Source organism: Equus przewalskii, chromosome 1, assembly GCF_037783145.1.
Source record: "Equus przewalskii isolate Varuska chromosome 1, EquPr2, whole genome shotgun sequence".
Classification (NCBI taxonomy): domain Eukaryota; kingdom Metazoa; phylum Chordata; class Mammalia; order Perissodactyla; family Equidae; genus Equus; species Equus przewalskii.
In genome coordinates, this window is record NC_091831.1 from 148,398,427 (window position 1) to 148,537,116 (window position 138,690).

The 138,690-nt window shown below is 52.5% G+C and overlaps 6 protein-coding genes and 1 long non-coding RNA gene across 20 annotated transcripts in view; 2 read left to right on the plus strand and 5 right to left on the minus strand.

Moving 5' to 3' along the window:
* Positions 1-7,288: 7,288 nt before the first annotated feature.
* On the minus strand, positions 7,289-9,447 carry CHST14 (carbohydrate sulfotransferase 14). The gene has a single exon (XM_008539863.2). The coding sequence runs from the start codon at positions 9,220-9,222 to the stop codon at positions 8,092-8,094; it is 1,131 nt and encodes a 376-aa protein (XP_008538085.1). The 5' UTR covers positions 9,223-9,447; the 3' UTR covers positions 7,289-8,091.
* Positions 9,448-11,906: 2,459 nt separating this feature from the next.
* On the minus strand, positions 11,907-37,306 carry BAHD1 (bromo adjacent homology domain containing 1). Of its 10 annotated transcripts, none has more exons than XM_070625216.1 (7): positions 36,936-37,306; positions 19,326-20,763; positions 17,175-17,557; positions 16,005-16,164; positions 15,523-15,599; positions 14,649-14,740; positions 11,907-14,203 (listed from the first exon to the last, which is right to left on the minus strand). In XM_070625216.1, exons 2-7 carry the CDS (start codon positions 20,746-20,748, stop codon positions 14,014-14,016), a joined length of 2,325 nt encoding a protein of 774 aa, XP_070481317.1. In that variant the 5' UTR covers positions 20,749-20,763; positions 36,936-37,306; the 3' UTR covers positions 11,907-14,013. The 10 variants fall into 10 exon arrangements, with proteins under 10 accessions (XP_070481317.1, XP_070481280.1, XP_070481296.1 ...); XM_070625179.1 differs by having other exon boundaries at positions 14,649-14,749; positions 36,936-37,279; XM_070625195.1 differs by lacking the exon at positions 36,936-37,306 and adding an exon at positions 36,694-36,781 and having other exon boundaries at positions 14,649-14,749.
* Positions 37,307-53,406: 16,100 nt separating this feature from the next.
* Positions 53,407-66,098, minus strand: IVD (isovaleryl-CoA dehydrogenase). Its single transcript, XM_008539866.2, has 12 exons — positions 65,614-66,098; positions 64,414-64,503; positions 64,147-64,198; positions 61,600-61,769; positions 60,798-60,891; positions 60,460-60,596; positions 59,137-59,233; positions 57,752-57,845; positions 57,203-57,284; positions 56,517-56,621; positions 56,334-56,406; positions 53,407-55,619 (listed from the first exon to the last, which is right to left on the minus strand). The coding sequence occupies exons 1-12, from the start codon at positions 65,884-65,886 to the stop codon at positions 55,486-55,488; spliced, it is 1,401 nt and encodes a 466-aa protein (XP_008538088.2). The 5' UTR covers positions 65,887-66,098; the 3' UTR covers positions 53,407-55,485.
* Positions 66,099-79,896: 13,798 nt separating this feature from the next.
* Positions 79,897-90,922, minus strand: KNSTRN (kinetochore localized astrin (SPAG5) binding protein). Of its 2 annotated transcripts, none has more exons than XM_070625302.1 (9): positions 90,573-90,922; positions 90,298-90,392; positions 86,313-86,445; positions 85,762-85,809; positions 84,806-84,911; positions 84,492-84,585; positions 82,948-83,009; positions 82,122-82,196; positions 79,897-81,389 (listed from the first exon to the last, which is right to left on the minus strand). In XM_070625302.1, exons 1-9 carry the CDS (start codon positions 90,779-90,781, stop codon positions 81,258-81,260), a joined length of 954 nt encoding a protein of 317 aa, XP_070481403.1. In that variant the 5' UTR covers positions 90,782-90,922; the 3' UTR covers positions 79,897-81,257. The 2 variants fall into 2 exon arrangements, with proteins under 2 accessions (XP_070481403.1, XP_070481399.1); XM_070625298.1 differs by having other exon boundaries at positions 90,540-90,891.
* Positions 90,725-94,823, plus strand: LOC139084119 (uncharacterized). Its single transcript, XR_011541439.1, has 2 exons — positions 90,725-90,805; positions 92,506-94,823. It is a non-coding gene; the product is annotated as an uncharacterized lncRNA (long non-coding RNA).
* Positions 94,824-99,432: 4,609 nt separating this feature from the next.
* On the minus strand, positions 99,433-115,440 carry DISP2 (dispatched RND transporter family member 2). The gene is made up of 8 exons (XM_008509482.2): positions 115,221-115,440; positions 109,786-110,115; positions 109,474-109,503; positions 109,205-109,328; positions 108,807-108,922; positions 108,484-108,611; positions 108,015-108,112; positions 99,433-106,736 (listed from the first exon to the last, which is right to left on the minus strand). The coding sequence occupies exons 1-8, from the start codon at positions 115,331-115,333 to the stop codon at positions 103,476-103,478; spliced, it is 4,200 nt and encodes a 1,399-aa protein (XP_008507704.2). The 5' UTR covers positions 115,334-115,440; the 3' UTR covers positions 99,433-103,475.
* Positions 115,441-131,720: 16,280 nt separating this feature from the next.
* CCDC9B (coiled-coil domain containing 9B) overlaps positions 131,721-138,690 on the plus strand; it is a 9,461-nt gene continuing 2,491 nt past the window's right edge. The window contains exons 1-11 of one of the 4 annotated variants that reach the window (XM_070625347.1): positions 131,721-132,307; positions 133,154-133,267; positions 133,552-133,659; positions 134,256-134,411; positions 134,503-134,628; positions 135,272-135,471; positions 135,784-135,842; positions 136,421-136,474; positions 136,575-136,674; positions 137,274-137,316; positions 137,381-138,690. The exon at positions 137,381-138,690 is cut by the window's right edge and continues 2,491 nt beyond it. In XM_070625347.1, coding sequence (XP_070481448.1) covers positions 132,098-132,307; positions 133,154-133,267; positions 133,552-133,659; positions 134,256-134,411; positions 134,503-134,628; positions 135,272-135,471; positions 135,784-135,842; positions 136,421-136,474; positions 136,575-136,674; positions 137,274-137,316; positions 137,381-137,431 — 1,221 coding nt within the window. In that variant the 5' untranslated portion in view covers positions 131,721-132,097 and the 3' untranslated portion in view covers positions 137,432-138,690. Of the gene's footprint in view, positions 132,308-132,971; positions 133,268-133,551; positions 133,660-134,255; positions 134,412-134,502; positions 134,629-135,271; positions 135,472-135,783; positions 135,843-136,420; positions 136,475-136,574; positions 136,675-137,273; positions 137,317-137,380 lie in introns of those variants that run through there. The other 3 variants (XM_008509483.2, XM_070625330.1, XM_070625341.1) reach the window with 3 other exon arrangements.

Sequence of the window (138,690 nt, forward strand, 5' to 3'; positions counted from 1 at the left end):
AGAGCAGACGGTACCTTGTGAGAATGAGAAAGAGGTGCTCCTTCCTCTGGGAGACCCAGCCTGAGTCTGAGCACCCGCAGCCCAGCGGCACACAACAGCCCTGATTAATCCCTTCTGTGTAATATTAGCTCCCATTTATTGAGTGCCAGGCATGCTCTGTGATTTACTTTGAAACCTCACAACAACTCTTCAGGATAGATGTTATTTAGCTTGTTTCGGTTGTGGGGAAACAGGCTTGGAAAGGTTGAGAGGCTTGTTGGATTGGCCCATCTAGTAAGTCTGAGCAAGAGAGCAAGGATCTGAATCCAGCACTTCCTGACTCCTAGGCTCTCAGTCTACTGACGCCCTCCAGCCTTCTGTTTGTGCAGTTTTATACTGTGCAAAAACTCCTTTCCTCACGTGGTCTGCAAGTCCCTATAAGGTAGTGAAGGTGACCGGTGAGGAAACTGAGACTTAGAGAAGGGACTTGCTCAAGATCATCAGAGGCTTGTGGCAGACTCTGGACTGAAACACAAAAATTGGGTCACTCTGAGTCCTTAACACCCCAAGGGACTCCCTCCCTAGTAACCACTGGAGGCTGAGACCCATCTCCTCTAGGAAGCCTGGATGGGTCAGGAACAAATGAACTCCGCCCCCTTTTACCTCTGCTTTAGGGAAGCCATTTGATTGCTGAAAGTTCTTCCGTTCAGGGAATTCCCATGGTCACTCCTCAACTCCTGGGCTCCTTTCTTGGTTCTACTTTTCATGACATCTGTCTCTCACCTGGCTATGCTCCTGCCAGTCCAGGTGGCACCCCTTCCCTCCTGTTTGTCAGCATGCCCAGGACCCAGCCCTACCTGGGCCTTTTCCTCCATCTAGGACCCCAAATCTCTACCATTGCTTCTGTAGTGGAACATCTCTCCTTCCAGTCTTCTCCTTTTAAGAAGCACTATGCTAACCAGCAGATGTCCATTGTGACTCCTGATTTCTCTTCCTGCAGAAGTTCCTCTTCCTCTATTCCCCTTGCTGCCATCTGCCCATCCATCCATACATGTTCTCCAAAATCCACCAATCCCTCCATCCATCCATGTGTTCATCCATTCAGTCACACACACACACCATTTACATATATACACACTCACACACACACCTATCTATCCATTCATCCATCCATCCATGTGTTCATCCATTCAGTCATCTGACCTTCTACTTATTCAATCTTTATTGAGCACCTATTATGTACTAAATACAAAGAGAAACAAAGCCTGGCCCTTGTCTTTGGGAAACTCTCAGTCTACAGGGCAGGGACAGACGAGTAACATCATGGGATGAAAGCTCCCCTAGAAGTGTGTAGTAGGGACCACAGAACTTTAGAGGAGGAAGGGGCTAATTGGTCAGTAGCTGAGAAAAGCCTCAGGGAGGGCCAGACATCTGAGCTGTGACTATGAGTCCCCTATCTTGTTCTATTCCTCCTCTGTGCCCATCGCTCCCTCATCCCTCCATCTATTAACTTTATCTGTGGGTTCTTGGGCTAAGGGTAGTCTCAGTGAACAAAAATCAAGGATTCCTCCCCAAAAGTTGCATGGGCTGGCTTTCCTGCTTTAGTTAGGCCAGCTCTCTCTTTCATCTATCAGAACAGCTCTCTTTTTATTACTGGACACTTGCACCCAGGCAGCAGGAGACGCCCCTTCCATGGACTAGCCTGCCACTGTGTCCAGCAGCTTCTGTAGAAGAGGCTCATTAAGGCTTCTCATTAGGGGCAGAAGGTGAGAGGGTCAGGCATGCCTGGGTCGCCAGTGGTCAGCTGACCCCCAGTTCGGCTTAGCTCTTCAACCAGAAAGCCTTGCCCCATTCTCCTGACCCCTGCGCAACCAACCTCACCATTCTTGGGCCTGCCTCAAGTGCCTTCCTTCAGGCAGCCTGTGGCCCTTCACAGCGGCACACTTAGGGGCCAGCCCGATCTCCAGCTCCATGGACACCTCTGCTCTGATGTTTCCTCTGACCAAAGTGCCTGGCCTCTTGGGACTCTGCTGCCCCTGGGGCTCTGGTGGTGTTCCCAGAGGCAACTCAATATCTCCAGGGCTGAGGACAGAGAAATGATCCAGTGGATGCCTGATGACCTCCTGCCCCCTTGGCTTCTGTGAGGTTGAATATCTGGTTCCCTCCAACTGCAAACAGTCACTGAGTCAGCAGGTCTGGGGGCTCTGCTGGGCCAGTGGCAGGAATGGCACCACAAGCTCTTCCTTCCCCAGCTCCTGAAGCCCTGTTATGTCCTTCTGCCGTCCAAAGTCCCACTGCAAGGCTGAGCTGGCACAGTTTTCTTGTGGGAGGGTTGAGGAGCAGGGGCGACCTGGTCTGACCTTGGTCCTCCTAGTCCCCTCACAATGGCACAATCAGGACTGATGCTGTGATCCTCTTTCCCTCTATGGAGACTCCTCCGCAGATGGGTCCAGGACCAGGCGGAAACAAGCTAAAGAGCTCAGGAGGAGGATGCTACAGAAGACTTGGTACTGCTCTGCATATGGGTCGCTGGAACTTCACTTCCCTCTCAGGCTGCCCCTGGCATTTAAGTCCAGGGGGATGATCACACTGGGAGGAAGCCTGGACTATATCCCCTGGGAGGTCTGGGGCTTCAGCATCCAGACTCAACCTCTGGGTGAGTCTGCTCTTACCTGAAAGGATGTGAGCCTATGAGAGGTGGAAGCTAGGCAGAGGTGATCATCAATATCTACCTAATTAATGACAATGACACAAACCAAAGATAATCAAAACCTGCAATGAATTGGGGCTGGCCCCGTGGCCGAGCAGTTAAGTTTGCGCGCTCTGCTGCAGGCAGCCCAGTGTTTCGTTGGTTCGAATCCTGGGCGCAGACATGGCACTGCTCATCAGACCACGCTGAGGCAGCGTCCCACATGCCACAACTAGAGGGACCCGCAACGAAGAGTATACAACTATGTACTGGGGGGCTTTGGGGAGAAAAAGGAAAAAATAAAATCTTAAAAAAAAAAACAAACCTGCAATGAATTGAGTAAACTGCCAAGAAAAAACCCTGACAATTACAGGATGGGCTTTTGGGCACAGTGATGGCACCTGTCCTCCAATGCCCAAATGAGGGCAGGGGCTTTATTCCTGATAAAGACAGGAGTGACCATGGGGGAAGAGTCTAGTTCAGGATCTCTCAGACATCTAGAGGCTCTTGCATGGCCAACAGCTGTTTTCTGGCTGTTGAAAAGGTCATTATGTCAACTGAACCTATGGGACCAATGTCCATATGTCAGAGTGGCCAAGTTAGGTCTGTGTGGCAGCTGTTGAGGTGCCCTACTCACCTCTCCCTTCAAGAGAACCTGCTGTGAGATGTGTAATTGGCTGACAGTCCCTAGCTGCTCTACATCTTTCCATCTGCCTCAATGTTCGTGTCCCCCGACTTCAGCCCAATGGAGGACTCCTCCAATAGGCCATCTTTGCTCCGAATTCCCCACTGGCCTTGCTGACACTTTCTTAGAGCTGCACTGTAACCTGAGACTCTTCCCACCCAATTCTTCCTTCCCTCTCTCCTTTCACATGTGTCAGGCTCTCCCTGCCTACTCCTGCTCCCCTCCCCCTTTATCCTTCACAGCTGTTTGCTCCTATAAATCTCTTGCGCATCTAATTCTGTCTTGGCATCTGCTTCTCAAAAGACCCAAACAAAAGTCTAGTATATTCATGGTCCGGATCCAGCACTACTGGAAGGTTGATTCTCAGGGTGGGCAAATCTGGGGAATTTTGTAATAGCTGGAGAGAGGGATGTGGACAGAATCACTTGAGCATTGAGATGGAGGGCTGGAGAAGGGTGCAAAAATCAGAGAAGATGAACACAATGTTCATCAGTAAATGCAATGAGCTGGATAACTTACAATGCACGTTCACTGACGGAGGAGAAAACATTAGATGGTTTTAATCCCAACACCATCATCTCTTTGGCCAAGTCACTTAGGCTTAATTTCCTCATCTATAAAATGGGAATAATTTAGGGGCCGGCCCTGTGGCAGAGTGGTTAAGTTCACACGCTCTACTTCAGCGGCCCTGGGTTTTGCAGGTTCGGATCCTGGACACGGACATGGCACCGCTCATCAGGCCATGCTGAGACAGGCATCCCACAGGCCACAACTAGAAGGACCCACAACTAAAAATACATAACTATGTACCAGGGGGCTTTGGGGAGAAAAAGGAAAAAATCTAAAAATCTTAAAGAAAAAAAGAAAGGGGAATAATTTAACTTACTTTGCTGGGTGGTTGTAAGAACGAAGAGGATGATGCATGTAAAGTACTTAGGAGGGTGCCTGGCACAGGAGCTCTCAATCCAGAGTAGCTATTGTTAATTATTAGTATTTTGCTTTAGGAAAAGAAAGAATGCCTTTCCTCTTGCTTGAAGCCAGGTATGGGCTGGTTCAATAAGAAAAGCACCAGATCCACTCTGGGAGGGGCCCTGGGGGCTTGGCCCCCTCTGGTGATGGGCCCCTGGGAAAGGTAAGTGTTCTGCATGCACCCAGGGGGGAGGGTCAGCTGCTCCACTCAGACCTTGTTGCTTCTGGCTGAGGGCCTGTGTGGGACCCTCCTGGAGGGAGGGGACAGAGGTGGGAGAGAGAAGGGGAGGGGAAAGGACCTCAGAATTTAAGGTGAGGTGGTTTTTGGTCGGTAGCTTCAGATAGGATGAAAAATGGATCAGAATTGGAGCCTGGAAGTGGAGTCAGGGTCCAGGCCTGGAAGGCCAGGCTTTGGGCTCCTCCTCTTTCCTTTGTTCATCGCCCTCAGCTGGTGAGAGAAGTTAAACCACTGCCAGCCCCATCCCGCTGTGCCCAGGAGGACTGGGTTGTCCATGATGGAGCGAGTTCTAAAGTGGACCCTTGTCCTCACAGGCGCCAGGCAGTGGCGAGGGCTTGGCCGTGTGGGGATGAGAGCAGACCCAGTAAAAAGGGGGCAGTCCAAGAAGACAGACAGGTGTTCAGGCCTGAGAATGCTCCTGTCCTTCCCCTGGCGACCCAGAGCCTGCCACACACCCCCAGCTCTGGCCTGATTGTCCAGCATAAGACAGGCCCCAGTTTGGCTAGCTGGACCCCCACAACTCTCTGCCGTCTCCTTCTCAGCTGCTTTTAAGAAGCCCATTTTCCTGAAAGGAAGGGTAGATGACAAAGTAAGTTCCTCAGGAGCTGACTCTAGGGAAGAAAATGACACTAGGTGGCAGTTTATCTCAGCAGTCCGTCTCCCTCTTACCTCCAGCCCTCCTCCCCGCACCACACGTGTTGCGTTCTGGCTGTCAGGATGCTCTGCGGCCTGGCACTCTTTTCTGCCTGGGAGGAGAGTAGCCAATAAGCTAACCACATTAAGGACTTCATTTGTCTCCCACTCCTCCAGGGCAGGGACTGGTAAATGTCAGCTGGGCTGAATTGGATTCTCTGCAAATGAAGGAATGAAAGAACTGAGGGAGAACGGGTGCAAACCCCCTACATACAACCTCATCCACCCCTCCTCCTCTTCCTACTCCTATTCCCTCCTCTCTCCACCCCCACCTTCCACAGTCCCCCTGTTGGGGGCGGGATACTTACTCTCTCTGTGCCAGATTCCGTGTCTGTAAAACAGAATAACACCCGTGGTATCGGGCTGTTGTGAGGTTTAAGTGAGATGAGGTCAACATAACAGCTGGCCCAGCATTTTCTGGGTCCCGCGCTGAAGGCCCTTGTGAGGGGGATGGAGTAGCTGCTGTGGGTCTGGGGAGGCAGTTCCTGGCCAAGGAGGAAGAAGCTAGGGGCAGGGTGGGGATGGGGGGCTTCCAAGGGGACGGAAGCTCAGAGGAGGACTGACTGGTTGGCAGAGGAAGTGAACCCACGCGTCAAAGGGGCTCTGCCCAGAGGCAGCTCTGGTCTCTATCGCTGAGTGGACACAGTGTCCTGGCTTCTCTCCTGTCCCCACAGGCTCCTGGTGGATCAGGTGTTCAACTAGCATTTCAAAGAACATCCATTGAGCCAGGTACTGGGATGGGCCTTTTTACTCGTTTTGTCTATATAAGACAGGTGTTATTGTTCCCATGATACAGTGGGGCACTTGGGGGCTCAGAGAAGTGGTCAGCCAGCTGGTGAGAAGTAGAGGTGGGGCTTGTTTGGTCTGGTGATTCCAAGCACAGTGCTCTCTGTCCTGCAGTAAGATGTACACCTTGGTTCTGCTGGGCCATCTGCATGCCTACTGTGTGCCAGCCCCTTGGACTAGGTTCTGGGAATGTCAGGTGAACAAGACAGACACAGTCTCAACTTCACACAATTCACAGTCTCATTTGGGGAGGCTGACAAGTAATGGGGCAGTTACAACACAGCACGCTAACTGCTATCTGAAGTGAAGTCCCCAGACCAGGCGACCTTGAAGAGGGGCATCTGACCCAGACAGGTGATCAGGTAAGGTCTCCTAGTAAGTCATGGCAGAGAACCATGAGTGCCCCTAGAAGCCCCACCCCCCAAATTCCTCCTCCCAAATCAGGGCAATAGCAAAGTTAGGCATAAGTGGCATCTGCAAGGGGGCCCTTCCCACCTCCCTCCCTCACTCCCTCTGGCACCGCCTCTCACCAGTGTCTCAGGTCCCTGAAGTATAGGTGTTTCCACTGTGGGTGTATGAAATAGACCAAGAGGGCAGAGCCAGCTCTGGCCTTGCATCTCTCCTATGGGCACAGCAGGTGCAGCCACTCCGTTCCCCATCCCCTGGTGGGCCTGGGATCTCAGAAGAGCAGTGGGGGAACAGGTCACATTGAGGCCTATCCTCTACTGCCCTGACCCTATTCCTCCCACATAGCCCACAACTTCTTCTGGAACTAAGTTGGCAAGAACCTGTCCCTCGCTCAGCTTCCCTGCCTTCCTTGTAATTCTCAATGCCAGGAATAACCTCCCTTGCTCACATGATGACCTCCTTTTTCATCTGGGGGCCTCCTCAATCAAGAAGTATTCCTGCCTAGGAGGAGAAGGAGTTGACGTCTCATCCCGGCCCCCTGCTTCGGGAATAATCCCTGTAGGTGTGCTATGGACCTGGGGCCATTCCTAAAGGGGCTGGTCCATTGGTGGCATCCTAGAAGCTGAGTCTGTGATCTGGCACGGCCTATGGGAAGCCCCCAAAGGCTCCATGGCCTGGCAATGGCCCACTGGACTGGCCTAAGCAAGTTACCCTTTGTCTTTCTTTCTCTTTGTCTCACTTTCTCTCCCTGAAGCTCCCGCTCCTTACCTGGGAAAACAGACACGGAGACTTGCTGGACCCACAGGAGCTCAGAGGGAGAATCAGAGACAGAGACGCTGACTTTGTACACAAAACAGCTTTATTAAAAATTCAGCTATTAATAAAACAAAGGCTTCACAAGGGTTCTATCAAAAAGTACAAATTTTAAATAAATGCGTCAGAAAACTGGTAACCAGATACACCAACCAGTCACAACCTTGAGGGAAGGGAGGAGGTGCGCAGAACCCCAAGAAGAGGCTAGGCGCAGGGGTCTTTGGATGCCTGTGGGCCGGGTCCTGGAGCTACCAGGCAAGGGCCCTGACAGTTTTCCTGTCCTTGGAAAAATGGGTCTTTACTTGTCAAGTGTAGGAAACTCTCAGTCTGAAGCAGAAAGGCACAGAAGTCATTGATAAGGCACGTGTGACTCCAGCCCTTAGGCACACAGAGTGGATGAATGGGCAGTCAGAACCATAGGGCTCCCGGCTCTGGCTGTGCTCCTGATTGGTGCCACCTCTGGGTTTGGCCCCAGCTTAAATTAAGGTGGACCACGTGGACGGCATAATCCCTGCAGCCAGGGGCCTGGAGTCGGTCTTTAGAACAGATGTGTTTGTTGCTTCACTGGCAAACTGGTGTCTGGCCCCGCCAGGGCAAGAAGGATCACACTGGCCCCCAAGGAATCCCCTCAGTGGGGACACCAGGCCTCCTGTCCAATCCTGTTCACTGAGCCACTGTGGGCACCCACCTTAGACAAGGAAATCCTTGGCATCTAGGCATCTGGAGAAGCCCCAGACCCCAGAGCCAAGGTTTCTCTGGATGGCAGGCAGCGACCCGAAAAGCTGGCATTGTCGAAATCAGTCTCCAACAGCTGCTGGCCCATACCCATGGTCATTGGTGGCAGGCCTCCCTGGTGACATTAGGCAGTGGGTAAGCGAAGAGGGAGAAGTCCAGGATGTACTTAGGTAGCACGTCCTGCAGCAGGGCCCGGGGAGCACTGCACAGGTGGTAGTGCAGGCTTTCAGGGCTGGCCGGCCGGTACCAGGACTGGCGAGCTGGGAATCGCACATGGGGTGGTGCCTGCACCCACTCCAGCACCTGGTTGGCATCAGCCTCCAGCCTCTCATAGGAGCCTACAAAGTCATAGCGCACCGCACAAGGCTGGCACAGGTGGTACACGGGCATCCAATGCTCATTCATGCGCTCAGGGTCCTCGTCCACCAGGTATCTCAGAAACTCCGGGAAGGTGACATCATCCCCTGCGGGGCTGGGGCCCGCTCCAGCCCTGTACCGCCGCACGATCTCAGCGCCATAGCGCTGTTGGTACTCTCGGATCTCGCCAAACTTGTTGCGGTAAGCAGAGAGGAGGCGCTCCAAGGGGTCCCGCACAAACAGGAACTTGAAGTAGTGCTGCAGGCGGTAGCGAATCTCCTCAGGCCGCAGGTCTGCTAGGAACACCAGATCATTGCGGTGGTCCATCTTGAGGCGGACGTCCACGCTGTCCAGGACGCCGGCCAGCACCTTCAGCACCCGCTTCCAGTTAGAGCAAGCCACCTTGGGGACGTAGCAGTACAGGAAGCGGTAGCGGTCACTCACGAGGATGTGGCGTAGCAGGGTGCGCCGCTGCCCCACTGGCAAGTCCCAGGGGTCCCGCGGCATGCCTGGTTGTCCGCACACTGCCCGCAAGGTCCGATTCCGGACGTCCTGCCTCACCTGCAAGTCCGAGTCCCCAGCATCCAGGGACAGCCTCCCAGGCCTGAGGACTGTCCCGCGCCAGGCCACACCCTCGCGATTTGGAGGGTGCAGGGGAAGGGGCTTCATCTCGGCCAGGATGCCCCGCTCGATCATGAGCAGCAGCCCGCTGGAGGCCACGATCACCGCGAACATCAGCATGGACGGCAGCAGCAGGGGCGGCCCCCCCAACCCCGCCCGGGCCCTGCCCAGTGGGGGCCGCCTCAGCGCCCGGCCCAGGGGCTCGGCGCCATTTGGGGCTGCCAGCGGGGTCAGCGGGCGGGGGAACATGGTGCTCCCGGGGTGGGGGCCTGCGCGGGCAGCCCGATCCGAGGGCCGCCCGGGAGGCGGGCTCGGGCTGGGGGCGGGAGCCGAGGGTTGGGCCCGCAGCGCCGGGCGGGGGTCGAAGAGGGGAGCGCTGGCGGGAGGGTTGGCGCGCGCGGGGGTGGCCGGCTCCCGGGCTGCGGCGCCGGAGCGGGCGGCGGGCGGGCGGGCGGGCGCGGCGAGGGACCAGGGCCGGATGTCCCGCCCGGCAGCTCTCCGCCCCCAGCCCCGCCGTGACACAGGCGCGGGGGCGGGCCCAGGCCGGGGGCGGGGAGAGGGGCGGGCGTCCCTGCAGGGAGCGGGCTACCAGGGAGCGTGCAGACCCCTACCCGGGAGAGGGCGCCTGAACCAGGGCCGCCCTAGTCCTCCGGGCTTCGGGGACAAAAGCTCGCAAGGCTCTGAAGGCAGAAAAGACCAGGGCCGCGGCGCCCTCTCTTGCGCAGCGCGTGCCCTCAGGGAGCTGGACGGAGAGGGCCTGCGCCCAACACCCTGCCGCTCGCTCCGGCCTGGCCGAGCCCTTCCTCCCGCGGCGGGTCCCGAGGCTGGGGCCCCCCGCAGAGCTCTCCGCGAGTCCAAACTTTGGAGAGGCCCGTCTCTCTCGCTGGAAGCAGAGTCCCCAGTGTGCTCCCCCTGCCCACCCTGTCCTGCCCGCTCCAGTAAAGAGGAACAAGACTGTCGAGCACTGACCAATGGCTCATCTCCATGGTGACCCTTAGATTTAACAGTACGTGGTGGATTACAGTGTTTATCCACTGGGTAATGCTGAAATGTCTGGAAATGGAATCTTCTCCCCTCATCTGCCTTCCCTTCCCCAGGTCTGGAGAGGTGGGATACCTGGGACACTCTCTGGTGAGAGGCCAATGACAGGTCGGTGCCTTCTGACCACTGGTGTGGCCGGCACACGTTTTGAAGGGTGAGGGGCTGGGGGCACAGAGCAGGAGCCTTCTTTGCCTGGAGCCATGTGCTCAACAGCCAGTGACGTAGGCTAGAGGCAGCTATGGGAATGCCTGTGCCCACCTGAACTGGGCACCTAGCTAAGCATCCAGACCTCACCCTGTTATGTGTGGGAGCCAGTGAGGCTCTGAAGCAGAGTAGTTATGCGATCAGAGTCCACAGTTACCAAGGCAGGTGTCTGTTCAGTGTCTTGTATTCTCTCCTTCAGTTGTTACAGTCGCCCTGTGACTAACATCCTGGGAGGTAGGTACTATGGGCAATCGCACGGTACAGCTGAAGAAACAGAGGCTCAGGGAAGCTGAGACTCTCTCTGGATCGGTCTGATTCTAAAACCTAAGTTCCTAATTATGATCCTTCAGAGATTAATGGAGTACAAACATGGAAGGGTGGGAAGAGAGGAAGCAGCTGACCCCAGGGAGTGATGAAATAGGAGAAGATGCCAGAGGCTTTGAGTCTAGTGGGAGAGTGGAGCTACCACTGATCAGATGAATTCAGAAAGGATGAGGGGCTCTGAGGGATGAGCCGAAGCTAGAGGGCTCATGGGTTTCCCCCAAGCCCCATCCTTGTAATGTGAGAGCACAAAGGATGAGCAAGAGGAAGGAATGGAAACCCTGGAGGCCTTCCAGCTCCTTAGAGTAGGCTCCCTGCATTCCACTGTCTGAATGCTGGGGTGCACCTCAGGATGCACCGTTCACTGCTAGAGAAATTAGCGTTCAGGTTCAGCCTTCACCCAACTGCTTCCTGCCTCCAATAGCACTGAAGGTAGATTGCTGGTGGTGGAATTATTTTCTACTGAAATCTTTCGTTTGTTTGTTTTAAACAGTGAGTACATCTTTTGTACTAGGAAAGGAAAAAAACCTTTGAAAAGTTTTTGATAACTTGGCCACATGCACTCATTTCTCTGAACAGTTTTCTGCGTTAGCAGTCACAGAGAAGGAGTCTGAGTGCAGGAACAGCCACTTAGTGGGGGGGAATCCTTGGGCAAGGTACTTGTCTCCACACCAGTTTCCTGTCTGTAAAATAATAGGATATAACCCATATCATGGGACTCCTGTGGGCAGCACACTGATGGCAGTGCTATAGTCCATGGTGGTGTTCATGCCACTGAAAGCCTCAGTGGAAACGCACCTGCCCAGATGTCCTTACCAAGATGCAGAAGAGGGTGGAGCAGCCATGCTTTGCCTCCTAGGAGTCCCCATGGCCTTAGAATTGCCCCACCTTGAGCACAGTCAACAGAGGCTTTGTGGCTGGGGCTGGTTTGAGCCGGGGTCCAGGCAGTCATAAACCCTTGGCCCCATGAAATGGTCTTCACTCCCTCAGCAAGGAGTGCCAGTTGCTAGATATGAGGCCCTGGGACAGTTTTTGCTAGCCAGTTCCAAGAGCATGACCCAAGGTGACGAGATGATAGCCTCACCATGCACCTACTCAGCGACCAGCTCCTAGGTCACTGACCAGGGGAGGGCTGGCAAGCCAAGGATTTCACAGTCCAGGCAGGTGGCTCTGGCCACCACAATGCCAGGAAGTCAACTATAAGCTCCCACTCCCGCCGCCTCTCCTCCTCCCTCTGATTTTTCCTGCCCTCTCTGCTTACTGGCCTCAGTGAGCCCCTGCACTGTAAGGGTTAAGAGGGATCCCCAAAATAGAGTGGTGAACCCCTTGCACCCACACACAAAGACGACAGGACACACAGGAAATGATCCTTTTCTAAATCAATACAATTTCTCAAATTTATTTATTTTTCTTAAAGAAGTACTTCTAATCTCTGTCAAAAGGGAGGTGAGGAAAGGTCCTCCCTCCCTTGTAAACACTGAAATACAGATCTGAGAAACCAGGGTCGACACACACAAAAAGTGCATTTTACAAAATATCAACTAAAATATATTTTACATGAATTATGCTTCCATTGAAATTCTACCAGCTGCATTTTCAGGTTCGAAAAAATATTTCCACATCTAAGAGATTTCAAAAGCATTTAAGTTCTGGGCAGCAGACCCTGCCTCCTGGGAGGAGGGGCCTTGATCTCCTCTCCTGCTGGGTGAGGCTGGGCCCCTTGGCAGCAAGGGCTCAGCACCTGGGAATGAGCTGGCTCCAAGGCTGGCTCTTCAGAACCCCCATGGCCACTCTCACCAGCCTCTCTTACTGCCTGGCCCTCCCGGACTGATGATGCCTTCCTCTAAACAGCTTATTCAATACAAGGGGACCCAAGTCCCTTCCCTCCGGGTTTGGGATTGGGCTTCCCATGTGTAAATTCACCTCAGAAGCCCCGAGGCCTCCCCCCTCCCAGCCCAGTGGCCAATCAGGAGCAGCAGGTCTTCTCTGGGCAGCACGGGGGAGGGGGTTGCTCGGAGGGAGTGCCCTCACGATTGATTTGCTTCTACCTCCCTCTCCAGCTCCTGTCCTCACCAGCGCCACCTCCTCAGCCTGCGGGGTCTATGTCTGCCTCTCCGTAGGGGAGGAGGACTCAATGCTGTCCTCCTTGTCTTCTGTCCCCAAGGGTGTACCCCATGGGAGTGCTCACGAGCAGGTTCCCAGCACCAGGCCCAAGCCACGCTGTGTCCCTCTCCCTCCGTCTCCAACCATGCTCCTCTTTGGTACAAATAGGAAAGAACCAGGCTGCTCCAGCTCCCTCACAGAGAGCCCCAGGGCCAGGGTCTAGCCCTGGCAAGGACAGCAGGGAGCTGGCTGAGCCTCCTAATCTACTCTGGGGAGCAGCAGGAGGTGAGAAGAGGGCCCCTGGGCAACAGGAACAAACTGAAAATGCAGGTCCTTAGCTCCTAGAGTGAGTGGCTGCAGCTCAGCAGGTCTGCGGACTGATACAGTGTTGATTCTCGCTGGGATGTAAATTAGTGCAATCTACAAAAGACTAGGGGAGGGGGTGGCAGGGCAAGGGGAGCCACAGCACTCCTTTGGTTTGATTTCAGGTGGGTGTGGCTTGAAGAGTCATGTGTGAAGTTCTGCAAGAGGTTTCCTAGAACCTCCAAGAGTAAGGCAAGAGGAAAAGTCTTCAATAAATCAGGTAGCAATTTTCCTTGCCCCCTGCCCCCCACCCCCTCCCAGCTCCCTTCTGCCCTGAAACGAACCCCATGTTGATCAGTTAACTTCTGGGAAGCCAGACCTGCTGGGCCACCCTCACCAGGAGGCGGACAGGAAGCTGACTCCCACAAGTGGGCCACACCCAGGACTGTGAGGGCCGGGTACCTTGTCCCAGCACCAGGGGCTACTGCAGGGGCAGAGGAGGAAAGCTAGGGAAAGGCCCCAAGTCCAGGAAAAGGAAGTCAATGCTCTGGAAGCCAGACTCTGGCTCTCTCTGCCTCAAAGGAACGAGCTCGGAGCTGTGCCGGAATCTGGGAGAGCCTGGTCCCAGGCTGATGGGGAAGCAGCGGGTCACAGTGGGTGAGGTAAAGCTGGCTCCCACTCCCCCTTGAAGGGCCCAGGGGAGGCTAAAGAAAGGCCTGTTTGGCCTGGTTCCTGAAGGAACCCCCACCCGCCCCTCCAGGGCCCCATGCCCCTCAGGCTTGGCCCAGCCTCAGGGAAGACTGCTTCTTCAGGAGTCTCTGCTCAGGGGACCACAAACAGGTACCCTGGGCCAAGCTGAGAAGCTCTGGTGCTTTTCTTATACCCTGGCCTCCCCTTCCCTCCCATGGGGCCCAGAACCCAAAGGGGCCCCTGCCCTCCCCCCCCAAGAGAACCACAGGCCAGCAACCTCAGGCCCCTGTGGCCCCTTAACCAAGTGCTGTGCTTCAAGCAGTGCCCCCTGCCCCGAGCCCCACTTGCCGTGGGCAGCCCAGTGTGGGCGAGAGGAGGCTACTGGGGGTTCTTGAGGATGCGGCCATGGCGGAAGTCATAGACATGGCGGCAAAGAAACACCAGCTCAGGGTCCGTGTCCTCGGGTACTGTGCGGTGTGGCGGGGTGGAGTAGTCTGCAGAGGGGGGCACCAGTGCTGTCTTTCGGCTGGGGAGGCCCTCACCTCGGCGCTTGGCCATGGCACAGAATCTGCAGTGACACACCGTTTGCTGTCTTTACCACAGCCACCTTTGCAGGAAGACCAATTCCTTCCCCACCCTGCCCAGGGAGCTGGGACATCCCCTCCTGCCCCTGCAAGGGCTGATGCTGCCTCCATCTCTGTCCTGCCAACTGCCAGCCCATCTTCTCTGTCACTAGGGGATCACACCTGCTGGGGCCTCCCTCCCAACCACCTGCCAGCTTTCAGTGACTTTCTCTGAGAGCAGTACTGTAACCTCCTCAACCCTGTCTCAGAGAGGAAACAATTTTTCTTCTTTCTTCTACAAAAATTAGATGGTGGAAGCAGGCTATGAGGGAGAAAGTTCTGGGAGGTCAGGCCCAGTGAGTAAGATCCTCTTGGGGATCACAGGCAGCCCCCAAACAGCCCTGGAGAGTCTGAGGGGAGAAGCCAGCAGATGTGCAGGGCACCACCCACCTGCAGTACTCGGCAAAAGTCAGCACGTAGCACTTCTCCTCGATGCAGGCCACACTGTTCTGGTCCTGATGTCTCGATGCAAAGACTTCATTCTGCAAAGGCTCAAAGGGAGAGAGGAGGGGCTGGTTACCAGGGCTGGAAGCACCCAGCTCCAGGAGCAAGGCAGACACTAAGCCCTCTGCTGGACTCTTGACCTGAGGTAACTCCAGCTAGTGCCCAGAAAGTGAGAGCTTCCCAGAATTTCAGCCTAACTGCTCCTCACTTAGCACCCCAAGGCATTCCTCCTAGGTTCCTCCTAGATCCCGCCAGGTGTCTGCTCCAGCCCCTGACTGTCATCAGGCTCCCGGCCTCCACCCCATGCCCAGGGATGGAGAGGAGAACTGGCGTGCATCTTCTGATTAGATGAGAAGTCTCAATGAGGGAAACAAAGTGACAGGGAGCTCAGACGGGGCAGAGACATTACCGTTCCTCGCACACTGCTCGGTAGAGCGCCTAGGGGTGTCAAGAGGAGTCTTTCCCCCTCCCTCTCACGCCGCAGACAGTCTCAGAGCAGACAGGCGTGCTGCTCCACCTCTCCTTTCCTGTCGCCAGGAGGACAAATCTGCTTGCTCCCACTCTGGCACCCTCTGCCATAGAGGGTTCCCTTTCTGCCTCCCTTTTAAGACAAAGGTTACTACTCCCTTTGAAATGTGAATTGGGGCAGTATTCGGAAAGAGGCTAAAACCCAGGCCCTTCCCCAGGTTCTCTGGCATCCAAGGTGATGAGTCCAGAGACTTGACTGCCCATGGCTGCCTCCCCAACACCATGCTCATAGTGCCACAACTTCTCCCTCTGCCACCCTTGCCCTCTCTGACCCATGTGCCCAGCGGCTCACCTCATGCATGCTGGGACTGCGGCCTCCCTGTAAGTGCTCTGGTCTGTAATACCACAAGAGGCTCATCATCAGCTCTCCTGGGGGGAGAAGAGAAGCAGTCACGGCTTGAGCTGGCAACCCCAGAGTTACTTAGACAGGCAGGCAGGCCGGGCCACCTGCCCTGGAGGCTCATCCAACTTTAGTGATTGGGCCAATCCCGCAGGTTCCAGCCACCCATGTCCCCTGCCCCAGGCCAAGCCTGGCCTTCAGTGGCCTGGAATGCTATTAGCATGGAGGAAGAAAGAGGAAAAGGCACTGACAGGTGAGCTAGGGGGACAGGTGCCCAGGCCCTGGTGGCTGGAAAGGTTAATAAGCTGATCCAACTCAAGCCACAAGGCCATCTGCAGCCCTCAGCAGCAGAGAGATGCTGGCCGAGTGGAAGGCAGACTCTGTGCCAAGAACACGGGGAGACTAGGGCCAGGTCAAAACAGGCAGGGGGCTACCTGATTCAGGGTTCTCCCAGAGGGCAGAGATTTTGGCCACATAAGGTGTGGATGTCTTTCGTGGGCCTGACTTGAGGAGGACAGTGTCCCGGACTCGGATCGTCTCTCCGTGCCGCTCCACCGCCTGGTAGCTCTTTCGGATGGCTGGTTCGGGTTCATCCTGAGCAACAAACCAATGACACAAATAGGCTTGTGTGGGGCCACCCTCAGAGTGAGGAGGGAGGGAGGGAGCGGATTACGTCCTCTCTACGCTTTCCTCAGGGCAGTCAAACCACCGAGGACTGAGAAACTGCAACAACAGTTTGCAGATGGCCCCTTCTCCCTAAGGCTGGCTTTTGGGGGCAGGATGGGGAATCCCCATGGTTGGAGAAAGGATGAAAAACGGGAGCAGGGGTGGAAAAGTGGCCTGAAGCTTCTGGGGTGCAGTGTGTCCACCACACCCCCAACAGTTGGCTCTCTCATTCCAAGCCCTAGCATTGGGTAGGTCCTGAAGCTTCCTAATGGGACAGTCTGGGTTTGACCCTTAAACCATCATTGTAAGTGGTGTCACCTTGGGCAAATTACTGAATCGATTACTAAGCCTCAGTTTCCTCATCTGTGAAATGAGGATAATCTTAGGAACACAGGGTCTGTCCCTCACAAGGGAGTGGTGAGAATGAAAGCAGATAATGCAAGCAAAGTGCTTAGCTTAGTTCTGGCCCTTAAGAAGTGCTCAATCAATTTTAGCCTACATTGTTTTCATGATCCCAGATGTTCCCATATCACTATGGTTCTCTGCCTACCCCAGTATCCCCTATACGTACTTATCTAAAGAGCCTCCACACAAGTCCTGCATCTTATAATCCAGGATACAAGGGACAGCATGAGCAGGGATGAAAGGTGAAGATACTTCAGATGGCTTCACTGAGAGTCAGTGACAGAGATGGCAGCCACCAGCTGTGACTGACTGTGCATCCTCTGGCCTCCCCAAGGCGCATGATACAAGACCACTAGAGGCTGGGGGAGCAGGCTGGGCCAGCAGGACTGGTTCCTGGAGTCCAAGTGAGCTGGAGCCCCTCGTCACCTCACAGAGTAGCTAGAGCCTGGGGTTCCTGAGACCCACCTCACTGCAGGTCCTGGGTCCCCCACTGCCACCCTCCCTTGTCCCCATCAGCAAAGAGCTGCACTCACCAAGACGTAGACAGCCTTCTCACAGGCAGCCCCAACGGGCACCCAGCCGTTGGTGCGGCGGCGGCGGCGACGACGCGGGCGTGGGCGCTGGACGCGGGACTGCTTGGGGTGGCTGGGCCTGCGGGCAGCCTTGCTCCTCGCAGTGTGCCTACAGCTGGAGCCCGTGCGCAGACCTGACTTGGAACCGCTAGGAGGCTTGGCGCTCTGAGGGCACGCGCGGGCTACTGTCTGGGGCTCCGAGGTGGGTGTCTGAAGATGGGGGACGGGCTCTGCTGCAGGTGGCACGCTGGGCACAGGGCATCCCAGGAGAGGGTGGGCAGGTGAGGCAGGGTGGCCGACTTCTGGGAGAGGAAATTCTAGCTGGCCCAGGGACCTACAGCCTTCTGGAAAAAGGAGAGAGGGGGTCAGGCCAGGTGAGGACAAGCAGTAACTCCCCTGGCCCCTCTGCTCTCAGGGCCTGCCCCTGTCTTAATTCTGAGTGTGGACCCAAATGCCACTGAGGTGGCTGGTGGGGGTCAGGAGCCTTTAAGGTAGATTGTCAGAGTGACTGGCTAAGAGTGTTTTTTGACCTTGGAGACTGGTCCACAGACATCTCCATCTCCCCTTCTAGCCTGAAAGAAGGGGAGATAAAGAGAACAGTGTCTCTAGCTGTGATTTCATCTTCTCTAAGGCTTCCACAGCGCTTAGGAGCAGGGGATCTGGAGTTAGACAGCCTGGGATATGAATCCCAGGCCTGCCACTTACTAGCTGTGTGACCTCCAGCAAGTCACTTTACCTCTCAGAGCCTTGCAATAGAAATAGTAGTAGTGAATATCATATAGTGTGTCCTAGGTGTTTTTCTTATCAATGTATTAACTCGTCTCATCCTTACAACCCTATGTGGTAGGAACCATTACCCCCATTTTACAACTAAGGAAAGTGAGAGACAGAGCAGTTACTGACTTGTCTGAGAGTCACGTGGCTAAGGAAATGGGGGAAAACCTTTCACTCCAGGCAATCTGGCTCCAGAGTCTATGCTCAATGACATGCTACATGCCCTCCTATATAAAGTGCTTAGAACAGTGCCGGGGACGTAATGCCCCAGGAAGAGAGGAGGGATAAGGGTTTCAGGTCCCCCAAGTTAGGTGTCTAGACTCGGAAAGTGGCATGAAAGAGAAGGAAAAGCCCAGAAAGAAGTCTGTTGTCACTTCTTAGAGCTCCAACTCACAGCAGAATCTGCAACAACCAGTCTGGCCAGAGCCAACCGGTCTATAAAGCTGTTTTATAGACCCCTTCAAGAACGGGTTGCGGGGGAAAGCCCTGGGAAGGCCTGGCCACTCACTCCCCCAGCAGCAGGGCAGGCTTGCCAGCCAGGATGGCTGTGGTCACTTTGTTTCCACAAGGGAGCCAAGAAGGGGGCCTGGAGAGGCATGTGAGGACACTCCTGCCAGTTTGGGGGAAGAGAGCTCACCATAGGGGTATCTCATAAGCTGCAGCATGAGCCTCTCAGGTGTCTGGGTCTTGCTGGGAAGGCAGACACCAAAGCCACGGGGTCTGGCAGCACCCTGCCTGTGCCAGGGTCTCTGCTTGTCTGTTCTCCGAGTGTGCCCACCCCATCCGCCCCTAGCAAGGTGATGCTAAGTCTGGGCACCACTCTCTTTCAAAGTCTGTATACTATTGTAGCTGGCACCACCTGCTGGGCCTGGTCCCCACCACCCTTCCCATGAATGCTGAACTTGGCCAGCATGCAGAAGAGGGTCTGGGCTTCTGGAAAGTAAGGAATTCTAGCTTTTCTTGAGGAGGGCTAAAGGGACATGGGAACAACTTAGCAAAAGCTTAATTTCAATATTAATCTTGCACTCAGAGTCTAAGAATGAGTCTCCCTATAGGGAAGGAGGAGAGGCCCTCTCTGCTCCCTCCCTCCACCACAAGGCTACCTAACTGCCAGGCCAACAAATCTCCATAGACAGCGGGGACAGAGCAGGGCTGCTAAGAGCTAAACATGCCCCTTTCCTGGGAATGCTCCTAGGCTTGGGCCACAAAACTAGGAGAATGCTCCCTTCTCAAAGACCTCTCCCTCCCATGCAAGAGCCAGACCCCAAGCAGCCCCACCCTCCTAGGACACCAGGTTGCAGAGACTCCCTGGTACATCCCACCCCGAGGAAGACTTACCTGCTGCAAAAGGCATTTTGTAGGGGCAGCCGCCACAGGTAGTGCCAATGTGGGTAAGAGACGAGGGCAACATTTCACAGATGCTGTAGCCATTCACTCCAGAGTCCTCGCTGGAGCAGTAGCGAGAGCCCCAGGCAGGGTGCTGGAAAGGGCTGCCTGCGGGCACTGAGCTTGGGGCCAAGAGGAGCCCCTCGTTAGGTGCAGCCACTGGGGACAGCTTGCCCTCGGGGAGCATGGGGCAGAGGGAGTAGCCCCCACACTGCAGCCCCTCTTGGCTGTAGTACAGGTAGAATTTGCCTAGCTCAGTGAGCTCAGGCCGACCACACAGGCCACTGTAATCGGCGGGGTTGCCAGGCATCGGCAGCGGGGACAGCTGGGGTGTGGGGAAAGAGGGCTGGTGCAGTTCCTGTTTGGGGGCAGGTGACTCCTCGCCTGGGCGCCCAGGTTCCGGCTTCAGGGCTGCCTGCCCACCCATGAGCAGGGGCAGGTGGGAGCGCAGACCCAAGGGGCCCTCCAGACCCTTAGTCAAGGGCTGGTAAGGTGGCTGGATGGATGGCCTACGAAGGGTGGCAGGTGGCCATGGCTCCTCAGGGTGTCCTTGCCAGCTGAGTGGCCCTGCAGCCTCCCCAGAGCCAGCCCCCTGCCGGGCCTTGGGACAGTTCTTGCCATTGACCTTGGCCCACTTTGGCCTCGGGGCCTTCAGTGCCGCTGGCTCAGTGGAACGCCCGTCAGCTTCAGGATGGGCACGAGGCAGCCGCAGGGGCAGCTCCCGCTCCTGGCTCAGCTTTAGGAAAGCAGCTGCATTCAGGCTGGCCAGTCTCTTGGGAGCTGGGTCACCATCTCGGCGGGCAGCTTCATCCAGTGCTGGCTCTGGGGACAGGTCCCGACTTCCTCCTCCAAGGTCCCCAGGTCGGGGCCGCTTCTTGGAGGACCAGCCCCCAGTGGCCCTGTCGCGGTCCCGGCTGCGGTGAGGGTCTCCCCCTCGACTGCGGCGGGTGCCCGCCAGGCTACTGGTGTCCTCCCGCTCCAGCAGCAGGTTATTGAGGGCCTCAGCATTGAGAGAGGCCAGGCGCCGCTTGCGGGGCTGGGCAAGGCCAGTGTCCTCGCTGGATGGGGCCGGGCTAGGGGGCTTGGGCAGGTCAGGGGGCAGCTCATCAGCCTCATCTGCACTCCGTGGACCAGCCACATTCTCCAGGCGGGTCAGCAGCACTTTGCAGGCCTTGGGCTTCTCAGGAACTAATGGGCGCTTACGCAGTGGGTAGTTCTTGCGGCGCCCTGTGAGGTGCCCTGGGCTCTCAGGCATGCCTGGCTCCACATCTTCTGCCCCCTGCTCCATATTACTGCCTTCCATCTGCAGGGGCTCTTGGCGGCCGGTGGGGCCCGAACTCAGCATGGGAAGGGACTTCCTCCGAGTGTGTGTCATGGAGTATCCTCCGATCTGCAGGACAGGAGGCAGGCAATGAGAGAGGCCCACCCTGGCCAGCCCTGCCTGCTTTCTCCCCGATGGCAGCCCATCCAGCATCCCCCTCACACAGTAATTCTGGCCTATCCCCACCCCATCTCCAGGCTGGATTTACCCAGGACACCTCTTCCAGAGGGCAAAGGTCTAGCAGGGTCGGGCTGCCTCACTCTCGTTTTAGCCTAGGGTCCCTCTCTGAACTAAGCCCTTGGAGAGCCCACAGAACAATGCAGACCCCAGGGTCAGAAGACATAAGGAGCTGGGGGCAAAGCTCTCTGTTCTCTCTACCTGTTCTGCCACCAGATACTCACTGCCAGACAGGAAGCTCTGAAGACACCAGGCCAGGGTGGGGACTTGGGTGGTGGGAGCCCCTCTATTCCTTCAAAAGCATTACTAACCCCTCCCCCATCTCGGGGTCTCTGAGATTGGCCACAGGAGGATAAGGAGTGGACAGTGAGGAGCTGAGATAAGGAAACTGCTCACTGGGCAGTGGGGGAGGCAAAGTCCAGTCTGTGAGGACACCCTGTCTGGCACGTATGGCAGAACAGCCATAACCTGGGTCTTGTCGGGAAAGCCCCCAAAGGGTAGAGCCCTGGCTTTGAGGAGCCTGTGGTCAAGGGAGGCCTCAGCCAACCCTAGGAGCTAGGCTACCTTGGTTCAACTCCAGGGAAGGGCAGCCCAAACTGTGCCAGTGCCTGGGGAAGGGCTGTCGGTAAGGCTGAGATGAGCATTACCAGGTAGGAAAGCCAGGGACCACACACTAGATCTGTGGTATAGCTTTAAACTCCCACCAGCCACTAAGAGTTGGGAAAAGAAAGTATCAAAGAGAAGAACTAACTCAGGGGACAAACTGGGGCTGCCTTGTTAGTCCTGTCCTATTCCTCGGCTCTCTCTCCTGGTAGGCAAGATGCCAGACGGGGGGCAGGGTGGAGGAGTCACAGGAAGCCTAGAGTCCTGACAGAAAATGCCCACAACCAGGCATCATCTCCTACTTTTGCTTGGCAAACACTCCCCCGACCCCCATCATACCTGGGGCAGCCTGGTCCCCGTCCTGAATGAAAAAGGCCAGAGCCGGCTGTGTGCGAGAAGCTGGCACAGCCAAAGCAATGAAGACTGGGGGTGCGGGTGTCAGTGTCTGGTCAGAGATGACTGAGCTGCTCACTCCCTACCTTCTCCCCAACCCAAAGCAAGGGGCCGCCAAGTAAGGTGCCAGACAAGGCTCTGGCCTCCCGGGCACCCGGGCACCCTGCGACCCCTCCCCACCCAGCAGGCCCAGGTTTTCAGCTTACTTTCCCCACTGCTGTTGTTATTCGCACTCACTCTACCCAAGGAGCTGAGAGCAGTCCCTGCTGGGCCAGGATTTAACCCCGACGGCCCCAAGCCTGAGGGCTCCCAGGGACTCCTGAGCCCTGCCCAGCTCGCTCCTGTGGCTTTGGGCCAGCGGCCGGGGTCACTGGGTCCCTTCTCTCCGGAGACGTGCTGCACTAGTTGAGAAAGGGGGCTCAGAAAACCAGGCTGAGGGCAGCATGGGCACTCCTCGGCCCCAAGAAAGGACTTGGAAAACTGGAAAAGGGGGGCAGCGTGCCAGGCATCGCTCTGGCCACGTGCAGGGACCTGCCACTGCTCACAGACCAGGCTCCAGGCAAGACGCAGAGTCACAGAAGGCAAACCCATTCATTCCTGAAGCACAGACAGGAGAGCTCCTACAAAATCCCAGGCATCTGCTAGGCTCCCTAAGACTTGTCCCTGCTTCTAATCAGGGTGCCTGCCCATCCTTGTTTGCTCAGCACGCTTATTGGCAATGCCTCCTTTCACTCTCAAAAGCATCTGTTGGGGCCGGCCCCGTGGCTGAGTGGTTAAGTTTTCACGCTCTGCTTCAGCAGCCCAGGGTTTCGCCAGTTCGAATCCTGGGTGCGGACGTGGCACTGCTCATCAGGCCATGCTGAGGCGGCATCCCACATGCCACAACTAGGAGAACCTACAACTAAAAATACACAACTATGTACCAGGGGGCTTCGGGGAGAAAAAGGAAAAGCAAAATCTTTAAAAAAAAAAAAAAAAAGCATCTGTTGCTTACAACCCACACGCCCTTTTCTCAAATGCAGGGCACGCTGTGCCGGAGGTGGAGGAGTAGCAGCAAGGAGAAGCACATCTGTATTTCCTAGGAAAGCTGAGGCCCACCCTCAAAGGGCCTGGAGACAGAGGACAGTAAACAGACCACACAGCTGAGGGGCCAAAGCCCCTCAATGGGCCCCAAGTTACCAGAGAAGTCAGGCCTGGGAATGGTGGGGGCCAAGGCTGAGGTCACCTGGGCTTGCGGCCTTTAAGGACACAGACATCATGTACACAGTAAGGAGGGGGAGATGGGAGAACAAGCACAGGGAGGTGCTTCCAAGCCTGGCGAGCGGAGGAGCTCCAGCGGAGGGGTGGCTGGCCTGCTCCCGCTCCCCCGCCAGTTTGCCGGTGGACTGGCTGCATGGGTGGACACGCCCAGGATTCTGGGACACTTGCCCACTTCTCAGTCTTGTCCTCTCAACACGCAAAAGGTCCCAAGCAAGGAGCGGCTAGGAGGAGGGCCTTCCATGTTCAGGAGCCTGTCTCCAGAACCTTGGAATTTGTTCCCTGTAGAGAGTCTTGCTCTTTCACCTCCCATTCAGCCCTCTAGTCCCTGAGGGACACCTACTGTCCCTGGGCTGACGATCCCAGGAAAGCTCTGAATCACAGGGTGCAAGTCACATTTCCAAATCAAGCGTAAGCACCTCCAGGTAGCCTCCCTTAACATTGCCAAATCTCCCCTCGCCCACTAAAAACGCCCAAGGCCATTGAACACACAAGGGAAACAACGCCTAGCTTTCATGTGGTGCCTAAGACAGCAACGCCACTCACTGTCCCGAGGAGAGGCTAGGGTCTCCGCCGCCTGCCTTACTGTACCCCAGTCCGCGGAGAGCAGGTGAGTTATGCTTTGAAGCTGGACGTGTGAGAACCTTGGCTGCAGCTTTTCCCTTGGGTGGGGCTGGGTGGAGGGGGCTCCCAGCCTGCCGGGGCCCCTCTAACCTGCAAGGGGTCCCTCTAACCTGCAAGGGGTGGCCCAGCTCCTTTGGGGAAGAAGCTCCCGGGAAAGCAATAGGCTTGGTTCCCATTCCAGCTCTGCCAATCCTCCTGCTGTCCTGTCCCTCCCATGTATCCACTGCCTCAACTAGGAACTTTCTCTCTGCACTACCCTTCTCCTCTCCGGGAAGCCCTGTCCTCCCAGGCACAGGGAGTCCAGGCCCTCCTGGGACAAGGTTCCTAGGAGGGCCTCCCCAGGGCATATTATCCCTCACCTAGACCCTGTCAAGCAAGCTCTCACTGAAGAAAGTCAGTCTGACTGTCCCCAGCTCTGAAGAGCAATCGGCCAGCTGCTGTGAAGGACAGTGGCCCACCGCTGGTGGGTCTGAGTCAGAGGCCCAGACAACAGGTTGAAACCAAAATCCCAAGTGTACTCTAAAGACAGCAAAGGGGCCATCTCAGCCCTGGGCACATCAGGGTCTTAAAATGGAGGAGGGAGATGAGGCCCAGCTGAAGTGTCATGGGGAGGTCTGGGCCTGTGTTGCCCCAGGCCTGCCCAGGGCTGGGAGAAGCCATCTCCACAGAAGCAGAAAGGGAGGGAGAACGCGTCTTTTGCCCTCAAGCTGCAGCTGCACAGGACATCACCCCCCACCAGCGAGGGCAGAGCACACCCAAGATGTGGTGTGCAAGGGAGGGTCAGATGTCTGGAGGAGTGTGGGCTGTGGGCATCACTGAGGGGAAAGTGAGGGGGGGGCCTAGACCAGCAAGTCAAGCCCAGATGTCTCCCACAAGCAGAGGCTGCCCTGGGGCAGGAAGTGGTCCTCAGCCTTGACCGTGGCTCCCCCCTTACTTACCCAGCTCAAGGCAGCAGCCCCATGCCCATTCTTAGGGCTTCAGGAGCCAGGGCTCTGCCACTGCCCTTCCTGAAACCTCTCTGACTCACTGCACTTTAAATTTTGCTTTTCAGTCTTTTTGGTTTATTGTTAATGGGAGGTGCGCATTGAGGGGGGCTCTTAGGCAAAGGCAGACCAGGTGGTCACCTGGGTGAGGGCCAGGAAGGGCCTTGACCCAAGCCGCCTCCCAATTACACCTAAAGCCACAGTGGCCCTGAGTTAAGAACTGCCCTCCTCTGCAATGTGTCCTGCAATAACCTCCCCCTCCCCCAAAGGAATAACACTTTTTCTTCAGCATTGAGTTTCTTGAATCTTCTATGAGAAAAGAAAAGCAGCAAGGGCACAAAGGCTGGCTCCTCTTCTTTTCAACTCAGCTGATGGCACTCATGGCAAAACAGAGAGGGGAAGCTGCTCAAATTCTTACACTAAAGCCAGGTAAAGACGCAGCTGGGAGCTCCTGAACCCCCAAGCGCTGGTCAAGGGGAAAGAACCAAGCTTTGAGTCAGGCAGACCGGGGTTTAAATGCCAGCTCTGCCCCTCATGAGGAACTTACTTAATTTCTCTGAACTTCAGATGCCTCATCTAAAACGGACACATCGAAATGAACCTTACTGAAGAGCAGGGGTGAAGACAACAGAGTCACCGTGCAGGAGCCTAGCAGGGTAGGAAGCAGGCAGGCCAACATCCCTCCCCTCTTCCAGACCCACTAACAGAGGAGAGGAGCCTGCTGCCCTTAGCCTGGGCCGTTCCCCACAGCAGGAGCCAGAGTGGTGGGGAAGCCAGCTTCCGCTGTGAGAAATCTGAAAACCCAGCCTGCACCTGCACCCTGCTCGGCCCCCAGTCCATGGAAACACGCAAGTGCCAACCCCAGGGAAGGATGGCGACGCAGCTCCTTTCCCACGCAGGACCCAGTGTGGGATGAATTGTGGAGAGTTCACTTTACGACAGAGCAAGACAGGGGCAGAAACTGTATCCCAACAGATCCTGAACAACGCTCTGCGCCTCCGAGAAACATTCACCTGGATGGTGAAAGGCGAGATCTGCAGATGCTAAAGGCCCAGGGGACGGGGTCGGAGGGTGTACATTCTGCCTGTTGCCGCCATCTGGCTGCAGCCGGTGCAGGCACCCAGAGAGCAGAGTTCTCTGGCAGCACAGAGCTCATGCCCCAGGGTGCCGTCCCTGAGGAGAGAGCAGTGGCCATGGCCACCAGCCCCACCTCCCTGGTGCCCATTCAGCCTCATTTGCTGCGGGCATTCAACGCACTTTACAACCAGGCCAGGACCCTATGAACACCTACCTGGGCAGGAAGCATGTCGCCCAACCAAAGGGAACTGGCCTAACCCGTCTGGATACAGCCTGTTTTAGAGACTGCCCTCAGGTCTGGTGGCCATCTGAGGAACTGGGCCCGCCCCCCTTGGAAGCACCAAGCCTATCCATAGCCTGTCAGACCACCTGCTCCTCACGTTTCACACTGGCGGCTCCCAGGAGCTCAGAGCCGTGGAGCGGCCATGCAGGGAAAGTCCGCACCCACCCCACATACAGTCTGATGCATCAGCCAGGCCCCACTTCTGGCCACTCTTGTCCACTCTGACCATCTTAGCCCAGACACACAGGCCCAGAGCTGCACCCAAGTGTCCAGAACCCTCCACTTACTTCTGGCTCCAGATACAAAGCCAGACATCCCATCTCTTGTAACTACAAAGGAACACAAAGCTCAGTGGGAAAAGAGGAGTTTTAACTCAGACTATAAAGTAGATTCTCCATTTTATATTAGAATCGCAACTAAGTACAGAAATACATGAACAGTAGAGTTGTTGGAACCACCTTCTCACTGGAAACTGCCAGTGCCTTAGTCTTAGGACATGGCCCTTCCGATAGGTAGGGGGCCGAGTGAGAGAGATGAGAGTACCTCTTGGATCTAGAAGTCGATATATACACATGGACCCTTGAGCTAGGACAGTGGACAGAGACCACTGCTATTTTAAGCATACCACAGTGCTCGACTTTAAGAAACTTGAACGTGACAAATCATAAGGTGATCAAGCGCAATACAAAATTAGTCTTTAGAAGCTTTCTTTAAAGGCACACCTCCCTACTTCAGGCGGTCTGCCTTCCCCTAGCTTCTTCCCAGTGCACAGCTCCTGTGTGCACGAGGCAGATTTGTATTTGCAGGTGCTGCTCCAGCTAAGCCACAGCCCCCGCTGCTCATTCCCAGGCACCCGGCACCTCTTGTGACCTTTGCTCACGCAGCCAACACTTGCTGGCCCCTCGCCACAGCTCGACACAGCAGAGGTAAGACCCATACAGGGTTAGAAGCCACTTCGTGCTGCTGCTAATCCTAAGTGGGCTTGGTCAACAGCCTGTGCTTCTCTGAGCTTTGGTTTCCTTATCTATACACAGCAAGGTTGTTATGAGGATCAAGTTAAATAAGGCTGTCTGTCAAATGCCTAGCAGAGTACCCAGTATACAATGGTGCTCAATACAAGCTCATTCTTTCCCCCATATGTCAAGTATTAAGTGCTGAAGAAAAATGCCAAAAAAAAAAAGAAATTGGAGCCCGGCTGGCAGAAAGAGGACAAGACAGTGCGACAGGGGCTGTGATGGAGAGCTTGGGGCTCGGTGGAGAGCTCCAGCTCCATGGCAGCTTCACAGAGGGTACATCCGAGCTGGGACTCAGACACTTACTGAGGGCCGACCTCATGCCAGCTGTACTGAGGGGAGAAGAGCCCAGTAGGGAGGGGTAGACAGCAGTCTAAGAAACTCACTTCACAAACACTCGGATGCAGGAAGAGGTAGCAGACAAAAGCTGAAGTCTTGAGGGCAGGAAACAAATGCAAGTTTTCCCACACTCACCCCTACTGGCTCCACATAGGACTACTCCAGGCTGGGGGACAAGGGAGCATCGGGGCAAGACTCCCTCAGACCCTCCTACCCAGGCTGAACCAGAAGTAAATCTATTCCTGGAGCAGGACTCATTTGCTCCAGGCAGTTAACAGCAAGGGAGACATAAAACAGGAATAGGGACAGGGCACCCCAACGCTCAGCACCAGGCCCTCAATGGACCCAGGGGGAAAGCTCAGGCTACAGATGCATCATTCTTCAAAATACACAACAGCTCACCTGCCTGCTCCAGGCACCTGCCTGGGGTGGCAAAGGGTACACATGTACTGTTCAACCACCAGGACACCCCAGGAACCAATAACTTAGATTTCTAAGATGGCTTGCCAAGACTGGAGGTGCTATCTCTTGTCCTGAACAGAAGAAACCGGCCAACCAGGTCAAGAGGGGAGCTCTGTCCTTGGCGTCCCCAGCAGAGTGCTAACCTCCTGAATGAGCCAGCCATGAGGAACAAGACGCGAGACCAGGCCTTCCCAACACTTTGCCAGCACAAGCAGAACCACAAGGCAGACCCTATTAGAGTTGTAGGCACCCAACTCGAATATCTCACACCTAACTGACTGACCGATTAGTGCCACCCCGCCGTGAGGATGCAAGAACTATGAGGACAGGCGGGCTCTGCCTTTCTTGCCACTAGAGCCATCCGCAGGGCTTAATAAGAGCTTGCTGAATGAATAAAGATCTGGTTGCCCACTCGCCCCACCCCATCTACCCTAGACTGATGGCACCACGTGGAGCCCTGGACAAGAAACTCTGACCTCACATTCTCCCCCATCTTGCGAGTCCACCAGGCCTTTTCAATGTAATCCAAGTTCAAGAGGGCTACTTCAAGAAATCTCTCATATTTACACAGCACATCCTCCTTCTCTCTGCCAGCTTGCCCAGCTATCTCAGGAAAATATTCCTCTCATTTCACTCCTTACTGCAAACCACTGAGCAAGGGTAGCACTTCTATCAAGACAAAGAATGTCACCTATATTAAGGTGAACTGAGCAGCGAAGAACCAGAGTTAGCATTATCAGTCCCCAAATCCCCTAAGTGTGCAGGGCTGGGAATTCTTGATTCACCACAGAGGCTTCTAGTCTAACAGGATGGCTAATGTTTGTCAAGCACTCACTATGCGCCCGACACACCACTCAAAGCACACGATATTCACCCTCATTTATCCTCACAGCCACCTCACGCCCTAGCTGTTATCTCATCTGAACGAGGAGAAAACAGAGGAACAGAGGGAAAAGAACTTGCCCACACTCCCGCGCCATCCAGGGTCAAAGCCTGCGTGTGTGGTGTGGGTTCCCAAGCCCATACCCCCACTGCAATACAGGACAGTGGCTGGGTCACAGACTGTCATTAGACAGACACTTGCACATTCCATTTTGTTTTTCAGTGCTGTTTTAATTATTGGCATTAATACGTTATTAGTTTTTCCTGATTTTTCACCACAAAGGAACTGAAGAGGTACTCCAACTAAAGGCAACTGTGGGCTGGCCACGGAAGGTACGCATAATTTTACAAAGTGCTTCTACAGAAAAGTCTGCTCAAAGTTCCCAACTAACTCTTACTTGCAGTTTGGAAACAAACCCACTTTATAGCCTAGAAAGGGGGTATGGCTTTCAAAGATATGTTGTCTTGATTTTACAGTAAATCCAGAAAAGAAGTCGACAGACCGCACCCACGCATCTAACCACATCTCTTGAGTCAGATCAAATCTCTTTCCTCCAGCCCGACCTGCAATGACGACTGAAATTTGGTCATCACACACCAAACAGCCATCTTAATATTCGAAGACATATTAACTGCCCTTTGGCTACCTCTCTTTGGGCCAAACAGATCCAAGTCCTTTCAATTTTCTCTGAAGATTATCTCTTACAGTCACTTCATCAATTTTACAATTCTTTTTTACATACTGTTCCAACTGTGTGAACCCCTCCAGGCATACAGCAGGGGACCCCCCTCACTTCCGAGGAGGGCCTGCCCACCCTGGCTATAGTGGAAATGTGGCTCCATCTTTCCTTCCAGCATACTCGTCAGGATATCCTGGCATCAAGTAGCACCTTAATACCTTTCCTGTGATTTCTACAAAGACTCTCTAAAAACTAATAATTCATCTCTAAACCACCTGGCCAGATGAAAATGTGATTAAAAAACTGACTTTTCTCCAAACATTTTAGACAGGTAGCTGGGCTTGGAGAAGCACCTCAATGTGAGCCACCCCTCTCCTCCACAGGCTGGAAGCTGAAAGAGCTGCAGCTAAGGAGGGTGGGGGACCAAACAAACACTGGGGATGGAACAGACGCAGGAGCAGTCAGCACCACTCCAGGTGAGATCTGGGGGTCACAAAAGGTGGAAACACCCCAGGTCCCATCCTCTTAACCAAGGACAGGGAGTCAAAGCACCTCGCCCCTCCAATCCACTGGAAAACACACCGATGGGAGAAAAAAAGATGTAGACCCAGTTCTTGCCTGGCACTGACCTTGTTAACTAAGAAGAGTCACCTGTCATTTTTTCATTCAGGTAATTTGGTCATGGTGCCTCGGAAAAAAGTCCCCATTTCAAATCTTAGAGAGGTTGAGAGACAAACCCATTCTTTTATTCCCGGGGGATCGGCCCTGCAGAGGATCTCAAGGACAATGTTATTTTTTTATTTTTTGTGTGTGAGATGCTGAGTCAGGTGAATAACCAACCATCCTTGCAGGTGTTTCCCACTGGGAAAAATGGAATCTGGATGAAAATCCTTCCCAGGACACAGCCCAAAATCCTGGCTGTGACTTCACCCTGAGGCCTGCTCACCAAACCCACAGTCCTTTGGTCCCCAGCTTCTAGACCAAGTGGTCTAGTGCAGGGCATCAAGCCCCTATTGGAACCCCAGGGCCCGGCTGGTGCTCAGCAGCTCTGCAAAGCCAGCTCAGTGGAGCCAACGGCGCTTGTCGGGCTGTCTAGCCCCGAGCAGTCCGTCTGCAGCCTCGCAGCCGCCACTGCTCTTCCTCCTCCTCCCCGTTAGCTGGTTTACTGCTCATTAGTGGCGGTACCAGGAGGTGGGCAGGAAAAACATAAAGGAGCTGAAATTCAAACCAGTCCATTTTACTCCAGTTAGGTGCCTCCCATAAAACCAGGCAGGATTTCATCATCCAGGACCTCCGTGTCCCCTGTCCCAGGGAGGTCGAAACAACCCATAGGGTGAGGGGCTGCAGAATCTCAGGACCCCAGGCACCAGGACTCTATGCTTCTAGTTATCATGAGCTCTTATCTACGTTCTGTATTTCCATCTTTTCAGGGTTAACATGCACTTCTAGGCATGAGCTGGCCCACCAAGTCAAGGCAAGGGACCTGCTGAGCAGGAGAGCTGAGGCTGCCCTCAGTATCGAAGCATACTCTCCTTGTCCCTCCGAAGTCCCCAGCACAATGGCAAGTTCACAAAGAAAGTGATTCTTGCCAGACTGTGCTAGCCAATTCCCATAAATACTTGGGCTGGGGTAGTACTGCTTATGTAAAATGCTTCCCCATTGAGAGATGCTGCTTTATTTACATTCTTCACAACCCATTCATAAAAAGGAGGCCCTTTAATGTTGGGGCTGTTCGTATAATGCTCCATAAACCCAGCAGCTTCGGCTGGCAGCCTTAGTTCAACACAGGCTACTTCTCAACTCCAGAGACTTTTTTTCCTTAAGATTTTTTTTCCCCTCTCTTTAATGACTCACCTTGCGACAGGGCGCTGAGGCCAGATGTTGCAGGAGCAAGGCCAAGAGGACTAACAACAGATAAAATGAAAACACACAACTCCTCCTGAATGCTAGGACAGAGAGGTGACGAGGAATGAAAATAAATAAACTGAATATCCCTATAGAACTCTAATGCGAAGTACGTACGTTGGAAGGTTGAATTCCTTCCAGGATTACTGAAACTTTCTTTATGGATGTCAAAATCCTTCCCAACTTACATCTCTACATAACAGAGAAGATGTGGAGGAGATTTTTTTTTTTTAACCCAAAATGAAAAGATACAAGAGGGCTCCTTCTGGTTTTTGATTTGCACTGCAGATTAATAAAAAAACAGTAATTTTCTCTGCATCTTCACAGAAGTATTCCAGGGCCTGCTGGATCCAAGAAGGGCACAATTTGCTCAGGGTGAAGAAACTCAGGCAAATGTCCTAAAGAGAGGAAGGACTGTGTTCTAGGGCACGCAGTAAAATCAGCCTGAGCAGTTCAGGAGAGAGCCCAGGAGATGCATTCTGAGGCAGCTTGTCTCCTGTCTCCTGCTACAGTAGAAACAAGGAGAACAGAAGTAGTAGGGATTTTTTTTTAATTGACGGGGAGCGGTCTGCATCGCCATGGCAACTGTGAGGGGTGGCCTTCCCGCTTGGAAGGGAAATGCTGGTCCATTAATCATCAAACTGGGGCACAAAAGGGAGGTTTGGGGGGAAAGGGGATGGATGCAGAATTTATTTTTTCACTGTCTAGACTCAAACCAGTCACCAGTTCTCTCTCCCATTTCCCCCATGGCCAGGGTTGACGGTAAACAAAAACAGAAGTTCTAAGAGCTGGGATGATAGCTCTCCTTTTTGATGGGTCCAATGTGGGGCGGATCATGCCTTCCATGCCAGCGATGCCCCTATAAACACCTCTTCCAACAACAGTCCCAAAAGTCCCATCCACAGGCCAGACTCAGCAGTCTTTTTCTTTTCTGTTCTCAGAACCATGTTTTCTCCCTCATTTACACCCAGGATTGAGAAGAGATAAAACATATGGATTCATTTAGCATGGACAACAAGGAAAATTGCATAAGAGCAGCAAAGCCGGGTGGAGAGAATGGCCTGGTAGGGTAGGAGGAAAACAGGGTTACAGCCCTTTTCCAATTCATGTCTATATGGTGTCATGTGAGCAATCCCCAGGACAGACTCTTCCCAGCCAGAATATCAGAAACAACATCTAAATTTCATTTGCTCCCCATGCAAAAGTACCCCAAACGTGCTCTATCTACATGCCATTGACAGAAAAGGTTGGAAACCACTAAGGACTCCATACTGAGCATTTCTGGAGAAGCAGAAGGGAAGGCTTCCCCTCTGTTCCCACCCAACTAAGCAGCCAACTGCATTTATTCATTCAACAAAAACAAGGTGCACAGCACTATAGCAGAAATTCCACAACGTTCAAACACACGCACACATACACACCAAGGTTTAACACTCATACTGTCCCGGTCCTTAAGAAACTTCCAACCTACAAAACCACTCAAAAACACACCATGTTATAAATCCAGAGTCACAATCACAGAGGCAGGCAATGTTGGCCTGGTGGCCTGAGTGACAGCGAGACGAAGGATGGGAAGGGTTCAGGTGGGAGGAGAGGAAGGCGAGGGGCTCCTCAATGGGGACAACTGGGGAAGGGAGCAGGAGCAAAGATGCAGGGAGATAAATGTGCATGACACAGCCAGGGGAGAGCCTTAGGGGACACTGTCTAGGGTCAGACTGCAGGAAAAAGGGGAGCCATTGCAAGTCTGCGGATAGGAGAGCAACATGGGGGAAGGAGTGATTTAGGAAGAATGATCTAGCAGCCGTCTACAGACTGGATCAGAAGGACTAGAGGAAGCAGGAGGGAAAGAAAGGTTGTAATAACAACACAGGCCTGACATGGGGACAGGAGGGCAACAGAAAGGAAGAAAAGGAGGAAGGTGCAAAAATGATAGAAACTAAATTCTCCAGAGCAAATCTTCCCAAATACTTGATTCCACTGACGTGAGTCTCCTATCAGGTAAAGAGCTTGTCAAAGAGAAAAATGTTGTTTTGGCAATTCCCCTTTATATTCCAGTGGCCAGACCAGGTCACCCCCTTCTGACTGCCACCAAAAGAAATCACATACTGTGTAGTCCAGAGAAGGCACAAAGGCCTTGAGATTCTTCATCATTCTCTGGATCTTAGACATACAATTAAATTCTCTCAGAACAAACTTTAGTCTCCTGCATGAGGTAATACCTCCCTTTCCCACAAGTCTCAGCTCCACCCAGCCTGGGGTCTAGACCCTCCTGGGAAGGGGGATGGAGGGCGGCCATGAATTAACTCTATGCCTATCCTAGGCAAGGCTGACAGGCAGCTTTCCCAGGGCAGGCTACAGCCAACCACAGCTGGGGGCAGCTAGTAACCAATAGCTCCGTAAGGTAGGGCTCAAACCCAGATTCTCAGCAAAAGACCACAATCTAAACAGCCGGAGTTTCTCTGTCTTTGTGGTCCCAACTTTTCCATTAGGTATGGGGTCACACCAGGGGGCGTGGGAGCTCTGAATGGGTTTTTACAACTGGGAAAACAGCACCCAGTTTAGAACTGGTGACTGGTGGGGTTAGAGGGACTTATAGCTTAAGCCACTGGTTTCCAAGTGTCCTCCAGTGGGCCAAGGACAGTGGTGTCCCTCCAGGACATGTGGTGCCCTTTTCTCCTTTATTCAGATGACATAGGGGTGGAGAGAGTAGGAAGGAAAATCTCAGGTGGCACAAAGTAAAAAGGTCTGGAAACCTTTTTTATTTAGTCATTAAATGCCTGCCTGGATGTATAAACCCAGCTTCTCATTTCCCTGCATGGGTACCTTCTCTGGCTAAAGAAAAGTGCTGAAGGCAGTTCAGGACGGACTGCTGGAGCACATTTGGGGGTATCTCCTAGGCCCCAATACAACTGGTCGTCTGCCCTCTTAGGACTGTTGACATGTCGACTAGGAGATGTCCCAGGTGGGATTAAACCTCTGCCCAGGGGCAGACTCTGCTTTCTGAAACCCCTCATTCCTGGCTGACTCTAGAGCGGCTCACTGCACTGTCGCCTCGGTGAGTCCAGCAACCCGATCGCCACCGGCCAGGCCCACCGTGTGCACACCCCCACCTCTGCCCCTCTGCCCTGGCCGGGTCGACCCCTCTCTTCCCAGAACGGCGAAGCGATCCGCGGCTGGTGCGGTGAGCCAGTGCCGCAGCTCCTCCCGGCGGGCGCCCCGGCCCCCGCAATCCCCGGGGCAGAGTCCGGCCCTGTCGCCCGCCCCTCGGGGTGGGTGGCTCGGACCCGCTCCCCTCCCCGACGCCACCACCTGCGCCCGCTCCGGCGCCGCCTTTGTCCGGCGCTTCACCGCCAAGCGGGCCCCTCGGGCTCGACCTGACCCGGCCCCCCGCCCCGGAGGAGAGGCGGCGAGGCGGGCAGGGCATGACCAGGCCGGGCCGCGAGCACGGGGTCCCGCTGTCACTTGGAGGCGGTCTGACAACTTCGATCCCCCCGCCCCACCTCGGACTCGGCCGCCGCTCCGCACGGTCCCCGCCGGGCCTCCCGCGGCCCACACTCGCTTCTCGAACCGGTTCCCTTCCGTCTTCGGCGCCTCCCTTCCTCCCAGCCCGATCAGGTCGGGTCTACACTAGCCCCCGCCCCGGCGCGGCCCCCATCCTCTGTCCCCCATCCAGTAATAACCGGCCAGCTCCCAGCGCGGGAGGGCGCCCCCCACCCTGAGCGGGCGATCCCGCGGCGCCGCCCCCAGCCGCGGCCCCTTGCCTCGGGGACCGCGAAGGGGGAGGGGGCGCAGCGGGGGGGCAGGGGCCTCGCCGCCCGCGCACTCCGAGGCGAGCCGGCTCCGCCGCGGCGAGGAAACGACCGGCGTCCTCCCGCCCTCCGCGGCCCGGGACGCCCGCGCCGCCGCCTCCCGGCCGAGCTGCCACCCTGCGGCCGCCACCCACCCCGCCCCCGGCCTGCGAAGCGGGCGGCCCCCCGGGGGCTGTCACCTCGAGGCGCGCCGCGCTCCCCGATGGCGGGACCGTGGCGCCGGACCCGGGGGAGGGAGGCGGCGCGAGCGGGCGGCCGCACCTGCTTCGCGTCGTCCGTCCGTCCGTCCCTTCCCGGGCTGGCGGGGGCGGCGGCGCGGCGCGCTCGGTGGGGCGCGCTGACGGGCGGCCAGTCCTCTCCCCTTCACTCGTCTGCCTCCCTCGCTCGCTCCCTCCTGCTGGCTCGCCCCTTCCCCCCTCCTCGACCCCGGCCTCTAGCTCACCGGGACGGCGGCGCGGACGGCGCAGCTCTGGGCGCCCGCAGGCCCCGGCCGGGCTGGAATCCGGCGGCTGGAACCCCCCGGGGGCGCTCAATTCCCGGGCTCCACGCTGCTGCGTCAGCGCCTCCTCCTGGGGGCCGGGGCCGGGCGGGCGGAGCGGGGGCCGCGGCCGGGCGGGGCCGTCGGGGGGGGCGGGTGCGCCTGGCCCGGGCGGGCGGACGGCGGGGGCCGGACGGGCGGGGCAGGCAGCCGGACGGGCGGGCGGCGGGGGCCGGGCTCCGGGATCCGCTACGCCGCTCGCGGTTCCCCCACAAACTCCCCGAGAGCGGAGCCTCCGCCGCCCTCCTTCCTGCTTCCTCGTCCCCAGCCAATCAGCTGCGCGCCCCTCGGCCAGCTCCGCCAATCAGCCACCCCGCCCTGCGCTGGCCCGGCCAGCCAATCCGGCCCTTGGCTCCCCCTCCCGATCTCCGACCAATCAGAACCGTCGGTCGGTCGTCCCAACGCAGGGGGCAGCACGAGGCGGCCGGGGGAGGCGGTGCGGGGAGTGGTGGGGCCTGGGGGGAGGGGTACGGTGCCAAGGGTGGTGGTGGGGGTTGGTTTTCTTTGCCGGCTTCTTGGATTTTTCTCTTCGTCTACCGAGCCTGAGCCCGTATCCCATGGTGACCTGACCCTGGAGCCCCAATCCCCCAGCTGCTACCCCACCCCCCCGGGAAATCTTACCTCGCCCCCACCCAGGCCGTCACCCCTCTACATCCCTCTTCCCTCTTCTCCCCTATCCCCCACTGGAGAAAACTGCAGGCCGAGGAACACCCCACCCTCGCCAGCGGCTGCTGCCCCCAGGGCAAAGCTTCGGGAAGACCAGCCGAAAATCAAGAGAGGACAACCCCCCTTTCCTGCAGAAAGGGCCCCAGACTCCAGCGAAAGGGCCCCGACTGCTGAGAAGCCCCTCCCGCCCTTGCCTCATCTTTCCGACTTCCCTGCCTGCCACGTCTCCTTTCCTTTCAAGCAAGGTCGGTCCTGGCTCGGTAACCCCTCACCCGCATCTCTTTTTCCTCTTTCTCCCCTTCACCTACCGCCCCCAACTCCAGCTCTTAATTCACCCTTCTCAGAAGCAGAGTGTGGAACCCTCATCCATTTCCAGCTGACAGCAGAGCCTGGTCTGTGAGTCCTTGACACCCACACACCCTCTTCCACCACCGCGGGGAACATCAGAGCTCTCTGGGGGAGGGGAGAGGGGACGGGCAGCCTGACAGCCCCGGCTGGACTCCCTCCCTCGCGTCCCCAAGCCAGGATGGGACCAAGCGCAGACACTTACCTGGCTTCCCTCTAGTCACCGAATGCTCTGGCTCCGTCTCACACCCACAGACGTGCCTTCCCAAGCCCGAGCACGCTCGCGGGGTCAGCAGGGTGGGTGGGCACAGCAGGCGGAGGTCACACGGAGGTGTGGGAGGTCCCTCTGAGGTGCGGGAAGGGGCTGTGTCTTGAGCACCTTGTGTTGCCAGAGCCGGGATAGGGCTTCACTTCAGTAAGCACTGGCTGTGCACATAGTAGGTTCTTGAGAAATGCTGAGTCCACCCCAGAACAAAGCCTCATTCCCAATTCAGGCGGGGGAGGGGAGCTTTGGGAGGTAAAAGGAACAGCAGCAAAAACGGTAGTGTCAAGTCACCAGAGCGCTGGGAGCAGCCCAGGGAGGGGCTGGGCCGAGCACGCCTCGGTGGAGAGAAGCACCCCTGAGTGCTGGGGCTGCCTAGTTGCCAGAGGAGAAACCCCGCCTTGGTGTGTGGCTGAGGGGCTCCTCCTGTGCCCCACACGCTGCCTAGCCTTTCCTAGACCTTGAGGCTCCAGCACTCAGGAAGGCAGCCTTTAAGACAATCAGGGCTGCTAGCCTCCATGGCTGGGAAATAAAACCCTAAAAGTTCCCCACCTGCCACTAGAGCTGTCAAGGGGACCCACAGAGTCTTAACTGTGTTTGGGGACGTGTTTAAAGGAGGGGGCCCCCCCAGCAGGGGAAGTAAGTGAATAGAAGCTAAAAGTTAAGACTGTGGCATAGAAACTTGTCAAAGGATGAGTTTCTCCTAGGACAAGGGCCCCTCCTTCTCCTATCTCCCATCCTTAGGGAAAGCAAAATCCCGAAATCTATAAAAGTAGGACACTAAAAGATCTCTCTCCTCCCTGAGCCTCCCAGGACAAAGATTCCTAGCCGTCCCTCCCACCCCCAATAGGCCAGCCCTACCTTCTACCTCACAAAATGCCCCCTTCTCCCTGTCCCCAGTCTGTCCCATGGGCTGATGTCCCCCACCACTCATCAGAGACTGGTGATAGAGGGTAACAGCAGCAGTGGCTGCTGGAGCTGAGCCATGCCATCCTGGCAGCCTGGAGCCAAGGCAGAAGAGGGGACAGGGCTCCTGTCAGCAGCCCAGCCTGTGCTGACCTTGGCTTCATGCCCACTAATGGGCAGGGATTGAGGCCAAAAAGGTCAGAAGAGAAATGTACCTAGTCACAGGGAAGGAGACCCAAGTGGCAGGAAGCCTGTGCTCGGCCTAGGAAGTGGTTGCAGGGTGAGGCGGGAGGACTGGACTTTCCCCCAGCGTCCAGGAGTGAAGATCCAGTGGCCCTGGGATGGGGTAGGGGGAAGAGTTGTCTCTATTTGGGGCCTTGGTGGGAGGTAAAAAGGGAATACTGACTGGAGAGGCGGCAGTGATCATGAGAGCCATTCCAGCCTACCCAGCCTGCCCGCTGGAGGAATTCTACCCTCAGAGCCTCCTCTAGGTGGGTGGCTGTCTCCTTTGCCCCAGGAGGCTCTGAGTGGGTGACCATTCGGAGACACAGGCTGGTTAAAGGCACTTGGTGTTCCTCCTAGGCCAGCCCACTGATCTTCCTCAGTTCCCCACCCCCTTTTCTTAAAGCTGGTCAACAAACCAGCAAAGAAGAGGGCAGGGGCTGCACACCCTGCCTGTCTCCCAAGGGACCCTTTGGCCTCTTCTCTGTCATCCCACTTCCAGGGACCTCTTCACCTGGGCCTCCTTCCTTCCCAGTCCAGAGTCCTTCCACACCTGGAAAGGTCTCCATCTCTTCCTCCTTCCTTTAGCTCCTCTAAACTTTCCTGAGTGCTTCCCCCACCCCCACCCCACCCCACTCAGGCAGCTGTGCCAACGCCTGGGGCCCATCACCTTTCTTCACCCGGGCACACCCAGCAGCCCAGAGGTGCACCACTGAAAAGGGTTTTCCCCCTTAGTCTGGAGACAGGAATGGATCCATCAGGTCTCCTCACCACCCCCTCCCTGCCTCCAGTCAAGGGGCTCTATCTACCCAGGCGCCTCCAGACCCATCAGGAAGGGTTAACTGCCTCAGAGCAAGAGAGCAGAGAGAAGGAGATGCAGAGAGGAAAACACCCGGGGCTGAGAGAAAACACGCCGCACACCCCTCCCCCACCGCGTACGACCAGACTGACAGCCGGGACAGACTGGCTGCTCCGTCATCTCCAGTCCAGCCGCTAGGCACCTCCCCCACTGCCCGCCGCAGTCCCTGCAGACCGCCGGCCCTCGGTTCCAGCCACCTGGCACCGGGTAGGGCACCCCAACAGGGCAGCGCAGTCCCTGCAGTGGTGGCAGTAACCACTTTCCCCTTCCTCCATCCCCGCCCTGGTCCCATCTTTCCTGGGAGTGGTGCAGCTGCTCCCCAGCCCTGCCAGAGTGCCTAAACTCTGGGTCCCAGGAACCCTTACTGAGCCACCTGGCCCCTCAGCCCCACTGGACAAACTGGAGGGCACAGCTCCACGAGGGAGGGACATCAGGGCACCAATTAAATGCGGCTGCAGCACTTGCCCCTTCCCCCACTGTAGGAAGCCCCCAGGGCTGCGGGAAATAAGGAAAGCTGGACTTTTATAGTCCTTTTATCTGACCCACTCCCTCTTAAAGGGATCGGAACCCCCTCCTTAAAGGGATCTCCAGAAATTATTTGCCCCCAAGGAAATCCAAGTGCAGATGTCTGTTTGGTCTTTACCTGCTGGGGCCCCTTTCCCTAGGGATGGGGGAGGCAGAAGTGCTCTCCCTGTGACTCTGAACCGGAGGGGCAAGGCCCCCTCCTGTCACCAAGGAGCCAGCTGTTGAGTGCCCAGCAAAGAACAGGACCTCTCTCTCCTCTAATGGCACCCACTGCCCCAGCCTGGAGGGAGGTCAAGATGAGGAGGGGACCTGTGTGGGCCCAGTCTCTGCGTAAGAGCAAACAAGGGGGGCTACATGCACTCAGACTTTGGGGAACACATGTCCATGGGGCTGTGTCCAAAACCCCCATCTGTCCAGTGCTAGCCTCCAGATTGCTGGCCAAGGGAAGTCTTTGCAGGCTGCCTTTCCCCGGAAAAGCTGTTTCTGCATTCTCCTTCCCTCTCTCCTAACTCCCCACTCCTACCCTCTTTGGGGCCCCTAGCCTTCCCCTTGGGGTGCCCTCTCTGCCCCTTATCCAAGTTGCCTCCCCCACAACCCCAACAACTGCAGACTACACCACATTTCAGGCTCTTTTCTGCCCTAGTTGGCGTGTCCCTGGGGTCCGTGTTACCCCTCTGCGCCTTCCCCCCGCCCCCCGCAGCCAAGGGGTGGGGGATGGGCACACCTTGGCTCCCAGGAGCCCGGCACAGCTGCACCGTCTCCCTCCTGCTGACTCGGCACCTAGTCTCACCCTGCCCTTGGGGCTGCAGGGTTCGAGGAAGGGTGGGTGTGAATGGGGGGGGGGGGAGGGAGCTCTGAGGGCACCCTAGACCAAAAGAGGTACAGAGTCGGAAGCAGGCATTCCCTGAAGCCACCCCTTCTCCCCTCCTCCCTTCGCCGGTGGAGGGTCGAGGCTGCCTAGGGAGGGCTTACTGGGCGCTTGGGAACTCGCCAAGGCCCCCACCCCTGCCACTCCCTGGAGGAGAGGCTCCCCTCAAGGACTGGAGCTCCGAGCTCTCCCCCCCCCCACCCCCCGCCCCCCCTCCGGCAGCTGCTGCAGCCTCCGGCTGAGGTCAGGCTCCACCTCCTTTCTCCGGAGGGAGAGCTCGAGGGTTGTTTGTTGTTGGGGTGTGAGAGGGAGCAGGTTCGAGATTACCTGGCCCGGTGGGCACGAGCTCCGAGAGCGGGAGAGGGTCCAGGTGGGCTGGATTCGGACGCAGCCTACTGCAGAGGGTGGAGGGCTGACCTTACCCCACCCCCACTCCCACCCCCGCGGGTTCTAAAAAAGCAGCCCCATCCGCTGCTCTAGTTCTTCCCTCCCAGCTACCCGCTCGCCCCTGCCCCTCGCCCAGCTATCCATTCTTTGTGGAGTGGCCAGAATGCCCCAGACAAAAGGGCTAGCCCTTGGGTTGTCACGAGGAACAAGACTGCTTTCCTGCTCTCAAGAAACTTCCAGTCGGGGGCTGGGATGTGTTAGTGGTAAAGGGACAAGTAGCAGCGTGATAAACGTAACTTCATGACAGCAACGTAATGGCTGCTGAGGAAGCAAAGGGAAGGGTGCGAAGGTCTGCCCCTGGTGTGGGGCTGGGGTGAGGTGCCACAACGCTCCAGAAAGGGCTAAGCCATGATCAGAGTCTATATGAAGGAGCAGGCATTCCTCACGCTGACCTGCCATCCGTAGGGGTAAAGATGAGGACGCCCCAGGCAGGGGTGCCCGCTTTAGCAAGGTCACAGAGCCGTCAAATAGTTAGGGGTGAGGCTGGAGGGGTGGCTGGGGCCAGCCAGGCTTTGTAAGCCTTACTAAGGAGCTTCATCCCGAAGGCATTGGAGGCACTGGAGGATTTTAAGGGAAGGAAGGTCCTGCTCACATCTGTGTCTAACAGAGATCTGGGGAGGCGAGTTGCGGGAGCATCGGGATGTGGATCATGCAGGGGGAATGCTGTGCCTCGGTTTCCACCCAGCGCCGGCTTCCCAGAGGGATGTTTAACCTTGGGTCTCCCCTGCCCTCCCAGGTCGGGGTTAGGTGGAAAGGGTCCATCCTTGGGGAAGAGTCAGCTCTCAGCGCTGCCCTCACGGCCAAGCAGGGGTTCTACCTTCTCTCTCCCCCGGTAAGGGATGGGGACGACCCAATGCCTTCATTTCCTCCCTCGCCCCTTCTAGTCAGTCCTGCCCTCCCAGAATCAATGCCATTTCCTGGAGCGTCCACAAGAAAGAAGTCGGCCAACGTGGGGGCCAGCTTTGCCCCGCCTGCCTGCCCTTTCCGACTATGACCATGGTCAGGATTGCCAGGTCAAGTAGGACGGGGTGTGGGGGGTGGCAGCAGAGCCTAACCCTATAGCCTTGCCCTTTCCAGCGAGCCTTTTCCCAGGAGATTGGGAAGCAAGCTCTCTGGGGCTTTTCTTTGGGGTCTCCAGCATAGGTTGTGCCGATTTATGTTTGTTCCTGGAGCTCTCTAGACTCGCCGCGTCTGGAGTCTTCATCCTCAGAGCCTCAAGCCTAACTTCCTAGAAAGGTCTCCAGAAGCTCAGGTCCACCTTGCCCCCTGATGCCCTGAATTCCTGGGGCCTCCACACTGTCTTGCTGACCAACTGCTGCTTTGCCTGGGTCTCTGTGTTGACACTGTAGACCCCTGGAGGGCAGGACTCTGTCTTCAACTTCCTCTTTATGGCTTCCTGTGTGTCTAGCACATCCCAGGATCCAAGGACGGAGGGCATTCTAGGTCCCTAAAACCTGGCCCAAGGACACACAGCCCTCGGCCTCTCCCTTTCTACAGACCCACTCAGGGGTCCCAAACTGGCAACCTTTGGGCAGAATTCAGCAGGCAGATGAGTTTTGTTTGACAAGTTCTTGTCTCACAGGGCTTACAAAAAAGATTAAGATTAGGAGCCAATGGTGAAATTTTGGGAGATTTAAAATCAAAATCCAGATTTCCAGTGTCTCTTGAAAAATCAGAATATCTGGCTATCCTTTGGCCCACATTTCCACTTGCAACAATAGGCTGGTGCCAAGTAACAAATGCCATCTTTATGAGGCGATATGCTCCAGTTTGCCAAGGTCCCACCTTGCCCTTGAAGAGGGCCATTTATGAGACCTCATTTATGAGAAGGTCTTCAGGTTTGTGATCCTTGAATTGTGGCCACAAAGACACGGATGGGTGTCACGGTCCAGGTCTTTGGAGTGTCTGCCTCCCTTGGACATACTTGGAGAGACTGTTACATTCTCACAGCCTGGGGTGGGCCTGGTGGTGCAGCAGTTAAGTGTGCACTTTCTGCTTCAGCAGCCTGGGGTTCACCGGTTCAGATCCCGGGTGTGGACATGGACCCCTCCCATGAGGAACCCCAGAGGTTATGGACTAGAAGTCCAGGGATGTACCCACTGTGGTTCCTTGAACCCAGACCTGCAGACTCCTGGGATGATGAGGAAACCCAGATCTGAAATGGGCTGTGTCTTGAGAGCCCCCAAAGCCAGGGTCTCACTTTTTTTTTGGTCAGGAAGAGTGGCCCTGAGCTAACATCTATTGTGAATTTTCCTCTTTTTGCTTGAGGAAGATTGTGGCTGAGCTAACATCTGTGCCCATGTTCCTCTATTTTGTATATGGGACACTGCCACAGCATGGCTTGATGAGAGGTATGTGGGTCCACGCCCGGGATCCAAACTTTCCTTCTTTCTTTCGCTCTTTCTTTCATTTATTTATTCTTTCTTTCTTTCTCTCTCTCTTTCTCTCTTTCTCTCTCTCTCCCCCTTCCTCTCCCCTCCCTCCCTGAGCTAACATCTGCCACCAATCCTCCTCTTTTTGCTGAGGAAGATTGGCCCTGAGCTAACATCTGCCTATCTTCCTCTATTTTATATGTGGGATGCCTGCCACGGTATGGCTTGATAAGTGGTGCATAGGTCCACACTCAGGGGCCGAAGTAGCGAACCCCAGGCCACCGCTGAACTTAACCGCTGTGCCACGGGGCCCGCCCCCGTGTTTCTTTATTTAATCTTCAATAACTCTATTAGGTAAACATTTTCAAATTTACAAACGAATAAGGAGATTGAGACCTGGAGAGTCTAAGTAACTGCTCCAGATCACACAGGCTTGGAGTGGCTCCAAACTTTTGCTTTATTTAATGCGGCAGTTAGCATAAAGGTTAAGCAGAGGTCCACCCCTCTGTAGGTCTAAGAGCTTTACTCTTTCTCATTTCACATAGTGTAGTGGTTGAAAATACAAACTCTTTAGCCAGACTTCCCCAGTAAGAGTCCTGGCTCTGCAGCTTCTTAAAACATACAAACTGCCTAGGACAGTGGCTGACCCATAGCAAATGCCCCCAAAGTGTTAGCACTTATGAATCTACTTCATCTTGCCGGCATGCCTGCAGTCTGCCCTGTTTCCACTTTGGAATCCAGTCCTGCAACCCCTGTTTGCACCCCGGTCTCCCATGTGGAGCCCCCACTATGTGGTGCCAATGGCTGTATTCTGTCCACGCGGCTGCAGCGTGTCCCACTCTGGCCTCAGTCAGGCTGGGTGCCTCCCTTTGTTGGTCTGGAAGAGGGGCCAGCCTCTCTCCCCATGGCTTTCCCACTCCACCCTCCCAACACCAGGGTTGTCTCCGTGACCCCAGCCATCTTCCTGTGCATTTGGAAAGTTTTTCGGTGGCATCCCTAGTTTCATTCCCCGAGGTGAGGGGCTCTGTCTCCTACAGGCTTCCAGCCACAGCCACCAACCTCTCTAGTCTTCTGAAACCAAGAGCAGAGGGAGAGAGTCACCTGTGACTCTTTTGCCATCTTCCTTCAATCTCAATAAACCCACAAGAGCCAGGACCAGCCCCTCCCAGCAGAGACCCCTGCCCCTCCCCCCCCCCCCAGAGATCCCCAAACTACAGTCTGGGCCACAAGTAGTTTAACCAGCTACACTACCACTCGAGCTCAGCACTGTTCAGACACCAGTGGGCCCTGGAAGGGGATGCTGTTAACATTGCTCTTACCTTGGAAAGCTTCCTCTCCACCTAGCACCAGAGAGACCCTCTGAAACTGAAGAACCAAGCACAGAGTGTAAGACCCAGGCAAGATGGGGTCAGACGACAAATACCTGGATAGGTGACGCTAAGACTCAGGCATGAGGTCTGACTAATACTTTCCCCTGATTTGTGAATATTACTCTATTTTTTAAAATCTTCCAAGGGGATTTGTGAAAATCATGCTTAGTTATATGAGCAACTCTTCTTTATTGAGAAGCATACAGGGAAGTCAACAATTGCCTTTTTCATTTGTTTCACTCTGTCGGAGCATCTTCTGTAGTGATAGGTAACATTCCTGCAGAGACTCCAGGAGCTAGGCACTGTGTTAAGTTCTTTACACACCTCAATCAGTCTTATGAAATAGGTACTGTTATTAGTCCCATTTTACTAATGAGGAAAATGGGGCACAGAGAGGTTTGGTAATTTGTCCAGAGTCACACAGCTAGTAAGAAGCAGAGCCAGAGTTCAGATCTCAGTCTTGTCACTTTTTTTTTCTTGGCTGAGGAAGATTAGCCCTGAGCTAACTTCTGTGCCAATATTCCTCCACTTTACATGTGGGTCGACACCACAGTGTGGCTGATAAGTGCAGTAGGTCCACACCCGGGATCCAAACCAGCAAACCCAGGCTGCCAAAGTGGAGCCCAGCGTCCCAAACTTTAACTACTACGCCTCGGGGCCGGGCCCCAGCCTTGTCGCTTTTAATTATTCCCCGATCATTTGTTCCTAAATGAGCTTCCCCAAACAATTCTCTATTCTTGTATTTCCCAAATGTCTGTTAGCAACTCATTTGGATTTTACACATGAAGTTGCTGTGAGCAATATTCATCTCACCATTAGATTGGGGGCAAAATGTCACGAGCCTTTTGTCATATTTCTTTATAGGGAGAATATTCCTTTTGCAAAGCCTCTTCAAAAGTACCCTTTCCCTGTCCTCTGCACTCCTTTTGACACTGAAGTAACAATGTGGTCTTTCAGGAACATCAGATACACTTCAACCAACTTCCAATTACAGGCAAACCCAGTGCTCTCCCAGTGTTTCTATTTGGGGGTAAAGGCACCACTTCCCACCCAGGTTCCAAAGCCAGGAACCTTGAGTCATTCTTGGCACCTCCCTCTCCCTCCCTCAGCCACCACCCATATCTAATCCATCAGCACAGCCTGACTGTCGTTTACCTCCACTCCTCGAACCTCCTCCTTCCCACCCCAGCAACCGCAGCCCTGGCCTCCTGCATCCGCTGGTGGCCTGTCCCGTTCTCCCGTTCCCCTGGCCGCCTGTTCTCCACACAGCAGTCAGAGGGATCTTTCCAAAACAGATCCCATCATACTGCTCTCCTGCTGAAACCCTTCTGTGGCTCCTGCTGGCTGACAGGATAAGGATCCGAATATGGAACCAACGACTGAGGCTCCCTGATCCCTACTCCCTTCCCTGCCCCGACTCACACTCCTGAACCTGCAATGCTCCCTCCCTCCCAAGCCCCGCATTGAAAGTGAGTGGTTGCTGGGTGAGGCCTGTCTCTCTGAGTAGGCTAGCGGGAGGCCCATGTCTGCATTGGGTCCTGCTGTTTCCCCACAGTCTGGCAGGGAACCTGCACATAGTAGGTTCTCAGTAACAATCACTGAATGACGAATGAATAAACGAATGACTGGCAGAGAAATAAAGCCTTTCCCTGTGCTGCAGCATCTCGGCAGTCAGCTTGATTTGCCATGGAGCTCACAATACTGGACTTTTCTATCAGCTTAGAAAACTACCTCTTGTAGCCCCACTGTGTGCCAGGCCCTGCTTGCTGCCCTTAGACTCACTCCTCCCAGCCCTATTTGCCTGTTTTCAGGACTAATTGTGATATTACCTTGGCCTCTGAGTCTCCAGTGTTTGTGGGTTTTGTGATTTGTGTATATTTTTACTATAAAATTTACTGAGTTGATTAATTCAGTGACTGGATTACAATAGTTATGGGTTCGACAGGGCAGACTCTTTGAAACCTGAAGACATAAAAATTACAGTTTTGGCTTTGGCAGTCCAGATGGCTTCTCCAAGAAGCTAGAGTCTGTGGCCCCAGAACCCTGCTCTTTTAGCTGCTAGTAAAAAGACGGGAGAGGGGCCCGCCCCATGTCCGAGTGGTTAAGTTCAAGCGCTCTGCTTCAGCAGCCTGGGGTTTTGCTGGTCCAGATCCTGGGCGTGGACATGGCACTGCTCGTTAGGCCATGTTGAGGTGGCATCCCACATGCCACAACTAGAAGGACCCACAACTGAAATATACAACTATGTACTGAGGGGATTTGGGGAGAAAAAGCAGAAGGGAAAAAAAAAGATTGGCAACAGTTGTTAGCTCAGGTGCCAATCTTTGAAAAAAAAAAAAAAGAACGGTGGGAGAATTTAGTTGAAGGCAAAACCTTGGGACTTCCCCTGCCCACTTCTACCTTTCCCTCCCCCCGCCAAGTCTGCCCTTGATGTTTCAGTTAAATCTGATTTCACTTAGATAGGCTTGGTGGAGGGTGACAGGAAGAGAGGTGGTCCCCTCGTGCAGCCCCCCCAGGGCAGGCATTCATCATGCGAGTATTTGTTAGTTGGGCACCTTCATTAAGCCAAGCTTAATGCTGGGGATACAGCAGCAAACCAGAGACAGGCAATGTTTAGGTGAGGGGCGCTCAGGGCTGGGTCTTAAAGAATGAACAACTAGAGTTGATTGGAATGATTGAAATGATCAGTTTTATGTCTATTTCCTCAACTAAATTGTGAGCTCCTTTGGCCCCATAACTGTTGCTGGTCTTGGAATCCCTGGCACCCCTGGCACATAGTGGCCGCTCAGTGATGCCAGTTGTTCTTAACTGAGCTGGGGATTGGTGGATGGAGGATGGAGGGGCAGGCAGGTCACTCAACTGGGCTGAGGGACAGGAGGCTGGACAAGCAGGTCCATCCACTAACTGGGGATTTGGCCGTGGGCCCCAGGAAACCCTCACAGACTCTCTGAGGTGCAGAGAGATGAGGTTTCAGTAAGGCAGCAGGGAAATGAGTGGGGTAGCTGTTCCTGGTTGGGGGACGTGGTTTGGGTGGAGGGAAGGGGCTTATTAGAGGTCCTTGTAGGGAAGCATAAGCTGGCTGAGCCCACAGGAATGGCCACTTGGGGCTTCCAGCCTTGGGGCGGAGGGGAACGTGGAAGTTTAAGGAATATAGAAAATAGGATAAGGAAGGGTACCCAGTAGCTAGGAAGATGCCTCAGAGCTAACACTGAGGAGCCAGCATTTCTCTGACCCTTCTTTAGGGAGGGCTAACAGCCTCATTTACAGATTGTCTTGTGTCTATTGACAACAGGCTATACACTCTGAGGCTCCTCCAGGGTCTTGCTCCACCCCCATGGCCTCTCTTGGGCTCTGGAGTCCAAGACAGGAAGCTCCAGCCCCCTTGGAGGTGTAGGTGATCCGTGGGGAGTGCAGAAAAAATGGCAGCAGGAAGCTTTCCGACAGGCCCTTAGGGGTTAGTGAATGGGGCATGGAAGGGGGTGGGGATGGGCGTGGGGGCCAGGGTTCCACACACCTGGGCATCCTGCACAGGAGAAGACTGTGAAGGGCCCCACTTGCTTTCTAGTAAGGCCTTCACTTTCCTTCACTCTGGAGCCAGGCAGCTTCCCAGGGAGGGGGGCTACGCAGCGGGAGATGGAGATCCCAAAGGCCAACCTGCTTCCCATCCTGCCTCCTCTCAGCCTTGCAGGACCTCAGGCTGTACTCTGCCCAGGGGTACCTGGGAGGTGGGGGCAGGAGGGAGGTAGTGAGAGGGGCTGGCACTGGCTGGGTCTGAATGTCTGGGTGGGGACTCTCTAGCCTGAACCCTTGCCAGCTCTGGGCATTGGAAGCAGTCTCAGCATCGGGGAGCAGATCCCCACTCTCCCAGGCAACCTCAGTCTAAAACTCACATACCTGCAGCCTTGATTAGCAACCTTGCAGTGGCCTGGACCCCATCCTTGCACTCCAGACCCACAGCGGGATTCTGGAAAGAAAGGAAGGACTGGGCAGGCTGCAGGCCAATTACGAAGAACAAGTCTCACCTCCCCAGCCTTTTCTCATTTCGGATTCCTCCTACCCCTATTTTAAATCTTAATTCATCTTATAATAAATTTAATGCAACAGTTTTACTTCAACAAGCAAAGAGACCTACTGCATACCCAGCCTGGCAGCATCCGACAGGGCTCAAGTCTGGACTAAGACACTTTGCTACCCTACTCCCATAAATAGAACAAGCATTTGGGGTGGTGCCCCAGGTTGTCCTGAAAACACTTGGCGTTGCAGAGGCTGCCTCTTGGGAGCCCAGGCGGATGCGTCCCGCGGGGACTCAAGGCAGGCCAGGCAAGCGGCCCCAGTGCTGCACTTATCTCCTGCCGGCAGCCGTGAGCTCACACTCCTTGCCTCCACTCCCGCAGCATGTGTAACCGCCCATCCCTTGGCATGTGCAGCGTGCGCGTGTCTGTGTGTGTGTGCACCTGTGTTTGCCCCTAGATGGGCACAAGGGCACAGGTGTGTTTGGATGGAGCTGTGTCTATCCCTGTGATTCTAAGGGGCCAGCCGGGTGGTGTAGTGGTTAAGTTCGTGCGCTCCGCTTTGGCAGCCCAGCGTTCGCAGGTTCGGATCCCAGGCGCAGACATAGCACCGCTCATCAAGCCACACTGTGGTGACATCCCCCGTAAAGTAGAGGAAGATTGGCAGAGATATTAGATCAGGGCCAAGCTTCCTCACACACACACAAAGGTAGCTATCCCTGTGGTTTCTGGGCATAGTCGTGGTCTTTTCTTCTGTCTTTCTTCCCTCTCTCTACAGCCGGTAAGGGCAGCCCTTTCTAGTTCCTCCACTGATCCATCCACTGTCCTCTGAGGAGGGGAGATACTCCCTGTGCTGAGCTATCCCTGGGCCCAGAATATCCTTCTCTCTTGAAGAAATCTCCCACTTATCCCACCAGCCCTTCTCTCTCTCCTGTGTCTGCCAGGGCAAAGCTGTGTCAGGCTGCCTGGCTGAGTAAGTGGGAACAACAGTCCCTCCATGAGGCTGGTCAGTGCTTACTCAGTGCTGTCTCCCAGCCCCTGGCCCAATGCATGGCTCTCAGCTTGTCTGTAAAGGTTTGTTGACTGTATAGTTTATGGGGCCTGGGCACAGGAGTGTGATACAGACTCTTTTGCCATCTGACTTCTCCCTCTTGCTGAAAATAAGCTCATGGAGTTGGCTCTGGGGGTAGCATGCCACCTCTGCCCCTAGTCACCTCTGGTGGCATCATTTTAAAAAATATAGGTGCACAACTACTTTGAAAAACAGTTTGGGGCCAGCCCGGCGGTGTAGCGGTTAAGTTCGCGCATTCTGCTTTGGCGGCCCAGGGTTCACAGGTTCAGATCCCAGGTGCAGATGTGGCACTGATTGGCAAGCCATGCTGTGGCAGGCGTCCCACAGATAAAATAGAGGAAGATGGGCATAGATGTTAGCTCAGGGCCAGTCTTCCTCAGCAAAAAGAAGAGGATTGGCAGCAGATGTTAGCTCAGGGCTAATCTTCCTCAAAAAAAAAAAAAAAAAGAAAGAAAAAAGAAAGAAAGAAAAGAAAACAGTTTGGAATTACCTAGTAAAGTTGGTTAGGGGTATACTTGACAACAAAGAAATTCCTTTCCTGGAAATGTAGCTAGAGAAACTGTAGGGCACATAAACCAGAAGACACGTACCAAATGTTCTGAGTAGCCCCAAACTGGAAACCACCCAAATGTCCAACGCTAGAATGGATAATTAAATTGTAGTATTTTCACACAATGGCATACTATACAAGAAAAAACACTGACCAAATTACAGCTCTACTCATTAACATGAGTGAAGCTTTTAAAAACAATGATGAGCCAAAGAAGCAAGACACAGAAGAATGTATTTAATATGAGTCCAATTGTAGAAAGTTTAAAAACAGGAAATTTAAACAATATTGCTTAGGGATACACACAGAGGCAGGAAACTATAAAGAAAAATGAGGAGAGGATTGTCACTAAATTTGGGACGGTGGGTCCTCTGGGGAGAATGTGTCAGGGAGGGGCACACGGGCTTCTAAGGTGCTTGGAATGCTCTCTTCTTTGACCTGGGTGCTGGGTGCATAGGAGTTTGTTTTATTATTGTCTTTATACTGCATATATGCATGTTACACACTCTTCTGTATATACCATACATTTTACACAAGAAAAAAAAAGGACGGTATATGCCCCGATTCTGCCCCCTCTCTCCATCCAATCCCCATTCTTGTTCTCAGCTGGCAGAGGAGGGGCCAGGGTCCCTCCTCACAGTTCCTTACTGTTTCGGAGTGGGTCAGAGGAATCTGGGGGTGAGGGCCTCCCCTCTGCAGCTGGGCCCTGGCTCCTCCAGGGTGAGGAGCCTGGGGAGAGCAGGGCCAGGCAAGGCCGGCTGGCCTGCTGCTTCTGCCAACTCTGGGATTAGGCCAGGGCTCTGGCCCACCTGTTGTTTCACTCATTCAGCGTGAACATAGCCACAGAGCGCTTACTATGAGCACTCGGGGCTGTTGGGAGGGTTCAGATAAGTGAGAAATGTCTTTGACCTCAAAGATCTTACAGTACACTCAGAGGTGATCGCGTACACAAGTAACCATGGTACCAGCAAAATGTGAGCGAAGGGTCACATGACTACCCTTCTCTTTCATTGAACATTTGTGGAGCACCTGCTACATGCCAGGAACTGTGCTGGATGGTTGGCACATGACGGCTGCTAAATCACAATCCTGGCCCTTAAGTCCTTAGCCTAAGGCAGGGGAAACAGACACACATGAGGTCATTGCAAGAGTGGGACAAGCCCACTGATGCCGCTATGCCCAGGGAGAAGCAGAAAGGGGCCCTGCTCAGGATGGGGGAGACGGGGACAGGTTGGAGAAGGGAAGTCCCCCTGAAGGCTTTAGGGATGAGGAAGCAAGAGCAAGGCAAAGGGCTAGAAGGGCGTGCTCCACGGAGGGAACAGCTAGGGCAAAGGCACAGGGGTAAGGAACAGCACCCGGGAGGTCTGTCTGCAACAGAACACAAGTGCTCAGTGGGGATGGGGAGAAGAGCAGCCAAGGGGAAGGCTGAGGCCGATCAGGGTCACATTTGCCTTGCAAAAGCTTAGATCTTATAGGTGCTGGGAGCCACAGAAGGATTTACGGGGAGCTTGATAGTTGAGTCTAGCTCACTGTAGAGGAAGGGTTGAGGGGCGTGGATTGGAAGAAGGCAGGCAAGTTGTCAGGTTGTTGTGGATGTAAGAAATATTTAGACAGGCTAGCTGTGTCTGAGAGCGGGTGGGTGGTGTGTGTAGGAGAGGCCAACTTTGTGAACAGCTCCCCGCCAGGGAGACCAGGTGGAGCACACGGGGAGGGCTTACACCCGAACTAGTGTGGCTCTGGGCTCTGGCAGTGGACAGCCAGGAATACAGATGGGACTCTGCACCATCGGATCCCAGGGCTCCCAAATGCTGGCCAGTGGACAGGATTGGCCTGAGGAAGTCAGGAAAATATGGGCATGTAATGAGCTGCTTATAAATCAAATGTATGCACTTTAAAGAACTACCCATAGAGGTGTCTGGAATTGAATCAATGAGTAAGCATTAGAGGCATGAAGAGAATTACCAAAAGAAATCTCTTAAAGATTCAAAAGCGGTTTCATCCTTGGAGGAGGGCTGGGATGAGGAGGGTTTTTTCTTTAAATAAGCCTTTTAAACTATCATATTTTAAAACCCATGAACATAAAACATATACAAAATGTTAAAAATAAAAAAACACCGGCCTTTGTTCTGAGTTTGCATCCTTCCTGCTTTTTTTAATTGCTAAAAGTCGCCTTTTTTGTAGGAAATGATACAAGATAGAGGATACCTGGCTTTTTTTTTTTTTTTCTTAATGTCCTCTTTTGGCAAAACAGAACGTCGTTGAGCCCTGTGCATCCTGAAAGCCGGCAGTGGGAGCGGCCCGACCAGAGCACGGGGCAGAGGCCGGAGAGCGGCAGGCCTGGTGCGCCTGCGACCCCGCAGGCGGCCGGCAGGGGTCAGGCGAGCTCCACGCAGCGCCCGCGGAGCCCCGCCCGAGCCGGAGCCGCGAGCCCGAGCAGCGCTCCGCGGCGTGCGGTGCCTCGGGGAGAGGGCTAGAGAGAAGACCCTGGACTGGCCCTAGGCGAGGGGTCGCGACTGACGGCCACCTGGATCGTGGGTACCACTCCTGCCGCCAAATCGAGGAGAGGGTGCTCCGCTCCAGCCCCAACGCCGCGTTGGCACCAGCTCTGCTCCACCCGGCTTCTGGGCGTGGCTGGTCCGCCGGCCGTGTGTTCGAATACCCCGGGCCAACTCACCTTAGCGGTCTTCTGGAAGGGGGCCCTGAGCAATCTTGTCTCCTGCACCCGGTTGTCGCGAAGTTCAAGGAGCTAATATGTCAAAACGAGACTTGAGAGGGCTATATAGGTAAGGGATTGTCATTACTAGATTATCTGGGTTTAGAATTAGGACTCAGGCCTGTGCGGAGGCATCCTCTAGGCACCAGATCAGTTCTCAAAGGTTGCCTGTCCTCAGAATTACCCCTGGAGGTGTGATTAGGGGCTCTTCTTGGAACCAGCATTTTTTACAGGCTGCCGCATTCTGGTAAAGGGTGTGCCCAGAGCTTCTGTTGCCATTCCACAGGGCAAGCAGTAGGAAAACAAAGAATGGTATGGTAGTCAACAGGGGAGCCGGACTGATAGCTGACTCGACTAAAATTGGAGTGGAATGAGAGGAAGGAGCCGGGCTGGCAGCTGGCGCTGTAGCATTGCACAACGGATATGAACAACCAAGAGCTCCCACAAGAACCAAAGTGGAAATACCCCCCTGGCTCTTCCATTTATGACTCAGGCTACACTTTTCTTTTTTGGCTTTATTTAAAACACTTCTCTTTTATTTCACATGTAACATCGGGAAGACAAGCACTTTCTCCTCAAGTTGGTGGTAGGGCTCTGTAACCCACACTGACTGGACGAAACATTCCATTTGGTCATATTCTGAACGTCTCTGGGCTAGTCGTTCCGGCTGCACTTTAAACCCAGCAAGACCACCATTTCAGCCACATTCATCTCCAACATAGCAAAGGCAGGGTGAGGAAGTGAAGGGACAGTGCCACAAGCCCTTGGTCTTCCCTCAGTGTGGAACTGGGCTGGGATTGGTGAAGCGCAAGCTCCACCTGTCTCACGTGTCAGGCTGGGAATGGCACTTGGCTACAGGCCAGGACCAGAAGTCGGAACAGGCACTGCTGGGCCGAGAGCCAAGAAAACCAGTTCTCTTTTAAGGAACTTGGATGCTGTGGGAAAACCCAAACCTGTTCCCCTCCGACCATGCTCCATCCAGGCGGCTATGCAGTGGGGCCCCAGGCTGGCATCCTCAGAAGCCCCATTTCTGCTGATCTGGATCTTGGCTTCACTTCTGACCTTGGGAAAATCAAATTGTCTTGATCTTTTAAAAAACATGGGGTGGTTTCCAGAAATTTATGAGCTTCCTTCTGGCTCCAAGACTTACCACTCTGCGCTCCCTCCTTCCCTTAAAAATCACCAGGAGATCTGGGACAGGAAGGCTGAGACCCCCTCTATCCTAAGCACTGAGTCCATCCCCTTGTCGTCCATCACCAATGAGCAGGCTGGAGGGCAGAAACAGGATCTGGACCAGCCACTCTCTAAGGACATGGGGCTGGAGCCAGACGGGAGGCAGCAGCAAGTACACTGCTCTTCCTCCAAAACACCAGCTTCGAAGCAGGTGGGTTTACTTCATAATACGTTTAATACAAGATGGCAGCAGCCGCTGTGCAGCTGTAACAAAATTAGCCATAGGGTGTCCACAGAAATGTACGCAGGCAGCCTTGGCTGGAGGTGAGCCAGCCAACCCAGGCCTGCTGCCTAGTCAGCTGTGGGCTGTCACATGGTCAGGACTGGAGGGTGGCAGTGACAGAGCAGTGAAGGGCTCAGAGTGCTGCCATGGAGGCCAGTGTCGAGTCATCTTTTTCAAGCACGCTAACCTCTGCCTCACCGTGGACTCTGGGTGGTGCAGGTGTTCTGAGATGCCTCTTCCCAGACTCCACCCCGACATGGCGGGATTTAGGGATTTCAGCCCTAAAGAGTGAAGCCCTGGAAAGATGGAGGGGCTGCTGCAGAGTGGGTGCCTGCTCACAAGCTGCTGGGAGCTGATGCCTCTAGAAATCAGCAGAAATGAAGGCTAGGTTTGGGGTTTTTTTTCCCCCAGAAAGAAAAGAGCCTACTAAGTTCGAATAAATGGAGAGGCGTGATGCTTCTGGTGTACTTGAGCAGAGGGCTCCTTGCCAGAGACTCACCCTAGAAAAAGGGGTAGCCACCTATCTGCCCCCAAGGTGCCTGGCTTGGGAGGTGGGGGCATCAGCCTTGGAAGTTAGAAAGCGAGGACAGAGAGTCACCAAAGCCCTCCCAATGAGCCCCAGAAAAGCCAGTATGCTTCCTTCTGAGTCCGTATTAAGCCACTGAATGCTTTTCCTGGGCTGGCTGGCTGGCTTGGCTCTGAGGCCCACAGGACTTGGCAGCCATTGTGGAGAACTCAACCTCATGCAGAGGCCAGGAGGCTGATGCAAGGAGGGCAGGTGATGGGGCCAGCCTGGTGGCGTAGTGGTTGAGTTCATGTTGGGCCTGGGGTTCACAGGTTTGGATCTCGGGCCCAGACGTACACACTGCTCATCAAGCCATGCTGAGGTGGCATCCCATATACCAAGCAGAGGAGGACTGGCACAGACGTTAGCTCAGCGACAATCCTCCTCAAGTAAAAAGACGAAGATTGGCAACAGATGTTAGCTCAGGGCAGATCTTCCAAACAAAAAAAAAAGGCAGCTGAGCAGCCAGGCCAGCCTCGGGCAGGGGAGAACTGCCACATCCCTACTTCCAAAGAAAGGCCTCTAGGTGCTGGGAAAAGTGGCTGAAGGGTCTTGGGGTTAGCGGAAGTCTGTGTTGAAGGCTCTGCCGATGACCAGCCTCCTCACCTCACTGGTCCCGGCCCCAATCTCATACAGTTTGGCATCTCGCAGAAAGCGGCCCATGGGAAAGTCATTGATGTAGCCATTGGCACCTGCAGCCGGGGTTTGGACGGAGAAGAAGACAACAGGAACAGTGATGGGCACTGGGCAAAGCAAGGAAAGCAAACAGAAGGCCAAGTAGATAGAAAGAGGCCAGAGGAGGGGGTGCCAGTCAAAGAGAAGCAGCAGGGGGTGGGGGAGGCAGGGTGTGAGGAACACCTAGCTGGGGGTAGGGTGGACGAGGGGTGGGAAGGCCATCCTGTGCCTGAGGATGATAGGCAAAGTGGGGGAGAACCACTGGCAGATGTGGAGAAGGGGGACAAGAAAATACTGCACGGCACTTCCTGGGTGCCAGCCCGAGAGGTTAAGTCATTGCACAAGTCACAAAGCCAGTCAGTAGTAGAGCCAGGATTCAAACCTAGGCCGTGTGGCTGGAGTCTGTGCTCTTAACCACTGCCCAGCCTTGAAACAAGGCTGTCCCACCTCTGGGGCATCTCTCCCTCCTCCTTTCCCAGTGTCCACAGGACCAGGCGGGGAGCATGGGAGGGAGCACTGCTGACAGGAGTAGCAACTTGTGGCCTCTAGCAGTTTTCTCCTTTGCTTTTCCATGGCCTCCAAGTAACTAGGGCAGAGGGAGCCTAAGGTGTCAGCTGAGCTGCAGCCAGCTGAAGCCCAGGGTGAGGAGTGAAGAGGAAATCTCTTTCTGGAGGCAGCCACGGGCTCTGGGAGCAAGGGAGGCCTGGGAGTGGGCAGTGGGGGCCACTCACCGAAACACTGAATGCCGTCCAGGGCGACCTGTGTGGCGCACTCGGCTGAGTAAAGAATCACCCCTGCGCAGTCCTGCAGGAGCCGGCTCCGGGTCAGCAGGGCCCTGCAGGGGGCCACGCAGAGAGCGAGGCCCAGCCCCAGCCCGCTGTCCCCGCTCTCCCTCCTCAGGCGCCGGGCCTTACCTTGGAGGTGCAGTGGCCCTCATCACAGGCTTTGGCGACGTTGTAGACGTACTGCCGACATGCCATGAGGCGCGTGTACATGTCAGCCATCTTCCCCTGCATCAGCTGGGCACAAAGAGAGATCCCAGGTCAGCATGCTGGAGCCACACTGCTCTCAGACACTCTCCCCAGGTACCAAAAGCAGGTCTGCAGTAGCACCCTGACAGCCAGGAATGGGGACACCAGGGCACAGAGAGGAGAAAGGACTTGTCCAGGATGGCAAAGATGGTAGTGGGCCTGGAGTTAAGGCCACAGAACTGCCATTGCACTGTGGACACTGCCCCCTGAAATGGCCCTCCAGCCACCACAGCCCTGATTAACGTCCTGTGGTGACTTTAGCCCAGAAAGTATGACTAGAAATGCGGCTCCCTTTCCCCAGACCTCCCCACAGGCTGCACACTTCACTCTCCAACCTTAAGGAGGCCTGGTTCATTCATCTCAAACAGGAAGTGAGGTGACAGGGGATGAACTTCCTGACAACTTCCAAAGCCAGGTGGCATGCTAAAGAAGCTTGCATTCCAAGCATTCAAACCCATTTTGCCGGTGAAGGGCAGTAAATGCCCCACAGCACGTGCCCTGTTTACTCATTTGTTAAACAAATTTGAACCCCATCAAAGAGTCCATTTCAACAAAAGCGATCTACTCACTTGGAAGTGGCCAATCTTCTGGCCAAAGGCTTCCCTCGTGTGCAGGTAGGGAATGCTGTGGTCGAGGACGGCCTGCATGAGCCTGCCCGAAAGGAGAAAGACACTGAGGAGGTGCCTCACTGTCCCCCTACTGCCAGGTGGAAAGGCCAGGGGGACAGCTTGGAGAGACAAGGTACCAGAGTCCCAGGGAGGAGTAAAGGAGTGTGAGGACTCTGGTTACCCCTGCTCAGTCACTGCACTGACTGCCCAGGACTTGTGCCCCTTCCCCTAAAACCAGACAGAGTGGCAGGACCCCCGTGTAGAAGGGCCTCAGAGCCTGGGCTGTGTGGTTTCACAGGTGGAGTTACTAAGCCGTATTGCTTCCCGGGCCTTCTGTCAGTCACTTAGTGACATTTCTCTTCACATGGGAGGAGGAGGTTCATTTGCTTTCCAGGAGAGAAGGTACACTGGCCAGGAGGCAGCTCCCATTGGCCCCTAAGGGGAAAGCTGCAGTGGCACCACCTGCCAAGGAGGACAAAAGCTCAGCTCCCTGCTGAGCCTCACACTCACCCGAGGGGCCCACCAGCCAGCACTAGCCGTTCCAGGTCCAACCCACTCATCAGCACGTAGACGCCCTTACTTGGATGGCCCAGGATGTTGGTAGCTGCCAGGAAAAGTGCTGGTCAGAGGGAAGACGGCTGTCCAGAGCCTCTTCACTTTTAGCAAAGCTACTAGGTTTGGTACTGTGGCTCTCACACAAGCACTAAAATCTGTCACCTGACCTTCAGCTGGGGTTCCAGGTGAGAGAAAAGGACGGAGTTCACCACTTACAGTCATTAAGTGGAGCTTGGAGGGAGGCTACGCCCCGCTCCCCACCCCCACACACGTCATCCGCAAGACCAGACATGAAGGCCCGATCCTTAGATCATCTCTTTCTCTTCTTCAACTGCCTTGGATAGGAAAGAAGAAAAGCTAATTTGGTCTAGAAGTCGTCCAACCCTTCCCTGTGCCCATAAAGGAACCAGAAAATTACTTTGTCCCCCGGGTGGAGTCTGCGTTGGTCCAATATCACCCCCTTGCCCTCCCCCACCAAGGTGGTCCATTAAAGAGTCTTTGTCCAGGAGGTGGGCCATTCAGTGTTAGTGACAGAAACTGCTGAGCATCTCTCCACCCTGGAAGCCAGGACACTGGACAGCCTTGGGAGGTGTGAGCAGGAAGCTGAGTACAAAGAGTTGACACCACTAACCTGCTTGTAATGATAGCGGAGTTTTCTCCCGCTGACAAAGAAGGATCTGTACTGACCCCCTCCCTAGGTGCTCCTTGTAACCAAGGCACACTTTTCTTGGCAAATCACAGAGGAGAGGAATGGTCTATGGCTGCAGTGTGGAGCAAACCTAGTTGGTGATTATTAGATCTATGCCCTTGGTCTCATTAGCACATGGCAGTGTGCTGGCTCTCTCATGAGGTGTCACATTTTCAGTTCTACTGAGAAAAATACTCAAACTGAATTGCCTTCCCTTCACTGAGTCTGGCTTCTATCCATTTCTTCGGATTGTTTTCTTGCATCATCAGTGAATACCTCACTCAGGCTGTATGGGAAATGCTCTAACGCAGAAGTCAGAAGGACATTAGTGGGGGAGGGCAGATATTCCCTTTCTACTCCAGCTCCTAGAATCCAAAGCCCAGGCACAGTGTGTTATCCCCGCAGGAAACACACCCTCATCGCAGCCACAGTCAAGTGGACAGCTGCATGGCTCTGGCCAGGAAGGACAGCTGCCCAGCAGCCCGAGTCCCACACGGAGGGGCCAGCGGGCAAGTACAGCAGTGGCAGGCCCACCATCTAGGCCACATGTCATTGGCAAGCTAGCAGTGGCGAGCCTCTCTGACCCAGAGATGGGCCTTTCTCAGCTTGTGAAGAAGTGGGGACAGGGGCTCCCCCATTCTCAGGGACTCACCAGGAACCTTGCAGTCCTCAAAGATCAGCTCACAGGTGTTAGAGCCTCGCATCCCCAGCTTGTCCAGCTTCTTGGAGGTGCTGAAGCCGGGCATATCCTTTACAGGAACAAAAGGTGGCCCTGATCACAGACCAGCCCCCAAGGGGATCCAGAGAAGAGGAGACCCCTGGGAAATGCTCACCTTCCCATCAAGTCCCCGTACTTGCATGGTACACTGGAAACCCTGCTCCCAGGGCCCTGACTCTGTATGTGACTGCTCCACTTCTGGAAGCTCCAGGCCTGACCCCCGACCCTGACCCCAGCCCCCTCTGTGGCTGGCTTGCGTCCTCCCCACTTCTCACAGGAGCAGTTCTTTCTCAGTGAAACGCCAATCCCTGGGGCCCTCCTGACTCCTCCTGGTTTTGTTTCCTTTCCTCAGGGGAAATCAGTTCCAAGACACTCTCACCAGCCCCCTCAATTCCTTTGCCCCCTTGTTCCTCTGCCATCTGTACCTAATTGAGTCCCACCTGGGATCAATTCCACCACCTGCGTGCTCTGACCTGACTAATCAGGTGCAGCCTGCATTGGCAGGTGCCCAGGAGAGTGCAGGCACATGCTGCTCCCCTCTCGCCTGGCTGACGCCCCACCACTACACAACCTGCAGACTTCTAATCTCAGCCGGGCCCTTCGGGCTACTCACTTTTCTTGTCCCCTAATCCTAGTCAGCTAATCTCCCCCTCTCCCTCTAGAGGGTATGACAAACCTTTATGTCACTCCTTCATGAAACTCTACCAGCTCCCCATCTCCTGTGGTCCCCACCCTCACAGGTGACCTGGCTTCTTTGTCACCGTCATTAGGCAGGTGGTTCCTCCACCATACCCCAACCCAGCCTTACCTCTTCTCCTGCAGCTCATTCGCTCCCACACATCTCAATTTCTCCCTCCCTTATTTTCCTTTGTCTTTACCAAAACATTTGCACAGCCCTCTCCAATTCCTAAAAGCAAACTCAAACTCCTAACTTCTTGTTCTAACTCCTGCTCGCTCTCTCTCCTGCTTTTAGTGTCAAGATCTGAAAGGTGCCATCTTCAGTCAGTCACCACTTGCATTCCCACTCACACCTCAGTCTCCTATAGCTGCTCTCACCACGTCCACCAGGGACGTCCTGATTGTCAAATCCAGTTGCCTCTTTTCAGTCCTCATCTTCCTGGACCTTTTGGTGTGGCCTGACTCCGTGGACAGCTCCATAGTCCTCAGACTCGACCCATCCTCCCTGGCGTCCACTTTTTGGCCACGCTCCTTTCAGTCTGCTCTTCTGCCTCCCACTGTGCACTGCCTTCCACTCACCTTCTCAACGATGAAGGCCGTGATGCCCCGAGAAGGTGGCACAGCAGCCAGATCTGTCTTGGCATAGACAATAAGGATGTCAGCATCGGGGCCATTGGTGATCCAGAACTTGTTGCCATTCAGGATGTAGTGATCTCCTGAGAACAGGAAGTTGGCTATTTGCTCAAACTGTGTCAGCCCATCTCAGCCAGCCAGTCCACAGACCTGCTGCTGAGCAAGGAGCTTCTCAGCTGGTAAACAGTTCTGGAAACCCAGCCAAGGCCCTAGTTACTGCTCCCTCACCCTGAGAAGGTTGGTCCCTCTGTCCATTTCAGCTCCCAAGTCAAGAGGAGCCTCACCTTTTTTTTCTGCTTTTAGCTTCATGGAGACAACATCAGAGCCGGCATTGGGCTCACTCATGGCCAGGGCTCCGATGTGTTCACCGCTGATCAGCTGCAAGGAAAACCCCCAAAGGGCCTGGTTATGACCTCAGAACCCTACAGGAACAGGCAAGACTGCTTCTTGCCTGTTCACATGACACCTCTTCAAACTGCTCTCTCAGACCAGGATATTGGTAAAGTCCTGGAAAAGAAGCCCAATATCTACGAGCCTGAAAATCTCTCTCCTTTTTCCATTCTCTTTGCAAGGGAAGCAAGTCCTAGTCTTTCTGTTTTTTAAAGTGCTCTGCAAATATTGTCCAGTGACCAACTTAGGAGTTCTGGCCCTATTTTTAATTCTTCTTTTAAAGATTGGCATCTGAGCTAACAACAGTTACCATTCTTCTTTTTTTCCCTCCCCAAATCCCCCCAGTACATAGCTGTATATTTTAGTTGTGCGTCCTTCTAGTTGTGGCATGTGGCACGCTGCCTCAGCATGGCCTGACCAGTGGTGCCATGTCCGCGCCCAGGATCCGAACCGGTGAAACCCTGGGCCGCCGAAGCAGAGCACGTGAACTTAACCACTCAGCCATGGGGCTGGCCCCTCATTTTTTTGGACTGAAATATTTTAAAGCAAATCCCTGACCCCTTCCTAACCACAGCTGGGTCAGGGTAGCATGCTACGGAAAGCAAGTCTGCCCAGCCCTCGCCAAGAGGGGAGGGTGCTTCAAGGTTGGTGGTTGTACCATGAGATCGGCCTGTGTTTCTCCATTCCCATCCTCACCTTGGGGAGGTACTTCTCCTTCTGGGCCTCATTTCCATTGCGCACAATTTGGTTGAGGCAGAGGTTCGAGTGGGCACCGTAACTGAGTCCCACTGCTCCAGAGGCTCGGGATATCTCCTCCATCACCAACACATGCTCCAGGTAGCCCAAGCCAGAGCCGCCATACTGAACTGGGAGCGGAGGGGGTGCAGAGGAGTGGGAAAGGCAGCCCAGATTAAATTAGGCCATTGGTAGGAATCTTACATTTATTTTAGCTGCAGAGGAATACCTTGTAGCACCTATTCCAAGTTCCCTTTAGCAATGTCAACAGGCTAATGCCAGGGACTCTGTTTACAAGCTAACAGAACTAATTTTGTCTGTTGCCTCAGGTCAGCTGAGATGTGGTTCGGAAAAGAGTCATTGCAACTCGTGTTTTAGCCCAGAAAGACCTCTTGATGAAGACAAGAGGACTGGAGTACCCACTATTTGGAAAGCTGCAGAAATGCACAGGCAGATGAATACATGAAGAAAGAGGACCTGGACTTTAACTAAGAAACACAAAGAGGGAGGGAGGGTCAAAGCACTAAGAATAGATAAAGAGCAAAGGATGTGTGTGCAAAAGGCTTGAGGGGCTGTAAAAAAGACAAAATCGTCCCATTGGCAACAACATGGACGGACTTTGAGGGTATGATGTTAAGCAAAATAAGCCAGATGGAGAAAGACAGACACCGCATGATTTCACTCATATGTGGATGATAAACAAACAAATGAACAAAGAGAAAAATTAGTGGTTACCAGAGGGGCAGGGGTTGCGGGGTGGGTGAAAGGGGTAAAGAGGCACATATGTATGGTGACTGACCAAAATTAGACTATTGGTGGTGAGCATGATGCAGTCTCTACAGAAACTGATCAATAAAAATGTACACCTGAAATTATACAATGTTATAAACCATTATGACCTCAATAAAATAACTGAAAGAAAAAAAAAAGGTCCGAGGAAGGTGAGATTTTCGTGGCATAGGTTTGGATCTAAAGAAGCAGGACTATCAAATCAACACTTTTAATTCACACAATGTTATATGTCAATTATATCTCAATTTTAAAAGTTAAAAAAAAAAAAAGCAGGACTAGTAACAGGGGACAGGAGAGCGACAGCCCAAGAGAAAAGCTGGTGGGCAGTACAGCAGAGGGCAGAAGAGATGCTGGTAGGGAATCTCAGAACTCCTCATAAAAATGTGGCTTTTCCTTGGCAGCAGATCCAAAACCCAAGTGGCTGGGTCATCTGGTCCCACCCTCTGGCCCGCTGTTTGGGTAAACCCTGGCAAGACCCTCTGCACGCAGGCACTCTGACCAAGAAGTCAGGCTTATCCTGGGCTCTAGGGAAAGGTTGGCTCGACCCCTGCAATTCCAGGAAGGCAAGCCGACAGGCAGGTGACATTGGAAACAACCCCGGGGACAACCATGCAGGAACCAGAACTCATATCTGGCTTTGTTTTCACGGTTTTCCCTTGGAAGGTTTTTCATCTGATTTCTGTCTCTTTCTTCCATTAAATACCAGCTGATTCAGAAGTCTATTCTCTATGGGGGTTCATAAACCCCCAAAACACAGTGGAAGGAAGAGTCTTGTTTGGGAGTTCCTAGTGGCCTGTCCCCCTACCATTTTACGTTAAGATGGTCTAAATTAATTTTTAAGTGGTTTCTTTTTATCATTACTCATGATGTAACTTTCTATGATCAGCTTGGATCCCACGAACTGTCTCTAAGTGGTGAGGGGGAAGAAGTGAGTATAAGTGTATTGTATTCCACCTCTGTGCCAATGCCCAATGAATACAAGCCGGAGCAGGTGGGCCACCCATGCTTTGGCTGGTGAAGACACAGGCTCATCTCTTTACCAGCCACTGCAAGCTAGGCTGGGACTTTCCTTCAGAGGCCAACATCCAAACCAGAGCCTACCAGCTGCCTGCCCTCTTCCTAGAAATAAGCAGTAAGACCCACGGGGGACACGGAGCAGGCCTAGGGAGAGCCTATCAAACACATCATCTGGCCACCTCATGTGGAGGCTCAGACAGGCGTCCCTCTCCCACATGCCACCATCCACTCCCAGATGAGCTCCAGGGCCAAGCTGTGGGCAGGGGACACAGGAAGTCCCCATAAGGACACACCTGTCCTGAGAGGTCCTGCTTAGATGCTACTGGTAGGTCAGAGCTTAGGGATTAGGGGAGACAGAAAGACAAGGTACTAAGACAGCTGCATGATATGGAGTGTTTTCTAAACTCCCCAAATCACCTGGAGTAACTTAGTGATCATGCAGTGTTCAAGAGTCTGGGTGATCCTGATCTAAGTGAGTCACACTGGCCCGATCCCTTTGCCTTCTTGTCACTGCCTAAAGAAACAGAAGAATATATTCTTCTCTGGGCTGACAGTCAATGGGTGCTTTCTCAGGTCCAAGAGGGAGGAAGTTCTGGGTCTCAGTGAGCACCAGCTTTCCCCTCCTTTCCTGCTTCTTTTGGGAATGGTCTTCAAGGGCATGCAAGAAAAGTTCTCTTTAGGGAAAGAAACTATACTCACCAGGGGCTGTGATGCCCAAGACTCCCAGGTTCCCCAGCTGCTTCCAAAACTCCTGCCAACAGAATGAAGTGAGTGCAGTGAGCTGTGAGAAGAAGGCAGCCAGTCACAGGAGCCTGGCACGTCTGGAGCAAGGAGAGCCCAACGCTTCACAGAAAGGCTGCGTTCTCAGGGAGCTTTCATTTACCAGAAGACTGTGACCCCTTCCAGGTAGCAGTGCAACTCCCAGCCCAGCTCCCAGACTGTCCCCCTGGGGGCTTCATGACTCACTCGAAGGTTCTTGAACTCGTTGCTGTGATCAATCTCGTGGGCCTGGGGGGCTAGGTGCTCCTGAAGGAACCTAGCCATGGTCTGACGAAGCTAGAAGGAGAGGTGGACAGATGCCACAGAAATAGTACATTGTTGCCACTGAAGACAGCCCCTTCAATGCTGAGTACACATTCAAGAAACAGGCTACAAGGAATCTCACCAAACAGCATCAGACTGAAACTTAGAGGCCCCACTAGTTTATGCTTCCTCAGAGATGGTCCTCTCCCCTTTCTTACGGTCCTCAGTCTAGACAGCTTGAAGATTATTTTTTAAATGTCACCCTCCCTACATAAAATCATCCTATGGCTTTCTATTATGCTTAGAAGACAAGCTCCTTACCCAGGCCTGTAAAGCCCTGCAGGAGCCGACCCCTGTACACCCTTGCAGTCTTCCCCAGTTACCTTTCTCTCCCTTCAGCCACGCCCCCTTCAGGGCTTGGCTTGAGTCGGGTGCTTTCTGTCTCTGAGCCTCCGGCTAAAAGCCATTAGTCAGATTAGAAACTCCTCCTGCCAGAAAAGTCTGAGAAGCAGGATTGAACCCTTTCTAACTGGGAAGATTCAAAGCTCTGTTTGCTGTCTAGAAACCCAAATGGGGCTTTGGAGTTCGTGAGGCTCAGGCACTTGCTTGGAGCCACAGGAGAATCACGTTTCCGGGGGACAGACCAGGAAGGCTCTGGTTCAGCTCTATTTGCAACATCTTTCAGGTTTTTGTTCAACTTTGTGCTTTGACCCAGTGGGTTGAAGAATTAAAGCAGATTATACGGTGCATTTCAAAACCCCGAAGTGTTTATTCGAAAAAGATTCCCTGATGATGATTAACCAGCTCTGAAAACCATAGCCTTACACATCGTTCAGGTGGAAGCGAACTTCAGACAGACGGAGGGCCGTGTTGCGAAATGCGCGGCTGCCAATCCTCCACCAGAACACCACCGGTCTCCCAGCTCTCCTGTCTCTGCCTCCTCATCTAACTCTGGCAGCCGGGCCTTGCTGTCTCCGCAGAGCTGAAGCTGAGGCCCGCGCCCGCCCTGCGTTCCCCTAGCCCGCTGGGCACACGCCGCGGCCGCATGGGCGCGGGCCAGCAGAGCGCCGAGGCGACCACCAAGCAGGGCGATAGGCCGGGGCCAGGAGACCTTGGGGCCGGGACGGGGGTCAGGCTCCCTACCTGCTTCTGCTCCTCGCTTAGCCCGTTGACCGCATCGTCCACGGGCAACAGCGAGTGGGCCCGCTGGGAAACGACGCCGGCGAGGGGCGGCCGCGGCGGCTGCAGCCTCCAGCTCGCCACCCGCCGCCCCAGGAGCCGAGCTGCAGTCGCCATCTCCGCCTTGCTCCGGTGGCAGATGAGGCTGTGTGGCAGCCCCACACGCTCCACCAATCCCCGGCTCCGCTGTGGCCACCCAGTCGGCGAGGGGGTGGGTCTGCAGCAGCCTATCACCATCCGCTGCTCCCTGAATGCCGCGCTGCCTTTGGTCAGACACGGGCCAATCAGCGGCGACCGCTCCCAGGCAGGCGCCCTGCGGGCTGAGTGTCCGCGCCCAGCAGCGTCTTTTCTAGGTTGGGTCTTTAAGTAGAAGAGCAGAAAAAGTGTCTTCCCTTTTTGAGTCGAAGATGTAATATGTCCCCTGCGTTGACAGAGCAGCTGCAGAAGTCTCTCTCTGTGGGAAAGCAAGTGTTAAAACAGCAAACGGAAAACTCCCCAAATGCTCAGTGTTTGGGAATAAACTGTTAAAGCAATCTGGGATAGCTAAGCTCGCTCTAGTGTACACACTGATTACAACTCAGTAAAATTTGCTTTACTATGCAACAGGGTTTGTTGTTTTTGAGTTACGTAAGAGTGAGGTGGTTAAGGAGTTGCTGTCTTCCAAATTATTTAATGTACAATAACAACGGCAGTCGGGACTTTTTTTTTTCTTTTTAATGGGGGCGGTGGGCGGGGGGAGCGGGCAGAGAGACGGGAAAGGAAGAGTGGTGTGTGAGGGGAAAGGGAGGAGCGGATGGAACTCAGCCTCCATCTCCTTCCCCGCTTCGCTGTTTTCCTCCTCCTCTGTGGTGGGCCAGTGCCCTTGAACAGTTCATCTCAGGGAGTTTAGCCTCGAGTCCAGGGATGGAGATTGGCAGTCCCGCTATGTAGCTGTGGGACTTGGGGCACGTTTCTTGGATCTTCTCAGTCTCTACCTCATCATCGATAAAATGAAAACAATACCACCCAGGCAAGGTTGTTAGGAAGAATAAAGGAGATTGCTTTTTTTTTTTTTTTTGAGGAAGATTAGCCCTGAGCTAACATCTGCTGCCAATCCTCCTCTTTTTGCTGAGGAAGACTGGCCCTGAGCTAACATCTGTGCCCATCTTCCTCTACTTTATTATGTGGGACGCCTACCACAACATGGTGTGCCAAGCGGTGCCATGTTGGCACCAGGATTGGAACCGGCGAACCCCAGCTGCCAGAAGCAGAACGTTGGAACTTAACCACTGTGCCACCAGGCCGGCCTGGAGATCGCATTTTAACAATACTATTTGTTCTTACAGCACCTGTTAGTCCAAGGTCTCAAATGCAGCTAAGACAATAGCCAGGCTCTGTAAGCTTGTCTAGGGCGAAATGCATTCTCTTCACCTCCCTGCCTCTATCACCGGTCTCCTTTAGGTGGAGAAGAGGCGTCCCCTCTACACTTCAAACAGAGGTTCTCCTTCTAGACCCTACGCAGTGTCTTGGCTCCCACCTCCCGTTTTCAAGCGCCACAGCTCAGCCAACAGAGTAGAATGTCTCTCTCCAGGACTCCAAACCCACCACTCAGGAGACACTCAACACAGTGACAGCTAAGAGCCCAAACTTTGAGGTAGCTAATAGCGTCCTCAGCTGCTTAAAAGCCAAAACAAAGACTGAAAAAGCCCAATGGACTTACCCACAGGCAAGTCGTGGGTGACCTTAGTGAGAACTGTTTTGGTGGAGTAATAAGACAAGAAGCCAGATTATCCACGGGTGAAAGAAAAAATCACAATGGAAATTAGAAAATACTTTGAACAGAAGGATAAATAATGGAAATGTGACATAGCAAAACTTGTGGGATGCAGCTATCTGGCCTGAAAGGGAATTTATAATTGTCAACGCATATACAGGACAAGAGAAAAATTGAAATTATCTACTCTAAGAAACTAGAAAAAGAACAGTAAGTTAAAATCCAAACTATCGATGGAGATGAATAATACATATACAAGTAGAAATTATAGAGAGATGTACAAGAGAGAAAACATAAAATTGATAAACCACTAACAAGACTGATCAAGAAAAAAGGAGAAATTGCAAATTACTGGTATCAAAAAGGAAAAAGAAGACAGCCTTCAGATCCATGGATATGAAAAATAGGATATTTTGAGCAATTCATGCCAATACATTTGACAATGATGAAATGGACAATTCCTTTTATATGACGTTCAAGACAATACTCATAGATGGTGACTTCCTTCAGAATAGTGCTCATCTCTGGAGAAGGCCAGTAGTTTATTGACCTGTACACTTAAGGTTTGTATACTTCGTTAAGCCTCAGTACATTTTATTTAAAAATTATAGTAAAATGTACATAAAACTTGCCATTTTAACCATATTTGTGTACAATTTCATGGCTTTAAGTACATTCACAATATTGTGCAACCATCACCACTATCCATTTCCAGAGCTTTTTCATCACACCCAACAGAACTCTGTGTACTTACTAAATGATTACTTCTCCTAGCTCTTGGCAGCCTCTACTTTACTGTCTCTATAAATGTGCCTACTCCAGGTAATTCATGATTGATTTTACCTTTAAGCCAGATGGAAATGGTAAGGGGACAGTGAGTGGAAACACTGGTTGAGAAATTTGACTGAGTGGAAAACAGATGATAGCTAGAGGGGATGAGAGTGGGTGCTTTATTTTTTAAGATGGTTTTAATTTGAGTCTAAAAGTCAAAGTTGAGAGTTCCCAGTTGAGAGGGAAGTTGAATAGCTGAGGCTTGCAAAGACATGGTAAGATCAGGGCATAAGGAGAGACAGAGGGCCAGCCCCATGGCATAGGGGTTAAGTCCGGCACCCTCAGCTTCAGTGGCCCAGGTTCGTGGGTTGAGATCCTGGGTGCAGACCTCCACCACTTGTCAGCCATGCTGTGGAGGCAACCCACATACAAAGTGGAGGAACACTGGCAACTGATGTTAGCTCAGGGCCAATCTTCCTCCACACACACACACACACACACATTCAAAAGACAGAAGAGAGTGAGAGCGAGCACTGTAATGGGAGTTAAGGGCAAGATTATGAAGGGAATTACTTGCCAAGATAAATTTTGAACTTTAATAATCATCACCATCAGGATTTGAGTGCCTTTGCCAGGCACTGGGTTAAGTGCTGGACATATTCTCTCTTACAATGGCGCAGCGAGACAGGTATTCTATTTTACTGGTAAGAAATTAGACTGAGAGAAGTAATTTGCCCAAGACCACTTTTTAGTGGGTAGGCTGGGATTCCGGCTCAGATCCCTCTGGATGGGAATGGGTTGCAAGCTGAAGTTTTAACATCCTAGTCTTACAACCAATTCTTATTGATAAATAAATGAGAGGCAATAGGATACATTGGAGTGTATGAGGAAAACATTTTGCTTAAAACTAATTCGGCCTGACCTTGTTTTTCCAAAAGGGCCTGATGTGGCCTGTTGAGCATGCATTGTACATCTGCTTTAAATATTTCCTATGTCCCAAAGAACGACGCCCCTAAACATAGGGATGTACCCTCCCCCATACCAGCGTTTCCTTTAGGATCCGCATCTCTCCCTGAACTAAGGATTAATTACTCACCTGCTGTGCTCACCTTGTGACCACCAATCTGCTGTGCCAGCAATCTCATGACAATTGTAACAGGGCCATTCCTATCATACGTGATGTATGCTCTTTGTTCCAAGATGGTATATAAATACTCTGTACACATCACTTCTTTGGTGCCCTTCCTTCCTTGGGGAAGGCAGGCCCTGGGCTACTCCTCAGATCTGGCTCATGATAAACTTATCCCAATTTTGATTTATAATTATGGATTATTTCCACCAACATTATCCTGTCACCCTTGTTCAAAACCTCTAGTATGTAGATTCCTTCCCTCCACACGCTTATGCCATCAATTAATTCCTGTAGTTTTCTTGTGTTTCAACTTTCATCTTTGCTTTCGTGGCCCTAACACATTTGATTTCTGTTTTTTGTTTTTTTTAAAGATTTTATTTTTTTCCTTTTTCTCCCCAAAGCCCCCCGGTACATAGTTGTATATTCTCCGTTGTGGGTCCTTCTAGTTGTGGCATGTGGGACGCTGCCTCAGCGTGGTTTGATGAGCAGTGCCATGTACGCACCCAGGATTTGAACCAACGAAACACTGGGCCGCCTGCAGCAGAGCACGCGAACTTAACCACTTGGCCATGGGCCAGCCCCATTGATTTCTATGTTTTTTTGATGTCCCTGACTCTGTCCTCTTAATCCTGCATCCATCTTTAACACAAAAGCCAGATTCATTTTTCTAAACTTCATTATGGTGACTGCCTGTTCAAAATGTGTCAGTGATTCCTTATTGCCTAGATTCTGGGTTCCCAGACTATGAGCTAAGTAAGTCACACTTGGGCAGCAAAATCACAGCCTGCCATCGGATATTTTAGACTTTTGGGGGAATCACAGTGACACTTGACATCTCTTAAGACAACATGTGAACTACTAGCTCCAAGCAGATCGGTTTCAACATTAAAGCATTCCTTTCAGCGTCAAACAGAGAAGGAAGGGGTAGTGTCCAATTTGATCCCAAGGTTTGAGACGTTAAGCAGTGTCCCACTGGTAAATAATTGTAGTTATTTAAAAGTGAAATAAAAATACTTTTTTCTTTAGATTTATGTGTATTATTTTTTCAAATACCTACTAAGTTGTTAGGACATAAGTACTTATTGTTTGGATCTAACTATTTAAAACAGAACTGAGGTATTTCTTTTGGTGTGTCTCAAAGTATTACCGAGACACTAAGGGCATCGTGAACTGAGATTGGAAATCTGTTGTCTAGAGGATAAAAATCCACACTGCTTAGCCTGGTATTCAAGGTTCTTCAAGACTTCTGGTAACCACCACGTAACTTCCACTGCCATTACTCCCTGGTTCAAATCTTTCTCCAATCCTTGCTTGTTGTTTGACTTTAGGCAAATCAGCTTAACTTCTCTGAGCCTATTTCCCCAGCTGTGAAAAGGGGTAATAGGAGGAGAGACGTCAGCAACATGGTGGAGTGAGCAGTTTTGTCTCTCCCCCTTCGAATCTACAACTAAGTGGACATTCATCGGTCAACAAAGGATATACACACAGCATCTAAGGACGCCTGAGAGACCTGTGCTGCTATACATGGGAAGGTGGATGGACTTCCCCCTGGGAGGAGGTGGAGACAGATGAAAACTCTCTGACCCCCAACCCCCAGACAGCCTAGTACCTGCAAGCGACTTTCTTCCAGCGGACACATTCATAGCATCGCCATGCACCAAGGGCAGACGTGTGTGCATCAGCGGAGCGATGGTGGAAACACGTGACTACAGCCCTACCTAAGCCCCCCAAGATTGCCGCTAAGCCCAGTGGGAAAATCCATGGTCCCACAGCAGCCGCAGGGAAAGCCTCTATTTGGCATTAGCAGAGAGGCCCTGCCCAGCATTCAGAACGCTGGGAGGCTCCAGGACAGGAGGATGCCAGGTGATACAGCAGCCTGCCAGCCACCTCTGACTCACGGGCTCCTGCTGTGGCCCAGATGGGACAAGGGACACCCAGTGAGCCGCATGAGTGGGCGGGGCAAGTTGGAGCCCCAGCAGCCCTGCTCCGAGGTCCAGGGGGAAAATCCATGGTCCCACAGCAGCCACAGCTAAAGCCTCTGTGCAGCATTAGTGGAGAGGCCCCGCCCAGCAACCACAAGGCTGGAAGGTCCTGAGGCAGGAGTAGCACAGCTGGGTGAGGTAACCACAGACTCCAGTAGATACCCATAGCTCTGCTGTGGCCCATAGTGGACAAGTGAGATCTTGCGGGTCCTGACGGTGACAGAGCTGCAAATCTAAGTGAACCTGCTCCCAGCCACTGTGAAAGCCCATAATACTGCTGCAGAACCTAAGGAGGGAGCGTGTCTAGGTGGTCTGTGAAAGTAGGCACCACCAGCAACCTGAGGCCCCCTTGTGATTGTCCCCACAGCTGATGAGAGACCCCACAGGACCACTGTGACCAAGAGGAGGGGCCCAGGTCCGGTCAGAAACAGCTGTCAGGGATCCTGGTCAGTGCAGATTAAACAGCTGCTCCCCACCCCCTAACTCCAGTAGAAGCAAGTGGAGCAGTAACTAAACTCTATCTCTATGCAGAGGAACAAATCCACACCATCCAGTAGTATAAAAAAATATATTAAATCTCCAGAACAGAAGGAAAATGACAAGTACCCAGAAAACAATCCCAAAGACACTGAAATCTATAACCTAATGACAATGAATTCAAAATAGCCATCATTAAAAAATTCAAAAAGTTAAAAGAGAACACAGATAGACAATTCAACGAGTTCAGAAGCTATGTCACAAAAGAGCTTGATACTATAAAGAAGAACCAATCAGAAATATTGGAGATGAAGAACACAATGTAGGAGATTAAGAAAAATCTGGACTCTCTGAACAGTAGGGTCGATGATATGGAGGACAGAATTAGCAATTTGGAGGATAGGAATATAGAAATGCTGCAGATAGAGGAGGAGAGAGCATTAAAACTAAAAAGAAATGAAGAAACTCTCCGAGAATTATCTGACTCAATTAGGAAATGCAACATAAGGATTATAGGTATCCCAGAGGGAGAAGAGAAGGAGAAAGGGGCAGAAAGCCTGTTCAAAGAAATAATGGCTGAGAACTTTCCAAACCTGGGGAGAGAGATGGAACTCCATGAGACAGAAGCCAATAGATCTCCAAACTTTATCAATGTAAAAAGATCAACCTGAAGGCATATAGTAGTGAAGCTTGCAAAAGTCAATGACAAAGAGAAAATACTAAGGGCAGCAAGGCAGAAGAAAATAACCTACAAAGAAATCCCCATAAGGCTGTCAGCAGATTTCTCAGCAGCTACCTTACAGGCTAGAAGAGAGTGGAATGATATATTCAAAACTCTGAAGGACAAAAACTTGCAGCCAAGAATACTCTATCCAGTGAAAATTTCCTTCAAATATGATGGAGAAATAAAAACCTTCCCAGATAGAAATGCAAATCAAAACTACACTAAGATATCACCTTACACCCGTTAGAATGACAAAAATATCTAAAACTAATAGCAACAAAAGCTGGAGAGGTTGCGGAGAAAAAGGAACCCTCATACACTGCTGGTGGGAATGCAAACTGGTGCAGCCACTATGGAAAACAGTATGGAGATTCCTCAAAAAATTAAAAATAGAAGTACCATACGATCCAGCCATCCCACTACTGGGTATTTATCCAAAGAGCTTGAAGTCAGCAATCCCAAAAGTCCTATGCACCCCAAATGTTTACTGCAGCACTGTTTACAATAGCCAAGACATGGAAGCAACCTAAGTGTCCAGCAACAGACGAATGGATAAAGAAGATATGGTACATATATACAATGGAATACTACTCAGCTGCAAAACAGAACAAAATCATTCCATTTGCAATAACATGGACAGACCTTGAGGGAATTATGTTAAGTGAAATAAGCCAGCGAGAGAAGGATAATCTGTGTATGACTCCACTCATATGAGGAATTTAAAATTATGGACTAAGAACAGTTCAGTGAATACCAGGGGAAAGGTGGGGTGGGGGGTGGGCACAAAGGGTGAAGTGGTGCACCTACAACATGACTGACAAACATTAATGTACAACTGAAATTTCACAAGATTGTAACCTATCATTAACTCAATTAAAAAAACAAAAAACAAAAAACTTTCCCAGATAAATAAAAGTTAAGGCAGTTCATTGCCACAAGAACTCCCCTACAAGAAATGCTCAGGAAGAACCTCATACCTGAAAAATCAAAACAAGGAAAGAGATTACAAAACCTAGAGCAAAGGAGATAAGTAGAAAGACAAAATCAGAAAGTTGCAGCTCTCCATCAGAACAGGTTAGCAGAAGTTAAGTATAACATTAAAGATAAAAGGAAGGGAAACACCAAGAATAAATATAATCTTGTCATTTTAACCACAAACTCATAACACAAGAAGGAAGAAAAAACAAAATCTGACAATAACAACCTAGAAGGGGAAGAGGAAAGGGATGGAAGGTCTTGATCTAAGGAAATAAGAGGCTATCAGAAAATGGACTATCTCATCTATGAGATGTTTTATACAAACCACTTGGTAACCACTAAACAAATAACAAGAATAAAGACACAAATTACAAATAAGAAGAAAGCCAATATAGAAATCTACCTACCTGAGTTAGTAGTCCAAAAATCATGGGACGAGATACAAAGGAAATGCAAGAGAACCGGAAAACAAGTGATAAAATGGCAGCGTTAGGCCCCCACATTTCAATAATCACTCTAAATGTAAATGGACTGAACTCTACAATCAAAAGACACAGAGTGGCAGGATGGATCAAAGAACAAGAGCCAACAATATGCTGCCTCCAGGAAACACATCCCAGCCCCAAAGACAAACACAGACTCAGAGTGAAGGGATGGAGAACAATACTCCAAGCTAATAATGAACATAAGAAAGCAGGTGTCGCCATACTTATATCAGACAAAGTAGACTTCAAAGCAAAACAGATAAAGACAAAGAGGGGTAGTTTATAAGGATAAAAGGGACACTCCACCAAGATGACATAACACTTATAAATATATAGGCACCCAACACAGGAGCACGAAAATCTGTAAAGCAACTATTAACAAAACTAAAAGGAGACATCAACAACAATACAATAATAGTAGGGGACTTCAACACCCCATTAACACCAATGGATAGATCATCCAGACAGAAAGTCAACAAGGAAATTATAGAATTAAATGAAAAATTAGTCCAGATGGACTTAATAGATATATATAGAATACTCCATCTAAAAACAGCAGCTTACACATTCTTCTCAAGGGCACATGGAACATTGTCAAGGATAGACCATATCTTGGGAAACAAAGCAAGCCTCAACAAATTCAAGAGGGCTGAAATAATATCAAGCATCTTTTCTGATCACAATGCTATGAAACTAGAAATCAACTACAAGAATAAAAGCTGAGAAAGGGGCAAAAGTGTGGAGACTAAACAACATGCTACTGAACAAACAATGGATTATTGAAGAAATTAAAGAAGAAATCAAATATTATCTGGAGACAAATGAAAATGAAAACATGCCATACCAATTCATTTGGGACACAGCAAAAGTGGTCCTAAGAGGGAAATTCATTGCAATACAGGCTCACCTCAATAAACAAGAAAAATCTCAGATAAGCAATCTCAAATGACACCTAACAGAGTTAGAAAAAGAACAAACAAAGCCCAAAGTCAGAAGAAGGAGGGAAATAATAAAAATTAGAGCAGAAATAAACGATACTGAAACAAAAAAGGCAGTAGAAAGGATCAATGAAACAAAGAGTTGGTTTTTCAAAAAAATAAACAAAATTGACAAGCCCTTAGCCAGACTCACTAAGAAAAAAAGAGAGAAGACTAAAATAAATAAAATTAGAAATGAGAGAGGAGAGGGGCCAGCCTGGTGGTGCAGCAATTAAGTTCGCATGTTCCGCTTCTCAGTGGCCTGGGGTTCGCTGGTTTGGATCCTGGGTGCGGACATGGTACAGTTTGGCATGCCATGCTGTGGTAGGCGTCCCACATATAAAGTGGAGGAAGATGGGCACAGATGTTAGGTCAGGGCCAGGCTTCCTCAGCAAAAAGAGGAGGACTGGCAGTAGTTAGCTCAGGGTTAATCTTCCTCAAAAAAAGAAAGAAATGAGAGAGGAGAAATCACAACGGATACCACAGAAATACACAGGATCATAAGAGAATACTATGAAAAACTATATGCTAACAAATTGGACAACCTAGAAGAAATGGATAAATTCCTAGACTCTTACAACCTCCCAAAACTAAAGCAGGAAGAAATAGAGAATCTGAATAGACCAATCACAAGTAAAAAAATCGAAACAGTAATCAAAAACCTCCCCAAAAATAAAAGTCTAGGACCAGATGGCTTCTCTGGAGAATTCTACCAAACATTCAAAGAAGGTTTAATACCTATCCTTCTCAAACTATTCCAGAAAACTGAGGAAGATGGAGCACTCCCTAACACATTCTATGAAGCCAACATCACCCTGATCCCAAAATGTGACAAGGACAACACAAACAAGGAAAACTACAGGCCAATATCACTGATGAACATAGATGCAAAAATCCTCAACAAAATTTTGGCAAACCGAATACAGCAATACATTACAAAGATTATACACCATGATCAAGTGGGATTTATACCAGGGACACAGGGATGGTTCAACATCCGCAAGTCAATCAACATGATACACTACATTAACAAAATGAGAAACAAAAACCATATGATCATCTCAATAGATGCAGAGAAAGCATTCGACAAGATCCAACATCCATTTATGATAAAAACTCTCAATAAAATGGGTATAGAAGGAAAGTATCTCAACATAATAAAGGCCATATACGACAAACCCACAGCCAACATCATACTCAATGGGCAAAAACTGAAAGCCATTCTGCTGAGAACAGGAACAAGACAAGGGTGTCCACTTTCACCACTCTTATTCAACATAGTACTGGAGGTTTTGGCCAGAGCAATTCGGCAGGAAAAAGAAATAAAAGGAGTCCAAATAGGCAATGAAGAAGTGAAACTCTCACTGTTTGCAGACGACATGATCTTACACATAGAAAACCCCAAAGAATCTATAGGAAAACTATTAGAAATAATCAAGCTACAGCAAAGTTGCAGGGTATAAAATCAACATACACAAATCAGTAGCATTTCTATACTCTAACAACGAACTAACAGAAAAAGAACTCAAGAACTCAATCCCATTCACAATCGCAACAAAAAGAATAAAATACCTTGGGGTAAATTCAACCAAGGAAGTGAAAGACATATACAACGAAAACTATAAGACTTTCCTGAAAGAAATTGATGACGACATAAAGAGATGGAAAGACATTCCATGCACATGGATTGGAAGAATAAACATAGTTAAAATGTCCATTCTACCTAAAGAAAATCTACAGATTCAACGCCATCCCAATCAGAATCCCAATGACATTCTTTACAGAAACTGAACAAAGAATCCTAAAATTCATATGGGTCAACAAAAGAGCCTGAATTGCTAAAGCAATCCTGAGAAAAAAGAACAAAGCTGCAGGCATCTCAATCCCTGACTTCAAAGCATACTACAAAGCTACAGTAATCAAAACAGCATGGTACTGGTACAAAAACAGGTGCATAGACCAATAGAATAGAATTGAAAACCCAGAAATAAAACCACACATCTATGGACAGCTAATCTTTGACAAAGGAGCTGAGGGCATATAACGGAGAAAAGAAAGTCTTTTCAACAAATGGTGCTGGGAAAACGGGACAGCCACATGTAAAAGAATGAAAATTGACCATTCTTTTTCACCATTCACAAAAATAAACTCAAAATGGGTCAAAGACCTAAAGATTAGACCTGAAACAATAAGTCTTCTAGAAGAGAATATAGGCAATACACTCTTTGACATCAGTATCAAAAGGATCTTTTCAGACACCATAACTCCTCAGACGAGGGAAACAATAGAAAGAATAAACAAATGGGACTTCATCAGACTAAAGAGCTTCTTCAAGGCAACGAAAAACAGGATTGAAACAAACACACAACGCACTAGTTGGGAAAAAATATTTACAAGTCATTTATCTGACAGAGGGTTAATTTCCATAATATATAAAGAACTCACACAGCTCAAGAACAAAAAATCAAACAACCCAATCAAAAAATGGGCAGGGGACATGAACTGACATTTCTCCAAAGAAGATATACGGATGGCTAATAGGCACATGAAAAGATGCTCATCATTACTAATCATCAGGGAAATGCAAATCAAAACTACACTAAACGGGCTGGCCCCGTGGCCAAGTGGTTAAGTTCACACACTCCACTGCAGGCGGCCCAGCATTTCGTTGGTTCGAATCCTGGGCGCAGACATGGCACTGCTCATCAAACCACACTGAGGCAGTGTCCCACATGCCACAACTAGAAGGACCTACAATGAAGAATATACAACTATGTACCAGGGGGCTTTGGGGAGAAAAAGGAAAAAAATAAAATCTTTAAAAAAAAAAAAAACTACACTAAGATATCACCTTACACCTGTTAGAATGGCAAAAATAACCAAAACAAAAGTGACAATTGTTGGAGAGGTTATGGAGAAAAAAGAACCCTCCTACACTGTTGGTGGGAATGCAAACTGGTACAGCCACTATGGAAAACAGTATGGAGATTTCTCAAAAAATTAAAAATGGAAATACCATATGACCCAGCCATCCCACTACTGGGTATCTATCCAGAGAACTTGAAATCAGGAATTCCAAAAGTCCCATGAACCCCTATATTCATCGCAGCATTATTTACAACAGCCAAGACATGGACGCAACCTAAGTGCCCATCAATTGATGATTGGATAAAGAAGATATGGTATATATACACAATGGAATACTACTCAGCCATAAAAAAGGATAAAATCGTCCCATTCACAACAACATGGATGGACCTTGAAGGTATTATGTTAAGTGAAATAAGCCAGATAGAGAAAGACGAACTCTGTATGACTCCACTCATAGATGGAAGTTAAACATATAGACAAAGAGAACTGATTGGTGGTTACCATGGGAAAGGGGGCTGGGGGGAGGGCACAAAGGGTGAAGTGGTGCACCTACAACATGACTAACAATAATGTACAACTGAAATTTCACAAGGTTGTAAACTATCATAATCTTAATAAAAAGCTAAAAAAAAAAAGGGGGAGGTGTAATAGTGCTTACCTTGTATGAGTGTAATGGGGATTACATGTAAACGTAATTCCCTTTTATCTCAAACCCTCTGAACAAGCCTAACCAGTGTTCTTACTAATAATACTACCTCTTAATTTCTTCCTGGAGGTTCTACTGATCCACTTCTTGGGTTTGATTAATTTGCTAGAGTGGCTCATAGACTCAGAGAAACATTTTATTTACTAGGTCACTGCTCTATTATAGAAGGATATAACTCAGGACCAGCCAGACGGAAGAGGCATAGGGCAAGGTATGGGGAAAGGGCATGGAGCTTCCATGCTCTCTCAGTGCACCACACTCCCCAAATCTCCATGTGTTCACCAACCTGGAAGGTCCTCAACTTCTTAGCTAGCCTCTCCAAATGTTACTTTTCCTTCAATCCCCAGTCTATCTCCTCCATCAAGCCTTCCCCAACCAAAGCAGCTATAGCCGCCCCTGACACAGGAAGGGTTAATAATCACTGGAAAAGGCTTGCCAACAAACTGTGACCCGGAGGTGAGAAGGCCGGTTAGCCAATGACGGGTAAGACCTCCGGGGGGGGGGGGGGGGGGTGGGCAACCTAAGCCAGGCGGTGGCTGCCCAGGGGCACAGATGGAGAAACGATATTGATATTGAGAGCAGGAGGGACTGTTGCCTAAGAGACCTTGCCTGCTCCGAGATAAAAATATAGGAGCACAGCAATAACATAATATCAAAACAGAGGCCAAGGGAGGGCTCCTTGAGAAATCATTAAGAATTCCTGGCATTTGCTAATTACTTCATCCAGAACACCTGTGTATGTTTAACAGATGTAAGCTATGTATATATTGAAACGCTGATTATAATAAACTCAGAGTGGCCATCAGACCTCTCCGCATCCATCCTGATGTGTACATTGGATTGAGACATCGACAGCAGCCCATAGTTAACTACCTTAGTACACAACTCACTGTTTAGTAAAGTCTTGCCTTTTGCTTTTCAACTTGTATGTCACCTGAACATTTTCTTCCACCAAGTAAGACTGTAAGCATCTTTGAGGTCAAGGACGTCATGCTACGTGAAAGTTTCCTATCACGTCCAGCAAAGTGGAGGATGCGGATCACTATTTGCTGAGCCTATGTTAACGTATGAATTTATTCAGGTTCTAGATCAGATTGAGCATCCAGAAGACCTCCACAGGTAGAAAAGGCAGAGGGAGCAGCAGAGGTCAGAGGGAACAAGAGAAAAGGCAAGGGCGCACAAAGGCTGGTTGGCGGTGCAAAACAGAACCAAGAGGCAGAGGCCTCGTGAGATCAGACCACTAGGGAACAGGGTCTCTATGGTGGGGAAGAGAGTACCGACCGGCTTTGAGACAGTCATGTTCCTAGGAGTTAACTAGTGAGGCAGGACAAGGAAGTGAGGATCCCACAACCGAATTTTCCACCCTCTCCTTCCAAGAAGGAAGTAGAACATTTTTGTTTTGGCCAGAAATGGCAATTACAAGTTTATTTGAATAAACAAACTTTTAAACTATAAGCATCCTGTAGAAGGAAATATTCAGTCTTCTCACTGGTGAGAATTAACTGGATTTCCTCTTCAAAATATTTAAGACATAACCAACTTGTAAACGTTTGTGTGTGAAGGTAAAGAATGTTAGGCCTGTAAGTTAGGGTAGGGTAGTGTTACTTAGCTTGATTGGGTGGCTCTGGGCAGCCTCAACAATGCTGAAAGGTGGTGGTGGGGCGGGAGTGAAGAAATGGGAGATGGCCAAAGGCCTGCCCAGTTTGACTAAGAAATGAAATATGGCTGTGCCTTTGGCTAACAGGGGAAAGGCCTGTCATGACCTTCAGTTGACTAAGGATCCATGGTGCCAGGTCCAGGATGGGCTGTGCAAAGCAAATAGCAGGTATATAACTATGCTTAGGAACACAGGAAGAACACAGGCAGCTAGTGACACAAACCTGGCGGATGGAGCCGGGCACCCACTGCTACAAATAGGGAACACCCTCAGAAGACCAGCTAATGCTCCTGCAAGATGGGGCGAGCCATGGAGCACTTAATCAGTAGAAAAAAATATTCTGGGTTAAACTGGAATCTTGAACTTGTTAACTAGATTAGTTCGAGAGTATTCAGTGGACACATTTAGGTTAAAAGGCTCTTTTCATTTCTCAATGTTATAGTACAATTATTTACAGAAATATTTATTTTAAAAGTAGCAATTTATAAAAAAAAAAAAACAGAAGAGATTTAGATTAAAAGCTCCAAGGTGTATTGTTTCAGGTAGGTGTTGTTACTATTTATACCTTCACCCCATTTACTAAGTCATTTCAAGTAACTTCAAGTTCAAAATCCACAGTGAGGTATAGAGCCCAACCAGGAAGGGACAGAAAGTGCTCCAAGTGAGAAGCAGAGAGCAGGGCTCCTCAGTGACATTTCCTGGGGAGCACCTGAGCTCCACTGTACAATTAAGGTTTCCCTCCTGTGCATCTGAATGCGACCTTTCGGATCCTCTGGCTGTGGCTGGTTTAGTCTCTTGACTGTAATGGTGTGCCGCTATGTTGCCTAGGAGGTTGAGCCAAGCTTCCAGGGCCCCTCTTTAGGCCTCAGTTACGTACGTGTGAGGTTCAGAAGAGCTGATCAATCTGAAGGTTGGGAACACTTTACTCAAAGGAGGAACCGCCACTCCAGCATAAGCTGTCCTTAATCTTACCAGAGAAACTGTTTTCATTCTGGGGATGGGGAGTCCTAGAAGACCATGGCCAAGAAGATGTCCTCAGCGGCTTCCTCTAAGAGTTTACCCCCAAGAGGGAGCCATCTGGCCACTCGCTTTTTATCACATTTCCAGCAGTTGCTCCATCTCCTCAAGGGCTGCTGTGAAATCATTCACTTGGCTGTTACATAAGGTCTGCTGTTCTAGGAACTTGGCCCTCTCTTCTTCTTTCATCTTCAACTTCACTTTTAAGGCCTGCATGGAAAGACATTCAAAAAGAAAAAAAAAAAAGACAAAAAAACTCACAAAACTTTGACTCACAGGAAAGACAATACCACACCAGGATATTATGCTTCTATTCCAAGACCACTGGAGTCCTGACAGACACTGTGTTTTCTATCTTAGATTTGTTTATCTGTGCTGGTTTTAGGAACTGTCCCTCTCTACTACAGACTCTGATATCTAAACGAAGTGATGAAATCCTCTAGGACTCAGTGCAATATCCCATGATCCACCCAAGCAATCCAAAGCAGCCCAGACCCAAGAATCTGGGTTTCCTCTTACAAGTTTCCTTGAGAAATTGTTTCCACAGTGTGGATTTCACACAGGTCTCAGCTCTCAACTTTGAGAAACCTAGTGTGTTGTACCTCGCCTCATGCCCTGCATAAGTGAGCATTTCTAACAGTCTTTAGAAAAGAAAAAGAAAACTAGTTGAAAAAAACGGTGAAACCAAATGTAGTATTGGAATTTAGTTAATAGCAATGCATCAATGTTGATTTCTCAGTTTCGACAAATGTACCATGATAATGTAAGATGTTAATATTAGGGGAATTGAATTCTCCGTATTATCTTTGCAACTTTTCTGTAAATCTAAAGTTATTACAAAATAGTCTGTTAAAAGTAAAGACATAAATAAGCGTCCTCCATCGATTCAGCTATTGCTGCGGGAAACGGCAATCCTGCCTCAGAGTGGTGTCTGCCTCTCACCTGTAACTCCTCCATCTGCTTTTTGGCCGTTTCGTTAAAAAGCTTCAGTTCATCTTGCAAAGTTTCTAACAGCAACTAAGAGGAAAGTATATAATGTAGTAACAAATCTATTGAAATGTATATAAACTAATCTCTTCATAGGAAACAAGAATTGAATTAGATGATTTCTAACATCTCTTCCGTTCGTTCATTTACTGAGCATCCACACACGTGCTGGGAGGAATTCAGTCCACAGGACAGACATATTACCCTACTTCCATGTGCTCTGTGCTACACAGGCAACATGAACAAAACATAGTAGCCACTGAAGGCGTGACCAATCACCTGGGGAGCTGAGGAAGACTTTCACACCGAGTATTCTATGATTCTAAGAGGACAACTGATCTTTCTTCCTGGGGAAGAAATCACAGATGCTCAAAAGACTTTAATCCCAAACAATTACCTTCCTACTTTAGGGAAGGAACCAAAGAGAAGCCAAATTTAATTCAGCCTGGACTTTGGCATCATACGGTTCTCAGCAAAGGAATAAGGTGAGAAATTTGGCAAAGTCTAGAATAGGGAAAACAGAAAGCTCTCTATACAGGTCTATTCTATTACGTGTTTTAAAGTAGTACATTTTCAACTCAAACTCACTCATACTTGTAAGTACAAAGTCACCTTCTGAGCAAAATATGCTATTTTGAGTACACATCCACCACTCTCTTCCACTATCATGGATAACCAAAGGCTGTCTCTTGGCGTTTGCTGAGCATGTGGCAGAGACCTTCTTAGATCTGCACAGCCCCATGGGCCCTTGGCCCTCACCCACTCACACTCGTGCCCTCACCATAGAGTTCACGTGATCCGTGGTGGGCTCTTGGTCTGCTGCCAGGGTCTCACTGCCTGAAACTGATGGAAACAACAAAGTCAGCCTCGCTTAGGGAAATGCACCTTAAACAGAAGAAAACAAAAACCCCTCCATGGGTAAGCATGGGAATAACCATGAGGGAAACTTCTCTAAGCGCCTGGTCCCTGACTTTCTCTCCTGAGTCTTTACCTTGGCAGGGTCACCCACACCTGTCCAACAGAGCTGTATTTTACCTCGTTCCTCCATAGGTTTGGATATGGCCAAAAATTCTGCTTTCTCCTCAGCTCAGCAGAAAATTTGTCCAAAGGAAGTGTATAAGGCTGGATTTTGCTGTTTTGTTTAAAATACAAAAAACTGTTTTTTTTCTTTTTCAACTGAGGAAGACTCACCCCAAGCTAACATCCACTGCAAATCTTCCTTTTGTTTACACGTGAGCCACCACCACAGCATGGCCACTGACAAGTGGTAAAGGTCCGTGCCCAGGAACCAAACCCAGGCCACTGAAGCAGAGCACATCGAACTTAACCACTAGGCCACTGGGGCTAGCCCACAAAAAACTATTGTTAAAAGCTTTCAGGGGGCCGGCACAGTGGTTAAGTTCTCATGGTCTGCTTAGGCAGCCTGGGGTTCTCTGGTTCAGATCCCGGGTGCGGACATGGCACTGCTTGGCAAGCCATGCTGTGGCAGGCGTCCCACATATAAAGGAGAGGAAGATGGGCACGGATGTGAGCTCAGGGCCAGTCTTCCTCAGCAAAAAGAGGAGGATTGGCAGCAGACGTTCGCTCAGGGCTAATCATCTCCCTCAAAAAAAAAAAGAAAAAGCTTTCAGGCTTTAAAAAAATTATTACTTTTTTGTAAGAGTAATACATGTACATAGCAAATTAAAATCATACAAAAACATATAAGGTGTCTATAAAGAATATATCCCAAATGCATAGGTTAACCAGTAGCAATCAAAGTCAGTATTCCTTAATTCAAAGACGACTAGGCCCCTTCTCTGGGCATTCTCAGGCCCCTCAACTCCGTCTGAGGCCCTCTGACAGTCTTTGGGCAATTCCTTCTTCTGCTTGACTCTGCTCTCCAGGGACAGGGCAGAAGAGAAATCACATGTTAACCACCGTGATTCGCTGATTAGCCAGGTTTAGGAACCCTTGAAACAGCATCACTTCTTTGTCTCACACTTGGGAAAGTTACCCGTATGCTACCTCTCTTGAAAGAAAGAAAATATTTCTGGTCTATTTGCAAGGTCACACCTGTTGGCACCAAATGAATGGCATACAGAGTTCAGATAAGAAAGAGATAATCCTCTCTCCATAACTATCTGAAACGCTGTTGGTGAGGCAAAGCCAACATCACAAGAGAAGAAAGAGAAACTTCCAGAAACCTTTAGGGTTTTGTGAGGCAACCCCTGCACTGACTGGCCAGCTGAGGCCATGCTGGACTCTTGACACCCAGTCCAGAATCACCCCAGGAAGGGGCATGTGCACTGATTCCTCTGAAGGCAGCTGTGTGCTGTCTCTTACCTGGGGAGAGGCCCTTGCTCTCCAAAATTGCCAAACAGCTGTCCTGAAACTTCTCCAGCAGCTCCACCTTTTGGGTCAGGTCCTTCAGTTCTCCCTATTGGGGTGCCATGCAGACAGTCAGTCCTGTCCCACCCCCCAGGGGAGGTCTTTTCTGCCCTCGCTCTTGGACAGCCAGGGCACAAGCCGGGTGTCTTTGCTTTCTGCCCTCGGGCACCTGGACATGGCAAGATTGCTCCCACCCAGGGGGCCATCCCTCAGAAGTCCACAAGCATCGCCCAGCGCAGCTTATGGCAGAGGTCTGGTGGGTCTCTCACCTGAGTTTCAGTCAACTTTTGGTGCAACTGCTTGTTCACGGCCTCTAAGAGCTGGTTCTTATCCTTAAGCTCTTCCTCTGATTTCTGCTTGCTGACTGGTTTGTAGCTGTAATGACAAGTATACGTCTGTGAAGAGGTGGAGGGGTTAAGGGTATGGGCTGTGGAGTCATACCAACGGGTTTGAATCCTGGCTTCCTGACGTCGTGATAAACGACCTTCAAGGAGTTGCATAACCACTCTGAGGCTCTATTTACTCATCTCTAGAATGAAGATAATACCTATATCTCATAATATTATTACTATTTTGAATAAGAGAGAGAATATATGTACAATTCTTAACACAACTACTGACATAGTAAACATTTAATAAATAATAGCCATTATCAGCATCAATAATAAGCCTTCTTTTCAAAGTTCTCAGAGTCCTTCTTGATACTGTCTTCAGAACTTTGAAGGCATGCCCAAATAACAGATTTGGAATTAGAGTCTACTTCTACAAACTTTTCAGCTTATATTATTTGTCTTCAGGAATGCAAAATATCCAAGCCAAGCTCAAACAGAGAGATACGGATCCTTCTCCAGGATTTCACCTCCCCCTCTGTCTCCCCCACCTTCATCTCAAAATCACTAACCACGTGAAGCCCCTCCTATCCTGAAGGCTTCACACTCCTGTTGATGGGCCATAGTTGGGCTTGACTTCCCATTAGCAGTGGTCCTGGCATGGAGCCCCAAAAGCTCTTGTCTGGTAATCAAGATGGTAGCATCACTTATTCTTGCCCTGACAGTGCTTCTCAAACCTGGTTGTGCCTCACCCCCGAAAATTCCATTCCGATTTCTAGGGTGACACCCAGACGGTAATACATTAAACAAGTCCTTTGAGTGATTCTGATGTATAACCAGGGGTGAGATCCGCTACTCTAAAATGATGGCCAAAGTTCATTTATCCTGATGCTCACCCCTTTCTGACATTCCTCTTGATGGCAGGGTCTGCAGCTTTCACCTGCCTAAAGAAGCAAAAACAAAGAAACAAATCAGAGAATCATAGGACTGTTGTTACGTGTCTTGTGAACAAGGCAGAACAAAGAGCCTGGTTCTCTAAGGAAAGGACCAGAGATTACATACCATGCAAACGGCACATGCTGAGAAGCTCTGAGGGCCCACACACTTTTGTTTCAGCCCCAACTATTGAAAAAGGCTTATTAATAGGGAACGGGCTCCCCTTCTGACCACCTCAACAACCTGACAGACCTGCTCAAAATGGTGTGGCTATCTTGTGTCAACCTCACATATGCGGGAACTGAGCACTAGGTAGAGGGGACACACATATGCACTACACTCGGCTGGACTGTGCTCAGCCCAGCAACCTAGGCTAACAACTAGCCCTCACCACCACTTGGGGCCAATTGTTCAGGAGCCTTGTGCTCTCAAAACCCCTAATTTCTAATTCTTGGTACTGGGCAATTTCTAGCAAGTTGTTCTAATTGGATACCAACGACCTGATTCTCACCCATTCTCTCGTCTCGGTTTGATGACTTTTGTGACGTCATTCTCTGAACCTCCCGAATGCGGAAATCTAGAAACATCCACTTCTTTGGACTTAACAGGTAACAGGCTCTTAGAAGTAGCTCGAGTTTGTGTGTCTGCAAAGGAAAACCAGAGAGTGAAAACTCAAGCATCACAACCCAACAGTTGCAACTCTGTAACAAACAAAGTTCCACTCCAAGTTGTCAGAAACCTGTTATCTTCATTCTGGCCAATCTCAATTTGTGAAGATTAATTCAGAAGAATAAGACTTCTAGGCTAAGTGGGGATAGAAACCGAAATTCTTTAAATGTGACAGTGCAGTGTGTTTGAGCATAGACAAAAGCTTGGTGATATAGCAAACCGAATGGCCAGAAGGTAGAGATGTGAAAGTGGAGACTGATATAAGCAAAGAGCAAAATGAGAGGCAGTGTGGCTGTCAGCAAGGCAATATACAGTTGAACCCTGCATCAAACACCAGTGGAATCGAACCACCTTGTTATGCTAAGCACTCTGCATGCTCTCCTAAAGCTACGCTCAAGCTGTCTCTCTTTTAACTGTTGCTTAGCTTTTTTAAATTTTTTTTTAAAGATTGGCACCTGAGCTAACATTTGTTGCCAATGTTTTTCTTCTTCTTCTTCTTCTTCTTTTCCCCAAAGCCCCCCTGTACATAGTTGTATATTGTAGTTGTGGTCCTTCTGGTTGTGCTATGTGGGACGCCACCTCAGCATGGCTTGATGAGCAGTGTGAGGTCCATGCCCAGGATCTGAACTGGAGAAACCCTGGGCCGCTGAAGCGGAGCGTGCGAACCCAACCACTCGGCCACAGGGCCGGCCTCTGTTGCTTAGTTGTTTGGATCAGACTGTCTCCCTAACTCCTCTAAGAAATGTCTTTGTGTCCCCACTGCCTAGTAGAGTATCTGGCATCTTAAGAGAGGTTCAAAACTGCTTGTTAAATAAATAGAAAACCTCAGTTTCCTCGGCTGTTTCACAGACCATCTTTAAATTAGCTCCTCTAGTCTCGTTCCCCCTTTCCATGCTGATCACCTTTACCACCAGCCCTTTCATTTATCCATCATTAAGTTTAGAGGTTCCCTATCTGGCATTCTGTTCTGATCTTCTCACTAGGCTACTGTCAGATAACCAGAGAAACGGCTCTGCCAGGACACTTTTCTTCCTCAGAGTGAGGAAGAAGAGTTTTTTCCCCTAGCCCTGATGCCAGCCCTCCACCACACACAGTCTTTCTATGATTTATTTGCATAGCAAATTCAAGTAACTTGGGGGCTGGCCCGGTGGCACAGTGGTTAAGCCTGCACGTTCCGCTTTGGCGGCTGGGGGTTCACCGGTTCAGATCCTGGGTGCGGACATGGCACTACTTGGCAAGCCATGCTGTGGTAGGCACCCCACATAGAAAATAGAGGAAGATGGGCACGGATGTTAGCTCAGGGCCAGTCTTCCTCAGCAAAAAGAGGAGGATTGGCAGGAGATGTTAGCTCAGGGCTAATCTTCCTCAAAAAAAAAAAAAAATTCAAGTAACTTGTTCTGGACTTAAGCACGACCCCCCAACACACACACACACACACACACACACAGTTTTCTAGTTTATACTAACTTTCACCTTGTTCATTGTAAAATGGCTCCTTTAAGCTTGACTTAAGAACCATACAATTAAACCACAACAATTAAACCAAGCTGAAGAAATGAGGTCCAGAGCACTGGACCACAGGGATTAGGAAACTTTGTACTTCATTTATAGGTACACTCACTGGCCACTTGCTCCCTATTTTTCATATTCTTACTCACAAAGCAAATAATAAAAGAGCTTTTTTTTTTTGAATAAGATTAGCCCTGAGCTAACTGCTGCCAATCCTCCTCTTTTTGCCGAGGAAGACTGGCCCTGAGCTAACATCCGTGCCCATCTTCCTCTACTTTATATGTGGGACGCCTACCACAGCATGGCTTGCCAAGCGGTGCCATGTCTGTACCCGGGATCTGAGCCGGCAAACCCCTGGCCACGGAAGCGGAGCATGCGCACTTAAGCCCTGCGTCACTGGGCTGCCCCTAAAAGAGCTCTTTTTGAGGTCTCTATATGAAGCAAAATGTAACCTTGGGGGAATGTGTGTACCTTCTCCTCTCTCAAGTATTAATAAGTTATACACAATAACAAATCTACCCCATGTAAAAAGGAGTTGATAGTCAATTGATCAAAATTAACACTCTTCATTGATTGGAACTGGTTCCAATAATCCATATTTGCTAGAACCTAAGGACTGCATTGCAGGAGAAATTTAGCAGGATTTAACAAAGACTGTCTTCTTAAGATGAGACCCTAGGACGGCAGGTCCTAGCAGAGGTGCGAGCCCGAGCTTCTTGGCGATGGGTGGCGGAGCAGGTCTGGGCGGGGCAGGGGAGTTGTGCGCTTTGCCGGCCTGAACGGAGCTGTGAGCCACCGGCGTCATATTTGGGGCTTGGGATGAGCACACGCAGTAACGTTTAAAGTCACAATCCTTCTCTTTATTTGGTCTGTGATTGTTAGGGACGTTGCATAAGGAGGAAAATTGGATGGCTGGTGTCAAGGAAGGAAGGCTTGTTTTTCCCTGCATATCATTTTCTAACTTTGGATTTTTTTTTTTACAGGTGCATATGTTACCTAGTCAAAAAACTAAAACTTAGAAAAACCTGGGATACAACCTAAGAATGTTAAACCATTGAGGTTACATATGATCATAGTGCTAGGACAGGGATAGAGAGCAGAAAGATGAAAACTTCCAGCCTGGCTGGGGAGGGCCAGTCCCTCCCCCCTGAAGGAGGGGCACTGCTCTCTGAGGGAAAGGCAGTGGACGGAGACGTGGCTCCAGTTCCCCCAGCAACTCAAGGCCCTGCTGATACCAGGATTACTACTCAGGTGTTCTGAGGCAACATAAGACAAACACATCAAGCCCTCAAGCCTTTGGAGAAAAGGCTGTTTACAGATGCATCTTGCTCCTGCTCATCAACCTGTTGCGTGGAATCACCTGGGAACAGCTGCTTCAAAATCTCCCACAACAGGTTCTGATGTTTGAAGCTTATTCTGTGCTCTAGTCTCTAGATTAGGCAACTCCACAACTGCAGACCATCAGAGCCCAGTAATATAAAACAAGACGGCAAAGCAATCAAAAAAAGGTTTTTTTTTTTTTTTTGAGGACGATTAGCCCTGAGCTAACTGCTGCCAATCCACCTCTTTTTGCCAAGGAAGACTGGCCCTGAGCTCATATCCGTGCCCGCCTTCCTCTACTTTATACATGGGACGCCTACCACAGCATGGATTGCCAAGCTGTGCCATGTCCGCACCTGAGATCCAAACCAACGAACCCCGGGCCACCGAAGCAGAACTTGCGTACTTAAGGGCTGCGCCACCAGGCCGGCCCCCAAAAAGTTTTTAAATCATGTCTCCTCTCCCAACGTTCTGGAATACTCTAGCTAGGCCTGACCCCTCTCTCACTTCACTCAGCAAACGTTTATTGAGAATGTACTGTATGAAAGACACTGTGCAGCAGACACAAATGTGAACCACACACGGTGTGAACCCTAGTGCTTCCCCCTAATTTCCCCTTCTCAAACGACTTTCCTCTGTCCTGACAACAAACCCAGTCCCTCCAGATAGCCCAATTCTGGAAGTAAAACGGGTAACCGTTTAAAAAGCGATTCCCAGCTTAATGGGAATAATACTGTAGAACAATCAGTGACTTAAATCTAATTGGTGAAGGCAGCATGGTTAGGTGTGGGGGAGGAGGGGCGCAGGGCAGGTCTAAAATCCTACCTCATGGCCCTTTCCCGAATTCCCATCGTAAACCTAGACAGCCCGGTTCTAGGGGAGTCAGCAGGTTGTCAGAGCCGATGAAATGCCGTCCCCCTGCCCGCGCCCCACATTCCCCGGCCTGACCACCCCAGGCTGGTCCCCAGGGCCCGATGGGGGGCGGTATGGATACCCACCTGCAGGCAGGCCGCCGCTCAGCACGGAAGGAGGCTGCAGGGTGTATACTGTCTTAATCACGCTGGTCATCGTAACGAGACGGGACGGCTGGACTCTGCAAGGTGCAAGGCGACTGTTACCCAGGGCTGGGCCAGGGGGTCTGCGCAGGTGGAGGGCCCGGGCAGAGCGCGCCCCGGATCGGGGCAGGACGCGCGCGCGAGAAAATCCTCCATTCCGGGCCCATCTCGTCCGACCCCCTCACCCAGCCCAGTCCCTCGCCCCGGTAGAGCCGAACCGAGGCGCCTGCCGCTCCTGCTCGCAGCCCTCGTAGCTCTGATTCGGAAGATGCTCGCCAGCAACTGCCGCTCCGCCGACCTGGTCTGCCGCCTGGGTTTCAAAAGGAAACTTCCGGTGGCCGGACGGAAGGGCGTGCGGTGCGCTTCCTGTGGGCGGCCATGTTGTACTGTAGGCCCCGAGCGGGGCGACGCCTTCGGGGGCTGCCATGCTGTACGGCAGGTCCTAGCAGAGGTGCGAGCTTGAGCTTCTCGGCGATGGGTGGCGGAGCAGGTCTGGGCGGGGCAGGGGAGTTGTGCGCTTTGCCGGCCTGAACGGAGCTGTGAGCCACCGGCGTCATATTTGGGGCTTGGGATGAGCACACGCAGTAACGTTTAAAGTCACAATCCTTCTCTTTATTTGGTCTGTGATTGTTAGGGACGTTGCATGATGCCTGATTGCCAGGGTCAAAGGGTATTTGGATAGCGGAAACTACACGTTATAGGGTGGAGAGTGGCCGGTGAGGTTTGAAGAGGGCCTGTGGGCAGAAATACCCGAGACACCCACCTGCAGTCCTAACTTTAATGGCACTTATCCAGCTTTTAAGCAGAGATTGAAAGCTGCTTCTAGCAAACTGGGCAGAGTTCTCAAGCACTTAATGCACTCATTCATTTCACTCAACCACTACTTATTGAGCACTATTTTAAGTGGGTCCCGGAGCAAATATCAAGACTGAACTTGGGTCTGCCCTCCTGGAGTTCACAATCTAGGAAACAGTACACAATCACACAAACTTGTCAATTACGTCTCAATTAAGCTGGAAAAAAAACCCCAAATAAATGTGTATTTATAAACTTTAGTAAAACTGATGTGGATCGTGGCTGCCCCAAGTAGAGAAGCCCAAGGTGTCCCGGCCTACATGCCGATCTATATGACCCGATTCATATCTAAAGTTATACTTTTGTTTGAAATATCGTTTTTGATGTGTTGTTTTGTTTTCTCAGATTTAAGGAAATCTTTTCTCTTATGCTAACCATGTCTTATAGCAATTAGTGAAATTATACCTTTATGAGCAAAACTGAAACATTTATCTTTTTCTCCCTACCTGATCCCTCCGGAATTTGGAAACTCTTTGTGAGCGAGTATGATTATTTCGTGGCAATTAGTTATTTGCGTAAGTTCAATAAGAATCTGTTCTCCTTATAACAGGACACATTTGTTATCTTACCAAAACTTTGACTGGAATGTCATGTTTGAGAGAAAGATACAGACTCAGATATGACAATACTGCCTTTGAGGAATAAGGTTGACTTTCTGGAAATAAAGCCACTTGGAAATATGGGCCTGGTACCTTGCTTTACAGAGAGAGATTCCAGCAATCTTACCTGGTAAGTAAGGAAGCTTACTTATCTGGCAGGTGCAATGAACCTCGAAATATTCTGGGGAATCTCAAGAAAGGAGGGAAAGTCACCCAAATCTAAGGTATTGCAGGCAAGGCCTGATGGCACAAATCCTTGGCTTGGCTTTTCTGGCCTCAAGAGGTCTTTAAGGTTCAATCTGAGATTCCTCATAAAAAATTCCAGCAAAAGCAGATTTAAGAGCCTATATGATCAATTGCTATTCTTGCTGCACTTATGTAAATAATTGGGCCAAGTTTCTTGAAACTAAACTTATTTTGCAAACCAATTAGTCTTAATTTGACTATCTTTGGTAAAAATGAGGGTGATTTTAGAGAGAAGAATTATGCTTCAGTGAAAAAACTATAATGCACATTTGTAGATATTAGATCCTAGTTCTGTTAATTGTCTTTGAGGCTTTTTCTACCTGTGAACTGAACTGCATCCTGAATTCTTCTACTGAAGTATCTGGTTACAAACCCCCAAACTAATGTTTTCAATTTTTACCTCATTTTCATCTGGAATCATTGAGAATTGAACCTACTCTTTTTCCTGAAGCCCTGCAAACTGAAGTTGAACGACGTGATAGAAACTTGAGAGATTCCCGTCTGTTGCTGTGTAAGCTGTAAGCCACTCAAAAAGATACCTGAATGCCTGATGACATCATCAGAGACCTTTCAAGCTGCAAAAAGATGCTTTGACTCTGACATCTAGAAGTCTTCTTGACTGCCTGCCCCCTGGACGCAGGAACTAATTCATAATTTGCTCCAACCATTAACCTTGTTACCTTGCTTCCAACATCACAAGGGAGAGAAGACCACAACTGCATTCTATTGTTTAATTTGGTTTACAAATGAGTCTTACTTAAATGATAAGTGAGGATGTTATGCTGTCTAGCCTCAAGAATGCCTGCTACTTTCTGTTAACTCTGCTAACCCAGTAAAAGATTTCCTTCTACAGGCTCAAGAAATTGCCACGGAAAGAGAGAAACAGATATGGCAGTCAAAAGGGGGAATTTTTGACACCCCCTCGCAGATGTGGTTCGGGCCCAATAAGAAACCCACTTTCATGGGTCACAAGGCCACTTTCCCTTCCTAAGGGACCCTTTGAGGTATGACAATTGGACTTTGTCAAATGCCACCATCTCAAGGATAAACATATCTTGTAATGATCTGTATGTTCTCACATTGTTTTGAGGCCTTTCCTTGCAGAAGAGCAACGGCTTTAACAGTAGGTAAATTACTGTTAGAGAATAATTCCTGTTTGAGGAATTCCTCGCGAGTTACACAGTGACTGGGGAACTCAAATCTGTTTGTAATGTTTGGCCAATATTGCAGCATTTCCACTGTGCTTACCATCCTCGATCCTCAGGACTGGTAAAACTAATGGCACAACTAGAACTTAATTGGCAAGCTTTCAGAAGCATTTACTCTCTCACAGCCAAAAGCTCTTGTGCTAGTGCTCCTTAATCTTAGATCTATACTTTTTGTAAACATTAGCTGTCTCATTTTGAAATAATAATAAAACAGCCTATGCAATTAGATGAAGAAATATATGAACCAGCTTTTCTTAAGGGATATATTACATTGTTGTCACGGTCTTATTGAGGTACTTAAAGTCAAATGAAAGATTGGTAGCTGATTCTTTCACAGAGCTCCCAGAACTTAAGGATCTTGGACTGTAACCTGAAGAATTTATTTATTGAAAGAGACATCAAATAAGACTGTTTGCAGCCCTGTCGAAAAGGACCAAACCAGGAGGAGAAGAAGACGACATCTGTTGTAGACAGCTGTCCGAAGACTCCGGACCAGGCCTGTATTCCCAACCTTATATCTCCTCATTTAAACATTTGTTATGCTTAAACTGTATACGTATTTTATAATTTGTTTGGAATATTATTATACTTAAAGAAAGTGATTAATGTGGAACAGACTGGTCTTGAAGGCCAGGAATTTATCGAGTGACTCCTAATGGAACTCAGTGGTTATGTGGAACAAAACTTTGGCCTTGGCTACTGCCTGGATGGCTAAAACATTGCACCCTGAGTTTCCTTTAAAAGCAGGGAAGGAGTCAGGCTGAGTTAAAACCTCTTGCCAATCTCCCTCTCTTTAAGGCCGGATGGGCTTGTTCAGTGTTCCACTGGTATGGCTATATTTGCAGCTATATTTGCTCCTTCTTTGGAGCTAAAAGATGGCATTATTACATATGGAAGACCTGACTAAATTTACTCAAGAAGCCCTTAATGATAGTCAAGCAGGAATAGTCTTATTAAATACTGAAATGCCTTTAATGAGAAGGGCTGTCCTTCAAAACAGAATGGCTTTAGATATTCTTACTGCATCCCAAGGTGGTACATATACAATTGTTCAGACTGAATGCTGTGTTATTGTACGTGATGAATCTTCCAATGTGTCATCTCTGCTAAAGCACATGAAGAAGCAAATGGATGCCTTATGTGAATCCTGCACCTACTTTGATTTATTTGGTTGGCTCCCTTTTCAGTATCAGTTCCCTTTTTCGATCTGGATTGGAATTCCTATTTCTATTATTTATTGCAATCCTTGTACTGGTCATAATATTCAAACTAATTGTTGTTTTCTTTACTCAGGGTTGTAAGAGTAGCATACAAACTAGAGTAATGATTGCTCGACGGCTTGAGATGGTTGATCTGTCTTATAACCCTGGACAAACTTCCTTTTCTGATAGGGACTATGACTAAGAATTCATTTCAGACTAATCCTTTTAAAAATGCTGAGTTATTATTGTTACTGTACTTGTTCCAGAATCATATACAATGTAAATGTGAAGTGTCATAGAGAAGCACATATACAATGTTTGTGCAACAATCTAAAATTAATTGGAAATTACATGACATATGAAATGCTTCTTCTGTTAATATATATATATAGCTCTATGCTTGTCCACTGTTTCCCCCAACATGGACGACTAGGCAAATAAGTGAAATAAAAGCCTAGCACCGAGGGACATCATGGACCCAGGGCAGGCAGCAACCACCCTGGCGCCGAGGGAGAATATTTTGATCATCAATGCTTTCTATCGAAAGATTAGAGATCAAAAGGGGGAAATGACAAATAAAAATGGCAAGTAATAGGATATATTGGAATATATGAGGAAGCCATTTGGTATAAACCTAATTCGGCCTGACCTTGTCTTTCCAAAAGGGCCTGACCGAGGCCACTGGGCATGCATTGTATATCTGCTTTAGAGATTCCCTATGGCAAGAACAAAGGCCCTTGAGGTAAAGGTGCAACTTCTCTCCCCCTCCCAACGTTGGCTTGGGGACAGGACCCATGGGCAGTCAGAGCTGCTGCTGCTGCTGGCATGGGGACAGGACCCACAGGCAGTCAGAGCTGCTGCTGGCATGGAGAGCTGCTGCTGCTGCAAACATGGGTGGAGAGTAAGGCTAAATTTAAGGCATAAGTATGTCAGTTATCTCTTTACAAGACAAAAGAAAGACTATGTAAAAAAGTTAAAGTGGTATTAGATCTGGTAGGTTCTGGCCATTGGGCGGTCCCACAACTTTTAGATAAGAATCAAATCAGATTGAGTAAATGGCAGAAGTCTCCCCTTAAATATTATCCTCAGCCAAAGACAAAGGAGGATGTTGGGGGGGGGGGGGGTCAGTTACGAGAGGTTGCCAGACAGTAAACAACTTAAGTTCTTGCCTTTGGCATTAAGAGTTTCTAGAGATAAGGTCATCTCCCTTCTTCCTGGCATAGAGAGGAGGCATCTTTACAGATGGAGGTTTCCCTTACAAATGTAAATATTTCCCAACAAAGGGCAAGCAAACCCTGCTCCGCAGAGTTGCTTTTATTAAAGGTAACCAGCCTAAAATAATCCTCATCATTCCTCAGCAAAAAGAGGAGGATTGGCAGATGTTAGCTCAGGGCTCATCTGCCTCAAAAAAAAAAAAAAAAAAAAGAATTGTCAGAGGGAAGATAATCTTGGGACTTTATAAGATTGTTGTTGGTAGTACCTGGAGTGTCATCTAAAAATGATGAGCTGGAAACAATACACATTAAAGGAATTTTTCCAGTGACTCCTTTGTTTATTATGTTATAATGGAGGGCTGAATAAAATATCACTCCATAGAAGAAAACCTCTTTCTGAATCACACACTCAGTGACAAGGTAATTAAACTCATACCCCTGAGACGTTATGTTCATTACAGGGCAGCCAATTCCCAGAGACACTTCATCAAAATGCAGAAAGTGACCCTGACCAAGTAGAGTTGGTTCAAAAGAGGTACATCCTACGGACACTGCTGTCTCTTGCTCAAAAAAAGCCAAAATCACACACAAAAGTAAAAATGATTGTAACCTCTGTCGACGAAAATAATCCATAACCAATCTATAAATGAAAATTTGGGTGAGTTTATTCTGAGCTTAAATTTTAGGACTATAACCCGGGAGAGTCTTTCCACAAAGGAACAGAGCACTCCAAAGAAGTGGAGGTACACAGGGGGGTTATATACCCTCAAAGAGGGTGTTTCACATATGATTGAAATGTCCCTCCCACAATAGTCACAAGATTGCCCTGTCGGCACAGCACTTGATGGACACAGCAGGTAGTGGGTCTGCTATCTTAGTGGGCGCAGCAGGAGGCAAGTCTATTGTCTCCAGCTGGGCGGTCACAGGTGAGCGCAGCAATCAGTTTCTAGCCTAAGGAAAGATGCTTAATCCTTAAGGAGATGCCAACGTTGGGAGGGGGAGGGAAGTTGCACCTTTACCTCAAGGGCCTTTGTTCTTGCCATAGGGAATCTCTAAAGCAGATATACAATGCATGCCCAGTGGCCTCGGTCAGGCCCTTTTGGAAAGACAAGGTCAGGCCGAATTAGGTTTATACCAAATGGCTTCCTCATATATTCCAATATATCCTATTACTTGCCATTTTTATTTGACAACACTATTCTCTAAATAAAAGAGCACTACTGCCAGATCTTAAGAGTCCAAGAAATCTTTCTTTCGACTCCTCAGCTCACTGACCCCACATCAGGGAAGACTAGCCCTGAGCTAACATCTGTGCCCATCTTCCTCTAATTTTTTTATATGTGGGACACCTGCCACAGCCTGTGGCTTGATGAGCCATGCCATGTCCGCACCAGGGATCCGAACTGGCAGACCCCAGGCCGCCAAAGCGGAACGTGCACACTTAACCTCTGCGCCACCGGGCCGGCTCCCCTCTGACAATTCTTGTCCTTCCTGGAACTTAAGCAACACTTGCCTGTTTGGATTGCCTTGGATCCCATACCTCCAAGACTCCTTGGCAAAGGCGTCTTACCAGTCACTTCTACTTGAAATGCCTCATTCTTTAGTCCATGAGAGTGCAAACGTGGCTACATTCTAGGTGTTCTAGGTGATTCTGTGGTAATCTTGATAACTCTGTTGCTGTAGCATTCTTAAATTTAATTTTTAAACCAATCGCTATAGATTTTGGAACTTTCCTAAGCCACCTCCTGAGAGGCCATCTAGAAGTTAGGGTTGAGACAGTGCCTAATGCGTCATGTTTGTAGAAAGTGTTTCTTTTAAGCAGTGTAGCAATATAGCCCTTGCACATTCTCTTCTGATAAGACATCTGTATATAATTTTTATGTGGAGATAATTTTACAAATAAAATATGCTGTGTATTTGTGGCTATGAAAAAAAACTATGAAGCAAAAGTAGAATGTGCTGTGTGAGAGAAACGCAGGGAAATGTAGGTTTTTGTTTTTGTTTTGAGGAAGATTAGCCCTGAGCTGACATCTGTCACCAATCCTCCTCTTTTTGCTGAGGAAGGCTGGCCCTGAGCTAACATCCGTGCCCATCTTCCTCTACTTTATATGTGGGACGCCTGCCACAGCATGGAGTGCCAAGCGGTGCCATGTCCACACCCGGGATCCGAACCGATGAACCCCTGGCCGCTGAGATGTGGAACGTGCAAACTTAACCGCTGTGCCACCAGGCCAGCCCCACTGGAGCTGCAGATTTAAATTATTCCACTTTTGGGGAAAACATCCACCATATATCCTATTTGCAAAGCTAGTCCTGTCAAACCCATCAGCCAAATCAGATTGACTTTGTATCAGAAAAAGTGAGATTTTGTTTCTCAATTCAAATAAATGTGGTTAATATGCATCTTGTATCACCTTGTCACTTTGGAATTTGAATTTTTTTTTAAAGATTGGCACCTGAGCTAACATCTGTTGCCAATCTCTCTTTTTTTTTTAAGATTTTATTATTTTCCTTTTTCTCCCCAAAGCCCCCGGTACACAGTTGAATATTCCTTGTTGTGGGTCCTTCTAGTTGTGGCATGTGGGACGCTGTCTCAGCGTGGTTTGATGAGCAGTGCCATGTCCGCACCCAGGATTCGAACCAACGAAACACTGGGCCGCCTGTAGCGGAGTGTGCGAACTTAAAACTCAGCCACGGGGCCAGCCCCTCCAATCTCTCTCTTTTTTTTTTTTTTTGCTGCTTCTTCTCCCCAAAGCTCCCCAGAACATAGTTGTATAACCAATTGTAGGTCCTTCTAGTTGCGGCATGTGGGACGCTGCCTCAGCATGGCCTGATCAGCAGTGCCATGTCCGCGCCCAGGATCCCAACCGGTGAAACTCTGGGCCGCGAAAGCGGAGCGCGGGAACTTAACCACTCGGCCACAGGGCCAGCCTCCTGAATTTGAATTCTTCAATGGAGAAGGGACAGAACTGAGCTACAGAACTGCCCCCTTCAAAATGTCTCCTAGAACCTCTCCAGACTGTGCTCCCTCAAGGGCTTCTTCAAGCAGAGCATTCTCAAATAGTCTTTTTATTCATTTTTTATACTGCAGAGTAAGGTGCCAGAATAGGATTCAGAATGAAAGAGCAGGTCAGCTGGGAAAGAGAACCGGCTGACTGAAGACTCTTTCCTAGGCCGATCAATATGAGGAGATGGAACATATGAAGGAAGAAGCTCTGGAAATTGATTTCACCTGCCTTCTGGAAAGTGTTCATGTTCCTGTGGGAATGCTAGCCCTAGTCGGAAGACCTCTGATGCAAAGTGTGTGAAGCTAGTGATGTAGTCATTACTGCTTCCTTCATTTTAATAGAAGGGATGGGGAGAGAAGCAGGCAAGAGCAGACATAGGTAAGCTAGGGACTTGATGCCTTGAAGGTGAGGACATTTCTTTCTGATGCTTCCAGTTTTCTTTTTGAAGAATGAGTTTTTTGTTTACTGAAAGTGGGGTGCGGGGAAGTGGAGGGCATCAGATGTTTGAGGAAGGTAGAGAAAATAGGAAATTCCAAAGAATGGAAACTGATAACTAGAATGGAAACTAGCTAGGCAGGGCTGAGGGTCCAGCTGAGCTGGTGGTCATGAATTCAAATCTACATCCATCTGCCCAGTGTGTGATTTTCTTCAGCAATACTGAAGCTCTTGTTTGATGTCTGAGAATTTGCTAAGATGCTGATCTTTTCCCTGTGTTGAAGTATAACATGAATAAGCACACAGAGGCCTTATAATAATTCTAAGTTTATCAAGGTCCTTCCAGGGCTCTTCCGCACAGGGTGGCTTTAGACAGCCACCTGTTTACACAGCACATAGTGGCTTTCTTTTGTTTCTCATCTTCCCAGTGAACTGAGTTACAGTTTCTTCTCTTAAGCAAAAACACCTCCAGACCTTGAGTTACAGTCGTCCCTGTGAACAAGGGTGAGGGCAGAAAGGGTAAGGAATGTCTGTTTTTCGTATCCCCAAGCAAATGGGATCCTGATGCATGGCATGGGGTGCCAGAGAGCTTGTCATTGCCCACGTGTATTATCAAAAGCTGAGAAAAGGACACCATGGAAGAAAAGACCAGAAACTCTCTGGACAACAGGTGAAGACTATAAACCAACGTATCCTCTTTCCTGACACCCTAACCTGCCTCCCTGTCCTGTCAAGCACTGGGAGATGATGGGTTGGAGGGGGCTGAGGAAGTCTGGCTTATAAATCTCTTGTGGGATGCCTTTTTCAGAATTAGGATCACTAATTACCGCTAATATACCACTAATATACCACTTTATGGGATATGCCATGTTTCACTCAAATCTAAGATTCTGCCAGTCAAACCAATCTCTAACATTGTCACCAAAGGGCCACAGCCTTGGAAGGATGGGTTTTCCTATAGTAACAAACGATACCAAGTTACATATTAAAAACATACAGCACACATACTCACACTCTGTGAGTCCATACTCTGTGAGTTCAAGGATCTGGGGCACAAATAGGAGAAAGGACCTCAAGTCCCAAATTAGTGTTAATGTAGTTCTATTTTCTAAAGTGTCTCCGCGTTAAGAAACCATTTCTTGAATTTTCCAGAGCAAACATGAATGCTCTGACTGGCTTTCCCCTGCCTCACAGCATGCGTTGAAGCCTCTCCCCACATGAATCCAGGGTCATACACTCTTTGTAACCACCCATAATAACAATAAAGCGAATGGCTCTCCTGAAACTCAAAGGAAATTGAAAATGCTTTAAATCCTGCTTTCCAAAGTTGAGACTAGAGAGGTGGGCTGGATTACCCACTGATGTGGGTTGCCTGCAGTTGGTTTGGGCCATCGAGGTGTGAGAGGATGTTTTCGATTACCACTGGGCTCTTCCAGTCCTTTGGGCCCGGCAGTGTAAAGAACAAATCCAGTTGGTACCTCTTCCTGTAGGGTTGTGTGGCCATGGCCTGCAAGAATGGGACCCAGAAATCCCCGAGAAGGGTCCTCAGGTGTGCCCTAATCCTGATGCCCACCCCACCCACCCCCTGTACTCTACATGTCAGTGGTGGTGTTCAGGCAAAGTTTTTGAAGCTCCAGTCCCAGATACCAACATCTTCCTTTACAAGACATAAAAGAGCGTGTGGAGGAACAGGTTCTTTTTGTCCAGGTGCCTGCTGCCCTCCCACAACACGGGGCAGAGGACCCTCAGTGAGTTGCTGGGAAGCAACTAAGATGGTGGATTCTCTTTTGAGTCAAGGCCAGACTTCTGCTCATGCTCAGGAGGAAGGGCTCACCTTGTCCTCCCTCTAGGTGATTGTCCCAAATGAGACCAGTGCTCCCTCGGCCTGGTTGTGTGATAACAGGACACAGTCCACAGTGCAGAGAAGTCAGGACCCTGATGAGCAGCCCTAGGCCAGAGAGGCTGAATTCCACCTGGACATGAAGAGAGAGAGGTCCTGGCAGACCTCCAGGAGGGCAGGTCCAAGTTAGGGCCTAGTCACTGCCTCGTCTTCCCGGTGTCAGGAAGCAAATGCCTTTGACTTACTTATTTTGCAAAGTAGCCCGTCATTCCTACCCACGGACTTCTGTCTCTTCCACAACTCCTTGGTCTCATTTAGGATTCTGCCCTACTTCTCATGGGCTACTTGGAGTGGGAGGTAGGTCTCCACAATATTGGGAAAAAAAACCCCAGAACACCCCCTGATTTGCCTCCATCTCTGCCACAGACTGTCTGTTTAGCCCTAGAAGAATGCCTTCCCCTCTGGGATACTCATCTGTAAACGGCCTGGGTCAGAGGTTTTCATACCATGTTCTCAGGAGCCTCCAGGAGCTTGAGGGGTTCCCCAGGGCCCCCTGAGAGGTGCAGTAGAAAGGGAGACTGAGCTGGCTCTGCACTCCCCAACCCTGTACCCCCTGGAATAGCTGCTTTTTATCTGTTTTATATACTGTGTTTTCACACAAGGATTCTTTGAAGAAGGGGTCCTGAGGCTACAAAGTTTGAAATCTGCTGGAAAAGATGATCTTTAAGGTCCCTTCCAGTCTGAGATACTTGGACTTCCGAAGCCCAGCTCAAGTTGTTCCTCCTCCAGGAAGCCTTCCTTGTTACCTAGTCCTGGGTACTTGAGCTCCAGCAATACTAACGGTAACAGGCATATGGCCCTTAGCACGCACTGCATGGTGCCATCAACACCCATCGATGGCTGCATGCACGTGTGAGCTGCTTCCTCAGCTACAGGGTGAGCTCCTTGAAGGCAGATGTTTGCTTTGCCTTCTACACCTCTGTCCCCTTATAGTCCCATATGCACAGTAGGTGTTCAGTAAACTTGCTGATGCTGCAAGTGTCATGAGCTCTCACACGGGATAAAACCTTCCAGAAAGACTCTCTGCTTTGGGGACTGGGGACGGGGAGTCAGCCTTTGGTCTGCTGAGTGCCCCCACAGAGACTTGTCCCAGACAAGCCAGGGACCCTGACGTGGGGAACAGCTTCAGACTTTCCTACTCCCCAAAAGGGCAGGCCTGAGTTCCTGCCTTAACTGACTCTGCTCAACTTCTACTGCTCCTCACTGCCCCTCCTGGCAGTGACTCACCATCACTGTGGCCATGCAAGAGGCACACCCCTGCCTCTGATCCAGGGAATCAGATCAGCCCGGATGCCTCATGGCTGGTGGGCATCTCCGCCAGATCTGGGGGGAGGCACAGGGAGCACAGGGGAGGTGGGGAGGAACCTGGGGCTTGGCCAGAGTATAGCCCTGTCTGGAGATGGAGGCCTAAAGAGGGAGGGAGGGGACTTTACTCAGAGACACCCGAGGAGGTTGCAGGAAGGTCCTAGAAGTGAAAGATCAAGACAGCCACAGCCCAATGTCCCTGAGGCAGGTAGGCAGCAGGAGAGTGGGAGTTGTAGCAGTGAAAGGAGTCAGGGAACCTGCTCTGCCATTTACTAGTCATATGACTGGGTAAACCACTTTACTGCACTCAGTCTCAACATCTCCACCTGTAAATTGGGGGCAAAAGAACCTGGCAACTGCAGACCACTCCACACGGGTGGGGTGAGATTCCCAGGAGACGATGCCTGTGGAAGTGTTCTGTGAACTAAAAGGTGCAGGCTCGTCAAGGATTCTTGACTGTTAACAGAGGAGAGCACTGGAGCCTGCTCCCAACGAGGGATCCTTCTGCAGTTTGGGGATGCTCTGAGGCTGCCCATCCCTCCTCCTGCCTCACTCCCAGCAGCCATCTTTGCCCGGCCTTGATGAATTTCCGGTCAGACTGGGGAGGGTGAGGGGGGCAGGGCAGTTCTGGCCCAGAGAAGCTCCCCAAAGAGAATAAAGTGCCCTGATAGAGAGCCCTTGAAAGGTGTGAGGCCCAGGAGGCTGCTGAGGTTCCCAAGGGCTCTTCTGGTTGCTAAGTGCCTGGCAGGTTCCCAAGGACTGGCTCCCTTAGTCCCACTGAACGTCTTGCCACTTGGTGTGGGGGCCAAGTCAGCCTCCCCTGATACCTGGAGCTACACATCTGGCCTTCTCCCTTCCAGAGGGTGAGTCCTGTTTGGTACTGTGGGGGGCAGATGAGCCCTCAAGCAGGTCACAAGGAGAGCTTGGCGTTTCCCTCCAAAGACCGTCTCTGCTGAATCCTCCGGATGTGAGGAGTAAGCAGCAGCCCAGACCAAGGCTGGAACATCTCGCAGGGTTTAAAAGCCACAGCTGGAGAGTGAGACCTCTCTATGCTGACGTGGGGAAACACCATCAGGCTCCAGCCTGGTGCCACCCCTGCCTTGTCATCCCTGACAGGTCTGGCCCCAGTCTGGCCTCCCTGGGCCTCCCTCAGCTACTGCAGCCTGAAGTGTGGGTGCTGGGCCGGCGCAGCCAAACGTCAGGCAGATCTGGCTGGCTGTTGGGCAGCACCACGGGGCTGCCATCCCCTGGCCCCCCACGGCCCTTCCAGGAGGAGCTGCTCTGGTGGGAGGCGGGCAGTGATGGATCATACACAGACTCCTTCAGCGCCAGCCAGAGGGTGTCCCGCTTCTCGTTCAGCTGGCCCCGCTCAGGTACCGTGTGCTCAGTTTCTTCCAGGTCATCTGGGGAGGCACCCACGGAATCCGGTACACGAGCACTGGGCTCAGAGGTGCTTAGGCAGGTCTCATCGGAGACGCTGAGCCCCTCTAGGGTGCTGGCTGAGGAGCAGAGGCAATCAGGGGGCTCTGCAGCCTTGGGCTTGGGAGAGTGGGCTGGGGCTTCTGGTGAGGCTTGCATGGGCTCAGCCTTCTGCCCTTTGGAGACCTGCCTGGCCCGGGTTTTGGGGCTGGGGCCTGCCTGCTTATAGGGGGAGGAGGTCTGCAGGGCTGGGCACTGGCTGAAGACTGCCTGGTGGTCCAGGAGCAGCTCCCTTGGGGAAGCAGGGGCCAGTGGGGGCCGGGAGAGGCAGGGGCCATCATGCAGCTGTAGATCCTCAGAGAGCACTGAGGGCCGGTGGGACAGCTTGCTGGTGGCTGTGCTAGTGTCAAAGCTAGGGCTCCGGCGACGTGCCAGGGGCTGTAGCTCGTACTGCTCTGAGCAGGACCCGGGCGCCCCTCCCACTGGCCCTGGTCGTGGACGGCTTGCCTTCTCCCCAACAGGCTCCCCAGTTCCGGTGTCCCACGGCAGGTGGGCACAGGGCCAGAGGATCTGCCCACAGTTCTTCTCTGGTCCAAAGAAACAGCAGAGAGACTGGAAGAAGAAGCTGGCAAAACCACAGCTGACACACTTCACCATCATGAGGACGATGCCCAGCTTGCGATAGAGCAGCACCGTGGCAGGCAGCATGAGCACGCCAGCAGCAAATAGGGCTGCAGCCCCCACTGCTGTGGCACAGCTGGCCTGGCGCAGTGAGAAGGCCACGCGGCTCAGGCGGTCAGGGTGCGGGCACAGGTGATAGGAGATGCAGTAGTTGACAGTGAAGTCTACCGAGAGGCCCACAGAGGCAGAGAGAAAGAGGGCCTCGGCAGTGTTGAGCTGCCACTCGAGTAGAACCAGGAGCCCCACGGTGAGCAACACAGTGCCTGCCACAGCCGCGACAGAGAACAGGCTAAGTGGAACATTCCAGGTGCCCAGCAGCAGTGTGGCAAAGGCCAGAGCGAGAGCCAAGCCCAGCACCACAGCAGGCTCGGTGCTCAGGCTGTGCTGTAGGCTGTACAGCTCCAGACGGCTGGTGAACCAACCCCGGCGGAGGCCGGGAGGCGCCCTGCTCAGCTCCACTGCCAGCCAGTGGCTGACCTCAGTGTAGAAGAGGTGGGTCTGGCTGTAGTCTGGACTATACTGGAAGTTCGTCTGGAACTGCAGGACCAGGGCGGCCAGGCTGCCCTGGCTATTGAAGCGGGGTCCCAGGTCATGTGTGCTATTGGGGCCTTGCTCCAGAGCCATCATCTTGAGGCAGTGCACGAAAAGCTGGGGTGCCCAGGGGAAGCCTGAGTGGCCACAGCAGAGGCCAGGCCCCAGGCGGGCACAACCAGGACTCTCCATCCAGCGCTGGAGGGACTCCACGAAGCACAGAGTGGGCCAGCCCTCCGGCTGGGCACCAAAGAAGCTCTGATTGCGAGCTCCGTGGCAGAGTGCCACCAGCCAGCGCTGGGCGTCAGGGCCGCTGGCCGAGAAGGCAGGGTCACTCACCAGTGAGCTGTTGCTGCGAGGGTCCAGGGGGTCGCCAGTGTCCACGGGTAGGATGCCCCACACCAAAACCACGGGCATGTGGCCGCCCTCGCCCTGAGGCAGCCGCTCGAATAGGAACTGCTGGCGGTACTCGGCGTCGAAGCGCTCAAAGGGGTGGCTCGGCCGGAAGACCTGGCCGCGCGGCGGCGGCAGCGTGGGCAGCCGCAGGCGGGGGCTGACGCCCGCGATGTAGGCGCCCCCTGCCGCCAGCGCGGCGAACCAGCAGATCCAGATGTAGCGGAACTTGATGACGCCGCAGGGCAGCAGGCGCTGGAAGAGCAGGCGCGAAGTGCTGGCCGCCGCCCTCCGAAGGCCGCGGAGCCGCCGGTGCAGCGCCAGCGCCAGGCGCCGGGGCGCGCTACCACCCCACGGAGCCTGCCCCCGGGCCGCACAGCCGCGCGCCAGGTAGCGCTCGTGGAGCACCGCGGAGGAGGGCAGCCAGGCGAGCGTGAGCGCCAGGTGCGCCAGCACAGCCGTGCCCGTGTAGAGGGCGAAGCAGCGCACGGCCGGCAGGCGGCTCAGGTAGCTGGCGTAGAAGGCCGCGCCCGTGGTGAGCCCCGAGACCAGCAGCAGGTAGCCAAAGTGGTGCATGGTGCGGCCCACGCGCTGCGCCAGCCCCCCAGAGGGCAGCTGGCTCTTGCTAAGGCGCCACAGGTCGAAGAAGATGAGGGTGTGGTTGGCACAGACGCTGCTGAGCAGGACGAGGGCTGCCAGATTGACAAAGGGGAAGTAGGCCATGCGGAAGGCCACGCGGTAGAGACAGAAGGCAACCAGCAGGGAGCCCAGCACCCCCAGCAGCACCATGAAGGTGAGGAAGAGGGAGCGCAGGTAGAGGGCGATGCTGAGGAAGATGGCAGCCAGGGCCAGCAAGGGGTACACCGTGTCCTGGGCCAGGTAGTGCCTCAGCAGCTCCTGCTTGAGGCCCAGGTCCATACCAGTGATGGATGTGTAGTTGTCAGAGAGCCCCCAGGGGGCGGCTAGGCGGTCCAGGTAGATGCTCATCATGGAGGCACCCTTTGGGGTGGGCAGGAAGAGCAGGCTGTACTTGAGGGAGGGTACCTGGTAGTCAGCAGTCTGGGGACTCAGGAAGTCCTTGTCCAGCAGATAGTGCAGGAGTTGGTAGACAGCGCTGCTCCGGGAGCACTTGGTGGGAACCTGGGCACAGCGTGGGGGCTTGTCCTGCCCAGGTCCCAGACAAGAGGGCACCAGGGCACCGCGGTGGTAGTAGAGGGCACAGGCCCGCAGCAGGGCCAGTGTGCGGGCTGCATCTGCTTGAGTAGTGTCCAGGCAGGAGGAGCGGTTGGAGAGCACAGCCACATAGTTGCCCAGGGACCAGCTGGGGCAGCACTCGTTGGCTGCTGTACGCTGGCACAGAGCCCCAAAGTGGGTATGGGAGCGGATCTGTAGGGCACGCACAGCAGGAGAGAGCTCAGCAGCAGTGCCAGGGCCCAGGTTTCCCCAGCCTTGTCCGAGGCCCTCTCACCTCCCTTCAGGCTGCAGGGCACGGGCAGAGAAGTATCTTGACAGCCTAGCGGAGCTGGCTTATCTCAGAGCTGCCTGTGGCTCCTGGCCCAGGTGCTAGCAGCTACATTTTGACTCCATCAAAGAGGAGCTTCAGGGATGCTGCCCGAGGCCTCAGCCTGAGAGGTCTTGCCCCAAGGGTCCCTCCTTCAGGTCACACACCCCAACTCTGCACTTCCTGAGCCAGGAGTAGGAGTGGAAGTGGCAGCCACAGATGGAACAGGGCCAGGGGTCCAGGAAACTGGAAGCAAGCAGTAGGAAAAGTGGAAGCCATTCCAGGATCAGAGTCACTGCCACACCCTAGCCCTCTACCTCTGTCCCCTGGTCTGCTTAAACCCTCTGGGGACAGAGCTGTTTCTTTTTCAGACCTCGTGCCTCCTTTTCTATCCCACCTGCTGTTGACATCACAACAGCTGGTGTCGTCCAGGGAGCATTGGCCTGGGAATCAGAGGTCCTGTTCTGCCACCAACTAGCTGTATGGCACTGGGCCTGAGATCATGGTGACCATAGTAACATTTATTAAGAGATTCCTATTGTCAGTCATTATGCCATAGTTACAAATTCTCTCTTGTTTAATTGTCATAACATCCCTATGAGGAAAGTACAATTATTATCCCCATTTTATATACAAAGACTGAGGCACTGAGAGGTTAAGAAATGTGCCTGAAGTCACACAGCTAGAGAGTAGTAGAGCTGGCCTTGAATTCTGGCATCTGACTCCAGAGCACATGTTCTCGACCACTGTCCTTGGGTACCTCACATACCCTTGTGTGGCTTGGGCTACTTTGTGGTGTTTGCACTGTTTTCGGCAGCAAAGCTTTTTTCAGATGTCATGGTATATGGTCCTCCAGTTAGCGTGATTGATTGGCACTGCTTGGGTTGAGGGGGCTGGGAGCCTTGGGCTGGGCCCTCCTCAATAGCTCTTGAGGCTCCTTTTCAAGACCTTTTGAAACCCCCCAGGCTCTGCATGGTCTGTCTTCCAGCACCTGTGTTTTGGGGCTGTTCTGAAAACAGCTAACTCTTCTTTTCCACCCAAACCGGGAATGCTCTTCCCCAGTCCACCCTGGCAGTCCTGACTCAGCTGTATGTCTCTGGGATCAGGAAATCCTGATGTCCCTGGTTCCCCACCAGCCCCTGGCACCTCCCCAGTCAGCTCACCTGGTCCTGTTCCATGCGACACATGGAATGGATGGCGTGCAGGTTCCACAGGCTGCCCGCTGAGGTGGACATGAACACCAGCTGTGCATAGCTCTTCTCTGCAACACACCCCCCAGAGCTCAGTCCTTTGGCCCCAGGTCCTGGGCCTCCAAAGGGAAGATGCTCACCCAGGGCCATAGGAGGTTCAGATCCTCAGGAGCCTGAAACCGGTGCCTCGCTACCTGATCCTGGGCCTACATTTTCGCCCTGGTGCCCCACCCCCACCCCCACCCAGCTTGACCCTACCTGGCTGGAGCACCCGAGACCTTCTTCATTCTCTCAGCTGTAACCCTACTTCCTTGGCTTGAATGTAGCCAGCCGGCCTCCTTCTCTTTCTGTCTGCCCAAATTTGTCCTCCTAGGCCCTCCTGTTCTAGTAGGTGGGTTGGGGACCACCATTAAAACCAGGAACTGGCCAGGCTGCAGCTTACCAGGGGGGCCACAGAAGAAGCTCTCCTGTCCTCTGTCCTCCAGGGGCTCCACCATCCTCCGAGGCCGGACCATGCCCTCCGGGGCACCATTCAAGGGTGTGGGACTCAGAGTGGTGTGGGCGTTTGAGCTGAGGTAGAAAGAAAACCTATGCCAGGCACCATCAAGGGGTCGGGGGCTCAGAGGAGGCCTGACATCACTTCCCAGGGGGGCACCAGAAAACCTCCTCTGACCTGCCTTTGGGGAGGTCACCCAATAGCCCCTCTCTGGAGACCTCATTCTTTCCCCCACTCCCCCCAACAGTGGAAAGATGAGAACCCATTACCTGTTCAGCTCAAGGTCTGGGGAAAGAGAAAGCAGCTTCCTGGGGCCCGTGAGGGCCTGCAGCGCTCTCCAGACCACTAGCTTGCGCCCAATGTCTGTGTCCCGAGGCTCAAAACCCTGTATGGAGGAGGGCCAAGAACAAGCAAGCAGGAGGAGGATTTCTTCATTCTGGCCCTTCTGGGCGCTGCCCCTTTGGGTCCCTGGAGCAGGGAGGGCCAGCCCACCTGCCTGGATTGTTGGGCAAGGGTATCGCCTCTATTGCATCTCCCCAACTCTCTCTGGAGGTTGAGAGCCCACCATGGCCACCCCACCCCCAGCTCAGACGCTCCAACTTTCTGTCCCAGACTGCGCTGAGGTGCCCAGGCCTGAAGGTCCCCCTCCGTCTCCTTGGCCCCTCACCAGCAAGGGCTTGGAGAAGTCAGGCAGCTCGCTCCCCAACAGTCCAGCCAGGGTGCAGAGGAGGATGACAGCCAGACACAGCAGCAGCATGGCCACTGGCCACTCGGCAATCAGCTGGGAATAGCTGGGAAAGAGGAAGACAGCCCACATGAATTGGTGTTGGGTGTGGTAGCAGGGGATGGGTGAGCTTAGGAGCCGCTGGGAGTGATGGGGCTAAACTGGGCACCAGCCTGGTCACCCCTAGGGGTCCAAAGAAGGCCCAGGCCTACCTCTTTGGCATTCGGAAGGCCCGTTCCTGCCTGTGGAAGAGAAGAAAAGATACTTGCTTGTCAGAGTCCTCATGTAGGGTAGGAGGTGGAGGGGGGGAATAGGGGAAGATGGTAATAACTCTTTTAGGCCTTCCCACTCACAAGCTCTAACCTGGACTTCCTCCTCCATCCAGGCTGCCTCCTTCATCACAGGCAGGGGATATCGTGGGCTGCCTCCTAATGAGGGAGTCCAGAGCCTGGAGGGTTGGCTCCACTTTTAAGCCCTGCCCCATCTTCCAGTGGCAGCTGGCAGACTGCTGGACCCCTCCTTACCTGACGCTGACCACGTGGTGCTGCACAGACGGTGGCTTCCAGGCTCCATCGCGCTGTGAAGGGGCTGGGGAAGGACTGAGGCTGGAGCCATGGGAGCACAGAGCTGCCCGGTCCCCAAGCCCTGGCAGGGAACTGCCCCCCCGGTATTCTTGTGGTGCCCGGGGATAGGTGAAGTGGGCCGGTGCCAAGGAGTTGGACAGGCCCACAGGCTGGAGGGTGGAAGTTGCTGGTGGGGGTCCCGAAGAACTGGAAGGGTCATCAAGGGGGCAGCTCTGGAGGGAGCAGCTTTTCTCTGGGCTTGCCTCAGGGGCCACAGCCTTGTTCTGAGACCTGGGGAGAGAGGAGGCAGGGAAGATGAGGGTGGGGGCGGTGGTGGGCCACCCCATGCCCCACCATTGTTCATTAAGCCAAGACAAGAAGACAGGAGCTCGGGGTTGTTCTCTTACTAGTCCTGGGGGAGAGAGGTGAGGAGGGTAGGGGCTCCAGGTCTACATCTCCTACCTACCTCCTTTTTTTTTTTTTTTTTTTTGGTGAGGAAGATTGTCACTGAGCTAACATCTGTGGCAATCTTCCTCTATTTTGTATGTGGAACGCCACCACAGCATGGCTTGATGAGTGGTGTGTAGGTCATGCCTGGGATCTGAACCTGCGAACCCCAGGCTGCCAAAGTGGAGCACGTGAACTTAACCACTATGCCACCGGGCCAGCCCCTCCTACCTACCTCTTGGGGTCCATTGTCTCATTCACTCATCTGTCCATGCACACAAAAACATTACTGGCAGCCTGCCACGTGCCAGACATTGTGCTAAGCACTGCATGTGCTTTTACCTATATCATCTTATTTACTGTTTATAAAAACCCTATAGGGGAAGTACTTTCCCTGTTTTACAGATTTGAAACTGAGGTTCAGTGAGACATGAAGAGCTGGGCCTCGAACCCAGTTCTTCTGACTTGTGAGCTTGTGCGTTTTCTGCTACAGTCGTCTGTTCATTCTCTTATCAGACATTTGTTGAGCACCTGCTGCACTCTTGTTCCCACTGTAGAGCCTCTGAGCTTTCTCTTCCCTCTGCTCGGGATGCTCCTCCCCCAGATAATTACATGGTTCACACCCTCTCTTTATTTTGGACTTGATTCAACTTCTACCTTCTTAGAGAAGCCTTCCCTGATGACCCTCTCTGAGTGCTCACGAGCAGCTCTCTAGCCCCCTACCCTGCTTTATATTTCTTCATTGCATTTGCTGTGACTGGACATCATCTTATATAGCTGTCATGTTTATTGCCTGTCTCTCATATGGAGTGTGAGCTCTGGGAGAGTAGGGCCTGGTGCATTTGTTCACCTCCATATCCCCAGTGCCTTGAATAGTGCCTTGCACACAGAAGCTGCCCAGGGAATGTTTGCTGAATGAATATTGAGTGCTAGACAGGCTGCTAATAGTGGTGCTAGGATGAATAAGGCCTGGTTCTTGTCCTCCAGGCACTCATAGTAGGTGGGTGATACAGACGGTCCAACCTGTTGAGTGCTGTGAGAGAGGAAGTCGCAGAGCGCTGAAGGTGCCCAGAGGAAGGCGCCTACTTTGACGGGGGTGGTGAAAGTTAGGGAAAGTTTGGCAGAGGCATCTGCTGCCCTTCCACCACCCTTGGGCCACAGGGCAGAAAGTTTGCTTTGCAAGGGTGTGCACAGTTGGGAGAAGGATTTGGGACCCCTCAAGGAACTCGCCAAGGAGGAGTCAGCAATAGATTCCTCTTTAAAAATTACTCATGAGGGCAGCATTCTGTGCACGGACTCAAGCCGACTCCTTGGGCACAGGGGTGAGGTGGAGTCCCGCCTTAGTGGCAGGATTGCCGGACCTAGGATGGGAGAAGATGGCCACAGAACAGAGTGCCTGAAGGCCATGGGGGGTTCTCAGAGGGGTTCGGGGCTGGGCAACCTCGGCAGATCCCTGGCTCCCTCCCCCCATTCGCCTGGCTCACCTGGCCTGCCAGAGCTTGCATAGCTCCGCTTGGAGAGCCAGGTCTATTTTGAGCCAACCCTGGCTTCCAGTCCTGCCTGCTGTGCTACTGAAGGGACCGTGGGCCAGAGTCCTGGCTGTGGTGGCAAGTGGACGTTGCCCACGAGGCTGGGTTCTGCCCAGAGACCAAGTAAAGGAACTGGAAAGAATAGGCAAGCTCTTCATCTTCCTCCCAGAAGGCTGGCTGGTTGACATAGCAGTCTGTGGGGGCGGGGGCATGATCCTCATGCTGAGTGTAAAATGGGGGAGCAGTAGAGGGGGCTCTTGGCTCCATCATCCTTTATCTCTGGGGCCTTGGGAAAGACACACAATTGGTGGAGCACTGGCATCCTTGTCCATTGAGTGAGGGTATGAGGACCACGCCCCCCTCTCAGGGTGGTATGGGAATTAACTGATGTAACCTATGTGAGGTGCCTGGTATGGAGTTTGGCGTGTGGAAGACACATTTGCTTTGCTGCCCCTTCCCCGACTCAGTGCTGCAGGGAGCGTGGAGTTTAAGAAGTACATTTATATTTACAATTTGACCTCCTTAGGCACTTCAGATAATATATCTCCACTTGAGAACTTCTCACACCTTCAGAATCTCACTACATATATAATTATAAATACTTCCCTTTTTGTTATCCAAAAGCTGCATCACAATTTGATCTCATGATTTAAATCACTGATACTTATTTTTTTTACTCACTCAACATTTAGAAAAATAGGAATTTGACCAAAGTTGTTCTAAAGCAAGACCTCAGATGACCCCATACAGTTAATGACCAGTGTCCTGGCAGATAAAAGCCCATATGAGCCCATCCTCATGGGCCAAAGGGAAGCTGGATATACGGCCTGGGTTTATGTGTATAGGTGTGGACATCTACTTCTTTAAGATTTTTATTCTGCAGGTCTTTTTTGAGCACCTGCCACATGCTGGGCACTGTGCTTGGTCTGCGTTGGATCCTGAAGGCATGAAGATGACGCATTAGTCTTGGTCTTCCTCTTTAGACTAGGGCCTGCCTTCCACAGGTCAGGAGGGTGTGGCAGCCAGGGTGCCTATACCAGCTGCCCTTGGCCTTAGCGCACTCACTAGGAAGGGAAAGCCAGCTCTCCGGGGGGTGCTGCAGGAGACTGGGAGCACTCTCCCTTAACCAGTCTGCCACACTTCAGAAGCCCACCCCCTTCCTTAGCTGGCTCCTTTTCAAGGGGGTTCCAGCCTCCACAACTGGTTTGCTTCTACTGGGGTCTCCCTGGCCCTGGCCCCTTCCTTGCAATGCCTTCTCTCCCTCTCCAGGGACCTAGAGTCAGCTACTCCCAAATCTCACCCTTCTTGACTGCGCCCATCATTGTCAGTGTGACAGAATTTGAAACCCTCCACGTTGTGACTGCTATAGAACCAGCCTTTGTCTCAACTCTCCCAAGGAGAAGAGCCAAACTCTTCTCAGAATAAAAGCTTTTTCCTGCCAGCCCCTGCTGCCCTCGGTTCTCAGGAGACCTGGTGATAATGCAAGTTAAGCACCCCAGGCCTGGCTTCCCAAGGGGGCTTTCTTTGTTACCCTCTCTGTTCCATGGGACTAGGATGAGCTCCTTTATGGGCTGCCTGCCTGGGACTGCTGGCCTGGAAGCCAAGTGACTGGGGCAGGCAGGCAGGGGGATGGAAAGTGGTGATGCAGGCCTCCTCAAGAGACCAAAGTCACAGTAGTGAGGGCTTGGCTGATAGGGCCCTAGACACGGAGCCCCCACTTGGGAACCCCGGAAGGGGCAAATATCGACGTGCATTAACCATGCCCCTGAGCCCACAGACACATAGCCATATGGACATCCATGGATCACGCAGAGTAGCCAGGACAGATGGGAAAGCAGCTCAGGCCACTAGGAAAATAAAAAGGTAATTTTAAAAACACAAAGAATGAACTATTCCTAATTGCTCTATAGTCAATGCGTTAGTAAAGGACTCTATGTGTGTGTGCATGTGTGCTATCTTGTCTTATGCACTGTGTGCATAAGTATCTATCCCCAGAGTGCTACATAGCTCAGCAGGAGCAATTTCTGTTTCTTGAATTGAATTGGATGGAGTCCCTTTGCCTGATTAGTGTCCAGGGTCTCTGGGATGTGCAGAGAGGGACCAGAGGTCTCAGGGAGTTGCTGGAAGACAGTATGTAGTTCCTGTGCCAAGAATGACCCCTAGGTACAAGAGAAGTAGCAGATTGGGCAGGGCTGATCCTTGGCAAAATATCCAAGGTAGCAAAGGACTCTCAAGCCCCTTCTAGGATGCTCTTGGCCCCACACCCCTGCCCTGCCCTGGTCACTGTCTCTTCCCTGTCTATGCCTGGCTCTTTGGCCAGGCCACAGTCCCAGGCAGCTCTATGGTCCAGGAGACACATCCATGCCGTGTCTTACCCTCTTGAAGAAAGCTCTGTGCATTTCAGTCTGAAAGGTGACTAAATCTATCCCAGCTGATATGTAACAGTAGGGGGGAGACAACATTTCTCTCCACCTGTGGGGCCTCTGTTTGCTCTGAGGTAGTGAATGTACATTTCAACCTGGGGCGATCTGGGGACAGTGTGTCCACCTCTGATTTTTGCCCCCTAAGAGTGTGTTTTATTTCAGTCCAGGCAGGAGAGAGAGGCAGTGTCATGTCAGGGGAGGGATGCTGGGGGCGGCAGACCAGGCAGGGCACAGAAATTGCGCCATATTGCTACCTGGCTGGGCTGTTCCCTCACACATATGATGGAGGAAGGGAGAGGAGAGGCACTGAGATCTGGGCCCTCAGCAGGAAGGTGTTCCTCCTGTCCTGCCAGCCTGGGGCTCCTTCAGGGACGGTAGTGACCACAGCCTGAGCCTCAGAGCCTGGCCACCCTAGTGCCTCCAGCGAGTGCTGGTGGCTGCCACACACGGGGACTCACGTTTACACGTGCACAGCCGGCCATGCAGGGCAGACTGGGGACTGACAGTGATGGACAAAGACAGTCCCTGGCGTAGCGGCCGAGTATCTAACCTCCTCAGGACACACATGTTGGCGAGCTTCCCCTCTAGGATACATCCGCACCCTCGAGCACACTGACACGCTGGAACCCAGACTGAGGTCGCTGCGGGCTTGGGGCTTACTGAGAAAACACGGAGGTAGGGCCTCGAGGGAGGGGTTCGGGAGGCTAGAGGGGCGAGGGAACCCCGGCCCTTAGAGGTAAGGTAGGAAGGGTGGGTGGGGCAGGTCCCCTGGTCCTTGGGGGGCAGGTGAGGGCGACAGTAGGGGCTATCAGGGAGAGAGAAAATTGACCTGGCAGAATGAGTGCGTGGCCAGGGGGCTGGGAGCATGGAGGCGCGGGAAGGGGCTCTGGGAGGGGCTGAGGAATGAATGGGGAGACATATGGCGGCTACTGGGGATACCAGGGGTGGGGGTGCTGAGAAGGTCCGCGAGCTGGGTCTGCGGAGCGGTCCGCCATACCTGTCCGGGGAGTTGTCATCTGGAGCCAAGGGCTCCCCCTCGGATCGCTGCTCCCCTTCCGGATCCGGGCCGGGAGCCGGACCGCTGCCGCTGCCGCCGCTACCACCTTCCATGCCCGTGGGCGGCGCCGCTGTCCGGGCTCTGGTGCTGAAGCGGCGGCGGCGGTGGCGGCGGCGGCGGCTGGCTCCTACGCATGCGTCAGCGCCGGGAGGGCCGATCGCGGGGCGGGGCCGTCGAGGAGCCCAACCAATGGGCGCGGCACGGGGGGGGCGGGGACAGAGGTTTCCCGCGGCGCCGCTGCCCAGCGCTGGAGGCTCGTTGTCTGGAGCACCCTGGGCTGGTGGTGTGAGCCCCTCCACCCTGGCCAAGTCCGAGAGCTGCTGTTAGGGGTCCGGCCGTGTGGCTGCAGTGCGCGCACCAAGCTTTCCTGGGGCGCATCTGTCTTCCTGTAAGGGACCAGGAAGGGCGACCCCAGGCAACGCTCCGAGAGCCTCACGACTTGAAACGCAGCCTCTTCCAGGCGGAAAAAGGGAGCAGCTGCAAGCCCTCACTTCACTGCGAAGGACGGCGAGGGGTCGAGAGAGGTCGGGCGACTTTAGTTGCACATTTCTCTCGGCTCCGCTCAGCGCCTCCCTCTCTTCCCCAGTGGGGTAGGCACCAGCTGCTTCTTTCTTCACGTTCCCCTTCTGGACCTGGACCTGGGTCTGCGCCCCTCAGACGTGAAGCCCCGATTCTGTTACTCAAGTGCGGAGAATGGGAGGGATGAGAGCGAGAAAAGAAAGGCGCTCAAAGAATCCCCAGCTCCTTTTCTTATTATCACCCCACTGCAGCCTGGAAAGTATCTAATAGCCACTCACTCCAGGTCACAGTCCAAGAATGGCTGTGAGGGAGGGGAGGTGTGATGTGTGATGGGCCGTGGACAGGCCTGGCTAGAGGACTGTGGTAGCACTGGAATAGATATGGGAAGTCTCAGAAGCCTGGGAGAGAGAGTCCCAGTTGTTGGATTTTGATGGGCAGAAAGAGTTTCACAGCAAGCAGGCTGGCTCTATGTACAGCGAGGTGCCTTGGCTGAAGAATGGGGCTGGGGAGAGAGTCGGAACCCAGGAGCGTTTGGGGTATACCTATGTCTAAATTGTGTGCAAACGCCACTCTATGCAAGGCATAGGTCAGTAGGGGATGGCGAGAGGAAAATCTAGAGGTGTAGAATTGGGGGACCTGCCCTGAGTAGCTTACAGTTTGGTTGGAGAGATAAAAGGCCAGCCTATAAATTGGTGCTGACTGGGTAGGGTGTGGTCAGGCCCATGTGATGGTTGATATAAGCTGCAGAGAAGGGGGCAGTGTGCAAAGAGAAAGGCCCTCTCTCTTCCTAATGGGCTTTAGGGAAGGCTTCCTGTTGATGGTGGAGCTGCAGCTGGCTTGGAAGGAAGGCATTCCTGACCTGGGGGTGGGGTGGTGTTGGTGTTGGTAGGGGACTTGCAAAATTAAGGAGGCTGGAAAGCTCAGTGTATTTTAAGGGAATGGTGAGAAATACATCTGGATGGTAGGGATCCATTGAAGGCTTCTGATCTGTAGAGTGAGGCATGCAAGATGGAACCTTGGAAGGCCCACCAGGCCTGGGTGTATATGATGGGCTACACTTGAGGCCTTTTGATGGGAGGGGGCAGAAGTGAAAAAGAAAGGAAGGGTGGCCTTATACAACATATGCATGGGCACCACTGAGGGAAGCTTCTGAGAATGTCTGGCTAAGTACCCCACTTTCCCAACTAGGGAACCCAGAGACCACCAGGCCCCCTGCTTGGCAAGTTGAATGTGAAAGAAGACAAGCTCTTTTAAGAGTGAAACATGGCCTCCAGGAGGCTGTTTATTAGAGGATTCTGGTTCAAGCCCCATGCCAGCTTAGCAGGGCAACCCACTCAGGCTCGCCATTCTTGTGCCCTGCTGCTTCTCCTTCTTCAATGATGTGGACCATGTGGGTGTGGGGGGTGCCCTGGGCCATGGCCAGGGGGGTGCCCACCGGGCCCTGGGGGGTGGCATCCTGGGCCATGGTGGTGCCCTGGGTCATGGTGGTGTCCTGGGCCATGGCCATGGCCAGGGGGGTGCCCACCGGGCCCTGGATGGGGGCCTCCTGGGCCATGGGGGGGGCATCCTGGGCCATGGTGGTGCCCAGGGCCACGGCAGTGCCCCTGTGGAAAGCCAAATGAACAATATTAGAGTCAGGGGTCAGTGCCAATCTTACCAAAATCAATTCCCCCTCCACTTCCTCCCTTCCCCCACCCCCTACTGTAGCGGACTAAGGATTCCTGGGGACTGGCAAGGAATCTTGGCAGAGGGCTGGGAAACAAGGACAGCAAGTGACTCCTCCTAGCCCTGGGCCTTTTGCCTTGATGAAGTCAGAGCTGTGAGCAGACAAAAGGGGAGGAACCTAGATTCATTGGTTTCCATTCCTTGAGCTGAGATATGACTCCCACGCCCTGGACCTCGGTTTATTTTATCCATAACTAAGTCAAATTTTCTCTCCTCCCTGACCCAGGACCCCTTGCAGAGTGATTAGAGGTTTTGCCATGCTAGGAACTGCAGGCTGACTACTTAGAAGTGAGGGTGGGACTAGGGGAGGCTACAGAGGAGCTCACAGAGGGCCAGTGGCAAGGAGGAGACAGGAGACAGTGTTGGGGGATATGCAGGAGCTGAGGAGAAGGACGAGGGAGCTGGAGGGTGGAAGGAGACCAAAGGTAGGAGGTTGCAAGGTGAGGATGTATGTGTACTCTGTATAGGTAGTGTGTGCCCGTGTGTATGTATGAGGGTGTGTGCCATATTTACATACAAATAGCTATGTCTTTGCATATGTGCATGGGTGGGTACATACACACGCCTGCTGTGTACACAGATATATGCATATGAGTGCATGTTTATGGCTATGTGTACGTGACAATGGGAGTTTGTGTGAGCCCATGCCTGTTGCTGAGTAGGTGTCAGACTCAAGAAACCAGGAAGAATAGAAAGTAAAATCAAGGCTTTACTGCCTCAGCCAGAAGACGCTTGGAAAAAGTGGGGGTTTAATGTTCTGTCTTAGCTGGAACCCCTCCTGATGCCCCAAGGCCAGAGGAATTTCTTTGCCTCTTGCCACAGGCCCAGGGAAGAGGAGAGAGACACCATCTTGCTTCTGGTGCTAGGGCACTGGGCGTCTGGGGTCCTGAGGGAGCAGTGGTGGGGCTATGTCCCTACTCTAGGGGTTGGATGACTCCCCAGTCTGCTTCTGCCTCCTAGGGCCTGATAAGGACTTGGTACAGGTGGGGAAGAGGCAGGCTCCAGGGCCCAGGGCTTTCCAGTGACCCTGATAAAGCTGCCCCTCTCCCATCCAGGCTTAGTGCCGCCTGGAAACAGCCACTTCCCACCCTGCCTGTCTCTCCTATGACTCTTTTATGGTGGGGCCAGTTCCAGGCCTAGGAGCAGGCAGCCTCCCTTCCTTGGCAGAGGCAGGTCATTGGGGCCCTGCATGTGGTTGGGGTTTGGGAGCAAGCCAGCCATCCAGGGAGGCTGTAGGGGTAGTCAGGAAAGCAGAGAAGCATGGAACAGGTGGAGAAGCAGCAGGAGAGAGGATGGGCTGCTGGGGCAGGGAGGGGATGTGAGGAAAGGAGGGAGACAGATGGGAAAACAGGAGAGAAGCCGAGCGAAGGCTGCAGCCGGCAGTGGGTGGATGAGCACTGTGGTGCCCGCCTGTGGGACTGACGCCCGAGCCTGCTGCCCGCTCTTCATTTGGGGGAAGTCATGGTTGCTCCCTGAGGGTCTAGGAAGGGGGCTCAAGGTTTGGAGGACATGGCGGTGGCGAGGAAAAGGGGAGATAGCTGGAGAACTTTCCTACCTTTGGACCTGTGGGAGAGGAAGGGGAAAAAAAAGCAGCTTTGGTCATTTGGTTCTGCACTGAGAAACCTCTCTACCTGGTGCCCACCCCACCCCCCTAACAAGGCTCCTCAGACTTGGTCCCTTGCCTGACCATCATTCCTTTATTCATTCACTCAACAAGAGCTATATACTGCAAGTCAATGCAAAGTTCCATTGTGCATCCCTGTTTGCTCAAGAGCCAGCTGAATTGTCCTGGGTAGGGTAGGGCCAGTTAGGAAGTGTGAGTTCTTGTCCCCACTTTGTCAGCTGTCTGTCCTCCCAACCTCAGCCAAACTCCATGACACTGAGGGAGGTACTCCGCAGTGACAAACACTGATTCCACTGCTTCCACCTCCAGACAGGCCGCACCCAACCTCCCCATCGGCCCCCTCCCCCCAATCACTACTCAGACCCTTGGCTGTTTGTTGGCTCCTGCTTCTGACCTTCTGGTCCCAGCTCTTAGCCTTTGCTCATGTCTCCTGCCACTTGGAAATCTCTCTTGCTTGACTCTGTGTTGCCTTCCTGCAGGAAGCCCACTTAGATTGGGCCGTCCTGCCTTCCCAGCTGCAGGTCCAGTGGGCTCATTCTGCAGTGACTAATCTAAGTGGCCTCCGTGTTCTGCAGTGCACCATTGGTAGGAATCGCTTACTCGATGAGATTTATATTTCTCAATGGCCAGGTCTTTTGTTCCTTTTGAGGGGAGCCAATGGCACAGCTGCCAAGACTCGAGTTCTGGCCTCCAGACCCAGCCATACCTCCGTGGCCTCACCCTGAGCATGATCCCTAATTTCCCTGGGGCTCATGTGTACAGTGGGAGAAGCACCTGCCTGTTTTACTCTTGTGGTTGAAGATCTGGTGAGATGAAGGATGTGTGAGCATGTTTCTCAAACTAAAGTGTTCTACAAAATATTAGGGCTTCTTTTCGTTGTGGACACTACCATCACCTTCACGCAAACACACATTCTTGGCATGCAGTAGATATGGCTGACTGACTGCCCCTGCCTTCACCACTCTCCTTCCTTCCTCCACCCCACAGCCTCCCAGCCACAGTACTTACACGGCTCCATCTTTATGCGGCAAGTGCAGAGGGTGACAAGTGGAACACCTGTGGTTCAACAGCTAAAGTTTAGTTTACTGCCATCTAAATCTCAGTCTCTCTTTCTTCCCTCCCAGGGATGTACACACACAGCTCCTTCAAGGGATAAAGGGATGAAACTGCTCCTTCTGGCTTAGCTTGGTACCCAATAGATACCAGGCATGGGTGTTGAATGGACACAGCAGGTTCACCCACATGACAGTTAGACAGATAGACAGAGATATGAAAGCATCATGCACTGGGCTCCTGAACCCCACACCCTCACCCTTGACCCTCAGAACCACTGCCAGACTCACAATCATGTATTAATTCAATTCCACTTGGGTCAATTTCAGTCATGTGAATTATTCATGTTTTGTGTCTACCATGTGCCGGGTCATGGTACCCAGTCCCTATGGATACTTGTCCCTGTGTAGACAACTGGCATAAAGCTGGGAGAGGGAGGCTTGGTGAGATCAGTGCACCCAGAGCAGGGGAAAGCAGGATTGGTGGGTAGTGGCCTCTGGGGGATCCAGGGGACCCTAAGACCTTTGCGCCTGCAGCACAAGTGAATGGAAAGCCTTCCAGGCTCCTAGCTGCTTGTTCCTGTCTCCTCCCACCAGGATTGGAAGTTGGTGGGAGGCTTAGGGTCTGAGCCAATTTGTCATTTGCCAACGAGTGTGCTCTCACCGGATGGAGCTGCTGAGGTGCCTTGGTGCCAAGGCTGGCTTCGTCTTCTTGCTTGAGGCTTGCACATAGGTCACAATGGACAACCCCAGAATGGGCCGAGTGCACACATGGTACATTCATTTATTTCTGACCCACATATCAGAATGTAGTATGTGACATAAGGACCAAATACTTGACATCAGGGCTCTCTGGTACTCATATGGTTAGTGAACATACAAGCACAAATGTTCACACACAAACGCACACACACACACACACCCTCTAATACAAAAGCCTCAGACCCTCTCAAGACAGGCTCCCTGCACCTCTTGAGCCACCCATTTTTGTTGGCTTATACTTGTACCACAAATGTTCAACTGAAGTCAGCCTCTGAGCTATGCCCATGGTCCTTCCTGCCCCCTCGTCCTTCCCCCTAGTGAGTGATGAGTCTGGAAGAGATCCACAGGCTGGGCTTGGGGGAGGGAGCGGTAAAGAAAACCTTAGGGCTGGGATCAGACTTGGAAGAAGGAGAAAAGATAGGCCTTGGAAAAAAACAATCTGATTAAAAAAATGAGCAGAGGATCCAAATAGAGATTGTTTCCAAAGAAGATAAACAGATGGCCAACAGGTACGCGGAAAGATGCTCAGCATCACTAATCATCAGGGAAACGCCAATCAAAACCACAATGAGATATCACCTCACACCTGTTAGAATGGCTATTATCAAAAAGACAATAAATAACAAGTGTTGGTGAGGATGTGGAGAAAAGGGAACACGTGCACTGTTGGTGGGATTGTAAATTGGTGCAGCCGCTATGGAAACAAGTATGGAGGTTCCTCAAAAAATTAAAAATTGAACTACTGTATGATCCAGCAATCTCACTTCTGGATATTTTTCTGAAGAAAATGAAAACACTGACAGGATAAGATATCTGCACCATTATTTACAACAGCCAAGACATGGAAGCAAGCTCAGTGCCTATCAATGAATCAATGGATAAAGAGAATGTGCTGTATATATATGCAGTGGAATATTATTCCAGTCATAAAAAAAGAAGGAAATCTTGAGGGGGGGCAGTAAGGGGTGTGAAATGGGTGAAGGTACAAATTGTTGTGCATCTGAGACCAATATAATGTTACGTCAACTAAACCTCAATTTAAAAAAAAGGTGTGGGCTGGCCCAGTGGCGCAGCAGTTAAAGTTTGCACGTTCCGCTTCGGCGGCCCGGGGTTCACTGGTTCAGATCCCGGGTGCAGACATGGCACCGCTTGGCATGCTATGCTGTGGTAGGCGTCCCACGTATAAAGTAGAGGAAGATGGGCACGGATGTTAGCTCAGAGCCAGTCTCTCTCAGCAAAAAGAGGAGGATTGGCAGCAGATGTTAGCTCAGGGCTAATCTGCCTCAAAAAAAAAAAAAAAAAAAGTAAAAAATTTTTTCAAAGGCAAGCTTTGGAAAGTCCCTCCCCAATTCAGGCCAAGGTGCTTGAGAGACAGGAGTTGGTGGCTCTGAAAGGGAACTAATGGAATCCCTTCAACCCTCAGCGAAATCTCTCGGCCTGGCACAGGGCAGGGGGGTGTAGATTCAATTTTAACTCAAGTAGAGAGCGGAGGCCCATGAGTGGGGACAGGACAGGTGGGCAGACAGGTATGCAGATACACGGACACACAATACACAGACCTTCATTGCACTCACGAGAGACCCACACACACAGATGCACACACAGAGACAAAGAGGCACAGTACCAATTCAGTACCACACAGACCCACAACACCCTCACAGAGAGCCCCTCCTGTCCCCCGCCCACAGCCAGCAGAGCCAGGCCCTTACCTGAGAGTGCAGAGCAGGGGGCAGGAGGAAGTCTGATGCTCCGTCCATCCTTGGGTGTATTTGTATAGGTTAGGGAGTGGCTGGGATGTATCAAGTGTACTGGGAGGGTCAAGGGCAGAAGGTGTGGGGAATGAGGGAGGATGGGTTAATCTTTATCTGGGCAAAGAGCAGCCGGAAGCAGGATGTGTGGGTGGGAGGTGGGGAGCATTTGGGGGGAGCGGGGAACAACCCATTACCCAACTGGTCTGGTGGGAAGATGCCACAGAAGCAAAGCAGGGGCCTCAAAGCCTGGCAAAGCTATCAGCACCCACGAGCCAGCTCTAAATGTCTGTGGAGCTCCTACTGAATGCCAGGCCATGAGGGGCTAAACCCACCTTGGTTAACCCCCTGACTCCTACAGAATGGGTAGGATCATCACCTCCTTCCACGGATGGAGGAGGAAATAGTGACCCTAGTTGGGGGACCTGGTGGAATCCTTATCCTGGTGCCAAGCCCCAGCCCAGGGAGCTAGCATGGGAGTGGAAGCCGAACAAGTCGGACAGGGGACTTTTGGGAGAGAATGTAGACGAGGGGGGAGGGAGCCTAGGGTTTGAAGTCCAGGCTGCCAGCTTGCTGTACACTCTGCAAGCCCCTGTGGTCTTGCCCCACTGACCCCTTTGGCCTCTGATGTGTGTCACAAACCTTTGCTCTGTGTCCTCCAGCCACATTGGCCTCCCCTTGTCCCCTGCAGACAGACCAGGTGCCCTTGTTACAAGCTCTCCTTTCTCCCTGGATCCCTTCTAATGTTGCTTGTCCCCACCAGACCACGTGTTCACCCTTGTAGTCCTAGGGACTGGCCTTAGCAGTCCTCCTGGCACTCGGCAGGTGCCCAACAAATATCTGGTGAATGAATGAGGGTTGGTGTGTAGCTATTGTCAGGTAAAAATAGAAATATTATATAATATTGTTGGGTAACAACAGAAATGTCCTCCATGTCTGTGGTTTATATTTTGTGTTTTTCTCTTTTTTACATAGTTTTTAAAATTGATTTTTCTTTTCTGGAAAAAGAAGAAGCAGGGCGCTCCTCCATGATTGCAGCTCACGTTGCCCCCCCTTGAGCTCACAATGCTGGGCAACACTGAGGCCAAGACCCCTACCCTCCACTAGCCCCTGCTTCCATCAGGGAGAACGAGAGCCACATGAAATCAAAAGCACGCAAGAGAAGGCCAAGGAAACGGCCACTGTTTCCAGGTTTTCCCGTAAAAAACCTGGTTGGACTAGTTGCACCTGAACTGCATTGAGTTCTTTTTTTTTTTTTGAGGAAGAGTAGCCCTGAGCTAACATCTGCTGCCAATCCTCCTCTTTTTGCTGAGGAAGACTGGCCCTGAGCTAATATTCATGCCCATCTTCCTCCACTTTATACATAGGACGCCTGCCACAGCATGGCTTGCCAAGTGGTGCCATGTCTCCACCCAGGATCCAAACCGGTGAACCCCGGGGTGCCGAAGCGGAACGTGTGCACTTAATCGCTGCGCCACCGGGCCGGCCCCATGAATTCATTTTTAAAAGGTAACAAACGTGAGAGAAATGAGAACATAGGTCCTCACAAAGGTTCATACTTGAATGTTCATCCCTGAATGTAGCTTTGTTTGGAATAGCTAAAAATTGGAAACTTCTCAAATGTTCATCACTAGGAAAATGGATAAACACACAGTGCAGGGCATGCATTCGATGGAATACTATGCAACAATCAAAAGAAGTGAACTATTGACACACACTAAAAAACAGGACTGAATCTCAAAATACCTGCTGAGCGAAGGAAGCAAGCCAGAAAGAAGACATACTGTATAATTCTATGAAATTCTAGAAAACGTGAACTAATTGATTATGACAGCAGATCCGTGGCTGCCTGGGGAAAATGTGGTGGGAGTGGGGACGGGGTCGAAGGAGACATTAGAAACGGACACAAGGTGACTTGAGTTTGATAGATACGTGCGTTATCTTTATTGCGATGACAGTTTCATAGAGTATATACACATGGCAAAACATATTAAACTGCACCATTTGTGCACTTTATGGTATGTCAATTTGGCCTCAATTAGAGCTGTAAAAACAAAAGTAAATAACCCCACCAGAAAATGACTTGAAAAATGGAGAGCAGGAAAAAGAGTGATTCTCCTTTATTTCCACGGGAGACAGACAAGGAAAGTATTTCTGTGTGTCAGATCGTTTTATAGTATCGATTTCATATCAGCTCTCAGAGATAGAAGTTATTATCTTCCCCTCTTTTGTATATGAAAAAAGCCAGGATTCAGAGAAGTTCAGAAACTTGCCTGCAATCACACAGCCAGTGTGTCGTTAGTCCCAGTCAGTCCCAGTCAGATCTGAGTCTAGAGCCTGGGCTCCTTCTCCACCTTATGTTGTCTCTCCTTTCAGGAATGCTTTTCTGAAAAATTCTAGCCTGCTTTGGTAACATTATGGGCAAAGGACTTTGGCTCCTGCCTAGGTGGGGAGTTATTAATCCACCATGCACACATTTGCTGTGAGCCTTCTGGGAGCCAGGGCTTGGAGGGCGGGTGGGCTGTGGGGAGGGCAGAAGTCTGGGGGAAGTTTACAAAGGTGCGGCAGCCTATACTGCATGAAAGACACTGCCTGCTCCCCATGGCCTGCCCTCTCCAGCTCTCTAAGCCCCTCCTTTTCCCCCTCAGGGACCCCGACAACATGACCTCCCTATCCCCACCCCCAGCCTTTGGCAGAAAGCTGAAAGGAGAGGCCTATGTCCTCCCAGACCCCTAAGGGGGAGAGTGGGGCTGCAGGGCTGAGGAGTGAGTGGGGGCCAATGCTCTGGGCTCGAGGTTCAGGACCTCACTTCTCCCCATCTCTGGAGTCAGGGTCTGAGCTCGGGGTCCAGGTCATGGCCGGCAGGCGGTGGGAGGTACGGAGGCCTGAGGCAGAAGAGGTAGACCTGTCTTGATGGGGTGGGCGGAGAAGCCAGGGCAGTTTGAATGGCCTGGTGGGGCTGGGAGTTCCTGCAGGAGGTGAGGAGGATGCCCATAACAGTGGCGGGCACGTCGGAGTGAATTTATAGCAGAATCTGAGGTTTGGGGATTCTCCCTTCCCCAATCCTAAGATGTTGCAGGCGAGCAGGGCCTCTGTGTCCCCTCTACCCTTTGGCACTGTGCCTTATGGGTAATAAGCTCTCACTAAGTGCTTGGACTTACTGCCTGGCCGAGAGGTGGTGCTTCCCTACCAGAAAGCCACTGAGTGGAGAGGAAGGGAGCTCAGGGGGCGAGAAGAGACATTTCTGGGGTTACGGGCTGGGCTCAGGGAGAGGAGAGGCCGAAGAGCATCTCCAAGAGTGGTAGTAGAGGCCGTGGGTGGGGGCCTTGGAGAGGGTGCAGACTGACAGTGAAGGCCAGAAGGCAGATGTCCCTCTCTGTGACCCTGTCCCCACCCCCTGTCAGCAAGCCAGCAAGGCCCCCTGCTCCCAGGCTGCCCTGTGGTGTGGGGAGGAGGCAGGCCAGCCAGGCCCCTTTACCTGGGTTGGGTGGACAGGTTTCTCATGGTAGGAGGGCAAAGGTGGCCAAACAGCAGGGCATGGGCCCGAGAGAGTGCCGCAGGGATGGGGTGATTCAGGGCAGGTGCAGTGGGGAGACCCGCACCCCACCATGGAGACTCCTGGGCAGGTCACTGACCCTGATCTTCAAAGAGAAGCCATAACGCCTGCCTTGGTGAATTCTCAGATTTCAAAGCTTGATGTGATCAGGTGACATCACGTTTGCAAGGGCTTTGGCAGTGATAGATCTGAATGCAAGGCATCATTAGTGTTATCGGTATCCCCACTGATGACCTATTTGACTCCCTGGCCTCATCTGTCCTTCCCCTGCTTAGACTGGGATCATCCTGCGGACATATCACCACCTTGGCCTCTGGCGTCGCTCAGAGTATTTCACGGACAAGCTCCTGAGAGCTTCCCTCCCTGCCCCAGCCTCTTGCAACACCCTCCTTCCCTCTAAGGTGGATGTTGCCTAGGACGGAGGAGTTTCCGGAGGCAGCACTTCCAGCGCTAAAATGGGGTCAGTTCCAGGCAAACCAGGACAATTGGTCACCCTCCCCTCCCCCTCCCCCAGGGTGCGTTCTCTCCCCGGTGGTGACCACTGTGTCCCTGGCCTGGGATGTCAGCAGCTCTCTCTTACCCTGGTTGCCCTCTCCTGCCTCGAAGCCTCTAGGCCCGGTGACACCACCCAGAGAGGGGACATGCCACCCCGGCCATTCCAAAGGCCCTTCCCTCTTCTCTAGGAGATGCCTCCTCTCTCTCACCAATTCCTCAGCCTCCTCTTGGGCTTCTGTCCTTCTCTCCACCCCTCAAAACTGTGCCAGACCTTCCTAGCCCTGGAGGGTGCGACCCCACCCACACCTCACCTGCATGAGAGGCCCCTGCCATGATCTTCAAGGGGGACGGCTCGTCGTCCCAAGCCAGGCTTCCAGCCTCTCTGCCTGCCCAGAGGAACGAGCACCCTGGGCACACGCAGGCAAGCCCGGCCTGTTCCCTGCATCCACGAGGACCCCCAGGCCTGAGTCCGTGATGCTGTATCGGTTCCTCCCCACTCCACTGTGCCCACCCCATCTCACAGCTAAGGCTCCAGGCCTCCTGAGGCTCTCCTGCTCACTCCTCCCTGGGCCTCCCACTGCCCTGCCTGGCCCAGACCCCTCCCTCCAGGATGGGGACACAGCCACCTACCTGTACACTCTGCCCCCCGCCCTCACCTGGCTGACCTGCTCTGGCTTCAGCTTCCTAAACTACTGCTTGGCCGCCACTGCCCCTGCTGAAAACCTTCAGTGAGCCCCTCTGGACTACTTTACCCCACCCCCGCCCCCAAGTCTGCCCTTCAGTGAGCTTCGAGACTGGTCTTCCTAACCTAATGTTCTCTTGTTGGTAAAAGCCACTGCCACTTCCTGGGCTACTGGCTCTCAAGCTTTCAGGGAATGCCTTCTTACCACCATCCCCTTGAAGATCATCTGGAAAACTCCTTGGTCGGCCTGAGCCCTATGCCAACCAGGCCTCAGGCTACCGTGGCCTGGTGTTGGCAAGTGCCACTGAGGTGGAGCCTGCGTCTTCACTCCTTGTTCCTTCATTGCCTCGGCCAGGTGAAGCACACAGCAGGTGCCCTGCTAATGTCATGGGCAAGCCCTGACAGGTGCAGCTCTGGGCTGGGGGTCAAGGTGGGGGTTCTGGGAAAAACACTGTGAGTCCCCTTTGCACCCTCCATGGGGAAGAGAGCCCCAAACAATGGAGACTTCAGGGGTTCAGTTCCACACCAGGGTTCACCTCCCGCTGCTGGGCCTGGAGCTGGAAAGCTTGATACCTCGGCCCTGGGTGTGCCCTGGAGAGCAGAATGGAGGGGTGGGTCCCCAGACCAGCTCCCCTCTGCTTCCTGCCCTGCCCTGGCGTGTGTGTTCCTGGGAGGGGCACGGCCGGACTTTGCCCTTGGCAGCTGGAGCCTGCCCAGGGTAGGGCCCTCCAGCCCCACCTCATGCCCTGTGAGTCCTCCCCACCCAGGGCCAGGCCTGGCCTGACGTGAGAGGCCTGCACACAGACCTCTAGTCAGAAAGAGTCAGGACAGCAGTTGCTTGAGCCAGGAATGGCCATGGTGGGGATGGGGAGGAGTGGGTTTGTAGGAAAGGAACACTGAGCTTTAAGCCACGCTCTGTCCCCTTCCCGTTCAGAGGGTCACCTGCCCAGCAGCTGGGCTCACAGCAACCCAGCCTTGCTCACCCTCTTCCTGAATACTCATCCACCCACCCAGAGCTGGCAAGTGGCACCAGTCACCTCTAAGAGCTCAGCCCCAGCCAAGAAGAATGGTTCCTGGGCACCAGGATGTGAGCCTGGAACTGGGCCTGGAGGCATCCAGAGGCAGGTGTAGCACAGGGACTGCTTCCAGGATAGCTAGAGAGAGATGGCAGCCAGAGCCTGGGACTTCAGAGGGGACAGGGCCCGGGGGAGGGGAGCAGGTGGGAAGGACTCCCTGGAGGGGCTGGGGCAGGAGCCTGGCCTTGTGGGATTTGCTGGGGAGAGGACAACATGAAGGGAGGCACAGAGGATGCTGAGGGGGTGCCATCTCCCCCACCAGGTCACAAATGGTCCCCATACCCGAGAGGTCTTCGACGTGTTCAGGCCCCAGCGGGCTGGTGGGAGGCAGCCTTTGGGGCCCCTTGAAGGATGTTGTGGTGGTAGCATCTGGAAGGTGGCTATCACAGTCACCTGAGGCAAGAGGAAAACGACTCTGAGCTTTACTTTGGGTCACACCTGGTTCCAGATACAATGTTACCATGTTATTTCAATTCACCTGCCTATGACTCAGTACAGTAGGTACATCTCATTTTACAGATGAGGACCAGAGAGATAAGGCACTTAGCTAGAGTCACACAGCCAATGAGGGGTGAAGTTAATTTGGAATGCACCATTCTGCTCTGCCTCATCTCCTGACAAGGTTGAGGAGCAGGGCAAGGGCTGGAGCGCTTATATTTTATTGATCAGCCATCAGCAGGGACAGCCGTTCTGGCAACAGTGAAGGAGGTCTGAGCAGTGCAGGCTCCAGGGGTGAGGTCTCTGGGGGCTCTGTGAGCCCAGTCTCCGTGTGTGGTCCAGAAGGTCTTTCATCGCTGCAGGGCTCCCTCCTCTTTCCTCCTCAGTGAGAATCCCCAGACTCGCAGCTATCTTGTCCTCGACGCTGGCTCTGGATCTGGGTGCTTCGGCCATCCCAGATGTGGGGCCGTGGCCCAGCTGGGCGGCCGCCTGAGAGGGTGGGGAACCAGCCAGGGAAGAGATGTGACCTGGATCTGTGGCCGAGGCGCTGGGACAAACGGCCCATCCCTGGGCGGAGGGAGGGAGGGCACAGAGTGAAGTATCAGCAGACACAGCGTTGTTGTTGGGGCAGCCGGGGAAAGAGCACTGGGCTGGGAGCCGGCGCCCTGGCTGCTGTCTCATCTCTGCCACAAACAGGCTGTGTAGCCTGGGCAGATGGCGCCACCTCTCTGGGCCTCCTCATCAATAAAATAAGGCTTCCATAACCTGGCAGCTTCTCTAGTCGGGTGGAGTTGGGAGGTGGGGATTCCGGAGAGGAGCTGGGGAGCAGGGGACAAGAAGGGGAAGAGCACGCCCCAAACCAGGCCTTGTAACTCTGCTGCCCCCTAGTGGTAGCATGGAGTAACAGAGAGTCTCACTGTGTGGGGAGCATCTTGCTGGTCGTCCTCCTGCCTGGGGGAACTCCTCTCCAGGTCAGGGGATGGGGTTTCACTCTAGGGGCCTTTACCACTCATCGCCTCAGTCAGGGCTGTGTGTGTTCTGAGTGGAGATAAAGGCAGTCACAGGCTATGCATAGGATACCCACAGCTATGCACAGGATAGCATGGGTTATTCACTCATGTATTCATTCTGCAAGCACTGAGGGAGCGGCTGTAGTTTGCAAGGGCACTGTGGCAGGCCCTGGGGATCTAGAGGCACTTGGCACACCATTCCTGCCCTCAGAGAGCCTCTGTCCAATGGGGGGTGCAGAAAGGTAAACCACAGACTCTGGAGGAAATAGGAGAACATGGAGGCTGCTCCGAGGCATGACATATTGTGTGAGGAACACTGGGAAGCAACAGGGCCAGCAACTGTGTTGGCTTGCTGACTGTTGGCTTGAACTGGGCATGTAGGCCTCCAGCCTGATGGGCCAGGAGGCCTCTGTGACAAGGTTTTTCTGCAAGTCTACCCGGAAGAGCTGGGTCACCTCCCTATAGGATGGCTGGTTGCTACCTGTGCCTGCTGCTCCCCTGCTGCTGTCCTGCCTCTATCCTGGCTCGGAATGGGAACCAGGGGAAGGGCAGACCTTGCCTCGCCCCTGCAGCCTCCTCTGTCTACGCCCCTCTTCCTCGACCTGGTCTGGGGGCCTGGGTTCCAAAGACGACAGAGAACATGAGGTCCCAGCTGCATCTCCCCATCCCAGGCCGGTGCTCTGTGTACCTCTCAGCTCCAACAACTTGGTGTGGGCCAGGGCATGGGAAGCTCCATGCCACCCCTCCAGGGCCCTGCCCCTGGCCCTTGGAGGTTAGAGGGGAACTCACAGCCTGTGTGGGGCGGCACGTGGAGAGGGTGGGAGAAGGAGCTAGTGTGTGAGGGAGAGAAAGGGAGGCCCAGGGTGAGGAGCCTGGGTGCGTCACTGTTGCTGGGAAAGTAGACGAGTCTGACTCAGTGGGAACATCCGGCAGGAAAGGAAGAGAGAGCGCAGTGGCATTTTCAAGCAGGATGGGAACTCTGGGGTGGTGGAGATCGGGTGTGGGGTCAGGAGTACTATGTGAAGGCCTGGCTGGGAAAGAGGCTAAGTGTGGTGGGGAGGGGAGGGCTGACAGGAAGGCATAGTTCAAGGGGATAGGTCAAGAGGTTGGACTTCTGGCTGCCTGGGCTGGTCTGGGGAGGAGAGAGAGGGCAGCGAGGCTTTCTGCTCCTGAAACAGAAGGGGACAAGTTGTGGCATGGGATTAGGGAAACTGAGGCCTGGTCAATCAGGGATGTGGGGAATGCCGGGACCTCTGGCCTGGAGGTGGGGCCTTGTTACTACTGAAATAGAGCTCAGTTGCTCCTGATACAGAGCCCACCCCACCCCAGCACCCCCCAGAGGTTCTAAGGGTGGGATTGCCTGGCAAGCTGCTCCCCCAGGCAGAGACAGCAGCCTCAGCTGTCCCAGGAAGATTTGGGGAGAGGCTTTCCCGAGAAAGCCTGCTTCCTTTCTTGGGGTCGGAGAGGCTGAAAGGGGCCGCTCTGGAGAGCAAGGCTGGGAAGGGTCCAGACTCAGGAGCCGGAGGAAGGAAGGCTGTTGGCCAGCTCTGAGCTGTAGGGGCACGGGCCCTGAAGGAAGGCCCAGCTCTCCACGCCAAGGGGAGACCCAAACAGCTGAGCCTCCCGGGAGGGACAGTACTTTTAAGTACAGGGTAGACAGTGTTCAACCTAAAGGAATGAATGACTAATGGTGTTATTTTAGGAATGCGGTAGTACTCGGTGGTTTAGGAGAGGTGAGCTTCTTGATCCCTTCAAATTACTTAAACCAGTGCTGACAGGAGAGTGAGGAGAGGCTCATTTGAGGAGCAGGGGACCCTCAGACAGGGAGCCCAGTGGACTGGGCTGTGTCCTGTAGGCCTTTCTCTACTAAAGGGAGGGACGGGAGCCTATGCTGGCTGCCCATCCTCCTGCAGGCAGGCCCAGCGTGGGATCCCGCTGGGAGACAGGATCTGGGAGAAGGCAGGGTCTGGGAGAAGGCAGGGCCTGGGGCAGCCAGGCCCCCTGTGTGGGCTCAACCCACTGGGGAGAAGTCTCTGCCAGTCTGCCTGGGGACACTGGGGCAGGGCACAGAGAGGTGCTGGGCAGGGCCAGCTGGCTGCCAGTGCCCTGGTCCTCGCCCTCTGAAAGTGGATGGGTGGGGGCAGTGGCCGCGGCGTTCCTGGCTGGGAGCCCAGAGGAGTCTTTTGTAATCACAACATGATCTCGTGTGCTGAGCAGCAAAGCCGGCAGGGAGAGGCCGGCAGAGGCCCGGCTCCCGTGGCTCCGGCTTCCCTCCTGCTCTGGTTCCCCTGGGGCTGCTCTGGAATTCTCTCGGTGCCTGCTGTTACCATGCACTCTGCTGTGAGTGGCACTTCGCCTTTGACGGGGGGCTTCTTGGGGGTGGGAGGGGGCTAGGACACTGGCAGCCACACTCTGGGGGCAGCTAGGGACAGCTGGGCCTGGGAGGAAGAGGGCTGTGCTTAGGCGGGTGGGGGAGGTGCGAGGGGCTAGACAGGGGCATTGGCCACAACAGAGGCCCTGCAGCCGGAGAGGGACCTGGAGATCTTGGTGCAGAGGCATGGCTGGCCCAGGTGGTTTCCCCGCTGGGCCTGCTCACGGAGTTGGCTCTCTGCTGCCCCGATTGCCAGCAGCTCATGGCCTGGAGAGGCTGGGCCCCTGGGAGCGACTCTTTCCCACAAGCTGGGCACAGGCCTGAGGAGTGGGGTCCAGGGCCTGGGAGCCCAGGACGGAGCAGAGGCCTCTCTTTTCACTGTGGTTCTGGGCCTGGGAGGCAAACAGCTCCCCCCTCGATCTCCTGAATCCCCTGGCAACTTCCCAGTCACGGCAGGTTCCGCTGCCAGAGCCATTTATAACTCCCATTCCAGGCTCAGCTCGGCAGTGTTGCTCCCCGGAGAGCCGGGGGGAGGGGCAACTCTCTGCTGGGAGCTGTGGGCCTGGGTATGAGGCCCTGACCCGAGCCCTGAGGGGGCAGAGAGATGGGCAGGCAGGCCTAGTGAGGTGGGGGCCTGGGGCTTTCAATGTGCCATCTCCCCGAGTGACCGTCGTCCTTCTGTTTGAGCCTAGCTCTGGGTCTGGGGTTTGCTCCTTGGGTGGTAAGAATATGGTTGGGTGGGTGAATGGGAAAGCTGCGGAACTGGTAAGGGATGGGCCCAGCAGTCAGGAGCTGGGGCCTCCTGCCCTCTGCAGGGGCCTCGGGGGGCCGAGTCCCCAATGGGCAGGCAGGAAGAGAAGGACGCAGAGCTGGATCGGAGGATAGTTGCCCTTCGCAAGAAGAACCAGGCCTTGCTACGCAGGTACCAGGTCAGTGGGCTGTGACGGGGCCTGGAGGACTCACTGGGTTGGCACTCCCTGTCTGGCCCGCAGACCTCTGCATGGTGGTCTCTCCCTGCAGGCTCTGGGCCTGGGGCCAGGGTTAGGGCGGGTGTGGTCCATCTCAAAGGCTCTGTGAGGGTCTTGGGGACTCTGTGATGTGATGGTCTTCCCCCTGGTGTCCCACTGGTGTCTCTCTGTGTAGGCCTGTCGGCGTCTGTGTCTCTGTGCGTCTGGGGGGCCATGGCCTGTGCTGACCCCGGGCCCTCCCACAGGAGATCCAGGAAGACCGTCGGCAGGCAGAGCAGGGGGGCATGGCTGTGACCACACCAGAGCTCCTCCGACCTGATGGCCTCACTGTCACCATCAGCCAGATTCCTGGTGTAAGCCCCACCCGGGAGACAGGGTGGGGTGGAAAGGAGGTGGAGGCCCAGCCTGTGTCGGGGGTGGGGAGCAGCTGTCACTGCTCCTCTGCTTCTCCCACTTACAGTCCTGGGGCGCACCCACCACTCCCAACCCCATGCAGCCCAGGCCACTGTTGTCACCCTATCCCCAAAGGGTCACAGCTGAAAGGCCGCCAAATAAAAGCCTCCTCATACATTTTTCCAGCCCCACAGCCCTGCACCTATGCCCCAAAGCACAGGCTGCTCCAAACCCCAAACCCCAGGGGGACAGAGAAGTTGGGGCTGAATGCCAGGAACAGCGTCTGAGGGACAAAGCCTCATTGTCAGAGTGCTCTGGATTTCCCAGCTCAGAGATGACAGGGCCACTGTGGCATCTTGGGCCCCTAAGTGGCCCCAGGCCCTGGATAATCTAATGCCACTGGCATGTGAACGCCCCGTGGAGTCAGCTCCTCTGTGGGCATTCCAGGGATGGCCAAGGCGGGAGCCCGGCCTGGGGAGCCACTCGAAGGACCCAGCCCCCAGCTCCTGCCCAGCACTGCTGCTGTGGCCTGAGGACACAGCACCTCATTCTGCAGGAGAAGCGGGTCGTCAGCCAGAACTGGGCAAGGAGCACCCTGGGATCCAGAGCAGCCAAGGAGATGCTTGAGGATGAGGAAGTGGAGGACCACGCCGGTACTTTCTGCTTGGGGGAGCAGGTGGAGCTGGCTGTGACCATGGAAAACAAAGCTGAGGTGAGCTGGGTGGGTGGGGGAAGCCCAGGCACGAGGTGGGCAGCCTCTTCTTGCTCTGCACTGCCACACTGCCCATCCTCATCTCCCCCAGGCCAAGCGGATCGTTAGCGAGAAGCTCACCAAAGTGAGGAACCAGGGGATGGAAGGGTCACCTGGAGGGGGCTTGGGCCGGAGCCCCTCCATGCAGATGGCTGGCACCTCAGATTCTGCACGGAAGGTACATCTTCAAGAGGGCATGGGGACATAAATGTGGCGGTCCCCATTTGGAGGAGGCCGAGAAGCTGAGTCACATATGTGCCCCATCTGTGGAGAAATGGCCCAGGCAGCACCTGCAAGAATTCCCACCCCTTCTTCCTTCCACGGGCCAGTCTCCCCGTTGGGTGGGCCAGAGATGTGACCCAGCCCCTTACCCTACCTCAACCTCTGGTGGAAAGCAGGCGGGGACCTTGGCAAGGGCCAGGCCGGTGTCGGGGACTGGCCATGCGCCAGGTGTGACCTCTAGGTGGCAGCAGCCCCTAGTCCTGGCTCTTGCTCACAGCTGCTTGGATCCTTTCCACCCTGGGCCTGTCCACACACCCCTGCCACAATCCCATGAAGAGGTGCTATTATTATCCCCATTTTACAGATGAGGAAATGATACACAGAGAGGTTAAGTAACTTGCCCAAAAGACACAGCTAACAAATGGATGGAAACCGTGCTTATGACAAACAGCATGTTAGAGATGGAATGGATCTAATTTTTAGATGGGGACGTCGAAACCTTGAGAGAGGACAGGGTTAGTAGACTCTCTGGATCTCCATTCCAAGCCCAGGGCTCTTTCGGCTTCTACCCCATGGTGTTGAGTGTCTTGTCCTTGCAGGGTGCTCGGGAGCCCCGGAATCCAGGCCTAGTCCCAGGCCCAGCTCCCCGTCGGCCAGTGGGGGGATCCCCAGAGGTGGGCTGGGACTATGCCCAGTGGAAACAGGAGCGGGAACAGATTGACCTGGCCCGCCTCGCCCGGCACAGAGATGCACAGGGTGACTGGCGCCGCCCATGGGACCTGGACAAGGCCAAGCCCACGTGGGTGGCAGGGCTGGGCAGCTTGTTGGGCTGACATGCTTGTGGGGCTTGGGGTTGGACTAACTGTGGGTGCTTCTTGGAGGGCTGCTGGGACCCTCCCCAGGGTGGTGAGGGTCTGTGCGGGTCCTCTGGCTGGGCCCTGGGCTCAGAGCTCTGTGTGGACCCTGGGTCCCCCATCTTTCTTGGCCCACTGTCTCCCTGTGGCCCTCAGTTCTGGGGCTGGCGTCGGGGGTGGTGGTGTTGGTGTAGGTCTTGCTATAGCCTTTGTCCTCCCTGTGCCAGCAGCCTGACTCCCTCGCTCTGTCTCTACAGGCCACAGGACTCCAGCAAGCCTCGAGAAGAGGGCCTGGCCAGGGCAGGCAGCAGCAGGGGTGAGCCAGCACCACCGCACCCCACTCCGCTCCTTGGCTTTTTTCACCTCACCTCGTCTTTGTCTCTTTTCTCTATCTCTTGGTTTACCACTTATTTTCAGAGCCGGAAGGAAGCATGGAAGAATGTCTTCCTTCCTCTCCCTCACTATCAGAGGAGGGCATCATGACCTCCATTCCCACCCTCAAACCCACAGCTCCTGCCCCGAGTTCTGACTCCAGAAGGTCTGGGGAGGAGGCTCACAAGGAAGTCTGCCCTGGGGTCCCTTTGAGGTGGTGGTCCCTCCTGGGTGAAAGCTCCGCCCCCCCCCCCCCCCCCCAATAGTAGGAACAGACCTCTGTGAATTGCTGGCCCCTCCTTTCACACAATATGGTGCTGGAGAGGCTCGGCCAGTCACCTGGCCAGGAGTGGCTGAGCGAGCACAGGGACCCAGCCTTCCTGATCCCCCAGGCCAGGACTCCTTTTGGAAGCCAGAAAACCCACAACTGGACTGACAGCATCCTGGTCCTGGAAGAACTGGTGTTCCTGCCTTGGATCCTTTGTCACCCCACCCTTTCCCCATTTCCTTTGCCCCACTTAGGTCCCAGGAGCCACAGGAAGCTGCAGCCACCATCATTGCCCCCTGATGGCAAAGGTGAGTTGGGAGAGAAGGAGCAGCAGGGTCCTGTGAGCTGGTGAAGGAGTGGGCTGCGAAGGCCTTCTTCTCTCCTTGATTTGGGGGCCATCTCTTGCAGGTGGTACTTCTCGGGGTGGACAACCCAGCAGACCCTCGCTGGCGCCGGCCACACGCAGCAAAGCCCGGGGGATGGAGAGGCTGACTGGCAGGGCCCGCAGGTAACTGGTGGCAGGTGGCAAGATCAGGGGAGGCATCTGGGCTCCCTGATTTCCTGCATCTCCCTTGCCCCTGGGAGGTCAGGACCAGGACTAGTCCAGGTGCTTGCTCCAGCCGCCCCCCGCCCCCCCAACCCCGGGGCCTCTGCCTCCTGGTTGACTGCTGCCTGGTGGCAGGTTAATGAGATGCGGGGAGAGGCCATCAGCAAAGGCAGCAGCAGCAAGAGCCCGGTACCCAGGGAGGCCAGCAGTAATTACAGCAGTTACCTTCCCCCGGGAAGTCAGGCGCCTTTCCCAGGCAGTGCAGGAAGGGACACGCCTGGAATCCCCACAGAACTCAAGGTGCTGCAGGCTTGGCCATAAACAACAGCTGGGGACCTGAGATGGGGCTAAGGTGGGTGGTGTTCAGAGGAAATGGTTGGATTTGGGGAGCAAGGTCCACTGGAAGGGAAGCATCCTGGAGCCTCATTCTGGCTCTGATGCTCCTCTGAGACCCTTGGGCTCTAGCTTCTCCCCAGGGAACATGCACCACTGGCTATGGAGCAGGGGATGTGAAGTGGGGTGCAGAGAAGTAGGGCCTGCCACATGCTGTGTTCCTACAGGTGGGAAATGAAGGAGGACAAGGAGGGGCTGGAGAGTCAGGAGGTGAGTACTTGGGCATAGGATGGGGGAGGCTAGGGACATGTTCCCTGAATTCACCAGCCAGCAGGGCCAATCTCTTGTTTCAGGGAAGCCAAAACACCAGAAAGACCCTGAGTGAGAAGGAACATGCACAGACGCAGAGCAGGATGGAGCCGGGCAGACCCACAAGCACCCCGGGAACCAGCCCAGCCCCGGCATCCGCAGAGGGGCCGAAAGGAGAGTCAGGAGCTTCCACAGCCAGTCCTGTCCCTGGCTCTCCACAAAACACTGACTTGGTTCCCCTTGACCTCTCTCTAGGAGGGGCCAGTAGCCCTGGGCCTGGGGAGAGCGTGTGTGTGCTTGATCTAAGGCCTGGCGCCCAGGAGAGCCCTGTGTCCAGACCGGATGGTTCTGAGCAGCCCCTGGGGTGGCATGATGACCCCCAGGCCAAGCCAGAAGTCCAGACTTCCTCTGAGCCACAAAGAGGAGCAGGGCCCCTGGAACCCAGAGAAGATAGGTCTGGCAAGGCTGGGGCCCAGCAGGGTCTGGCGCCCCGAAGCAGGCCCCCCAGAGGAACCAGCCAAAGGGCAAGGGGCACAGGAGGCGTAAGGAGCAGGACAGGGGGTCCTGGTCCTGTGGGAAGATGCTGAGCAGAGCTCCTGGGGGCAGGGGGCCAGGCTGGGGAGAGGAGGAGAGAAGAACACAGCTGAGTCTCCTGTGTGGTGGGCATCTGGTTGCTGGGGGCTGTGGCAGTCTGGCTGAGTGGTTTGGCAAATTTTCTGGTGGAGTGACATTGTGAGGGCAAGTAGCTGTCCCTCCCTGAACCTTATGTGCATATCCATGTGCGCGTGTGTGTTTTCACATGCAGGCACAGCCCCTGGTATATTCCCATGCCACACCTGGTCTCTGAGGCTGGGGAGACCCGTCCTGGGCCTACTGCTGCCCACGACACAAGCGTCCCTGCCATAGTGAGAGAGCACTGCCTGGAAGCACACAGCACCTACCTTGCCCGGCTCCCGTCACCCCCAGGGTCTGACCTCCCTCTCCAGCTGCTGGCTTCCGGTTCCTCAGGTGCAGGCAGCCTCAGCAGCTGACATGGCCAGCCTGGGCCTGGGCCCTTTCCCACACCCCTGCCTTGCACCCAGGTGACTCACAGCCCGAGATGCAAGGGATGGCCAACCCAAGGGAATGTCAGGATCAGCCGGCAGACTCTTGCCTTTCTGGAAGAGGAGGCTGAGGCCACGCAGCTGTCAGGGACTGAGCTAGGGACAGCGGAGCAGAGCTCAGGTCTTCTCTGCAAAAGGGAGAGTCCCTGGGAAGGCCTCCTGCTGAAATGTGGTGGGGTTGGGTGGGGAGGGGATAGCCTTCTCTTCACACAGTAGGGAACCTCCTCCCCTA

Excerpts from the sequence above, each read along its gene's own strand:
- CHST14 (XM_008539863.2), bottom strand. The coding sequence starts at position 9,222 with ATGTTCCCCCGCCCGCTGACCCCGCTGGCAGCCCCAAATGGCGCCGAG.
- BAHD1 (XM_070625179.1), bottom strand. The coding sequence starts at position 20,748 with ATGACACACACTCGGAGGAAGTCCCTTCCCATGCTGAGTTCGGGCCCC. Across the intron at positions 17,558-19,325 it reads CAAAATGCCTTTTGCAGCAG|AAGGCTGTAGGTCCCTGGGC; the intron begins GTAAGTCTTCCT and ends TCCTTTTTCCAG. Across the intron at positions 16,165-17,174 it reads AGAAGGCTGTCTACGTCTTG|GATGAACCCGAACCAGCCAT; the intron begins GTGAGTGCAGCT and ends TTTGTTGCTCAG.
- IVD (XM_008539866.2), bottom strand. The coding sequence starts at position 65,886 with ATGGTGATAGGCTGCTGCAGACCCACCCCCTCGCCGACTGGGTGGCCA. Across the intron at positions 64,199-64,413 it reads ACGAGTTCAAGAACCTTCGA|GAGTTTTGGAAGCAGCTGGG; the intron begins GTGAGTCATGAA and ends TTCTGTTGGCAG. Across the intron at positions 60,597-60,797 it reads GCTAAAAGCAGAAAAAAAAG|GAGATCACTACATCCTGAAT; the intron begins GTGAGGCTCCTC and ends TCCTGTTCTCAG.
- KNSTRN (XM_070625298.1), bottom strand. The coding sequence starts at position 90,781 with ATGGCAGCCCCCGAAGGCGTCGCCCCGCTCGGGGCCTACAGTACAACA. Across the intron at positions 90,393-90,539 it reads GGGGCGAGGGACTGGGCTGG|AGTCCAGCCGTCCCGTCTCG; the intron begins GTGAGGGGGTCG and ends TGCACCTTGCAG. Across the intron at positions 81,390-82,121 it reads AGCAGATGGAGGAGTTACAG|GCCTTAAAAGTGAAGTTGAA; the intron begins GTGAGAGGCAGA and ends CTTTCCATGCAG.
- DISP2 (XM_008509482.2), bottom strand. The coding sequence starts at position 115,333 with ATGGAAGGTGGTAGCGGCGGCAGCGGCAGCGGTCCGGCTCCCGGCCCG. Across the intron at positions 109,504-109,785 it reads CACCACGTGGTCAGCGTCAG|GCAGGAACGGGCCTTCCGAA; the intron begins GTAAGGAGGGGT and ends TCTCTTCCACAG. Across the intron at positions 109,329-109,473 it reads GCCTTCCGAATGCCAAAGAG|CTATTCCCAGCTGATTGCCG; the intron begins GTAGGCCTGGGC and ends CCTCTTTCCCAG.